Consider the following 122,536-nt stretch of genomic DNA (forward strand, 5'->3'; position numbering starts at 1 on the left):
CGATGTTCTCCTTAGAACATGAGCCTCACTCAGGAAGGCAAGTAGCCAGTTGATGGTCACTACTGTACGGGCAGAGGTCTCTGTTGGCCTAACACAGGATCACCATCAACTTGTGTTGAGTAAACGAACCCAGGTCTTTCTTCTGGAGAACCTAGCAGAGGTGGGGAAGCCCTCCGTGAGAAATGACTCCTATATGGGTGGGCTCCTCGGGTGTTTACGGTGAAACTGAGGGGGGGGGTCACAAGGAGAACTGGCCAGATTGGGGAGGTTGGGCACAGCGGGCACTAGGACCCGGCGCGGCGCGCGGCGGGCGGAGAAGCTCTTGGCGCTCCAGCAGCCCGGCTGCGGCCACTTGTGCGATCCCACCGCCCCGCGCGCCATGAGCCGCAGGTTCACGGTCACCTCGCTGCCCCCCGCAGCGTCCGCCGCCTCCGCTGACCCAGAGTCCCGCCGGCATTCGGTCGCCGACCCCCGGCGGCTCTCGAGGGAAGACGTCAAAGGTAGAGGCCGCGGGGGGGCGGGACTGCTGGGGGCGGGGTGAGAGGGCGGGGCCACCGCAGAGTGGGGCGGGGCCTGGGCTGGGCGAGGGGGCTGCAGGGAGCGGACAGGAGTGCGGACCCAAGGATTTGGGGCACCCCAGATGGAAGGGCGAGGGGGCGTGACCGGATCCTGGTGGGCGGGGCCACAGGGGAGCAAGTTGGTCCAGGAAAAGAGCTGGGGGCAGGGGTTGGGGAGGAAGGGGCGAGCTGGAGACTGAGGGCCTGGGTCTGGGTCTGGAGGGGAGTAGGCCCAAGCACTAAGGAGGTGGGGACCTTGAGGAGAGGGAGTGGGACCAAGGAGCGGGGACTATGAGATTGGGGTGTCCAGAGCTGCGGTGAAGCGGGCCTAGGTCTATTTGGGGGAACCAACCAGAACGGATTGGGCTGGAAGGATCAAAGTAGGGCCGGGGTGGGTGGGTGGGGTCGCTGAGGCAGGAGCTACGTTAACGGATCCTTGATGCCCAGCGGATTCTCCAGTCTTCTGCCTCTTTGTAGAGAGTCGGAATCCCTGGGTATCCCCTAAAGGAGACCGCAGACAGGGAAATTAGTTTGAATCTTAGGCAGTTAGGTCCAGGAAGGATGTCAAAAGACCCAGTCCCAGTCCTTGGGCATTCATCACCGTCTGAGGGAGAGCTCCTGAAGGGTTGGGAGGAGCTAGCTGAGCCGGAGTTGGGGGTGCTCAGTTCAGTGATCTTGTAATGGAAGTCACACGCAGCTACACTGAAGAGGGCAAAGGGGTCCTTCTGACTCTCCGAAAAGAAGTGACATCCTGGTTACAGAAACAATCTCCTCTGCAAGGGTCACTTTCAGGGTTTTCCCCTCTTTCTAGCTCTGTGCCCTTCTCCTTTGGAAGGAGAGGGGCGAATAGGCTTGGAGCGGCCCCAAGGCCGGGAGGAGAGGGCCTTCCCTGGTCGCTAGGGGTCGCTCATGAGCCGCGGGTGAGCTCGCATTGCCTGGAGCTAACACAAGCCTGTTTTGGGGGTTTTCCTCAAGGTATGGACAGCTCCAGGTCTGGACTTCCGCAGGTTCCAGTCAGGTGACCCGACTGCCTCATGGATTGTGGACACTCGGGTTTCTTCCCACGCTCTCTCTTTGCTGTAACTTCCCTTGTTTCTCAGTTTAAAAAAAAAAGGTTTATCAAACCTCTCAGAATCAAAAATTTCAACAACACCTTCTCATCACCGTTTTCTTTTCTCATCAAATCCAGTTGTTTCTCATGATTTGGCCACCGACCTTCAAAATTGATCCTGAATTCTGTTACATCTCTCCTTTGTCGGTCACCATCTCCCTGGTCCAAGCCTGTAATGTTGCTCACATATCCAGGACCACATCCTCCTCTCTGATCTCCCTGCCACCAGCCCGGTCTACACATCCCAGACTAAGATGCCCATCACTGTTGGATAAAGGCCTTCAGCCTGTCATTCAGCTTCTTTCTTCGTTTGCGTCTGGTATGTCTCATCCGTTTACCCCAGCCCTACGCTGCCCCACTTCCACAAGCTAGGAAAACTGGAGCCCATTCTATAAGTTATAGCTCATTTCACCTCTTCTGAGATCCTTTTCACTTTCCCTTGTTCCCAGGAAGAGGTAGTCATTCCCCTTCAGCCTGTCCACCGGAGCACATTTCCAGTGGATGCTGGTTCAAATACATTAAAGACAAAGGCCACGTCTCTTTATCTCTGTATTCTCAGTTCTAGGCCCAAAGCCTAGCAGTGAGTGACCAGTGCTCATCAGACTAGAGTGTGTGACTCTAGTCTTCTCCTTCTACTTCCCCCTTGCCTCTTCTCCTCCTGTTCCTCAGACCTTGGCCTGGGAATAAGATGTTGGGGACTCATGTCCCAAGGTGACTGCCCAGTTTGTCCATTTACACCCTCCAGACGCCTGCACCATCGAAGTAAAATATAGACCCGGAATTGGACTGTCCAAATTGTATGTGCAAAGTGTGTGGAAGGTCGTGTACCTGCGGCTGAGGCTGTTCGCATGTCTTGATGTGAATATCTCTCAGCAGTTTTCATGGCCTGTCAGGTACTCAGTGCTTACATCACACACTGTCCTGCCAGTGTGTGTATGACAGACATGTCAGTGTGTCTCTTTCCCCGTTTGCATCCATGAGATCACTCAAAGCTCCCCTTTGTCACGATCTGGGTGACTTTTTACGTCTCAAGCCCTCAGATGACCTCAAGCATCTCTCTCATGAAGGTCACTGCGCTGGGAATTAGATGAGCGCTCCCAGGGGGGACTTAGCATCTGCTGTCTTTTCCACAGCTGCTTTTGTGTCAGTCTTTAGACATAAGAGTCAGTCAGTCAGCGGCTCAGAGAGATGCTCTCCCCACTGCTGTCTCCAGGCCCAGAGGGAGCAGTGACAGCATGTATAAGGCCTGGGAGTGGCAGAGGGGAGGCTTTGGCAAACCATGTGTGTGTGAGCATCATGTTTTACAGGCAGGCCCAGGAGGTAAGGTTTGTCCCTTGGAATGTCGCCTGCTGTATGACCTACAGGGATGAAGAGGGCAGGTGAGCGGCTGAGCCCTGAGTGCACCATTAACCCGGGACTGTAGCTCACATGCTCAGCTGCCTCCTTCAGTCCATGGGAAGGAAGGTTGCTGATGCCCTCCTGGGATAGAAGTAGATATGGGACAGATTCTTACATCTCTGAGCCAAGCCCATATCTTTTTACCTACAGCCCCTGCCTCGGCTTTTCAGGGGGAACCTGGACAATGGAAAGGAACCCTGGGGCTGGCCCAGCTCACAGAAATTGGGGGTGTGCCTTCATGGAGGTAGAATGCAATAATTTTTGCTAGGGGATGAAGTAAGACCATAAGTTGGGCTACACACGCTCTGGGCCAAGCTCTATGGCATCATCTCAGACACACTGCTTCCCCCCCCCCCCCCCCGTCTCAGTTTACCTGTCTGTAGCATAGAGTAGAAAATGTCCTTCCTCCAATAATAGTACTGGCATTGAGTTTGTGGAGGTGGTCACACCTGTAATTCCAGGAGGCTAAGGCAGTCCAGCCTTGGTAAAAAAACCAAACCAAACCAAACTGTCCAGAGAGACAACAAAATAATCAGGGGAGAGGGTTGGATGATCTCTTAAGGGTGGGGCCTCCCCAGGACTCAGATCTCATGTTTCAGTCTGTCTGTAAATTGAGAAGAATGATGCTGTTATTGGTGTGTGTGTGTGTGACAGACAGAGAGAGAGAGAGAGAGAGAGAGAGAGAGAGATATGCTGGATACCTCTGCCCAATTGGTTTCTTCACCTTCAATCAAGACTCAGAACCTCACTGCCCACCTCAGCCCAAGGTGAGCCCTAGGAATCTCCATGACAACAAACTGGTTATGAACAGGGCTGCAGTTGCCATGGTGATAGGTCTCTCTCTCTCTCTCTCTCTCCCCCTTCCCCCTCCCTCTCTCTTTCACATCCCCCTCTTTCCCCTCCTCTCTTCTCAATGAACCAGAGCTATCTGCAGGCCCCAGCTTTCCCAGGCAGGGTGAGGGGAGGGTTGAATTACTCAAGAAGGGGTCCAGATTGGGAAATTGGGAAGATAGGCTGAGTCTGCAGGGGAATAGGGGGCTGTTGGGGTGCTGTTGCCATGGTGACAGGGCTGCAGCCTGTTAATTAAGCCCCCGGTTGCCACGGAGACCGTGGTGGTTGACGTGCTCTGCGGCAAGCCCTATATGTGTGGGGTGTGCTATGCACTGGACTCAACTCGCTGCTGGGATCTGGGTCTGGAGGATAGTGCATGCAGGTAGTAGGAGGGAGGGTGGAGAGAGGCCTTGGGTGGAGCCTTAGCTCTGTGACAGGAGGTGGGTAGGTCACGGGGTAATAAGAGTAGATAGGGAGGAGCTGAAGGGGGTACTGTGCCTGTGGAAAAGACAGTTGGGTCTTCAGCTTAGTGGTGAGGGCCCGCCTAGGGGTTGGGCGCCGAATTCTAGTCTCCTCTTGTAAATTCAGCCTTCCATTCCAGTTCCATTTCTAGACTCCAATTTCATCATAAGTGGTAAGTGGAAAAAATAATTTATGAAGTCCTTTCTAGCACCCCAGTCCTCCTGCAGAGAGGCAGCTTCCCTGAGCTTCTGAGAGACACAAGGTGGGAGGGCGTATGAATTTTAGAGACTCTGAATTCAAAAATAGGACCCTGCTTGGATGTCCCTTAAGCTGTTCTATCCAGAACTTTCCCTCTACTGCTCCATCTTCCTAGGGCTTTGGACCCTCCCCCTGCATGGGGAGGGGGTGCTGAGTGCTGCAGTCTGCTTACTGGGCCTCAGAGCTGGGCCCCTTTTTATTGGCCAAGGCTGGCTGAGTAGGAGGTGCTTACAATGAGTTTTCTCAAGACCTCATTAGGAAGGTGAGGGAGAGGACCTAGCCTCCTTGAGTGGTGTCAGTTGAAGTCCTTTGGGACTCTGCCCTTGCTTGGTTTATATGTCCCAGGAAGAGTGTCACCCCTCTTCACTTTGCAGTGTTCTGCCTGGCTTGGCACTTATATATAGACCATGCTAGCCTCAAACTTTTCATGAGAACCCTGCCTGTGCCTAGTAGGTGTGCACCCCTATACTCAGCTAGGTACCCCCAAATATTTTGTGGTATTGGGGATTGAACATAAAGCCTTGTGCATATTAAGCAAGCTCTAGCACACAGAGCTAAGGCCTTAATCTAAGACTCAAAGAAGACAGGGAGGAACCACTCCTTTATTTTATGGATGCAGATGCTGAAGTCCAGAAAGAGAGACTTGGTTTTGTCCAGGAATAAGCAGAATTCTGTAGCAGAGGATAGGCTAGAACCCGTATTTCCCACATCTTGGGTGGCTCTCCAGGTTAGAGCTCCAGTGAGGATTGGCAGTGAGGTGGTCACTCTGGCCTTCACCTCTTCCCCTGGGGATCTGCCCATCCCCACAGATAGGTTTACTCCCTGGGTGATCAGAGAGGCACTAGCATAAGGGCCAGAGATGAAGCATACCCTAATGGGGATACCCCAAGGAGTCCTCGTCTCCACAGATCTGCTCAAACTTACCCTTTTACACTTCTCTACAGATTGTGTGTGTGTGTGTGTGTGTGTGTGTGTGTGTGTGTGTGTATGGTGTATGACTGAGTCTGTGACAGCCAAGGGCATCAAATCCTTATACCTTAAAAAATTTTTTTGTTATTGTGCATGTGTGCAAATGACTTGCAAGAATCAGCTCTCATTTTCACTGAACTTTGCTTGTCAGGTTTGGTTGTAAGAGCCTTTATTACTGAGTTATCACACTATCTGCCAAATGTATCTTGTCTGAATGCTAACTCTCCATCCTAGCAGATTATATGGATGTCCACAAAACCAAACGACGTAGGCACCTTCTTGGAAAATCCCTCAGAAGCATCCTTGGGTCCATCGTGGAAGGCCCCACGGTTAGCTTAGTCTGAAACCATGGACAGATTCCACAGAACCATCATGGCCGTTGGTCCTGTCCAAGGTTCTGAAAATGCCTGACTAGTAAGAGTATCTGCAGATATGGGAGGCTTTTGGCTCCGGCAAAGGGGCTGGCTGTAGACCTGCATCTTTCTAACCTGGGCATAAAAGGGGAAAAGTTCATCCCAGACTCAAGCCCTGCTATTTTTTTTTTCTTGGAGCAGAGAATCAGAGGCAGCTGGGTAGCGTAGATATGATTGTATTCTTGTCTCTTTCATTGGAGGCAAGATCAATTTAAAAAGAGGTTCTATTGAGGAGAGACCTAAGTTGGAGTAAATAAAAATGGGTTCTAGACTGAATTCTGCCATTCATTGGCTTTGTTACCTGGGCAGTCATTTTCTTTCTTGGGTGCTTAGTTGTTTTTTCTTCTATGAAATGAAAGCTATACATTAGGTAAGATGAACAGTCCTTCTGTCCTGCAACTCTGCTGGGATTTTGATGACCCACACTGGGAACCAGGTTGACTGTAAAGCTATTTTCTCTTTACACTGTGCTAACATGTTTAGATCTCCTAGATGCAAAGGGTTTAAACCTCAAATGTCACTTTCTGAAGCATCTCCACCATTGGCTCAAGTCTGATCTCTGGGTTGCTGAGGGGGTCTCAGGGTAATCAAGCTTCTGGGGGAGGGGGCTGGTTTCAGGAGAGGACAGGAAAGCATGTCAGGTCTGGAAGCCTCGGAAAGCAATCCTGGATTAGAGGATTAGACATTCCCGCCCCAGGAGAAAATCTGGTCCCCAACCGGCAGGTGGCCTCATTCCCCCCTTCCCCCACCCTGTTCCCGGCCAGCTTGGGGCCAGCATACCCTCCCTAGAGGCTGCACCATCTCGGGTGGGAAGGAAGTGCTACAGGACCTCAGTGGTGCCTGCTTCTCACTGCATTTCATCCACAGACCATTGCACGTTAGAAAGCCCCTGTCTGTGGTGTGGACTCCAGGGACTTGTCTTGGGGGTAGGATACTGAGACTCCAGCCAGCCTGAGCACCACGAGAGAGTTCTCTACAACTCCTCTAGTGGCAGCCACTGATTTAAAAACAGAATGGGCCAAACAGACCCATTGACCTGAGCCCCCTCGGGGAGCACAGTGCCTCAGTGATGGGGGCCTAGGCCCCATCTTTCTCCTAGGCTCCTAGCTGTAGGGCAGCAATCTGGGAAAGGGTCTGGTTTTCCTTCCTCCAGGCCTTACCTCACCAGTTTTGTAGACAGGCTCCCTGGGGCCCTTATGTTCCACCGCGCCCTCCCCTGCCTCCTCAGTCCCCCACATCTTTCCCCTAGGGGTCACCGCGGACCCCCAGTCAGGCAGCCGCTGCGGGGCCGCCTCCCCACGGCCGCGACCTAGTTCCCTGCCGTTATTTTTAGGGCGCGGGATGGCACCTGCCCACGTGCCGGGCCCCGCCTGCGCGGAGTGGGGGGGCTGCGTCTGCTCTAGGGAAGCGAGGGCCGCGTCCCCCACAGCACCCCCTCCATACCACCCGCGCAAGCCCCCAGTTTTCCCGTGAGGGGGCCACCGGAGCTCTCTGCCCGCCTCTCATCCCCTCTCCTCCCTCCCTCCGGTTCCCCCCCCAAAAGAAAACCCGCCAGTGGCTCACGCCTCCTGCATACGGGATGAGGTGAGCAGCGCCGCTACTGAGAGGGGGCGCGCGCGGGTGTGAGCGTGTGTCCGTGTGCGAGTGTGTGTGCGCCGGGCGGGCGGGCACTGCAGCTTCTTCCTCCGTGGAGCGGAGAGCGAGCGAGAGAGCTCGAGCAAGCGAGCGAGCGGTGAAGGCGGGCAGAGGGGCGCAGGCAAAGCGGCGTAGCCATCCCGAGCCCGGCGCCGCGCAGCCACCATGCTCAACAACCTGACGGACTGCGAGGACGGCGATGGGGGAGCCAACCCGGGTAAGCAGTGGTCCGGGGGCGGCGGGGGAGGGGGCAGCGAAGAGGAGAAGGAGGAGGAGGAGGAGGAGGAGGAGGAGAAGGAGGAGGGCAGCTTCGGAGTGGGGGACAGAGCCGGGGCCGCCTCCTGCAGAGAAGAGCCCGGGGCTGACCCAGGCGGCGGATGCCGGATGCCGGAGGCTGCGGGGAGGCTAGCTCCATTGGAATGCGCTAGGCGCTGTCCACGGTTCTGGAATGCGCCGCGCTCGGAGGCAGATTGGGGACCCGGGGTTGGAATGATCCACGGCCTGGGGGCAGACTTGGATTAGCTACACCGGAGAGGCCGTGGGAAGGGGATGAACTAGCTAGAACAGGGCTGACGTGCTGTTCGACGTGCAGGAGGGAGGCTCCTTTCCCCGAGAGGGGACCCAGGCGTCCTGGCGCAGAGCAGGGACCAGCAGCTTCTAGGGGCGCAGTCTGCTGCAGTTCCTCGCTTTGAGTTTCCAGCTAAAAGGTTGGGGGGGGGGGCGGATTATGATGGCTCTGGGGTTTGGAGGCATATGATAGCTCTAGTCTGGGCTGCGGTGTCTCCTTAAGGGGACACTTGGTGCAACCAGAACCCCCTCCCCCAAGGCTCCCTGGAGTCCTTATCTCAACCTGAAGCTACCACTTCTGTGGATTTTTCTGGTCTACTTTGCCGATTGATTTCCTCTTCCTCTCGGTTCTCCGTGGGTTCCTATTCAGGACAGGAAGCAAGAACCTATTCTTCCCTCTTTCCCCCTTCTCTTGGTACCCTAGGGCGACAGTGTGGTTTTCAGGGTGGGGCAGGAGGAAGTCTTTATAGTTAGCTCTCTTAGCTATCCTGGTGAAGCTCCAGAAACGGGGTCCTAGTGGCTGACTCCCTACCGCTGTGTGGGGACACTGCGGACTCGCTGCGGTGGGTGCAGAGACTTGTTAGGAGCTGAGGGGCTCTGGAGCAAATCCTTGTGCTGTTCCGGTTCTCCTTCACTGCCGTCATCCTTCACTGCCGTTTCTCTGCTCCGAGGTCTTGGGGCCAGCCACCCCCTCGGGCTCCCAGGCCCCTCGCCGCCCCCCAGCGGTCTTAGCCATCCATCACGGCTGTCAGCCGCCCCCAGCCCCCACCCTTTAGCGGCGCTGCGTCCCCTGCGCACTAGCGCATCTCCAATGCCTGCCGTCTGCGCTCAGCGCCTTCCAACACTCCCCCAGGCATTGCTTGACCCTCTGGGCCGAGACTCCCATAGACCTCCCCAGGAGATGGTCCAAGACCCCAAGAGCTGAAAGCATGATCTCCCAGACACTAGCAGGTTTGACTCTGAGGTCTTTGATTTTTGGATCACAGTCAGGGCTAAGTAGAGGCGTGGGAAGGCTGGGGGCACCAGAGTCCCTGATCCTTTGTCCGAGACACCCCCTTCCCATTCTCCCACGGGGCTGAGTCCTATACTGGGGATAGAACTGCTACTGGCCAGCTCATCCATCTCTCCAGTGACCCTGGGGTCACCTCATCAGACAGAGCTTGGCGGCAGGGGGAGGGGAGTTGTAAAGTCCAGTTGCGGCAGCTTCGGGCATCTTGAAGCAGTGCTCTTGAAGCTAAGGGAAGGGATGTCACTTCCTACGAGGATCCCCCTCAGATACATCCACTATGAGACATCCCTGTTCCCCAGAATGGGTTCTGTCTATTCCTCAGCATCTGCTTCCTCCACCGACCTTCACTGTACCTCTGTGCTTTTGGGGGGGGGGTCCCCAAAGACCTACTAAAGAGGCACACATGTGTTGGAAGCAGGATTCTGACTAGTAGTTCTTTTCAGTTATTAGGCCTCTCCGTTTTTCTAGACGCCGAGTGTAGCAGGCCCATCTGGAGACTTTCTTTCTATATATAGAGTCCAGCGCTTGGAATTAGAGTGGCCAGAACCTGGGTCAAGTATTCTGCGTCCCAGAGGGGAAAGGTCTACCCTGGACGCCTAATGAAGGTGGTAGGAGACACTGAAGACTTCCTGAGTCTGATCAAAGAAGGACCAAGAGCCCCCTGACTCTGAGTCTAAATTTTTGGAACTATATGGAAGGATCTGGGTGGTGACCTGAGAGGGGAGAGAATGAGGACTCGTCTGGGTCAAAGAAGACCCCAAGGATGTTATCCCTGGCACCTAGATCTTCTTTCCCTTTGAGGTCTGATGTCCCCTTTTTCTCCCCAAGTTGCCGTGGGGATTCCCTCCAGGTTCAGCCCCAGGACCCGGAGGAGGCTCCTTAGCCTGCGCCTGTTTCCTCCAGGCGAGCTCTGGCCTCCGCAGCTTAATTGAAAGCCGATTCAGGCTGAGAGCTCCCAGGGGGCGGGGACGGGGGCGGGGGCGGGGGCGGGGAAGGCTCAGCCTGGGTCTGGCCAGTTTCTTTCGCGCCTCTAGGCTCTCCCCCATCACCCAGACTCCTGGCTCTAGGGAATTAGGACTAGTTTCCCCTTCGTTGTCCTGTTCCTTTGAGAATGCAGACGCTCGCTCCCCATCCCCCTTAACAAGTGAGCCTAGCGTTCCAGGCAGGGGACAAAATCAACCCTTGGTTGATGGGGCCGGGAGCCTGGCGTCTGGCCCAGGCAGCGGATGGAAAGGCGGGACCCAGGACGAGCCTACCAAGTTGCCCCCTCCCCTGCGCTCCTCTCCTGGCCCGGATCAGGCCTGTAGTCTGGCTAAGCGTTGCGCGCCGCGTTACATAAGTGGTTGCGGGCGCGTGGCCGGCTCGGCTCCGCGCTGCGCGGTCGGTCCCCGCTGTCGCCATGGAGACTGGCGCCAGGCCTCCTAAATACGGGGTCTCCGGCCAGGATGTACCCCTTCCAGCCCGTTGAGCGCCACTTGCTAGGGCAAAGAAGGCAGGCTTGAGAGGGGACGCGAAAGACAGAGGGGCGGGGCGTTCCCGATGGTGGTCCCGGACCCAAGGAAGGATGGTTTTAAGAATGGCATCCAGCCATACAGACAGAGAAGCCCTTAAGTCTTTCAGCTAAAGGAAGGATGTGGAACAAGGAGTCCATGCTGGATGGGTATCAGGTGTGCTAAGAATGTTAGCTGTAATAGTAACAGTAGGTACACCTGTGTCACCGCCATGGCGTGCCTTATTCCACCTTGAGTCCCTAACCATCCAAGTTAGGCCAAGTTAGTATCCCTTTGCAATGGGAGAGCGAGAGGCTGGAGACAGAGCCAGAGAGGCTGGTACTGAAGTTTTCTCAGCTCGGGCCCTTTCCTGAACACTAGGTTGTTTTGTTTTTTTGTTTTTTTTTCTCTTGCACCCCATTAGCTTCTCTAGTCCCCACTATCCTGCAGCAAGAGAAGAAGGCATCTATCTGGTCAACATTTTAAAAGGACAGAGGCCCACCTCACTTTTATTTCTTTCATTTCTGGTCCCAGACAGATCTTTTCAGATTCTGGAGTCTGAGAGGGAAGCCTTGGGGAATTTTCCTCCAAATACTATTTCCTGAACATCTATTATGTACTGGCTTCCACAGGGAGGATAATAGGCCTGTTATTCCCAGTAACTCACCCTCCCCCCCCCCCACACACACAACCCCACTACCTCCCTGGGAGAGAAAAGAATGGCAGGGGTTTAGTTAGGCGATCCAGCGTTTCTGTCTCAGTGAGCAAGGTGGAGGTGGGTGAATTTTGGACCAGGCATTCCCCCCTCTCCAATTTTCTGACAGGTTGGGATACACGATGCTCTGGAGATGGGTCCCCAGCTGGGTGGTAGGGAGGAGGCAGAGAGTTGGACAGACAAGGATGTCAAGACATAACGGCTAGGAGAGATCCAGGGTCCACAGGGCCGTAGCTTTACTTAACTTGGACAATGGTGCTTCTCCCTAGAGTCCAGGAACATGTCTGCTGTTCCACCTTCAGCTCTGGTGCTGAGTGAGGTTGACAGCTGGAAGTACCAAGTTATATCCACGGAAAACTCGTAGCTTTTTGGAGGGAGTTTTCTTTGCATCAACAGTGTTTCTCCTTGGCTTGGCACATTTCTTAAACACATTTGTGCGGTTACTTCTGGTCCTCAATGTGTGCAGCTTCTTTCATGGGGATTGGTCCCTCCAGGAGCCCAGGCAGCTTCTGGACCTTATGATGGATCACCTTCAGGCAAATTCAGCCTCTTCCCCACCCAAATTCCTTTCTTCTACACTTCTACCTCATTAAACTACAGCACCTCCCACCCACTGACTTATGCTGGAAACCTCAGGCTTTATTCTAGATCTTTCCCTCCCCTTCCCCAAACATCTGCTTCCGTAGTGCTTGACGCTCGAGTCTTTCCATTGCCTCATATTGCTGGACCTAGCTTAATGTTCTAGTTGCTTGCTGTATGTCTCACCTCAAGCCAGAAGGCTTGCTGCAAAACCCAAGTCAGGTCCTGACACTCTTTGGCCTGAAGTGTCAATGACTGTCCATTGTCCTCTGGATGAGGGCCAAGTTCTTCAAGATGGCCCGCCGCTTCCTTAAGTCTTGCACTGCCTTGACTCATCCTTCGCCAAAGCCACGGTTCATTCCTAGGCCCCCAATATGCCCCTTCCGAAGTCTCTGGCCGGATCGTGCTTTGTTTAGCAGTTTTAACCTGTTCTGGGTTCTCTCTGCCTAGAACACTCTCCTGCCACCCCCACCCCTCCAGTCTATCCCTTACTCATCCTTCAGTTCTCAGCTGACACGTCACTTCCTCTGGGGAGCCTCCTGTGACCTCTCAGGCTGGGCTGCGTGCCCTCCTGCATCCCTGATGTTCGTTTCTTTCGCAGAGTTTAGCAGTCCTGTCTACCGCTTCTTCTCCCCTGGATTTGGCTGTTTGGTCCCGCTTCTGCCTATTTTATCACCACATGGGAGTCTGACAGTAAATGGGAGAATATAAGATATCAAGGGGATATAAGATACCTTGGGAGTTCAGGTTGCAAACTTCTCTGCTGTCCTCTCTGGGGGGCGGGGGGTGAAAAAAATCAAACATTCACCCACATACTAAGACTGGGCTCATTTATATCCAAGAAGACAACTCTGGTGACTTTTAGGTGTCATGGTGGATGAAATAGAACCCTCCCCCAAGAGCAAAGAAGGACTCACATGTTCACCAGAGGCACTCAGACCATGCCAGCAGTAAACTGGGTTCTTTTTCCATGCTGCCAACTAAAATCATGTAAGAAGGCAGCGCAAGCCCAATCCCTCCAGTGTGTGACCCGAGGCTCTGAGAGCTAACGAGGTCATAGAGCTGTAAGCAGGGTGGATAGGGCACAGTGACTGGTGTCAGACCCGACTCCTCTCCTTCTCAGGCGATGGCAACCCCAAGGAGAGCAGTCCCTTCATCAACAGCACGGACACGGAAAAGGGCAGAGAGTATGACGGCAGGAACATGGCCCTGTTTGAGGTGGGCTGCTTGGGTTCCATCCGTGTTCCCTCCTTCCCTCGGGAAGAGTCGCCACCTCTCCATCCCCACTCAGGTCCACCTTCCTCGGCCTCCCTCTCCCTCCTTGGCCTTTCGTGGTGTTACCCTCTTGGTTCCCTGTCCTCCTGTCCCCCTGCTCCCTGTTCCTTGGTTCCCATCACATCCCAAACTCAGGGCTTGACCTTTGTCCCCATCTGTTTACATTCATCTCACTCCGTTGCTGCCCTGACCCTCCAGCTTCCTAACACTGACCCCGTTTTTCCTCCATAGGAGGAGATGGATACCAGCCCCATGGTATCCTCTCTGCTCAGTGGGCTGGCCAACTACACCAACCTGCCCCAGGGAAGCAGAGAGCATGAAGAAGCAGAAAATAATGAGGGTGGAAAAAAGAAGCCAGTGCAGGTGGGGCTCTTGGGGGAGAGGGGATGGGAGAGGGAGTATGGGGGAGGAAAACAGATCTGGACAGAGGGTTGAATGATGGAGAAGCAGGAGAGGGGGGTGACTGTATGGGGAGAGGAAGGATGCGTGGGGGAGGTGAAGGGAGGGGTCCTGGGGGCTGGCAGAGCGTAGGAAAAGCATGTGAGAACCTGGGGGCAGAGTAAAGGGTGGGGAGCTGCAGGAGAGGAGAGGCAGGGAAGGAACATGGAGGAGGCGTGGGTTAGGCAGTTGATAATGAGCAGGCAGGGCAGAGACTGATGCTGGCCTCTCTGGCAGGCCCCACGCATGGGCACCTTCATGGGCGTGTACCTCCCGTGCCTGCAGAACATCTTTGGTGTCATCCTCTTCCTGAGGCTCACTTGGGTGGTGGGCATCGCGGGCATCATGGAGTCCTTCTGTATGGTCTTCATCTGCTGCTCCTGTGTGAGTGACCAACCCCCTCCCCTCTTCAGGGAAAGCAGCTGGGGTTTGGCTGAGGCCTGGGGGTGGGATGGGTAGGTGGATGGGGAAGCATGAGACCTAAGCTTTTTTATAGGAGTCACTGCTTACAATTTCTGAGAGTAAATTAGGCCTGACTGGTCCTTCCTGAATCTCTTAGGCTTCCCTCTGACCACTGCCAATCAGGTTTCACCTGGATCTGTGTGTATGTGTGTATGCGTGTGATTACAATAGTACTGCCAACCCATTGATGAAAATGGTAAATGCAGAGAAGAAAACAAAATTCAAGTTAATTGGATGAGCTCACATTTTGAAAAGTCTCTACTCACGAGAAATGAGATTATGTCTCACAGATAACTTTCCAATTAGATTCTCCTAACCCATATTGAAACAAAAATCCAATATCCAATGAACACCAAACTTGAGTCTTCACACATAGCCTTGAGACTACTCTGGGTGTGAAGATGTCAGTGCTGGGGCTATTGTTCCCATTTTACAGATGAGGATACTGAGGCTTGAGAAGTGAACTGAGTTTTCTTGGGTCATAAGATACCTTGGGGCCAAATTGTGGTTACCAGAGTTCTCTGGCACCATAGCTCCTCCTATTTGCATGGTGAATAGGCAGTTATTATTATATTTTTTTAAAGAAGAGCTTGGCATGAATAGAAATTGGAACAGACCCAGAGAGAAGCTCAGGAGAGGAGAGCCTGTGGGTTTGGCTGGTGGCTGTAGGGTTTGTTGGTTTGGCCACCAGCCAGGCCGCTGCTGCCCCCAGCAGTCACCACTCTGATGCTCTCTTTCCTACAGACGATGCTCACAGCCATTTCCATGAGCGCGATTGCAACCAATGGTGTTGTGCCTGGTATGTGACTGGGCCCTTTGCGGAGTGGGGGAGGGCTGGAGGCCTAATGATTGACAGGGGAGCTGTGGGCCAGGCTTTGGGTCACGACCCAAGAGCCAAGACAGTATTGCAGATTAGAAGCTGGGCTATGATTGTTCATGGGGTGGGTAGGAGTGAGCCTGTAGGGGCTAGGGAAGGAGGCAGATGCTGGTGTCGGGTAGGACAATGGTTACTCTCTCCCCCACCCAAACCGAGACCCTCCTTTGTACCATCCTATTTTCTGAGCCATGACCTCTTTACAGGAGTAATTAGCAACACGGTAATAATTAATGCAGCAAACTCCATGCAGAGTGGTTGGCTAGGTCTCCCACAGACTCCTTTCTGGGGCTGCAGCCCGAGGTCTAGAGACACCTTCTTCTGTCCTCTATCCCTGAGCCCTGAGCACTGCAGAGCTGCCCGGGGCCCTCTGACCCTCTTTGCTGACACTAGGATTTCTCTGCAGCTGGTGGTTCCTACTACATGATTTCCAGATCTCTGGGCCCGGAGTTTGGGGGTGCCGTGGGCCTCTGCTTCTACCTGGGCACTACCTTTGCTGGGGCTATGTACATCCTGGGCACCATCGAGATCCTGCTGGTGAGAGGGGCAGGGGAGGAGGTGTGGGGGTCCAGGTTGTCAGCCACTTAAGCAGCATTCTCTGGACACCTGCTATAGGCCAGGCTACTGCTTAAGGCCAAAGAGAAGTCGGATGTGGTCTGTCTCAAAAGAGTTCCCAGTCTGGTAGGGGAGACAAGATATGATAATTATGTAACACAAACAGCTGTGGTCTATCTGGCACCCACTGAGTTCTCAGCATAGCTCCAAGTGCTTTACACTCATTATCTTGAGTCCTTAGAGGTTTAAGTATTATGATGGCATTTTACAAATGAGACGTTCCAAAAGGCAGATAAAGCTAGCTCGAGGTCACTCAGCTACAGGCATGTTGGCAGAGGTGGATTGGAAGTGTTAAAATAACAGCTGGAGTAATGACAGCCCATGACATTCACGGGGCTGTGCGAAGCACTCTTTGAATGCAGAACCCTGATAGACGGTTCTTAGACTGCAAAAGGACCACGAGGGACCTGTGTAGAGAGATCTGTTAGGAGTCGTGTCTGATGGGGAGACTAGGTGTCTGTGCTGTTTGAAGGGTGCTGCCTTAGGCTTCTGTTCTTTCTGTTTGGGTGGGTGTGTATTGCATGAGGGGTCCTTGGTGTAAGGAACTTAGTTGGAAGTTGGAAGGCCTCTTGCCCAGCATGCTCGGAGCCCTGACTTTGCTTCTCAGCACCTTATAAACTCTCTCTACTTGGGAGGTGGAGGCAGGAGGATAAGAAGTTTGCCATCAGCTACATAGTGAGTTTGAAGCCTGTCAGGGCTACAGGAGACCCTGCCACAAATGAAAAGAAAAAGAAGAGAAGGTGTCAAGCTAGCGTGTTCCAAATCCCCCATGTCCTCTGCAAGACCTACGGTTTTCAGGCTATCAGGGTTTGTTTGTTTGTCCCCGCCCCTCCACCCCCCATGAATCTTTCATGTGTTAGGGTACAGCCATTTTACAGATTCGGAGGGTAGAGTCTCGGGGACGTGTGAGGAGTGTGAACCTACATTCCTCTGGCTTCCAGGGTCTGTGCTTGTCAGCTGTCTCTCATGGTATTGGAAAACCGAAACTAAAGGAGCAGAGCCTCTGGTTTGGGGGCGGGAGAGAAGACGTCAGGGACTGGGAGGTGCCTGAGTGGGCATTCTGGTGAGAGCATTGTGGACCTCTGTGACCTCTGTGACATAAGGCGTTTCCACACGCGGTATCAAACAGTGCCCACTGACTGCCACTGGAACAATAGCAGACGTTAGGAGAAAACTGATCCAGTGGAAATCAGAAGCATTTTAGTGTCCGTGTCTCACACTTCTGTCTTTCTGTTTGACATTTTTCTGCATTTGTAAAACCTAACTCCATCTATAAATAATTCCTTACAATCCTGAACGCTCCATTTATTAATAAATAAAAAGTAACTTAAACAAATATAAGCATTTTAAGTTTATGTAGACAGTATGAATATGCAAAAAGTTACATTTCAACTATTTAATAAAGGCTTCTGTTATCTTTTTTCTTTTCTGTCTCTTTTTTTTTTTTTTTTTTTTGAGACAGGTTTTTTCTGTGTAGCCCTGGCTTTCCTGTAACTCACTCTATAGACCAGGCTAGCCTCAAACTCAGAGATTCATCTGCCTCTGCCTCCCAAGCGCTGGAATTAAAAGTGTACATCACTACACCCAGCTTGTTGTTTTCTTAAAACAGGGTCTCCTTAGAGTCCAGGCTTGTTTGGTACTAGTGATTCTCCTGCCTCAGCCTCCTGAGTGCTCAGATTACAGACATGCCTGGTACCACTGATATTTGAACATTCCTACAAATACATCTACAACCATACACACACACACACACACACACACACACACACACACACACACACACGAGTAAATATTTCCATGTGTAAATTAACAAAAGTGAGATTATCAGATACATTATTTTTTAGAACTTGACTTTATTCATCCAATACACTACAGATAATTTTTAAACTCTTGAAATGAGGTCTTGCTATGTAGCTCAGGCTGGTTTCAAATTCTCCTGCCTCAGCCTTCCATAGTGTGGGGATTGTAGGTCTGTAGCACTGTGCCTGCCACAGATAGTTTTGGAATCAGTCCATATAAATTCATGCCTTTCTCTGGTTTGATACTGGGGATTGAACCCAGCGCTTGTGTTCATATTAAATGTACTTTCCATCACAGAATCATCCACAACTCTGTAGTTCAGCTAGAATCATACGAATTTATTTACCTATCCTGTAGGAATGAACATCTGTTTCTCTACCTTTGTATCATAAATGACAAAAGTAATAATTATAATTAATAGTCATAATAAGTAATGGCAGTGAAGAACCTTTCCCGGCATCTTTGAGTGGTGGCATTTTTGTGGACTGCCTCATAGATCTTATACGAGAACTAGCCAGTGACCTGTTAATGGATCCCGTTTCCCATTTTGGAGATTATTTCCTTGGGATGAGTCTCAGCTGTCCTTTCCTGGGTCACCTGTCTAACTTCTTTTGCTCCTTTCCTACAGGCTTATCTTTTCCCAGCTATGGCCATCTTCAAGGCAGAAGATGCCAGTGGGGAGGCCGCCGCCATGTTGAACAATATGCGGGTGTATGGCACCTGTGTGCTCACCTGCATGGCCACCGTAGTCTTTGTGGGTGTCAAGTATGTCAACAAGTTTGCCCTGGTCTTCCTGGGCTGTGTCATCCTGTCCATCTTGGCGATCTATGCAGGGGTCATCAAGTCCGCCTTCGACCCACCCAACTTCCCGTGAGTGCTGTCTTTCTGAGTCTGCAGTATTGTGGCCCTCACTGGTCCAGCTCAGATCGACATAGTGAGAGTGTCTGCCGGGTCTCCTCTCTTTACCTCTCAGAACTGGAGTGTGTGGATTGAGAGCAACATCCCCTGGAAGGGTGAAAGTTTTCTGTTTAGGGGAGTTTATTCAGGCTGGGTAACAGTTTTGGAGGAGGGAAGAGGTTCTCTTGAGTGTGTCAGTTGCTTGCTTTGGAGGACTTAGGCTTCTAACTGAGTATGCTCAGTGTGGTAGAGAACCTTCTGGATGAGCCAGCCTCCTGGAATACGCAGTCTTGGTGTCTAACACATTCTCAAAGACAGTAAAGAACTCAGGAGAGCCCAGGGTTCAGGTCCCCTTTGGTTTCTCCTCTAGTAAGGAGTCGCCATTATCTCAGTAGCTAAGAGGACAGGACACGGAGGCTGCTGTCCGCGGTGCTGAACACAACACAGGACTAGCAGACTAGTTCTCCATCTGCACGCTAGAATTGCCTGGGGACCTTTACAGAAACCCCAGACAGATTGAGAGTCTCTGCATGTGGGACCCTAATGTCTGCATTGCTAAAGCTCTCAGTGGCTCTCCTGTGAAACCAGGGAGAGGTCTTGTTCATCCCACCTTCCTTGCTCTCGTCTCTTCCTAGGATCTGCCTCCTGGGGAACCGCACGCTGTCTCGCCATGGCTTTGATGTCTGTGCCAAGCTGGCTTGGGAAGGAAATGAGACAGTGACCACACGGCTCTGGGGCCTTTTCTGTTCCTCCCGACTCCTCAATGCCACCTGTGATGAGTACTTCACCCGAAACAATGTCACAGAGATCCAGGGCATTCCTGGTGCTGCCAGTGGCCTCATCAAAGGTCTGAGGGAGAGGGGCTGGTGGGGCTGGTGCGGGGGTCATAGGTTACATGGTCAGGATTAGGGGCATCCCCTTGGGACCCAGTTCAATGAAATCGGCTTTAATCGAGCACCTTGTATAGGCCATGTTTTGTCTTTAAAATTATGGTGAGGTAGAGGCAAAAGTGTGGAATTCACTTCACTGTTATTAAAAGAGAGAGCCTGTCTAATAAGTATTCTCGACCCACTAAGTACTCAGCTCTGTGCTGACACACTGGGATCACAGTACACACAAGTCTTAGTGTGGGGATCTTAGTGACAGGTAGTGTGTTGCTAATAAACTATGATCCATATAGCTGTGTATTCAGTGTCCAGAGAACCGTGAGGACACAGCATCCGTGTGCATCAGGTCACAAGAACAGGGGCTTCCACACTTGCCAAGGGAGATTGTCAGTTATGTAGGGAAACAAGGCAGAGAACAGCCTGCCTAATGTGTGTGGCCATGAGAGGCATAGCATGTCCTCTGACCGCAAGCCATCCAGTGTGACTTGGAATTAACGTACCAAGAAAGCGGGGCAAAGAATGATGCTAGAGAGGGTAGCACAGCCAGACTGTGGCAGGCCCCAGAAGCCATGCTGAGGAGTTACATCCTGAAGGCAGTGGGGTTCAGGGGAGGCAGTGGGGTACAGGGAAGACAGTGGGGTACAGGGAAGACAGTGGGGTACAGGAGGAGCAGTGGGTGTGCAGGAGGAGGCTGATGTTGTAAGTTCAGGACAAAGATGACTCTGTAAGGAGAAACAATGGTGGTTTCCTGGGAATGGAGTGGGGGCTCTCAGCTAGAGTTACTCTTCTGCCCTGGAGGTGTTTGATCATGTCTGGACACACATACAGAGAGACACACTCTTACTTTATTTTATTTTGCTTGTGTATATATGCGTGTGTGTGCACATGCATGGCATGTCATGTGTGCATATGGAGGACAGCTTGCTGGAGTCTGTTCTCTCCTTCCACCATGCGGGTCTCTGGGATTGAACCCAGATTATCAGGCTTGGCAGCAAGCGCCTTTACTTACTGAACCATCTTGCTGGTCCATGGAGATATTTTGGTCATCAAAACCAGGGGGGTTGACAGGGCAGTAATGGTTCACGCTTTTAATCTTAGCACTTTGAGGTAGAGACAGGCAACTCTCTTTAAGTCTGAGGCTAGCCTAGTCTACAGAGTGAGTTCCAGGATAGCCAAGGCTATACAGAGAAACCCCATTTCAAAAAAAAAAAAAAAAAAAAAAGCAAATAAACAAAACCCAGAGGGGTTGGGGCTGGATAGATGTCTCAGAGGTGAAGAGATTCTGCTGCTCTTCCAGAGGACCTGGGTTCGATCCCCATCACTCACATGGTGCCTCACAACCATCTGTAACTCCAGTTCCAGGGGAGCTGATGCCTTCTGGACTCTGCAGGTGCCAGGCACACATGTGGTGTGCACAGACATGCACACAGACAAAACACCCATGCACACAGAAAATGAGACAAGCCAGAGAGATGCCTGTAATGCTCTGACAGCCTAAAGTGCTGTTTGCTCTCCAGAGCAGAGTCATCTACGCCGCCCACCACTGGTGCACAGTGGTGGAGCCCCAGGATGGGAAGAAGAGACCTGTTAGTGAGTGGTCACAGACAGAGATGGGACTCTCTGAAGCAGAGAGGGGAGCAGACGCAGTTGAGAGTAATGCCAGGGTCTTTGAATTGATGGATGCCAATGCCATTGCCAAGATGAGAGATTCAGGAGCCAGTTGGGGCTTGAGAGCTGATTAGGTCACCTGGGGACATGGGGAAGTCAGTCTCAGAGAGGATCCTCTATGTCTGTCCCACCAGATTGGACAATTTAAGGGCAGAGACTCAGTCCCATTCAGCTTTGAAATTTGGGTTCACACCCTGGTACAAAGCAGGAGCTTGGGAAATGGCGGGATGTCTAAGGCCAGCGCTGGGCGGGCGGGAGTGAGAGGTGGTTAGTCTTGACTTTCTGCTCCCCATTCCTATTGGTCCAAGCTCTGGCCGCCAACTTCTGGACATCTCCCTGAGTACCTTCATCTTCCCACAGAGAACCTGTGGAGTTCCTACCTGACCAAAGGGGTGATTGTCGAGAGGCGTGGGATGCCCTCTGTGGGCCTGGCAGATGGTACCCCCGTTGACATGGATCACCCCTATGTCTTCAGTGATATGACCTCCTACTTCACCCTGCTTGTTGGCATCTACTTCCCCTCAGTCACAGGTGAATGGGAGCTTGGAGAGGGAGTCCTCTGCCTGGGAGCGGGTGGACAGGAGAGTCAGCGCCAAGACTAGGGGTTCTTAGTTTGATGACCTTGCCACCTAAGCAGGAGCTGATTGTTCAGGTGAAGGAACCTCGAAAGAGGTAGCATGTGAGGCACCGGGCCCCCAACTCCAATATGTGTCCTTTCCTCTGTGGCCCCGGCTACTATCTGAACTGCTCTCCTGCCTACAGGGATCATGGCTGGCTCGAACCGGTCTGGAGACCTACGGGATGCCCAGAAATCTATCCCTACTGGAACTATCCTGGCCATTGCTACCACCTCTGCTGTCTGTATCCTGCATAGCTGAGCTGTGTCTACCATGCACGCTCCTGTGTGTGTGTGTGTGTGTGTGTGTGTGTGTGTGTGTGTGTGTGTGTGGTATTGCAGGAGGCACTGTAATTGTTTCCTTCTCTGGTGGCTCAGGATGAGGGTGGGGGCGAGCACCACCATGCTAGATTCTCCTTCACTTTCTGCCCTAGACATCAGCTCTGTTGTTCTGTTTGGAGCCTGCATCGAGGGGGTCGTCCTACGGGACAAGTAAGGAGAGGGAATGGTTTTGTCCTGGGGGAGGGGTGGGTTCAGGGGGAAACAGACCTGGGGTGGGGAGGATGCTGGGACCTGGGTAAGGGGCCATGGGTGGGAGACCCCTCAGTTTCCTCTTATTAAATAGTTTCTCTTCCTTGTCACTGGAAGCTTTAAAAAAAAAGTCTCCTTAAAAAGATGTCACCTTTGGTTTGGAATAATGATACATTTATTTAAGGTCTTTTTAGTCATTCATTCATTCATTCATTCATTCGCCTAATTCTTCTGTGTATTACTCACTGCTTTGAAGGTTCTGAGGGAAGCAAAGAGTAACACACAGATTTTTCCCTTTGTTTGGTTTGTTTTTTGTTTTGTCTTGGTTTTGGTTTTTTTTTTTTTTTTTTGTCCTGAAGGAGCCCCCTGGGGTGATGGCCACACTTATAAACAGACTTAGATACAAAACAAGAAGAGAGCCCAGGGCTACAGAGAGCACACAGGGGCATGGCATGACCTGGTCAAGTGAACAATTTGCATACATTACTGCTGTTTTAGGGCAGTTTGGATTCCATTTATCTGCCTTAGTCGTAAGACCTCCCACGAGATTGCCAGGGGCCAGCAGTTCCTCGACTCGGCTCTTTATCTAGCCTTTGAAGGGCTTCAGAAGAGGGTCCTCTGAGAAAGGGCTGCAATGCGTGTGTGGGGGTTGTTTTTTTCTTTTCTTTTCTTTTTTTTTTTTGTACACTGTAATTTGTTCATCACCAACCACAGATCAAAAACATTTGGCTAAAACTCAGCTTGTGTAGATTTTTCTTGGTCATTGTCTCCTAAACAATACAGTATAACATCCGGGTCCTGAGTACTTCCAGTGTGTTGGGGGCGGGGTTGTAAGTCACCAGACATGAGTCTGAGTTTATAGGAGAGTGTGTGCCTGCCAGTGGGTACTGTGACATCTATAGATGAGTGAGCACAACAGTACCTGGCATTTGGGGAGCAGGGGTACTGGCACCTGACCCCCTGCAGATCCTGCCTGCTGGTCATCTCACCCTTACTTCCTACTTTATTTAAAATTTGTATTTATTGTTGGACTGTGGTGGTGCACACCTTTAATCCCAGCACAGAAGCAGGCAGATCTCTGTGAGTTTGAGGCCAGCCTGGTCTATAGAGTGAGTTCCAGGCTAGCCAGGGCCCCATAGAGAAACCCTATCTCGAAAACCAAAATAAATTATTTATTGCCAGGCATGGTGGTGCATGCCTTTAATCCCAGCACTTGGGAAGTAGAGGCAGGCAGACATCTGTGGGTTCAAGGCCAGCCTGGTCTACATAGTTCCAGGACAGCCAGGGCTATATAGAGAGACCCTGTCTCAACCAACCCCCCCCTAAATTTTATTTATTTACTTATTTATTTATTGTTAGTATATATGTATGATGGGAGGGCTGTGTGCACGTGTGTGCAGGTGTATGTGTGACACGGCACATACTGGAGGTCAGAAGACAACTTTTAAGAGCTGGTTCTCTCCCTCCACCATAGATTCTGGGGATTAAGCTCAGGTCTGAAAATTTTGCATCTGACTGTTATTTTAGAGTAGGTTGACCTCCATACATCTCACTTAATCATAGACCTGTCATGAGACTGCCAAAGGTCCAGCAGTCCCTTGATCCGCATCTCTCCACCTGGTGTTGGAAGTCCCTCAGCAATGTTCCTGTGAGCACATCTGGGGGACAGGACTCTGTGGCCGCTGAGGCAGCGGTCCCCTCTGCTCTCTTTTCTCTTCTTCCCCCCCCAACCCCCCGCTTACTTTCCTTTCTTTCACTGTTTAAAAAAATATTAGTTTTTATCCTATGTGTATGAGTGTTTACCCGCATGTATGTCTGTGTTTCACATACATGCCTGGTGTCCATGGAGACCAGAAGTGAGTTGCTGGATCCTCTGGGTCTGGGGTTACAGGAAGTTTGTGAAGTGAAATGTGGGTTCTGGGAATTGAACCCAGGTCCTCTGGAAGAGCAGCCAGTGTTCTTAACAGATGATCCATATATTCTGCCCATCCCCATTCTGTGGAGCTAGGGTCTTGCTCTGCTGCCCAGGCTGCTCTGGCGTTCCTGGACTCAGGGCTTTTACTGCATCAGCCTCACAGGTGGCTGGGACTGTTACAGTTGCCACCACATCCCTTCTGTTTTGAGACAGTGCCACAGATGCAAAACTATTTCGTTTGGTTTTGTTTTCTTTTATTCTTTTTCTTCAGACAGGGTTTCTATGTGTAGTCCTGGCTGTTCTGGAACTCACTCTGTAGACCAGGCCGACCTCAAACACAGGGATCCACCTGCCTCTGCCTCCCAAGTGCTCCACCATGACTGGCCTAATTATTTCTCCTCCTCCTCCTCCTCTTCCTCTTCCTCCTCTTCCTCCTCTTCCTCCTCTTCCTCTTCTTCCTTTTCCTCCTCCTCCTCCTCCTCCTCCTTTTCCTCCTCCTTTTTTTAACATTAATTTATTGTATGGGTGTCCGTGTGTCCGTGTGTGTGTGTGTGTGTCCGTGTGTGTGTGACACACACGTTTGTGTCATAGTGTACATGTGGAGGTCAGAAGACAACTTGTGGGAGTCAGTTCTCTCCTTCTACCACACGGGTGGATCACGACATGCAGCCAGGGTCCTTCCCTGCTAAGCTGTCTTGCAGGCCCCTTCCCTTTTATTCTTAACACCACCATCACACAATGAAGCCAGAGCCTCGTGGAGATGCTGTAGTCCTATAGAGCCCGAGTGACTAGCTCAAGACCATCAGGCAAACAACTGTTTATTAAAATCATGTTCACGCCATGTTCTGGGTACACAACCATATCCTGGCTTCCATTCTCCCTGCATTTGCATGAGGCAGGTTTGAGGAGATCCTGAGCTTATAGCCGAGGAGGGTCAGTGATGCGCTCAAGGTTACACAGACAGTACTGAGGATACTTGGCTTTGTTGTCTCTCCTTTGACCCTTGTGAAGCCTAACCCCGTGGCCAGCACCCTGTTGGGCATGCCATCTGTCTGGGGTGACCTACTCTGGAATCCAGATGGCATCGTTCACCCAACGTCTCTGTGCCCTCCCTGTCTCTTTCCAGGTTTGGGGAAGCTGTGAATGGCAACCTGGTGGTGGGCACCCTGGCCTGGCCTTCTCCCTGGGTCATTGTCATAGGCTCTTTCTTCTCTACCTGTGGGGCTGGACTACAGAGCCTCACAGGGGCCCCACGCCTGCTGCAGGCCATCTCCCGGGATGGCATAGTGCCCTTCCTGCAGGTCAGTGTGACAGAGCCACCCCATACAAAAGATTAGTCATCTGGGCCCCAGTCCAGGAGACACTGAACCAGGGCCCTCACCAGCCCTGAGTTCCTTCCTGTGTATTGCCTAACAGCGACACTAAAAAAGAAGGGACCTTATTTGGACCCGTGAGCAGTACCATCTATGAACACTGTCTACTCTTAGAGGAAAAATAGATAGGTCTTCTCCATCCTATGGGCCAGTTGGGGATTCATAGAGCCAGCCACAGGACAAGGGAATGCTCTCTTTTTCTGTGATCCTTAAGAAAAAAAGACTATAGAACATACAGACACACCTCGTCTATCCCCCAGGAGCCTTGTTCCCTCTGGGGGTCAATCAGTGTTATTGTGCTAAAATGTCAGTGAGGATGGGTGGGGCAGAGAGAGCCTGCTGTTCCCTTGAGTTCCCTAGATGATGCAGAATATAGCCATCTTTTTGTAGCTCCTGATTGGTCATAAGGGTCCTGTCTCTATTCCCCTGGTTCCTAAGACTGATGACTGCTCTGTTCCTAGGTCTTTGGCCATGGCAAAGCCAATGGAGAGCCAACCTGGGCGCTGCTGCTGACCGCCTGCATCTGTGAGATCGGTATCCTCATCGCTTCCCTGGATGAGGTCGCCCCTATCCTTTCCATGTGCGTACCAGGTCTGGAGCCCACCTGTCGGCCTCGTGAGCCTCTTCCTGGGTCTCCCCTACCCCCCGGCCACCTTAACAACCCCAAGGAGTTCTGCAGTGGTCATAGAAGCCTGTCCTTGGCCATGCAGGCTCACCTTCACACACATCAGGGTGTGCTATGAGGTCTGGCCTTTCCCTCGTCTCTTCCCTACCTCTCTCCCTTCAAAGTCCTGTTCTGTCTTTCAGCCTCAGTTTCCCTTTCTGCACCCCCTGCATCTGTTTCACTTCGGTATCTCTGCACCGCAGGTTCTTCCTGATGTGTTACATGTTTGTGAACTTGGCTTGCGCGGTGCAGACACTGCTGAGGACACCCAACTGGAGGCCACGCTTTCGATATTACCACTGGTGGGTGCCCCTTCCGAGCCTCTTCCCACAGGACCATATCTTACCTCTTCTTAGCCCCACTTCAGATCCAAGGTCGTTGAGCAAGATGTCCCATCCTCTCCAGCTTTTGTGTCCTGTTAGCTCTAGGAAGGTCATAGCTCTGGTCTTCTGGGTACAAGCAGCAAGGTGACAATCAGAAAGTAGTCTCAGTGACCATCTCTTCCTGCTCCGTAATGCTCAACCTCTTACAATGCGGCATGGAGTTAGAATTCACCAGACTCAAATTCACAGGCTGATTGTCTGCTTGCTGGCTCCAGGAACCTGGGCTGGTGATGGAACCTCAGTTTCCCCAGCTGGGAAATGGGCACAATAGTCACACTCCCTCCTGGGTTACTGGGGAGCACATTGGCCCCAGATGCGGGGAGAACTCAGCCCTCGAGGGGGTCACAGACCTCCTCAACATGTCACTCTGTGGCCTTTCTTCTGTGATGGGAAGGACCGTGCTCACTCCACACAGAAAAAACTGAGTTCACAGCAGGTGACTGGCCCAAGATTATTGGATAATGGACGGAAGGCCACATGACTTCGTAGGGCTATTCTTGCTGCTGGCCTCCTTCTGGAGGGTCCTGTTTCCAGTGTGTCCATAGACCTCTGTCTCAGAAACCACTTGAACCCATGTACCCGAGGCTGACTGGCAGGCGGGTTCAAAAGGACAGAGACGGGGCAGTGATTTGGGTGTCGGTGGGGGCATGGATTGGTGTCCTGTCTATGGCTACTTATTTAGGAAGCCCCTGTCTGCATGGTGCTCAGGACGGGAGTTAGGCCTGTGTGACCATGTCTTGACCAGGCCCTGCCTGCTACCTTATTCTTGCTGTCTAAGCCAGTGTCGCCATCAGCCCTGTCAGGGTTCAGGGACAGGCTCTCTTTATTTTTCCAGGACTCTGTCCTTCCTGGGCATGAGCCTCTGCCTGGCCCTCATGTTCATCTGCTCCTGGTATTACGCACTGGTGGCCATGCTCATCGCCGGGCTCATCTATAAATACATCGAGTACCGGGGGTAGGTGCCGGAGGAGGGCGGGCAGGGGGAGCAGCACGGAAGGTGAGGGGTGACTGGGTGGTGGTCCAGGGCTAGAATATAGGGATGGGCTAGGTCTGAACATGGGGCTGAGGCTTGAGAAACGGACAAGAGAGTGTCTAGATTTAGGAATGATTTCAAAGGGATACGGCTTGACTACGTCAGGAAGCCAGAGCGATGTGGGAGAGATGGCGGTTGTGCCCTGGGACTGCCAGTTCTGTGAGATGTTTTCCCCGCTGCTCCTGGTTTTCTGGACTCATATCATTCCCTTCCTGGTCCCCAGGGCGGAGAAGGAGTGGGGGGATGGAATCCGAGGCCTGTCTCTCAGTGCCGCACGCTATGCTCTCTTGCGTCTGGAGGAAGGACCTCCACATACGAAGAACTGGAGGTAAGCGGTAAGGGGGTACCTGCTGAGGGGTTCAGGGTAGGGATAGCAAGGTAGCAGGGACCAGATTTATCCCTCTGACTTTGTTTGGCTGAGTGGTACCTCCCCATGACCCTGACCCCACCTCGCCTCATCCCTCCTTCTACAACACTATGGTAAACTGAGACCCAGACATTTGTTCTCCTAATCTATTCAATGTGGCAGCCTCCCAGCCATGCATTTGTCTATTGGATCACTCCATTTCTTGTGAAAAGTAATTCTTAAACTCATGACACATGGCAAACTCTCTTCCTAGCTCTGGGGGATGCTGCCAGCTCCACAGATCTGTGGAGATGCACACAGAGAGGCGGATAGACATCAGTTCTGTGGCATTGGTCTCTGCTTGAGGGTGGTAGGGTCTCCCAGGAGTCTCCAGGCTAATGCCAATGTTTCTACTGAAGATGAGGGGCTTTAGGGCTTTTAGAATCTTCCCTCTCTGCCTCTTAGATCAGGTACTTCCTAAGTGGCTACTGACACACCCAGCTCAGCTTCTGTCTTCCTGGTTCCATCAAGGGTCAGGTTGGAAATCCGAATTATAGCCGTGTTACTAACCTGGGGTTCCCAGATGCTGGGCTTGGTACTGTCTGTAGGTTCCCAAGTGGACAGCACAGGGTCCAGCCTAGAGTAGGTACTTGGTCAATACTGTAAAAGAGACGGAGGGTTGGAGGGACGTGAAGCTGAAGGCATAGAGAAGTGGCGGTACATGGTTGGAAGGATGCAGGGTTAAACATATGCACAGAGTGGAGTCTATCCGGGTGAATAGATGGATGTGTGAATGGATAGCGGGTGGGTGGATGTGTGGGCGGGCGACTGAGTGAATAATGCCTGGTAGGTAAATTCATCTGGAGACTGTCGGATGACTGAAGGATGAAATGGACGAGTGGGCGGTTGAATGGATAGATGAATGGGGTGGATGGAGAGACGGGTGGGCGGGTAGATGGATGGAGAGGTATGGAGAGATGGCTGGAGGGCTTGCTGCTCAAAGGAAGTGGTTGCTGCTGCCCCTTCTAGAAGGTTATGGTTGATGGGGCCCAGGCGTGGGGGAGGGGGGAGTAGAAGAACAAATGGGTAAACTGAGATGGGCCACGTGGTGGGAGGGTAGGTGGTTGGGAGGTGGTAGGTGGGTCACGTGGACCTGCACCCTCTTCAGGCCCCAGCTACTGGTGCTGGTGCGTGTGGACCAGGATCAGAACGTGGTGCACCCGCAGCTGCTGTCCTTGACCTCTCAGCTCAAGGCCGGGAAGGGCCTGACCATCGTGGGCTCTGTCCTTGAGGGCACCTTTCTGGACAACCATCCTCAGGCTCAGCGGGCAGAGGAGGTGAGGAGAGGCCGGGTAGGGTGGGGAAGCCAGGATCTGAAGGGCACTGGTCTTTGTCGTCCGTTCCCCCCCCCCTTCCGTGTGCCTTTGGAGTTTGTCTTCTCCTGATAAGCTGAGCCTGAGGGTCAGAGCGTGAGCGAGTGCCTTAGATGTCACCTCACAGGGACTCAGTGCATGAAGCGCCTGCTTGCTGTAAAAGGACCTGACCTCAGGTCCCTAGCAGCCACAGAAAAGCCAGGCCCTGGGGGAGCTTATCTGTGATTCTAGCACTGAGGGCAGGGGCGGAGATAAGAGGATCCTGGGAGCTCATTGGCTAGCAAGGCTAGCCAATCAGTGAGCTCTATGTTTAATGAGTGATTCAAAAAAGTAAAGTAGAGGGCGGTTAGGGGACACAGCTAGTGTTGACCTCAGGCCTCCAACCCCATGAACATCTGTGCACATGCACACATACAATACAGCCTACAGAACCATTGGCTGATAGAGGCAGAAGGGCCCATTTTATGGAGACAGAAACGGAAGCTTAGAGGCCAGGTTACCTAAAGTAAGTCAGAAACTACTTATCTTGCTGGAGGAGGAAATCTTTTTAAGATGTTTTCAAATTTAAGGATCTGCCGGGCATGGTGATGCATGCCTTTAATCCCAGCCTTTTCGAGGCAGAGGTGGATGGATCTCTATGAGTTCGAGGCCAGCCTGGTCTACATAATAAGTTCCAGGACAGCCAAGGCTACACAGAGAGACCCTGTCTCAAAAATAAATAAATAAACAAACAAATAAATAAATAAAACTAAGAACAAAAACAAATTCAAAGATCTTGTAGGAAGAACCCAAGGCCCAGAGGAACGGCAGCTTTCTGAAGTCACAAGGCCGGCTGGAAATTTAGCCAGAATTTGCACATGCCCCTGGCTCTGGGTCACCTGCTTCTGTTACACCCACAACGGAGTCTACAGAGCCACTGTAGAAGTGTCTAGAACCCAGTGGGTAGAAGAGGAAGTAGGCCCTACCTAAGACTCAGGCCTGTCTTCCCTCAGGGTTGTAGCTGGGAGTAGAGAGAGAAAAGGGGCCTGAGGGAGGTGAAGTGGAGTGGGGAGGGGCACCCCTAATGGCTTGTGACAGTTGCTGTTTCTGCCTCACTGAGCCGTTCACACCAATCTATCAAGACTTGGAGCTGGAGGCCCCAACTGGTCAGGACAACTCAACATGGACTGGCCCAGAGCATGCTGGGTACCAGGCCCTAGGCTAGACATAGGCAGAGCAAGAGACCAAGTGCTAGCCACCGGCCACGGCCATACGCGGGAGGCTCCAGCCCCATTAGGCACCGCTGAGTGCTGCGCTGGGTTAATGACACCGGCTCTAGGACACATTATGGCTATGATACAGGGCAGTGTCCTGAGCCCTCTCATGAATTGAGATGTGTGATTCTCCTGAATCCCGAGCAGATCTGCCCCACCCTGGGGAGATAGGAGTAGAGGTTACATGACTTTCCTGAAGCCACAGCCAGGAGGTGGCGGAGATGGAAATTAGCCTCTGTGTGTTTGACACCAGGGCAGTGGTTGAGGGCAGAACAGTTGAAGCCAGCCTCCTGGCTTGTCCAATTCTCACACCAGCAGCCTGTCCTTAAGCGAGACTTTGTCTGAGTCTCGATTTCCTCCTGGATAAACCGGAGCAACGAGAACCCTTCCCTCAGTGCAGATTAAATGTGCACGGAAAACACTTAGCATTGTTCTTGTTAAATAGTTATGTGTGGCCATGTAGAATATCCTGGCTTCACCGTGGTCTAGAAGGAGGGTGCTGTCTGGGGAGGATGGCCTCCGAGTGAAGGGAGGCAGGCTTTAATGGATGGTGGGGTCAGGAGCATGCTGGGCAGTGGTGGAGAACGTGTGGAGCAAAGAGCAAGTTAGAGTGGCAGCGGCGAGGGGGCTCATCCCCGAGGAACAGGGACTGCAGATGACGGGGTTCCGGGTTGGGTCCTAGAGTTGGATCAGAGTGGAGGATCGGGAAGACAGGATAGATGCAGAGAGGGGCAGAGAGGGGGGGAGGGATGAAAAGATGGGAAGGAGTCTGTGAGACCCAGACCCAGCACAGGGTGTCTGAGGCTGGCCCTTATCAGCACATACCCTCCCCACAGTCTATCAGGCGCCTGATGGAAGCTGAGAAGGTGAAGGGCTTCTGCCAGGTAGTGATCTCCTCCAACCTGCGTGATGGTGTGTCCCACCTGATCCAGTCTGGGGGCCTCGGGGGACTGCAACACAACACCGTGCTGGTGGGCTGGCCTCGAAACTGGCGGCAGAAGGAGGACCATCAGACGTGGAGGAACTTCATTGGTACTGATGCAGTGGGCTCAGGGATGCAGGGCTGGCTCTGGGATGCTTTGCTTCTGAGAGTTTTCTGAGCACAGTGTGTGTGTGTGTGTGTGTGTGTGTGTGTACGCACACATGCAGGTGATACTACACGTCAGCTTCTGTGTCAGGCCCCGGGAGGAAGACAGGGCAGGAAAGGGCAGAGCGAGGGCTGCAGCTTCACAGTCACTGAGGTCAGGGTCTGGTCTGTCCTAGATGTGTCCACCCAACACTTATAGAATGCATTTTGCGTACCAGATTAGTTGAGGCTTCCTCTCTGCATGTTGGTGTGAGATAGAGACAGGGAGACAGAGGAATGTGCCTGTGTCACACAGCTGGGAAGTCATGTTTGAAGCAGCCAGAGGCTCCCCTGCTAACTACAAACAGTTCGGACTCTTTTAAGGATTCAGTGAGGCCACACATGGTGGGTTCTTGATAATCAAAGGAGGCATAGTCTGGGGAGGGGCTCAGTTGGTAAAGTGCTTACCAGGAAAGCATGAAGACCGGAATCCAGAGGGCCACAGTATTGGGGGCCAGAGACTGGAGACCCCCTGGGATTCAGCTGCCAGCCAGTCTAGCCTGCTCTGTAAGCTCTAGATGAGTCAGGTCAGTTAGAGCCCTATCACAAACAAACAAACAAACAAACAAACAAACAGCCCCAAGAAGCTAGACAGCTCTTGAGGAACAGATAAGGGTGCCTGAGATTGACATCTGTTATCCATATACATCTACATGTGTGCCCACATAAATACCACCATACACCACATGCACACACACACACACACACACACACACACACACACACACACACACACACGAAGAAAAAAGAACAGGGGATATTATTGCCATTTAACAGGTGGGAAAACTGAGCCCAGGAGAGAGGGATTGAAGTACTTTTAAACAGCTAAACAGCCAGTAGATGATGAGGCCCAGGTGGTGCTGGTATTCTGATAACTGAAGCTCAAGGTCAAGGTCAGATGGAGGGGGGGGGTGAGTGCTGGGTGCCAGGAGATCATGTGGCTTTTCCTGGGTATTGGGAGAACTGGTCACTGTTGCCCTCTGGTCCTTTTTTGGTCTTTCCAAGAACTGGTCCGGGAAACTACAGCCGGCCACCTCGCCCTGCTGGTCACCAAGAATGTTTCCATGTTTCCCGGGAACCCTGAGCGCTTCTCGGAGGGCAGCATAGACGTGTGGTGGATCGTGCATGACGGGGGCATGCTCATGTTGCTGCCCTTCCTGCTGCGTCACCACAAGGTGGGTGTGCAGGGCTGTCTGGGGTGTGGGGAGGGGATGTGTACGTGTGTACATCCGTGGCAAAGCTCCGGGCTCTGGTCAAGGGCAGCCTCCACGCCCTCTGCTCTCCCTTATCCATGGGTGGGGAGGCGGGCATTTTGCCGAGGCTCGAGGCTTGAGGCTCTTGTCTCTTAGTCTCTGGCTGGACCTTTCAGGATTGCCTTTGGTCCTTGCAGGTCTGGAGGAAATGCAAAATGCGGATCTTCACCGTGGCCCAGATGGATGATAACAGCATTCAGATGAAGAAAGACCTGACCACGTTTCTGTACCACTTACGCATCACTGCAGAGGTGGAGGTGGTGGAGATGGTAGGTCCCTAGGAGCCCCTGAAGTTCTTAAAGTCCTAGCTGGGGCTCTTTCCTTTTGGCCGGGTCACCAATCAGGACCATCCAGATAGCCGTCAGCAGATGATGCAGGCCACCTTCCCCTGTGATCGTGTCTTAACCTCTTACAAACTCACCCAAGGTTCCAGCCAGCCAGCCCTCACCCACGAGAGTAGCTGCCATGTTGGAGAGTGCCACTCTATGACAGACTGCCGTGTGCACTTGGCGAGCCTCATGGCCTCCAGTGAGATACACACGTTGATGTTTTCATTCCCAATTAGAACAGTGAGACACAGAAAGGTTTGGTGACTGACCGCACAACACAGTGGGCAGCAGAGGCAGGATTCAAGCCCAGGCGGGCTGCTGCACGGTCTGTTCCCCGTGGGCCACACTGTCCCACTCCTGTCTCTCCACCTCCCCAGCGTAGCCACGCCTACCTCATGCTGTAGCCATTAACCTACCCATGTGCAGGTTCACTCATCACCCTATTCATCCGGGTGTGTGTTCATTCATCTCTTGTTCTCTTCTTCGTTCGCTCAGGTAATTAGTTAATTAATCAACGCATTTATCACTTCACAATTCACACCCTTGGTTCTGTGTTGGGTGCACAGGGAACAAGCCGCCTGTTCTCCCAGGTCATGGTTTGGTCCCTGGCCTCGTACAGCCTTGGTGCTAGGACACGTGATCTCGGAAGCTGCAGGCTGGTGGGAGGGAGGGCTCCTGCCGCCCCACCTTGGCCTTCCTTCGTTCCAAGCCACTGCTGCTCTCCTCCCTACCCATAGCATGAGAGCGACATCTCAGCATACACCTACGAGAAGACATTGGTAATGGAGCAACGCTCTCAGATTCTCAAACAAATGCACCTCACCAAGAACGAGAGGGAACGAGAGGTAAGCACGCCCTGGGGGCTCTCAGAACCACAGGCCACTTCAGACTGTGGGCCTGCACAGCTGTGGGAGGTTCTGGGCTGCCATCCCCCGCCATCAGGAATGCTGCATTCCCCTTCGCTCCTCATCACCCCCTAACACTTGGGGCTGTGGGGCCGGCTCCATGTAGCCGGTGCCTCTTTTCCAGCCCCCTCACAGAGACTTTGGCATGGAGACAGACTTTCGCCTCTGTAGGAGACTTCTAGGCCTGAGGGAGAATAGTGGCTGTGGTTGCTAAATCTGTGTGGATGACAAGTTCTCAGGGGGTGTGTGCTGCCAGTGTGGGAGACAAGGGTTCATGTAACAGACTCACCGAGTGGGTAACAGATGGGTATTTAAAGACATGGATGTTGGGTAGGAGTTGGGCGAGCCTCCTAGGGGATTGAGTGAAGGGCTCTCAGGAGAGGTGGTGCTGAGCACCCCATGGGGTAAGGTCTCTTCTGTTTCAATCACTGGCCCCCTGGAGTATGGATAAAAAGATCCACCCCAGGGAGTGGAGTCCCTGGGGGAAGTGAGGGATGATGATAGCCAGGGCTGCGGACAGAAGAGCCCCTGGAAGTCGCTGCTGGGGAATGAGTGGAGGGTCCCACTGGTGAAGGTAAAGAACCTGAGTTCTTTCAGGTGGGGAGAATCTGCTTTTCAGAATGTGGCTCATAGGTATTCAGGGGAATGAGTGCTGAGCCCTTGAAGGACAGGGGAGTCACCCAGGGTGATAGCAGAAGTGATAAGAAATGCCCTGTGCTGGCACCAGCTAGAGTGATGTGAGACCGTGGTGCTAGGTTCAAGCATGCTGTGCCAGGTGTTAGACCGCTGGCTGCCAATGGCAGGAAGGTCTGGGCTCTAGAGACCAGGGGCCAGGGCAGCAATGCAATAGGTGTTTGGTCTTGAGGCGCTCTGCTATTTTTACAATGTGTGCCACCCAGGAACGTGTGTAACCTGGATAAGCATCAGCTGTAGTAATGGCTCTTGGCAGGGCGTGGGCGGTGACCCCCAGCAGAGCTGGCTCCAACCTTTGTCACTCTCTAGATCCAGAGCATCACAGATGAGTCTCGGGGCTCCATTCGAAGGAAGAATCCAGCCAACACTCGGCTCCGCCTCAATGTTCCTGAAGAGACAGCTTGTGACAATGAGGAGAAGCCAGAGGAGGAGGTGAGTGGCTGGGGTGGCCTGGCTCTGGCTAGTGGCAGCAGAAACTTTGGCCACCAAAAGTGTCACCTGCTGAACCATCATCCCTACCTCAGGTGCAGCTGATCCATGACCAGAGTGCTCCCAGCTGCCCTAGCAGCTCACCGTCTCCAGGGGAGGAGCCTGAGGGGGAGGGGGAGACAGACCCAGAGAAGGTGCATCTTACCTGGACCAAGGATAAGTCAGTGGCTGAGAAGAATAAAGGCCCCAGTCCCGTCTCCTCGGAGGGCATCAAGGACTTCTTCAGCATGAAGCCGTACGGGCCTGGGGCTGCATCTGGGGGTAGGGTGGGCCTAAAGGTGTTTAATATGGCAGAGTAACTGGACAGGAGGGTCGTGTTCTGGCAGTTTGACTACCAAGGGCAGGACTTTCCTGGGTTTCCCCAGTTCGAGACTTATAGGGCTGGGCTTGATCGGCAGGGGTCTGGACTCACTCCCAAGTGCAGGTGTAAAGGTGAAGGTGGTGGCGGGGACAACTTACCCTGGGCAGATGGTGGTTGGCTCAGTGGGGTGCCTCTTTTCCTGACCCCTCTCTTTTTCTTTCTCTCTTCGCTTCTCTTTGTGTTTCCTGAAGGGAGTGGGAAAACTTGTAAGTGCGCCAACATTTCCATCTTCTCTTCTAGGTTTCCAGGGTTCCTCTACTCCGCGGAACCCTCAAGGGGTGTCTCTGGCCATTGTCCAGCTTGGAGAGTTCTGGGGTTGGGGGAGGTCCCAGGCTGGCAAGAGGCAGGCCCGAGCAGCCCAACTCAGCCTGGGAGGGTGACCAGACCTAACTCTTCCTGGCCTGGGCTTCACCTCCACACTTCCTCTCCTTTCTTCTGCAGGAACCAGTCCAACGTGCGGCGCATGCACACAGCTGTGCGGCTGAACGAGGTCATCGTGAATAAATCCCGGGATGCCAAGCTGGTTTTGCTCAACATGCCCGGGCCTCCCCGCAACCGCAATGGTGATGAAAACTGTATCCTGGATTCAAGTTAAGGGGAAGAGGGAGGTGGGCGGCACCGTACATGGGTCCTCTAGCCTGGGATAGAAACCCTAGGATAGGGACGGTGGCTGAGGGAAGGCGCAGGCTGTCTCCTTGACCAGCGCTCAGACATGGAATTCCTGGAGGTCCTCACCGAGCAACTGGACCGGGTGATGCTGGTCCGCGGTGGCGGCCGAGAGGTCATCACCATCTACTCCTGAAGGCCAGGACCTGGCACTCCGGCCCGAGCGCGCCCGGCCCGCGGCCCCGGAGCCCTCGCCGCGCCTCCCCGCCGCTGTCACCGTTTACATAAGACCCTGTTGCCCGTGCCCTGGCCCCTTTCCCTCCTGCTGCCTGCAGCCCGGAGGCCTTGCCCGTCGGGGCTGACCCGGAGGGCGGCCCGTGGGCCCCTTTTCTGAGCCCGGCCTCGCCCCACCGGAGCAGACGTTGCAATAAAGGTGGCGAGGCGGCGTGGAGAGGAGCGGAACCGTGGTCCCGGGCCCGGCAGCCCCGAGCCCGTCCCTCCCCACGCCCCGCCGCGCTCCCCTGGGACCCTGGTCGCCGAGCCCGAGCGCCGCTCGGCCGCGCTATACATAGTGTACAGGAGACATCGCGTGTATTTTTAATGTCCCCATATTTCTGTAACTAGAAACGCAACGGACTCCTCGCCACGGCCGCGCTCTCCTCGCTGCGAGCGCCCAGAAAGGCGGAAGCCCGGGGAGGCAGGTTTCCCTGCGCTGAGAGCCAAGTGCTTTAAGGCAGGCGCTCTCCTTTCCCTTTCCTGTCCACGGCCTGGGCTTTCCTCCCTTCCCTCCAGTTCTTGGCGAACACAGGTGAGACGGCGGCCGACTGCGGTGGATGCGAGCTTCCCAGCGGCCAGGAGTGGGAGGGGTCGCCTCTCCATGGGGAGAAACTGAGGCCCGTGCCCACCGAGGAAGCCCTGCCCGGTGCCTTCGTGGAGGAGCAGGCGTCTCTCCTCTCTTGGCTTGCCGCCTGCTCCCCCCGTCCCGTGGCTCCTCGCCAAAGACTGAATTCGTGGAGCTGGAGGGCACACCCTCCCCAGTTTCCTTTCTGGGACAGGCGAGGGGCCAATGTCAGTCTAGGGGCCGACTCACCAGGAGGCCTAGCGCGCAGCCTGATATTCTCTCTCTTGGTCCCCATTCTGCAAGTCTTGCCTGGGGACCCAGTGGCCTGGTTTTTCTGGGGCTGAGCTTTGCTGCCTTAGCAGCAGGTCCTTAGCTACTGTCTCTCCAGATACCAGGTCCTGGAGTAGGGGTGGAGTCATACAGGCTGTTGTTCCCAGCGCTTCTCTGCCCTTTTCCGAGTAGGACCCAAGGCCTTTGGCTTTCCTAACTCATCCTTGGCGCTTCCGCTCTACCAGCCCCACCTGTGGGGCCCTCAGCCCCCTAGAGAGGCGTTTGGCTGGTTCCCTTCCCCCAGGGCACGGTTACTAAGAGGGCAGGCACTGCATGCTCCTTTAAGCGCCCTCTGGGACTGGGTACAGTGCCTCCAGCCCCAGGGCCCTGGCCTGCACACCTAGTTAGACATCATGCCCACTCCAGGCCCAGGGCCACTAGCTGACCTCACCACCTCTTTTTCCTTGAGCCCAAGGCATAGAGAGCTGCAGCTGGTGCCATCTAGACAGGCTCAGGTGTGGCCAGTGGCAGGGCTGGAGGGACACTGCCCTGTTGCTTGGCTCAAGACCCCTCTGAGATTCGATGGGGACTGGATATTCTTCCAGGCAGTAGCCATCAAGTTGGAAGTGTAGGACCCAGGACCCGTCATCCTTCAAGACTGCCCTCCCTTGCCATGGTTTGCCTTTTGGGGCAAGAGAGGGACTGGGCAAACGGGGAGGAGGCAGTATCAACACCAATTAGGGAACCAAAGTTGCATTACCTGGGCCCAGACTCTGGTTGGCAAGAGCAAAGTTTCCGTTGATGAAAACAGCCCACAACAAAATCCCCAGTTTTCTGTGCTCCATGTGCAATATTTGTTATGAACCTTGTGTCGTTCAAGTCACCTTTATAATCACTGTAGCTAGATGTTCCATGTCCATCCAGGTGACTTCTACTCTGAGTGCAATATTTCAATAGCCTGGTAGTGAGAAGAGCGTTGCTTCTGTTTCAGCAGACCTATGTGCAGGGCAATGCAATGCAGTCCAAACCCTTGTAAATAGGAGAGGTTGCAAGCCAAATCAAGAGTATTTATCGTTATTACTATTATTATTAGGCCTGCCTTTAATTTTAGTGTTTCGGTATTTCGCATCCTGCCTCAGTACTGATCTTGTGTTCTTTGTGCCAATCTGCAAAGGAGAGGGTCTGCTCTCCTTTCCTGTTGAATGCTCCCATTTGATGCTTTACGGCTTTTACTGTGTTAATTTTTTAGATACCTGTCTGCACACAATGCAATAAAAATAATTTTATTACACCCTTGATAGCCTGAGGGGTACAGTTTAGATACTTCAGGAAGTCAAATTCATCATCTGCACATGAAGCTTTGGATTTTTTTGGAGACAGGGTTTCATGGAGCCCAGGCCGGCTGGAACTTGGCCTGTTAGATATTAGGTGGGAAACGCTATCCTCTGCTTACAGAGTAAGCACACCAGCTTTGGGGTCCTGTGCCTGAGCTAGGTGCTTTCTAGGTGTCAAGTCACATGGCACCCTCTGGGAGGCAGAGTCTTCTCTAGAGGAGGTTCGGGACATTCACGCCAAGTATATTAAAGGCTCTTCAAGGCCTCCATGGACTATAGGTTATGTCAAACTCCTGCACAATGGGCAGCAACAGGTGTGAAGGCAGAAGAGGAATGAAAACCATTGCCCATAAAGGCTCCTCACAATGGCTTCCTTCCCTGCAACAGGCCATGGACACCCCTGTGATGTGCTGTCTACGACAGCAGGAACAGAGCATGACAGTTTGCTCTAGGCATTACTATCAGCACTTCTCAGTAGGCAGACAGTGCATGGAAGTTTAGGCTGAGTACAGAGATTCTGATCTTAGGGAAATGCTCATCAGAGGTGTTGTAGACACACCCAAGAAAGATTAGCACAGGTCTGGCTTTTTCATTTTAATTAAAAAGTAATTATTTCATTTTATCAACAACACAAGAGTTCCAAAGAGGGGAGAAAAACCCACCGTATAACACAAACAGATCAGAACATAAACTGCTGCCATTTGGGAACTGCCATTTGAAACTGGTTTGCTCAGCCTCTGGCAGGGACTCAACTGGAGTTATCACTCTTGCTGCCCAGCCTGACTCTCCTCCAGACTTGATCCCCGTCTGCCTGCCCGGCCAGGGGTTCTAATGAACAGTCTTTCCCAAAGGAAAAGGTGCTTCTTCCTCTGGCTCCATTTAGGACAGCAGCCAGAACCCTTCTCTAAGTATCACCCTGTCTCAAAAGTTACAAATGCTGTTCTGTATGAGAACATATCCAACTACCACAGTCTAACATCAAATGGTCCCTGTCTCCTGCTCATCAGAAAACAGAACAAGAGTCTGGATGAAAATAAAAGCCTGGGGCTCAAATCACTAACACAGGTGTCCAGCTCCAGAGCCTGGAGCTGCCCCCCAGTGCTGACTGCATGAGGCACAGCTGAGAGAAAGGTGCTGGCTAATGCTGTGGACAGCAGTGGGCCCCAGAGTCACAGTTCAGGTCAAAGTGCCGAGAGAGGGGCTCAGCTGTCTGGAGACCCTCCAACAAAATGGAAAACTGACGCAGGCACAAGACTCCTCTCTTCTCTGGCTGCCATGTGGCACTTTGACAGTCCAGAGAAATCACTCTTGAGTCCTTGGAGTCCCATTCTCTGATAGGACAGTGACAACACTGCATGTCAAGGCCACCTGGCTTCACTGTGAGCCAGGCAGGAGCCCGCTCTGGCTGCTGTGGAGGTGGGAACTAAGGCTGCAGAAATGGTTCTCCCAACAGGGGCAGCTGGGCGCGGCTTCTTCCTTTTTTCCTCCAAATCTGCCAGGCAGCTGCCAGAGCAATCCCAGGCAGAAGCTGAGCCTAGATCCCAGAATACTTATCTTCTACCCAAACAAAAGATCCAGCCCTGAATGCAGTCTAAGTTCTGATTCTGTTACGCAATAAGCAACAGCCGCAGGAGGGGCTGGTGAGGGAAACTTAGGAGATCTCATGGTGACCTGGAAAGTGTGCTGAACACTCCCAAACAACGCTACTTAGGATGAAGTGGGAGGGGCCAGGAAAGGGGGGGGGACTAGAACAGTGGATCAGTATAGCCTCAGTAATGCCTCTGGTAAGATCCCATAGGGGCCTGGGGCCGCCCCACCTGTGCTGCAGTTTGACTAACCAGGTGGGAAAGGGCAGGGCCACTCTGAATCAGGGTGTCCAGAGCCTTCTGTACACTTGGATTGTCAAAGTTAATACCTGTGGAAGATACAGGCCTCTGGCTAGCCATGTTGCTGGCAGGTGCCAGGCGACTGGAAGGCTGACCAAAGAGCCCTTGAGAAGGAGCCCCAGGCCTAGGGCCCATGTTCCGAGCAGACCCTGCCTGTCCCACAATGTTTGGAGGCTGATTTCCTGAGGCCTGTGGTCTTTGTTGAGGCTGGCTGTTTGCTGCTGTGGAAAAATTCTGGTTCTGGGAGCTTCCGGTAGCCACTGAGGGGGATGCAGAGCTGCTGTTAGCCGCAACCGCACCACTATTGAAGAGGCTGAGGATTTTGGCCTGAAGCTCTTGCTGGGAGGTGGGGGGCGCGGCTGGAGTGGGTGTAGCAGAAGGGAGCACTTGGCCGCTCTGAAGCGGTTGGGAACTTGGTTGTGTCTTCAGCGAGGAACCCGAGGCCGCCCCGAGTGGCTGGCGGGAAATCGGGCCTGGAAGACACAAGAAGGAGGCATCTGGTTGAGAGTGCCCCCTAAGGGCAGGAGGCCCAGCAGCCACAGGAAGAACAACAATCACACATCACAACAGTCATACAGTACAGAACATCAAATTCCAAAGGGGCCATTGCAGAATGTGGACTGCTTCACAGAAAGCAGCCCAATGCCCAACAAAACTGCTTAAAAAAACAAAACTAAATAAACAAACAAGAGGCATCCATCATGGCTCCTGGGACGCCAACAATACTGGATGGATTAAGGCCCACCAGCCCGACTCTAGGGAGCAGAGCACGGCAGAGAATCAAGACCATCATTAACAGCATCATCAGCGTGCATGGACTGTGGGAGGAGCCACAGAACGGCTCATTTCCCTTGCCCACCCCAGAGAACCCTGGGCATGCCACCCTCCCAACAGAGCACGGGATGAGAGAAATGCAGAGTGAGAACTTCACCTCGGCCCTGCCACGTAGCTCACCAGGCAGAGAGTCGGCGCTGCTCCTCAGGAGCCGCTCCTTCCGCTCGCGCAGGTAGTTGATGATCTTGTCCGTCTCCTCGGCAGTGAGGTATCTGTTGTCTGCCAGGAGGTTGATGAGGCTCTGGATAGCTGGAGGGTGCCCCCCACGACCTCCCTCTTCAGGGCCTCCGCGATCTCTTTCCTGGAGGATGGCATCATTAGCCATCTTGGCTGCCTGTCGGGCAATCTCCTCACGTTCCTTTTCTCGACAGTCATTCTTGTAGCGCTCGTAATTTCTGGCCACCAGCACCATGGCATCTGCCTGGGGCATGTTGCGATGCTCTATAGGAGGGAATGACACCAGTCATTTTCTCCCATGACAGATCCAAGTGCCCACTGCTGCGCTTTGCCAAGCCTTTCTCAGTCTCAAAGCAGAGAAGCACTGCAGTGCCAAGAAGTCTTGAACCTAGAGTGAGGTGGGCTGAGGGGCAGAGCAGCGCTCTTCAGTGTGGGACACACCTTCCTACAGAGCTATTTCTTCAGTGGATCACAGACCTGTGGTAAAAACCAAAGGAACACAAGAGCCTCCCACAGAGTCGAATAGGCTGCATAGGCCACGTGGGGAGCAGCCAGGCTGGGCGGGCAGCCTCCATAGAGCAGCAGGAGGCCGAAGAATCTGGTGTGAAGCCTGGCTCCCTGCTGTGCTCCGGCAGAGCCACAACAGCCTTTTAATTCATCAGTTCAAAAGTCATGGACTAGGATTAAATTGCAACCCTAAACAACCACCTCTTCTCAACAAGGCAACAGTCTTACAGGGTACTGAGGACACACACTTCTTGGAACCTTACATAAATATCTACATAAAAGCTAAGGACAGCTCTTCAGAGACAAATAATTCTACCATACCTGTGACTATAGGTGTGAGAGCCAGGCTGACAGAGATCACAGGCAGTTGGAAAAGGGGAAGTTAGGCTTAAGATCCACAGGGCACAGATGGCTGAGTCTGTGCTTGGGTTCAAAGCACTACAAGTTCTTTCCCCTAGAGAGCATCTCCTGTCCGTGTAACTACTCTACTTGCGTTTCTAGCACACTGACAGACAGCAGCCTGTCTGTGAGAGTCTCATCCCTGGGAGGTGCATTTCAGGTAGCAGACACCTAAGCCAGACCTCACTGGGAGCCAGGTGTGTGCAGGTCTTTCTAAGAGTCCCTTCAGTGATGTCCCACTGGTGGCTTGGGATGGGACACAGTGGAAGTACTGACACATGGAAATTGTGACCACTACTAATGAGCCTCTCCACCATAGCTGGCTGTTGACAGTTTGCCAGCAGGTCTAGATAGAACAGTATCAGAGAACACCAAGGAAAAGATCAAAGCAAAGAAAGGGGCTGCCACAGTGGAACTGAAACGCCAGTCATTTCTCAGAACCCACTTCTCATGGGCAGGGCATAGAATCTGTGCTGGTGACTATCTCTGGGAATTTGGACTACTTAGGCCTCTGTACCTTGTGGAGTTCCAAACATGATGTTGACTGTGCAGGAGCGGTGGATCTGGTGCTGCTGGGTGATGACAATGGCAAAGGGAGACCCTCCCCTGCTGACGTCCTCCAGCGCTTGTGAGAGCGACACCTCTGTGTTGAGGAATATGAGGTCCACGACCATGCCCAGGTCTCGTACCTTCCTCCCCACAGACTCAGCATAATCTCTGTGAGAACAAACAGGATCGGGGTGAGCACTCCCTAGCCATAGCTCAATCTGCAAACTTCTGCACCTCAGCCAGGTGTGTCTCCTCAGAACTCAGATTTAAGCCCACCTAATACTATCTTCGGGTTTCTAGAATAATTTTAACTTGTGCTCTGGGCACACAGCAAGTTGCCAGTAGGACGACAGTACTTGAGCCTCCTCCCCATCGCCTGTTAAAGCTGACTCTGACTAGCCACTTCCTATTCAGAAGCCTTGCAGCGGTGTTCCCACCCGGCCTCTTCAGACCTTGGGAAGGTCAGCATTTTGTTCCCTAGTACTTTGGAAAGCAAGCCCTGAGGAGAGTGCTTCCCACTGAGTTTAGCTTAACAGGCAGTTACCAGAGGACTATTGAATGGTTATGGTATGAAGTAAGTAACACTAGAAAAAGCATCACTGGCTTCATATCCATGAAAAGACATGAAGTCACAGGACAGAAGTGCAGCTTGAACACTAAGTAGGCGGGTCCTCCAGATGTGCCTCTCCTTTCAGCCTCTGTCTGCTTCCTGCCTTACGGTCTCAATAATGGAGTGGTCAGGTGGGATCTCCATGGGGTCTTTTGCTATCTTCTAACCCCCAAGGCTGAGTTGTCTCTCAGGTGTTAAACCTTTATGATTCTTCCCATATTTGCTATCTACCCATAAGTGCTTATAACAGCAGAGTGGGGATGTCACCAAGAGATCTGACACAACCACCTTTGACCTTTTGCCTAGGATACTTTTCATAATTTTACTAAGCTTTCAGACCTGGTCTTCTTTTTCTATTTATCTGTCTTCTCAAAGTTCCAAGCAGTCTTTGGTAACTGATACATCTTCCCCTCAAAAGTCTTCAGCTATGGGATATAATGCTCACCAATGAGCTCAGACACACAGCTCACTTCTGAGCCACTCCTTGATGAGGGTCCACAGAGGGCTCCCCGTGAGAACAGTTTTCTTCACTCTGATCTTTAGAAGAAACAACCTTATCTCCAGAAGCAGTGGCATAGTGTCATAAAAGTGTGAAGGCATCTGACTTGGAGGGTCTTCATCCACTGACTTACAGATTTTCAAAACTGCTCATAAAACTATTTGTAGTTCTCTGTATCCTCAACCAGTTTATTTATTACATTTAAAATGTTTCTATGTATGTGTCTTGTCTACATATAGATCTATATACCCTGTACCTCCTCGTGCCCCAGGAGGCCAGAAGGTGGCACTGGCTCCTCTAGGACTGAAGTTAGAGAAGGCTGTCACCCCATGTGGTGCTGAGAACTGAGTGCAGCTCTCCTGAGGAGCAGCCGTGAGTGCTCTAACTGATGCGCTCTCTGCAGCTCTTCTGCCAGTTTAACGAACAAGAAGTTCTAAGTATGATTTCTGTCCAAATTTTTTCTGATAGCTTTCCAAATTTTGCTTTGATGGTACATTTCACAGGAAATGGAGTCTACAGCGGTGCTCCTGTGCTAATGAGGGGCTAGCTTGTGTGGCCCAGTGTTCTTCCCAATTGCCGGAGAAGGACCTAAGGAGAGGATTACTCTAACAGCACCAGGATTTCTGCCCCAAAAAGGCTTTGTTTTTAATCAAAGTCATCTCTGTTTTTGGTTTTTTTGAGACAAAGTTTTTCTGGAACTCGCTCTGCAGACCAGGCTGGCCTCTTCTGACTGGATGGTCAGACTCCATTCAGCAGTGTACCTCTCTACTGTCCTCCTCTTCTGCCTCTTCAATGACCTTGCCCCAGTGTGCGTTCTGGGTTCTTGAAGACCATCTTCCTTCTTCCTGCTCTTCCTTGTCCTTACCCTCACCATCGCCGATGTTCATGAAGACAGTAATGGGATAAGCCAAAACAAAAACTATTTCTTCACAACCTGTCTTTCCTCTAAGCACCAAGGTTCAGTCTTTCCCATGCAGTAGAACCTCTGTCCTGTGACCCATAGGTCCCCTGTCAGTCCTACATGCCAATAGTCTAGGCTCAGCAGCCATGTTGTTCATCAATATTGTATTTAATGATTGAATAAAAACCAGCACCAAACTGGACAATCATCAGGGCCTGCACTAGCCTGCATGAGGTCTCTGATGAAGGGAATGACGCTCGCTAATGTGCAGCTCCTTCCTAGGGTCTAGTTTAACAGGATCTGTTACCCTTTCATATCTGATTTTGTCAAGAGCATCTGATGAATTTGTTTGAATAAAAAGTATTAATGATCAATAACACTAATTGGGCAGTTTCTACCTGGAAGGTCAAAGTCTCAACCTCTTTCTACACCATCAGTAGGGCTTTCTTTTTTGTTTGTTTAGTTTCTCTGTGTAGCCCTGGCTGTCCTTGAACTCAGAAATCCGCCTGCCTCTGCCTCCGAAGTGCTGGGACTAAAGGTGTGCGCCCACTGCCCGGCTGGAGTACGGCTTTCTTAGCTATACTGGCTACACACACTACATAGGCGCTCTGCAGTGCAGCAGTTCTAGGATTCTGAAACATACGTATATGTTTCAAGACAGGCTCTTACCATGTAGCCTAGGCTCCCCCTAAACTTGAAGTAATTCTCCCACCCCTGCTCTAAACTGTTGACACTACAGGCCTTAGCACAACTGGCTGATCCCTTTCTTCTGATTCTCTTGTCTACCAGCAACTGCTTTCTAGGATTCGCTGTACTCTTCGGCCCTTGGGGAGACTGTACAGGAACACAATGTGCTTTGGTGGTAAAAATGTGAGTTTGGATTCCAGTTCCAGCATTTACTTGTAAAGCTGGTGTGGTGCTTTGAATGCTTGGCCCATGGGGAGGGCCACTATTTGGAGGTGTGGCCTTACTGGAATAGGTATAGCCTTGTTGGAGGAAGTGTGTGTCACTGTGTAGTGGGCTTTGAGGTCTCTAGTGCTCAAGCTCTGCCCAGTGTGGAAGAGAACTTGCTCCTGGAAGCTGCAAAAGACAGGTTCCTCCTGGCTGCATTCAGATCAAGATGTACAACTTCTGCCTCCTCCAGCACCAAGTCTGCTTGTCGTGCTTCCCACCATGATGATAATGAACTGAACCTCTGAAACTGTAAGCCAGCCCCAATGAAATGTCTGCCTTTGTAAGAGCTGCCGTGGGTGTGTCTTCCCAGCACTGAAACCCTGACTAAGACAGAAGTGAAGCTATAAGTAAGTCCTTTAACTCTTACCAAACTCAAGTTTTTTTTCCTCTTAGAGCCAGTAACCCTGGACATGACTTAGTTCCTGTCACTTGATTTCGCCTCCAAGTTAAATGTCTTGCTCACAGTTGGACTTTAGAGGAGAACATGTCTGAACTTCCCATTGAAGTAAACTAAACCACCACCTTTATGTTGGGTTTTCTGTCACTGGGTGAAAGCACTCTAGCTAAGTTCAGGTAATAACAGAGTAAGCCAGCAAAGTCAGGGAGTGGGGCTGCTAAGCACTGGCTCCTTCTCCATGCCAAGGAGAAATAAGCATGGGCCTCTTACTTAGTCTGTTTGTTGACCACAATAACAGAGCAATCCACAGGTCTCTCAGCATCAAAGCGCCGCTGGATCTCCTCAAAATACCGACGATAAAGCTCCTCTCTACGTCGCTCCTCACGTTTCAAACGTTCTGTAAGACACCAGCAGGGGAAACTTAAGTAAGGGCTGTCCTTCCATAATGTAGTAAGACATTCTGAATTAATTCCCATGTCTCTCAGTCTTAACCATTTTTACTATTTTCTATTATCTTAAATCTATCAAAATAAAACCTTGGGTGACAGGCCACAGCCACTGTAATGCTTTATATAATTCTACTACTAAACTGACCAAGAAAGGAAGATAGGTATTTATGTTTTAAAAGGTGGATCAGCCAGGGTGATGGTGACTCATGCCTGTACAATTCCAGCACTTGGAAGACTGAGGCCAGCAGACTGCTGAGTTCAAGGTCTGCCTAGCTTACACAGTGACCTCAGATCAGCAAGGGCTATTTTTGTTTAAAAAAAAAAGTTGACAAGACAGAACATGCCAGGGAGGTGGAGTCAGGCCTGGGTTATAGCAGACTTTCCCAAAAGCAACAGTAAATCAGCTGTGCTCGTCCTCTCTTCCTCTCTCTCTCTCTCTCTCTCTCTCTCTCTCTCTCTCTCTCTCTCTCTCTCTCTCTCTCATTCTCTCTGAATACCTACCTGACACTGGACTTGCTCTCTGTCTCTCTCTGAATACCTACCTGACACTGGACTCTGTCATTCTTTTCAGTTCTGTAATGTTTCTAATGTAAATTTGTCTGGACGTTTTAGAAACAAACAAACAAATCAAAATGCACATTCTCTAATACCCAGTACTAGTCAAAGGGCAAGAATCTCCTCCCATCTCTAACCGGCCAGTACAGAACAGTTTGAAAATCTTCGCAGAGTCGAGAAACTTAGGCTGTAAAAGGCTTGCCTTTACCTAAGGGAAAAGCTGTTAGGTAAGAATGAGGGACACATAAAACCCTGTCCTGTATGTGTGGTCAGTTTCAGCCCCTTCACCTGCAACCTTCTGCTCATTCCTTGCTATTACAATTTCCCATTTCCTGTAGGATGGTTAAGCTGCTGACAGTGCTAATTTGCATTTAAAACCATCATTGACACCTGTGGACTGCCTGGCTGGGTCCCTGAGCCCTTTGTGTAGAGATGCTGGTGTCCACCAATCTTTGGTGACTTCCCCCAGTAATGAGAACACACTGCTGTGACTTCACCTTTTGCACGAGACTGACTTTCTGGGCCAGGAGGACCTCGTCCATCAAAGCTGTCTCTGTATCGATCAAAGTAAGAGTCATCCTTTCTCCGGCAATAGTCATCCACCCTCAGATACCGGTCATAGGAGCCTTCTCTCCTGAAAAGTTAAAGAAAATTTCTCAAGTTACAACTCTGCCCTATTTGGCAAAAATACATAGAGAATGCTTCAAAACTCAAGTCCCTCCAGGCAATCATAGGAATTGACATGCAGGTTTATATGCAGGATGTGTTCATCATCTTTGGGGCTGTGACTGAGTTAACTCACCTCACAAAACGACGAGGACTTGAGATGAAAAGAGATGGTATACAGACAGCACTTGAGCAAATGGAAAATGGTTGTTGGAGGAACCATTTTATACCTTCTCCATTTCTCTTCCCTATGCTTTTAAAAAACTGCTGTAAAATATGTATCAGTAATTTGTCATTATAGTATTTTTTTAGGCGGTGTCTCATGTGGCCTTGAACTTGCTCTCTGGCTAAGGCTGCCCTGTTTCCCTGTGCTGCGCCACCATGTGTGTGTCACCATGACTTTAAACCATCTCAGTGCACTCTCATCTGCACTGTAACCCCAATGCCATGTAGCTGTCACCACTACCCATTTCCAGTTGTTACATAACCTCAAACAGAAGTCTGTATCACTTGCCTGCTTTTCCCAGACCCTGACAATCTGTATTTCTTAACTTTATGGATTTGTCTATTCCAAGGATTTCAAATAAGTGGAATCACACGGTGGCTGGTTTTTTGGGTCTGGCTTATTTTGTATAGCACAATGTTTTCAGTGTTCACCTCTGTCTTAACATCTATCAGCATCTCATAAACTTAAGACTGAATAACCTTCCCATCATTTGCTGATAGGTACTTGGGTTGTTTTGCTGTGGTTTATGTGCTAGTGCTGCTATGTACACTCACACATGGTTATCTGAAACCTCCTCAGCTCTTTAACATGTGTGTGTTGTGTCTGTACTGAGTGTGGAGACTGAGTGTCCCGGACCACTCTTAATGTTATTCTTTGAGAGTCTCTCATTGAACCTGGAGCTCATCTATTTGTCAAAGATGGTTGGCCAAGAACTCCAGGGATCCACCTGTCTCTGCTGAGGCTACAGTCACACACTATGCTTGGCTTGTTTGTGGGCACTGGGGTTAGCACTTTGGTCCTGTTTGTGCAGTAGATGCCTGACCAGCCAAGCCATCTTCTTAGCCCCACGTTCTTGACCTTCTGAGGATGTCCTGAACCATTTTTCACAGTGGTTTGAACTGGTCTTCTTGCCTCATCTCCCTGTGCTGCACCTGCCTGCTGACTCATGATATGCAGCATCTTTCACCTGTTTCCTGACGATCTGCATAGCTTTGTGTTCTTGCATGGCCAACCTCATTTATATTTCACTTGTGCTTTCATTTGTACAACAGAATCTTTCACAACAATTAGATCCAGATACTTTTTTGCTTTTTTGAGACATGGTTTATCTGTGTAGCCCTGGTTGTTTTCGAACTCAGAGATCCACCCGCCTCTGCCTCCCGAGTGCTGGGATTAAAGAGTGCTGGGATTAAAGGCGTGTGCTACCACTGCCCAGCTCCAGATGCCTTTTTTTTTTTTTTTTTTTTTTTTGTTTGTTTGTTTGTTTGTTTTCGAGACAGGGTTTCTCTGTGTAGCCCTGGCTGTCCTGGAACTCACTCTGTAGACCAGGCTGGCCTCGAACTCAGAAATCCACCTGCCTCTGCCTCCCAAGTGCTGGGATTAAAGGCATGCGCCACCACTGCCCAGCTCCAGATGCTTTTAATAAATACAGTACACCAGTTATTCATACACTCAGCAAACTTACTGAACACTACTTGATAGGCACAGGAAATATAAGGTTACTTATGTAAAGTTCTCAGTACGTACATCCAAATACCCCTAAGACAGGCCTCTAACAAAACAGCAGACAGGCTCTGCCTCTGGACATACCTGTACAAAGGGTCTCTGGAGTCCCTTATGTCTCTGTATCTGTCATACACGGGGTCTCGATGATCTCGAAAATCTCTAGAGTCTCTTAGATCACGAAAGTCCCGAAAATCCCTCAGGTCCCGAGCTTCACGTACACTTCTGCTGTCTCTGTGATCCCGAATGTCCCTGCTGTCTCTGCGGTCCCGCAACTCCCGAGGGTCTCGAATGTCTCTGCTATCCCGGGCATCCCGGCCATTTCTGCCATCCCTGGGTTCTCTCCTTGGACTTCCTCGAATTGGAGAGCGATCACGCCTTGTATCTCGACTATCTCCAAAACTGTAGGGATCCCTGTGGGAGTTAGCAAAAACATACTAAGACAAAGAAACTTTGGGTGGCCAACCCTTCAGCTCTGAATAAGAGAATGCCACCTCCCTCGAAGTATTTTTCTCTAAAGTACAGCACTCAAACAGTGAGAACCTAACTACAAATTTTAGGAAATCACCATCTTGTTAGGCCTAGAAAGTTCTAGAACCTCAAAGGATTGCAGCATCAAAGAAGTATGCATGAACAAAAGCTGTTTTAGTCAGGCTTTAGTCATAACTCAACTTCTTAAAACAAGCCGAGTCATTGTCTCAGTTACAACAGGTTTTCAAAGGGAAAGCACTTTCCCCTAAAGTCTATTTAATTCCATTACCAGTTAATGAAGAAGGCTTTATGGGTCAGAACTACTGGGGCTTAGTAAGGGTCAAGGCTCATAAAGGAAAAGCCAAACGTTTAGTTCTTTATGGGAGAAAGTGCCACCCTTCAAGCCTTTCCTCTCTAACACAGCACTTCAACAGTGAGCGCAGGACTAGAACTTTCAGGACAGTCACTCCATCTGTTACCCCGTTCAGACACAATCTCATATAAAGGAATCAAAGAAAGAATTTTTAAAGAATAGAAAATTACTTAAAATATCTAGCAGGACATTCAGAGCAAGGGGAAAAACAAGCAAAATCTGGTTCGTAAAGTTAACAATTCTGAAATAGCCAGCTTGTGTACTGTTACTGGTAGCAGTTTCTTCCAATCTAACCTATGGGTTTACATGGAATCCAGCCAGTTCCTTTTCGTACAGGGTTTTGAGCTTCGTGTTAAGTGTTTGGAGTCAGCAATGTGCTTACATCTATCTCTGCCTTAATACCCTTCATGAGACATCCCACTCACTGGAAACAGTGACTTCAGACAGACCTGTAATGACAGCGGTCCCATTCTAACCTAGCAAATCATCTGCACTTTCCAGTCTTCCAGTTGCCAATGGTTAAGTCCTTAAGTCAGCTTTGACTCTTTGTCCCCATCTGCATTAAGTCACCTGGATCTTTCCTCTGTAGTCCAAATGCATCACTTTCATGCAAGCCCATTTCTGTGTTGACATCGAAAGAATTTCCCAAAAACCAAAAATATCAATCTTGATTTCAATTCATTCATTCCATACTAAACGTCTATCTCCATCAGTTACTGGTCATCTCTTGGCTCTCCAGGGAGCCCCAGGCAGCCTAACAAATTGAACCTATAAATTCTAGGGGCTTTTCTTCACTCCTTTTGCTCCCAAGTAACAGCAGGGCGTTTGTACACCCATTCTATCCCATTTTAGCTTCTGAATAAATGACACAAAGACCTATCTATTAACAAGCTGCAGGCACCATGCTGGGCAGATACTATCTATTCTAACCCTCTATGGCTGCCAACTTTCTAGCTACGTGGGTTTTACCTGCAATCTGAGTCTTGCTCTGGCTCACTCTATTCCATGTGTCCTCATAGCATCCTCCTGGTCCTTCTCTTCTTCCTTCTTTCCTCTCTTTTGGGGCCCTCTGACTGGGATCCTAAGTCCCATTCTATTCTATTCTTTCCTGTTCAGCTCCAGGCTGAATCAGTTTTTTTTTTTTTTTTTTTTTTGAGACAGGGTTTCTCTGTGTAGCCCTGGCTGTCCTGGAACTCTGTAGACCAGGCTCCAGGCTGTCCTCGGACTCAAAAATCCACCTGCCTCCGCCTCCCAAGTGCTGGGATTAAAGGCGTGTGCCATCACTGCTCGGCCTGAATCAGCTCTTTAGTAACCAATCAGAGGCAATGGAAAAGAAATTTTACATATCACTGAGATAGGAGGTGCTCCAATAATCATGATGACAATGCCAATGTCTGAACTGTGCAACCACATCTCTGGGCAGCAATCACTATCTAAACACAGTGCACAAACAGGACACTTTTTCCACTATTTCCTCTTCATTTCCTGGTTTAACCTAAGTTGCTTTTATGACTTAATTCACAAACACACTTGTCTCCATACTTTTGTTCATGTGCTTTCTCTATTTCTTAGATGAATCTAAGGGTACTCAACCCTCAGAGGAAAACCCAAGTCATTTTTGAGCTACTTCCTCAAATCTTCCTAGTAACTGCTTTCTCCCTGCTACAAACCTTCATGTGACTCACCTTGATATGGCACTTACATTTGTACAATGTCTTATGCCTGACCCACTTTCAAGATTACCTTCTCCATAAAACCTGCCCTAAACTTTTGATCTTCCCCAACAAACAGGCTCCTCCCCTAGCTTTCCACCTCAAAAAATGACACAGCTATCAGTCAAGCCAGAAAGCTGAATGTCATCATTCACACTCCCAATTATAGGTCGATATGACATTAGTTTCCTTTCAGAAACCTGGTGTTTCTCTGCCCGTTTTACCTTCCCTGGTACCGCTGAATACTAACTCTAGATCTTGCCTTCAAACTAGAGCAAGAACCTTCTAGAGTGTCCTTTCTGCTCTTACCTAATCTTTGTCTAGAAAGGTGGCTCTTGAGGAAACATTTCTGTAGTGAACGCCTTTTAATTACTTTCCCATAGTATTAAATTCAATAAAAACATCTCCACCAGGGCCAGGAAGGGTCTGAGTGACTTCTGACCCTCCCTCCCTAGTTTACCGCTTTCTTGCCATACGAGACTTTCACACACACCGTACATCTTTCCCCATCCTTCCGTGCAGCAGGAAGGGACCCATACTCCTTTTCTAGGTTTTAGTATAAAAACAGCCCCTACTCCCTGATTCTCTTAAGTTTATTTTCTGATATTTGAGACAGTGTCTCATAGCCTAGGTTCATGATCCTCATGAATGCTGGGGTTAGAGATGTGTGCCACCATGCCTGACTGATTTTCCTAGTTTAAAAGTTTTGCCGGGTATGGCAGCATGCATTTGAAACTCTAGCACTCAGAAGGTTAAGGTGCAAGGATTGTCATGACTTTGTGGCTAGCCTAGTATATACCACTATAGTACAGACCAGCTACACAGTGAAGGTTACACAGTGAAACCACACTTTATAAGGAGGGGCAAAAATTACTTTCTGATTCTAAATTTCAAGGTTTTAATTTTTGGGCAAGTACTAGGGTTAATCTCAAAAGTATCATCCACGTTAAAAGTGGGTGTTCTACCTCTGAACTGCATCAACTCCTCTGTACTTTCCTCTATCATTTAGGTATCTTCTCCAGGCGACTGTAAGAGAAACATACTACACAGAACTATGCTGGCAGGGATGTGTGCCTACACATACTATCACTTCACTTAGCAAATTGTCCTGAGGCAACAGCCAAACAGTGCACAGCTTTTTAACTGACATTGGACACAACAGTGTTAAGACTGCATCACAGAACAGCTGTCTGGATGTAAGGATACTTTATGTTGGCAAAACAACAACAACAACAAAAAAACCCAGCAAAATGTTCTGGGAACATAGCCTCTCCTTAGGCAGTGAAAGGTGATATCTGTTTACATAAATTCCCTATCAACAGAAAGCTGTCTGGACACCAGGCAGTGGTGGCGCACGCCTTTAATCCCAGCACTTGGGAGGCAGAGGCAGGTGGATTTCTGAGTTCGAGGCCAGCCTGGTCTACAGAGTGAGTTCCAGGACAGCCAGGGCTACACAGAGAAACCCTGTCTCAAAAAAAAAAAAAAAAAAAAAGAAAAGAAAGAAAAAAAGAAATCTGTCTTGAAGGCTGTCTATAGGATTCAGGAGAGTTTTGGAAATGTTAAAAAAAAAAAAATTCAACTATTTTACTGAACTCCAAGCCTTCCAAGAGCAGGTCCCATGTGAGACCTGCCATTCATTACGGCTGTACACACTAGGCATTTATCAGTGTAACTGGCCTGAGAGAAAGCCTCAATTTCCCTCCATCCTCATAGCTACAACAAAAGCAATTTACATGTGATTTTGCTTCTAGACCCCCCACCCTTTTGAGACGGACTTATTAGGTTATTTAGGCTGGTCTCAAATTCTAGGTTCAAAAGAGCTTTCTGCTTCAGCTATGGCTATTCTGGTCCTCTATTTTAAGGCGCATCAGTATTCTTTGATTTGTGGGCATAGCCATAGAGTAGTCAAATGTTTAAATGAAGTACTAGCTATTCTTCCCAGAAGCACACTCATACCAAGACTGCCCAAGCTCCCTTATTGTATCACAGAATCCTCCTGCTACATGGAACATCTGCTGCAGTATAAATGTGGGCAGTCAGGATACAACAGAAAGTGACAAACACAAAGTATTTGTTAGATTATTAATGATTGGTGGATAGCCCTGCCTTGGGAAGTGACTAGAAGTGGAATCAAATTTCAAGTGTTCTTGACAATCAGGGCTGAAGTATCAAGAGCCTGATCATCCACAAAGCACACAAGGCCTTAGGCTAGGAGAATGCGTGTAAGCATGTCGTGGTGTGTTCTCTGCAGCTTCATGACAATTACAAATGCTGTATCTGGTGCTGGTTATCACTGTTTATTTTCAATGCTCCTACATGCTAGGTAAGAACTGCCACCAACCTACATCTCTAACCCAGCAGTTCTTGTTTCTCTCAATTCCATTGATGCATCTTACCTGGTAGACTTTCCTTTGCAGGTTGACCATAACAACCCTGTTTTCACAGCCTAGGTCCATACTTCTTGTATGGCATAACCTTCTTTTCCCTTCCCTCAAAAGAGTCTGAGGTCCTTGGGCAACAAAGCTAATAATCCTCTTCTGGATAAAAATACAGAAAGGGCAACATTCACAAAGGAGAATGGATGGAAGCAAAGGCATGTGGTGGTAAAGACAGTAATTATCAAAAACAAAAAGGCAAAACATTTTCCTTCCTCCAAATGAACAATATGGCACACTGCTGTTCTTCTGGAGACAAAAACAAAACAAAACAAAAAACCCTTTTAGAGTCACTTTAGGACCCAAACAACAAAGTTCTCAGAGCAACAGCACTGTTTCTCATCTTTCTCAAAACAAAACCACAGTTAATAAAAGGACAGTGCTGTGCCCAGCATCCAAAGGTAGGTGAGGACAAGCCTTCTAGATGAGGAGTTTGACCTCATATGAGAAGTAGGTTACAAGCAAATTTCTGGAACACAAAAAGTTCATAGGATCATTACGGGGTACCCAGAGGTATTTTACAAAACAGCATACAGTCACATACCACACCATTAGACACCAAGAAAGAACAGAACACAACAGTTAAACACTAGCACCGAAGGCCAGAAGGAAGCACATGGTCAGCACACAGTTTTGCTCCATGTTCTTTCTTGATCTATTCACAGGAAGGGAGAAGTGGAGGCCAATTTTTTTTTTTTTTAAAGAGAATCAAATCACTGGGGAACATGGGGAACATTTTAGAGATAAGGTGGGGGTACTTGAGGGGGAAAAACCATGGCTCAGTAGGCAGTGACATGCTTCTGGTTGACAGGCTGGTTTCCTTTGCTGGGGACTAAGGAGCTTGGAGGGCACTAGGCATTTGAAAGCATACAGAGAACTGACAGATGGCTTAAGAGCCTGAGACGGACTTGCGCTGTTTTTCCAGCAGTCTTGAAATGCTGGATCCGGGACAGTGTTCCTTGGCTTTGGCTGTACAGAAGGTTCAGCAGAAAGGCCTCATCTTCCTTCTATTCTTATCACTCACTCCTTTTTTCCTGTGTCCACCGAAGTATTGTCCTTGAGAGGGTCAACCTTCATTTGACCCTGGGAAAAATCCTTCATCAGCTCTTCAAATTCCCATCATAGATTCTACCCACAAATACCATTATGTAAATGGCAAGATGTGGTAAAAGATAAAGGACCTGGAGAAGTCTATCCGTGCAGGAAACGTTGCAATGAGACGGACACTTCAGAGATGCGAGGTCTCTGAGCTTTCCCTTGGGAAGCTTGTTGCTTCTCTGCTGCTAGGCGTGGCACTTCTCGAGAGATGATAACTTTCTTCAGGTGTAAGACAAGAAGTAAATCACAGCCCAGGTTTTCCATTTTGAGGCCACTGAAAACTGGGGCAATCTCATACCACAGGAACAAGCAGTTATCAAAGAAATTAAAGCCACATGGATATGGTGAAAGCACCCCAGGTCACACAGGACATCTGTTCAGAGCCAGGTTATTTCTGATAAGCTAATCCCCAGTGGCTTGCACCAAAGAGGTACTATGTTCAACATCCTTCGCAGTTATGAGGAAAATGCTCTGAAGATCTTTTGGTGTGGTCAAAGTAATTCTGTGTTTTCTTTAGGTCACATAGGAAAGTTTAGGAACCAGTACTTGGAGGCCAAATGGGCACAAGGGTGTGCTATAAGGTTTGATTTTCAAAGCAGACTGAAAATGGCAACTTCAAAAATCTGGGATGAGAATTCTGTCACTGAAAGCAGCAGACTGATGCCTGCTTACCAGCTATGAACAACCTGGCTTAGTAAGCAGCGCACTAAACTGGTCTAAGGAAGCAGCCCAAGGGTTGTACACGAAGGATCTTGAGTACGGATCCCTCATGCAGGTTTCATGCTTTGCCAGACAAAAAGTGTCAGAATCATCCCTTGACAGCTAGAGTCATTAGGGAGGCACATCACTGAACACAGAGCAAACCCAGAGGAACTGTAGTCTTCTAAAGACGTGATAATCCTGTGAAAACTCCCAAAGATAGGTGTTTTGACACTCAGGGTTAAAGTCCAGCAAAACAAGTGTTATGAAGGTCTTGCCAGCACATCTAAAAACAAATTTTATTTTGAAGTAGACAACATAACGACATAAAGGTGTATCTTAAAAGGAACTTCTAGTTATCAGTTCAGTGTCAAGCCTTACTCCCAGAACAGTGCAACCCCATGCTGGGGCACACAGAAGGATAAGGCCTCCCAGTGAAAGTAATTTAATTGCTGATTGCAATTACTCCAAGGTTTTGACTGGATGCATGCACCCAAGGGACTGATAGTCCAGAAATCACTGCCCTTCCAGATTAATCTGCCCTGGCCTGCATTCCACTGTTATTGTACTGGTATGTCCAGAAAATTAGGCATGGGTAGGGTTCTAACCAAAGCAGCATTGCTTTATTTCAGTACGTTTACCTTGTCTTGATCCATTTGTTTTGTTTTTTTAAAGGTAAAAATTTGGCCTTCTTTTATTCAGGTTTTAGGTGGTGCTCAGAACAAATTTTACCAAATATGAGCATCCTGTTTTCTCCTGAAACAAGCATAAACATACAGAACTTGATCATGCTAAATAAATAACATGCCAAGGAACCCAGTCACACATCACAAGAAAAACTGTTAATCAAATTACTAGCCTTCAAGCAGTCTGTTTGAAGCTTAGTTCTGAGGTATATCAAGGTGACTGCATGTTTACTTCTCTGGTAGAGAGGTTATTTGAAGGGGTCTCTCTAATGCTGCTCATATGCTTGTGGGAAGCTACTGTTAAAAAGAAAAACATATTAATCTTTGCTGTGGTGGTTTGAATAAGAATGGCCCCATGGGCACATATATCTGAATGCTTAGTCACCGAGGGGTTATGAAATACTTGAGAGAACTATAAATTAGGAGATGTGGCCTGTGGCTTTGTTGGAAGAAGTATGTCACTGGGGATGGGCTTTGATGTTTCAAAAGCGCATGCCATGCCCAGTCTCTCAGCCTGTGGACAGCATGTAGCTTCAGTGTCCTGTGTGCTGCCATGTTCCCTGCCATGATGATAATAGATTAGAAAGCCTCCCTCCCCCAATTAAATGCTTTGTTTCATAAGAGTTGTGTGGCTCTTCACAGCAATAGAAGAGAAAGACACTTCCCTTATACATGACATTATAGAGCCACATTTTAGGTTGGGACGAACAAAATCTCTTTAATTTAGTGTCCATGCAATGGTTATATTGGATTCCAAAACAGTGAGCTGATTTTTCCAAAACTGCAATGTTAAATATTAATGATCAACTAGAAATGTGAGAAGCATCTGGCTAAGTATCATTATTAGGATGATATAAAATGCCCTTTCGATTCATAACAGAAGCAAGAATGACTATTCTATAAAGAGTGTGTATAGGTTCTTTTTCATTTCCAGTCTGTAAAAACATAGCTGATAACTATCCAGAGATCACAAGCATTACAGGGGGAGGATTTTTCTAGTATAGCCAATGTCTTCATAGTTATAAATCCAGACTCCCTTTAGCCATATTTGAGAAAAATACACACTAGAATTCTTTGGAAATTGGACACATTATGTCTGTTCTTTCAAGTCATTATTAGCAACTACAACCCTGATTTGAAACCTTGTAATTCTGACCATCGTATGAAAACTGTTTGCTGCCCCACTGTATGGTTATTGAGGCAATGAGTTAAGAATAGAGATGGGAATGCCTTAAATCTGTACCACAGTCAGATGCAGCCTGATGGACAGTACATGGAGAAATTTCTTAAGTTTTAAGAATTTGTGTCTTCCAGGCTACTCACACATACCTATAAGCTAACCAAAGCAGTATTTACCTGCAAGCCCACAATCATTTTTCATTTTTTATTTTGAGACCAGCTCTAGTATCTTAGGCTAGCCTTGAACCCACTATGTATCTGATGATGATAACCTTGAACTTCTTTTGCCTCTAATTCTCAGATGCTCAGATTACAGGATGTATCGCCCACAGAGTTTATGTGGTGCTTGGCATTGAACCCAGCTTACACTAGAGGCAAGCCCTCTACCAACTGAACTATACTTACAGCCAGTCACAGGCATTATGGCATTAGGAGAAACAGAATATGATGTGCCTTCTTGCACAGTGACACACATGAATAGCTAGACAGGCATGTGACATCTGTGGCAAAGCTGCACTGTGCTGTTTGATCTAACTCCCCTCTATAGCCAAAAACGGACAAAGATTCGGCTGAAATTACAATCATTGTCTTGCTTGCAGTGTCAGCGTGAACTCTGCAGAGTATACACATGGAACATAGTTTTGACAGCTAGAAAACACCTTCTCTTCATGTCTAAATGAAAATAAAAACACAAAGCACACAGGTCGCTCCATCCACAAGCAGGACAGTTACACGTCATGTGCAAGCGCTCATGGAGTCAGGTAAATTCTCAGCTCTCAGGCCCAGTAAAGCTGTACAGTAAGATTTGTTTGAACAACTAAGCTTAGTTCATGTAGGGAATGTAGTTTAGTTCAAACATGACATTTCTGCCCCCTCCCTCTGGAGGAGTGCCACGGCGCACACGTGTGGAAGTTAGAGGGTAACTATGGGAGTCAGTTCTCTCCTTCCACTGTGTTGATCCTGGGGATCCAACTCAAGCTACAGGGTTGGTATCAAGTTCCTGTTCCCTATGAGCCATTTGCTGGAATGTTCCTTACTGTGGGTTGTAGTTTCTGTGAAAACCTGGCATTTTACCTAAGAGCATAGGCAAAATCCAGAGTGCACATGGGAGCTTTTGAGAAACATCAGTTATGAACTACATCCCATCAGCTGCATCCCACACATGCACTGCTATGGGACCACAAAGTGTGTATATAATCTCAATGGAACATTAGGAAAGTTCCCCTTTATTTCTTGAGAGTACACACCAAAGCTATGACTTTCTTGTCTATATTGGAAGGAAGACCACCTTGGGAAAATGCCTTCTGTGTTCAGGAAAGCTCAGAAAAAGGAAGACTTTGGAGAAGTGGAGTGTTTTGCCCTTTTTATTTCCCTCCAAACAAGTAACCCAAACATGCGAGCACACGGGATCTGCAGCACAGGCACAGCAGCAATCTCTCACGCAGCTCTTTCCCGGAAGCAAACCTGGGTTAACATCTGGACCGGCAGCAATTTGCAATGAAGATTCAAATCTCTGCTGCCTGTTGCAGAGCAACATGGCAGGTACACACCAACTTGACCCTGGGGCCCTCCTGCTCTGAAGGCTCCCAATGACACGTGAGCTGGGGAAAGACAGAGGTTTATCCTCTTCCAATTGCCTGCAACTCATGCTGCAAGCTGAACTTGCTGGTTTTGTCACCGAAAACACAAAGCTTCCTCTGTATCTCCTGATGTATGATTTAAAAGGTAGCAAGGCCCTTCAGACAAGGTTCTTGTTTGCTTGATCGTTTCTGATTTGTTGGGGGGGGAGAAAAGACCCTTGATGTGTGAAGTTGGGCTTAACTCCCCAGAGCCCAGCTCTCCCAAGGTAACTCACTGCTTCAGGGTACTTTACCTTCGTGTGGGGCTGGGTCTTGATGGAGCCGTATTCATATTTCTTCTTTCCGCTGCCTTATTAATATCTGAAAAGAATAATCAACCCATCTGTTCAATGCTACGGAATAAAAACAAGATCATCAGCACATTTTAAATAAAAGCAACAACCAAAAAGAAAAAAGAAAAAAAAAATGAAAGAAAGAGAGAAAGAAAGAACCAAAACCTACAATGGTAACCAGCTGGTACAAGGAAATCCATTTAGAGACATACTGGTACTTGGGCAGTTTTATTATTAAGTTAAGTCAGTACAGTGTCATGACTTACAGATAAAAATGACCCTTTATTTTGTACCTAAAACATAATTTAAATTTGATTATATCAATATCTCAATACCCTGCCAAACCCTAAACCTAACATCTTCCTGCCCAAAGGGAGGCTGAGGTGGTTGTCAGTTGGATTGTTTTTCTGGAAGGAAAGATAAGTGCAGTTTGGGAGAAAAAAAAAGCAAAGCAGTAAATAATTCTATTTTATTTATATAAAAAAACTAATATTAATGGTCTTAAAACATCTATTATTTAATAAAGCAGTCTTTTAAGATATACTTTGGGTTACTTTCCGCTGAATGGAAATCTTCCAGAATGAGATGTGAGAAAGAAACTAATTTTTAAAATGAAAGAATATGACTCATTTACATCTATAAGCTAAGGTAAGCATGAACATTTTGCATATGGGTTGTAAGAAACTGTTCCTAGTCAACTTTCATGTAGCTAGGACATGTATGTGCCACAGATGAGTAAGGGAGGCACCAGCTTAAGAGAAGAGAGCTTAGAGAAAGGCCAATGACCACATGCAATTAAAAGCCTGCTTTGTTCAAAATAAAACAGACTCACTCTTCAAAGCCTGAAGTGAGTAACAAAACACCATATTCTAAAAAAGATAATTTGAGTACTTAAAGAAACATACCAATCTATGTCTCAAAATAACACATGATCTTCTAGAAAACAAATGATGCATTAGAATCTCCAAACTCTTGGCAGATGACACACACTGCTTCCTACTGCAGTGCAGCTTCAATCCTTCCATTTGTTCCATTCAAGCAGTTAAGAGTATCACAGCTAATCACTCAAATGGATTTAAACAGTCACTTAATAGATGCTTTAAAATAGTAATTATGCATTTTTAAAAATCCCAGCTGTTTCTTATCATGTGCAAGACCACAGCACCATGAAAAGCTTAAAGTGGTCTGGGTACAGGCTCCACTCACTCTGTACGGTGTCAGCTTTAAATTCCCATCCAAGTGAGGAAGACTTGTAATTCTACTTTAAATCAGAAGTCTCGATATTATAAGAAAACTGAAGAGACTATGAATCTACAAAACCAGACAAACTTAATTCTGCCCAAATCATTCCTTACCTTCAGGATATATTTTCTTTCCTTTTCTTTTTGGCTTTTCCAGACAGGGTTTCTCTGTGTGGCCCTGGCTGTCCCGAAACATACTCTACGGACCAGACTGGCCTGGAACTCACAGAGATCCATCTGCCTCTGCTTCCTAAATGCTGGGATTAAAGGAATGTACCACCACACCCAGCTCAAGATATATTTTCTATGCAAGATTTGACTAGTAATAGCTGGCCAGAATTTGACACTGCAGATGGAACTTCTGTAATTTACAGTTCTTTAAGTTCACAAATATCTAAATCACACATTATATGACAAGCATCACAGTGAGTAACGTTTTTAAAAAACTGTGTGCATACAAGTATCAGGAATAGATAACTTCTGGGAGTCAGTGCTTTCCTTCTATGTGGGTTCCAGGATTGTGCTCAGGTTGTCAGGCTTGGCAAGCAAGTATCTTCACCCATTGAGAATCTCTCCAATTCCTAATTTTTTGATGTATGATTGTGAAGGACAAGTTCATCTTTGCAAGTGCTTCCTGACCCAGCCTGCTCATTGCACACATTAAGTACAGGACAGCTAGGATTTGGAGAAAATATAATAAATACCTTTAACTATTTACATAGTTTTCATCATATCACTCAGATACACCTGATATATGTGCTGTTTGTTTGTGGCACAAGCTGCTCTGAGATCTTAATCAAGATCTTCCTGCCTGATACCCTGAAGTGCTGGGATTTTTTTTTTTTTTTTTTTTTAGGTATAAGGTTGCTCCCTGTGGTACTATGTTAACTGGTAAGTTTGTGCCAAATCTACCTCTGTATATGAAAGGGTATTATATTGTATCCAGTCTGTGAATGCTGCCTATATAGGACTTAGGAGATCAAAGTGGTTATATATTATGAAAATTTGAGGCAACACTGGTTCCAGATAGGAAAGGGGATATTTTATGTTTAAGTTGTCAAAAACAATTTTGCAATTGAAAGGTTATTTAAAGACTACTTAAGATTCTATGCTTATATAACATTATATGCTTGGATTAATTCACCACAATTGCTCTGTAGCATCTCTTCTCCTTGCATACTACAGTGACTTATGTGGATGTGGCTTATGTTTCCTCTACAAAAAAAGACAACAAAAAAAGAAGACTTAACTCTTGAATATCTTTTCCCCTTTCTTTCTTCTTTGAGACAGACTAGCCCCAAATTCAAGACAATCCTCCTGTCTCAGTCTTCCAAGTGCTGGGATTACAGGTGTGAACCACCACGCCTGGTTTTGTTTTGCTCTGTGGTGATAGCTAGTCAAGTTGTCTGTCACTGAGCTGCAGCCTCAACATAAACTACTTCTTTAGAGGCCAGCATCCCTTTCATATGGCATGCCAAATGTTTGACTTTTCACCTTCATTTCCAAATGCCTTAATCTTTCAGCTTGACTGACATACAGAGACAATGAGCAGGAATTTTCTGGCAAAAAATCGCATTCAGGAGGACTGCCCATGTTAGGTAGGTGTGAGAGGTTTTCAGAGTTGGTGAAACATCATCACCAACATTGTTATTAAGCCCCTCACAATCCTACCACACACACAGAACTTCCTTCTGGAGACCTGAACTCCTGTCATTGGAGACAGAGGTTAGGAGTTCCTCTTTGAAATGTACATGTAATTAGCAGACAGGAGCTTCTGCACTAATGACATTATTTTCTTTCTGACTCATCAGAGAGGTAGACAGACAACATCAAGGAAATAGAAATGACCCTAAATCTAAAGGAGAAGAAAAAAGGCAGCAAGAGTCAGAGCTCTTTTGGGACGTGAAATGGAGAATTATGGTTGGATAGAAATTAATCAACAGCAGGGCAGCTGCAACTTGGGAGTTTTCCCAAAAACAGGTGGGATACCTCTTTTGAGTAGAAAAGGGAAAGATATGGCTTCTCTATTCCTATGACATATTATTTTGGCCAAACACCTTTACAAAACCCAAAGTCAGTCAGTCTTTCAATATCTTCTCTGCTTTTGCTTGGATGCTAACTTTGTACAGTTTAATAATTTTTATCAGCAAAATGAGTACCATTCAGTATCACCATAATCAGAGGATATATAAAACCTTGACTGCAACACCTATGATTTCCAAGCAGTCTTCAGAAAGTTTCACATTAAAAGCACTTCTTATTAAGATTTTTAAGTCAAGAAAATCAACACCATCTTAAGAGATTTACAGCAAAAGGAAAAACTGGGAAAATAATCAAGAAAACATGTTACACAGAAGTAGTAGAGCCATTTTAAACCATGAAAGATCAGGGTGAAGAATTCTCAAAGAGTGTGTAGTTTCCAATTTACAGTTTTACTTCAAACTAATACACCAGGCAGGGGCCCAAGTGTTATAAGTATGCATAGTAACATTCATTGTACCATGAACTATTTTGACCACACACACACTCACTCTGACAGCCAACAATTATAAAACAAGTTTTCAGTTTGTTTCTGCAGTACTAGGGACTGAACACAGGGCCATATGAAACAAGCTGTCTACTGTGGAGCCACAGATATGTCCTTCAAAACAACCTTAAAACTGGATTTTTCTAGTTAGCAGGCTACAGCAACAGAAAACAATGAGGATGTAACCGCAATGTGAACTGTGCGACTAGAACTGTTCACAGCACCATTATCACTGCTGAAAGACTCCAGAAGCCCATATCATTCTAATAACTGCCAACAAAGAAAATCAAACTTGTCCCAAATTTTAAGTGTGTGTATGTATCCTGATTGCTGAAAACCAATCAGGAGTGATTAAATTGGCATTACATGAAGATGACACTATTTAATAACCAAACCCACAAAGACAGTATATATCACCCTGTGCATTCCCAAAATTGGAAGGAAAAAATGACAGGGTTTCTAAAGGACAATGACTTTGGTGACACATGTAAATCAGAGACAACTTGATGAGTTTTAGTATCACAGGTCAGATATAAAATGCTATGCTTGCCGTATCTCTTCTAACCAGCCCTTTAAGCTAACTTCACCCTGAATGCTATACATTCCCTCATTTATGTCTTTCACTCTGTATTTATTATTTCTTTAACTGTATTAACATAACATTCCTGGAAATAGGAACTTATGAAGTGCTCGTTCTGTCCCCCAGCATGTACAGAACATCATGTGCACAATTTGATCCAATCCTTTCACAACTCTTTAGCTGGAACTACACACTGTGACCCTGTCTCAAAAAGGAATATCCAATATGCAGACAAGGAAACTCGAGGACCACAAAAAAACATGTGGTTTATCTTAGACTACAGTATTATCAAGACCCACATCTGGAGGTCTAGAAGTTTGGAGACAGCAGATCCTGATGTCAGCCATCTAGTTCTTGAGAGATCCTGTCTCAAAGCAATACCATAGAGGGCAATAGGGGAAAATACCTATGTTCTATTCTGACATCCCTAGGCACAAGGACATTCATGCTCATGTGTATACTCTGTATACTCTGTACACACACACACACACACACACACACACACACACACACACACACACACACACACACGGCAAATCTGGAACTCAGATCCAAGTCACCAACACAAAATGCTTAAATATCAGGCTAAGCTGCCCCCAACAGGTACATGGTTTCACTTTAGAATATTATTAGGATTTATTATAGTCCAGGGGAACCCATAAGAGTCAGTATGTTGGACACCCAATGTTTGAATGCCTCACAGATACTCAATGGAGTACAAAGGAGGTACTTATTTAAGTACTACTTCTATCAATTTCTACTCCTCAGACAAAAATTATTCATTTTGGCCTCTAACTCCAAATTCTGCTGCCTCAGCCTCCTAAATATTAGGATGAAAGGACTCAAAAAACAAAACAAAACAAAACAAAAAACCTTTAAAAAACATTAATTTCCTGCTCTTTTAATTTTAAGTGTGTGTATGTATGCAAGAGACAAAGACAGAGTACCCACATGAACATTCTTGGGCACACTGAGGATTGAACCCATGACCTTGTGCAGGGCGGGCAAAACTCTTAATATTGAGATAACCCTTGTCATCTCTCTCTCTTTTTTTGAGCTTAACTTTTAAATTTATTCTATTTTCTGAAGCTCAATTGAAAAAAAGAAACAAACCCACAAGTAAGTGTAGCTCTTACCCCTCAAAGTAGCTTCTTTTCGCAGCAAATGAGTATTATGGAGATCCACAATCTGGCCAAAATGCATAGACTATGGGACCATGGGCTGCCCAACCCCAACTGATACATTTAAAACATAATCCCTACAACTAAAGCTCAGGGAACATCTTGGAAGAGGAGATGGAAAGACAATGTTAAGAACCAGAGAACCAGGACACCTTCTGTGAGACAGTGTCCTGTAGATGTATTAGGAAAGATGCACCCATGAAAAGCTCAACAATACTACTGCCTCAACAATATTTGCACAATGACAACCTAATTCACATCCCAATGTAGATAGAGGAAATTTCACAAGGTCCTATCCCTAGATGAAGAGCTACCTATAGGCAAGTAATGGCTGCTGAGAGAAACCTAACACTTTTTTTTTTTTCAGAGACAAGCCCCAATAGGCTATCCAATCCCAAGTGGTCAGCCCCTATACACATGTACACAGGAGCAACACTAAACAGACTCATATTTTGGTTTGTATATGCTTGGAGCAGGGAGTGGCACATTAGGAGTGGCCTTGTTGGCGTAGATGTGTCACGGTGGGCGTGGGCTTTAATACCCTTGTCCTAGCTGCCTAGAAGCCAGTCTTCTCTGCCTTCAGAACAAGATGTGGAAAATTCTCAGTTCCTCCTACACCATGCCTACCTGGATACTGCCATGCTCCCATCCTGATGATTAAGAACCTCTGAACTTGTAAGCCAGCCCCAATTAAATGCTATCTTTGTAACAGTTGCCTTGGTCATGGTGTTTGTTCACAGCAGTAAAACCCTAAGACACATACATACATAACACACATCACACACAGACACACACATACACACACAGTGTAGAATAACTGAGCCAAGTTATCATTCATCACTTTAAATATTTACTCATTCCTAACTGTATTTTTCAGCCTGCAGTAACCATCCCTTTCTCCTTCTGTGAGATAGCTTTGTGAACTAGCTTTAGATTCCACATAAGTATGATCAGCGAGCTAGTGTCTGTCTGGGCCTAGCGATCCCCCCTTTCTTCTTTTGGCCCAGATCTGTGCTGTAGCCCTACTTAATTTCTGTGTCTGAGTCTTCTTAATAAATGGAATATTCTACTGTGTTTGCTATGTAGCATTCTTTAGGGACCACCGACTTAATAGTGAAAGAAAAGAGGTAGAGAAAATTTCAAAAGATCATAATTTTTACCTTTAATAATAAAATATAAAATGATCTAAAGGTCAAAATGATATCAGCCACTGAGTTTCCCATTAGCCAGGCTTCTAATACCTTAACAGCCATCAGTCTGTTAGTTTAGCTCACTATTCACAAAGACAACCATTCTTCATTTTCTTAACATTAAAAAAAAAAAAAAAATCCATCAGCTTAACTTTTAATTCAATGCCAGTGGTGGAACAAAGGGACTTGAGCCCTCTAGGCAAAAGCTCCAGCACCAGCTTCACCCAAGCCATTCTTCCTAAGTGGACACCTGAGCAGGCATGAATATATTCAGTCAGACAGGAGATTCTCCCAACTTTTTCATCTTACAAAACTGAAACTCTATGTCCATGAAACAAGACCTTCCCAGTCCTTCTCTCATGCATGCATGTATTTTCACATACATACATACATACATTCATTCATTCATTCATTCCCTATGTCATACTGTCCTTCTCTCGTGCATGCATGTTCCTGTATTTTCACATACATACATACATTCATTCATCCCCTATGTCATACTGTCCTTCTCTTGTGCATGCATGTTCCTGTATTTTCACATACATACATACATACATTCATTCATCCCCTATGTCATACTGTCCTTCTCTTGTGCATGCATATTCCTGTATTTTTACATACATACATACATACATTCATCCCCTATGTCATACTGTCCTTCTCTCGTGCATGCATGTTCCTATATTTTCACATACATACATTCATTCATTCCCTATGTCACACTGCTTTAATGATGATGTGTCAGTACTTCCTAGAAAGTTCATGAAAAATCACATTCCTAGGCCCTGTCTTACGTTTACAGAATCTGAATATTGGGACCAGTCTTCTGTAGTTTAACTAAATTCTCAGGAGACTTTCAACAAATATTTCGGAAGTACTAGTCTGTTACCTATACATTCCTCTAGCTTACACAATACAACATATGGTTAGGCCTTCTATTTACAAGTCTCTCCCTAAACCCTGTTCAAATAGAAATAATAAACATCAACCTTTAGAAAGAAACCTAGTCACAACCAGGATTACTGATAGTGACAACTGCTGGCTTGCGTGTGTACTTGTCTTCAAAAGTTCTTAATTATAAAAATGGTTTCAGCAGTGGCGGCACGCGCCCTTAATCGAGGAACGGTGGAAGCAGAAGCAGGAGGATCTTGGTGAGTTCAAGGTCAGCCTGGTGTACAGGGTGAGTTCCAGAACAGCCAGGGCTACACAGAGAAATCCTATTTTGAAAAGTCAGAACAAAAAATGGTATCAGTTTAATAGTTTAAACTAGACTTTTCTTGTCTTTTTGGCTAAGTTGTAGTGTAGTCTAAACTAGGAAGAATATGGAATATTTAGAATGGCTGAGGACTTTTTGATAACTAATTCCTTACATTCAGAAGAATGTCTTTTCCTAACAAGAAATGTCTACCAAGATCCCAATGTCTGTTTGATAACTTCAGATTTATTCCACTTTTAGTGGTGTGGATGTGAAAGTGCGTACGCGGCCATTTTAATTTTTTCCCCAAAAGTTGCATTTAGATAGTAGAACAAAATGCTTCAAAGAGGACCCCAGGAACAAAACAATACTCATAGCTCTGGCTTGTAGAATTACCAGTTTGCACTTCATTACCAGAGAACTGGATAACATGCTTCAAAAACAATAAACTCAGTTTGTTGCTGGAATTGCCAACCCCAATAAGCCCATATAAAACCACACAATCATTATAATTATATGCTATAAGCCTAGATTGGGCAGATCTTAACACTACCCTAACTTATTCCCCAGCTATAAGACACCTTTCTACTTGCGGTTTCTTTTGGCCAAGTGGCTCTGGTCCATCATGGCTTCTTCCTCCACTTCTTCAGTCCTGTCTCCTTTCCTCTTCTAACTGCCCAATCACAGGTTCTAGCCTGTATTGACCAGTTCAAATGGGAAGAAGGTTCACATGAGATCACCTGAGTACTTGATGGGCTACTCTCAGGGGCAACCCCTCCAGGAAGCAGAATTAACACCAGAATACAAACAGCACTGGACAACCCACAACACAGTATATTAAAGGAAAGCCATCAGATCGCACTTTCTCTAGGACGGGGACCAGAGAGCCCATAACTGTGTAGTTACTAACTTTAACCTCTGGAACCTGCGCTGATAGTCCTATTTCTTCTGGAAGTCATGGTGTGATTATACTTTTTACAATTTTCAGGGGTTGTGTTTCCTTGTTTTTGCTATTGTCACAGCATTTTCTTTCTAACAGTTTATGTTTGTGGGTTATTTCTATTTAAACAGGATTGAGGGAAACTTCTAAATAAAGGGCCTAACTGTATGTTATATAGTGTAAGCTGGAGGAATAACTAGGATATTGGAATCCTGGCACTGCTTTAGACAGTAGCCTTACCCTTATCTTTCACTAAACCATCTATCAATGAGAGTAACAGAGGGTCACTTCCCGTTGGGCACCGCTCTTTTAGCTATGTGACAGGTTAACTCTGTTTAAGCAGATAGTCTAGCCAACAGTAACCTGTCAGACAGCAACCTTACAAACTAACCTGCAGGAACAGAAGAGTGGCATGTACCATGTGCACTGCTAGCTGGGGACTCCCTCTGCAACTAAGCATCTGTGATGAGTTTACAAACACAGACAATTTTCATGTGGGGAGTCAAAACCTGAAGAAAACTAAAGGGTACATTCCAAAGGTTTCCTTTACTGTAAAAGCTTTTCCATTCTTAAACGCACAGGTGAATTCAGTTCTCACAGTGCAGCAAGCTTATAAAGGCACTGCCATCTGCAGGCCGCAGGCACCGAGTGCCTGTAATCCTTATTTACAATAAAGTTTAGAAGCAAACCATTGTTTATTTAGCTTGTAGCACTGGTAAATGAGGGTCCACTTGCTGACATTCCGAAATGGTACTCCTGAGTAAAGTAAAATTCCCCTTGCTTCTCTGCACAGGATTGCTGCTGAGAAGTTTGGGACATGAACTCTGTGTTCAATCTGAGGTTAGCACCCCAAAATACAGACTTCTTGTCATATAGCCCTTGGTGGTAGGGTATCTGGAACGACCCAAGTTGGCTTTTCTGACTTTTCTTTCAGAAAACAAATCTGCTTTCATACTTTATAAAAACTGAATTTATCATCAGATAACTAATGGGACATGAACAGCTGATATTCATTTAGTCTTGCAATGTGATTGTTTTGCTAGCACATTATACAAGGAAAAGCAGTCTAGTCTCCTACGTTTAGGTAGAGACTAACGCATATCTGGGGGCTCAAAAAATATATGAAAGCTAAAACACGAGCTAAATGGAAGAGACAAACCAAAAGGAAGGCATGCACGCTAACCATTAGTCAAGTGGTCTCCAATTCCCCCACAAGGCAAAACTAGGGCCTTGTTCCAAAATGTTGATACACAGTTGCTTTTCATACTCAGACAGATACAGACAAGTGTAAGTGTACTGTTGTCAAAAGCCCCATCAGGGTTTGCAGAAACATTCTTTCATAAACTTTCAAGGTGGCTACCAAACCACAATAAGAAAGCAAGGAAACATACCCAGTGCATCTGAGGGAGGGTTCCTGCAGCTCCTGGGACTAGCACTTCTAAAGGACAACCTTTTACAACGAGAAAGCTCAGAATATTAATCATCACCCCGAAGATCCAGGGACATTTCAATGGGATCTGGAATGCCGCAGGGGGAAAAACTTCCATATACAGTGAAAGACATGACAATTAACCTCGTACTCCACGGGCAGCGGTTCCCAAAGCCTGGAGCGCACAACTTCAGGAGGAACAAGGACACAGTGTTTATTTTAATAGACAGGTATTTATTTTTTTTTTTTAATGAGCGTGAGAGCAATAACTGGCTTTCCATTATACCGTTTGGGGTTCAAATTTCCGCCTTAAACAAATGCATTTAAGGGGGAGGGGGAGGGGGAGTCAGAGTCAGTTTAAAGAAAAACATTTAATATTTGGTATCTATACAGATATAGGCGAACTGTTAATAAAGGTGCAGCGCGAGGGACGGAAGCTGAGGAGACGTGGTCCTAAGCAATGCCCCTGACCCGCTACCGGGTGCGGGAAGGGCCCATGCTAGGACCCTGGGAAGCCAGTAGGTTCCGGCGCCCTGTCCGTGCGAACCTCCGGCACAATTTCTCTCGCTCGGTTCTCCGGGCCCAGGGTCCGCGTCCATATAAAAGGGCGAGATGTCACACAAGTTGACATCTCGGGAATACGCCCAGGGCGACAGCGCTCCCTAGGCTGCTAGGGGTCAGGACACCGCCGCCGAGACCCGTATCCTGAACCCCGGTTCGAATCCCTCCTGTGCCATTAACTCACAGAGAGCTCCCCTACCCCTGCCCACCAAACCCCCGGGCGGGCGACTTCACAGACTCGAGTGCAGGGCGTGCTCGATCCTACAAAGAAGCCTCAGCAGCTGCGACCCAGCCGGGCCGCGGTGCCCACCTCAGCGCACAGTCAGTCACTCGCTCGCTCGCTCGCCTACTGGGTCCGCCAGACTCGGGTCTGGGCCGGACCGGAGCCGGAGGCAGCCGCGCCCCGCTCCGGGGCATGCGCAGCCTCGCGCGTGCCCGGAGAGCAGGCCGCGGCCGCGCATCGAACGGGCCCTCCTGCCTCAGCGTCCCCCTCACCCCCCTCCCAACCGCCTGCCCATCAGTACTACGCTTCGGCGGACGGCCACCGCTTCCCGGCACTCACCGCTACCAGCGCGGCCGCCTCCCCGCCGCTCCTCCGCCTCAGGCCCGCCGCTGCCGCCTCGTCCTCAGCCCACCTGCCCGCCGTAGGACAAAGGCGCCACCAACCGACTAGCGCGGGCACGAGGCAATGGCGGCCGGGGCGGAGTGTGGAAGTGGGGGCAGAGGGCGCGCACGCAGCGGCGGCCGCGGCAGTGTCGTAAAGAGCGTGTGGATTTACGGCAGGGCTGAGTTGAGGCGTCCATCTCCTTGGCGACAGAGGCACGGTGGTGGCTTTGAGGCGGCGGGTGAGAACGCCAGTGGTTGCCTAGTAACGGGGGTCGCTCTTGAAGACCCGCTCTACGCATGCGCTACGCAAAGGACTTCGATCTGGCCTTTCCATTATCCAGAGCCCTTTTCCTCACCCTTCACTTTACAACTGGAACGTTAGAGTCCCCCAGTACTTTCAGCCCTGTAAAACTTAAAGCCCCGAACGGCCAAGCCGCTGTAGATGGAAAATGTGCAGTACCCAAACCTGATCACAAGGAACAAAGAGCAGAGCGGTGAAGAAAAAACTGTATTTAAATTTGCATTTAAATAGGTTGTGTATCCTATTTGTTGCCGAGTTGCCTCTAGGAGCAAAAGGCTCCTAGAGAAAATACCCACAGGTTTTTCTGGAGATACTACTTTGAGGAATATTCAAGGTCAAAAATTGCCTACAATGTCACTGTCGACCATGAAGCAAGTAAACTATGTTGTGGGTCCCTCCCCCCATTTAATCTAGAGTTTGTCACAGGGACTGGAATTTACAGTTGTAAATGCTTTCCATGAATCAAAGCTATGGCTACATGAGTCACCTCACACCTCAGAGAAGTCCTCAAATGCCATCGGGCCTCATCTTCCTCCTTGGGAATAGTACAGGTCAACTAAAATGGTGGCTGTGGAATTTGAACACTATGAGAGGCCCAGTTTCTTTGAACCTCGGATCCTATATTCACTCTGTTTGTTGACTCACTGTTTCTTGTGCATTTGCTACAAAGACCTCAAAACTTGGCTGGTGAGTTGGTTCTGGAGGGAAAGGTGCGTGGCTGCCTAGTCTGATGACCTGAGTTTAACCCCACATGTGCACACACAAACATGCACACATGCACACACACATTAAAAAACAAAAGCCGCTGGACAGTGGTGGCGCACGCCTTTAATCCCAGCACTTGGGAGGCAGAGGCAGAGGCAGAGAGGCAGAGGCAGAGAGGCAGAGAGAGGGAGAGAGAGGCAGAGAGAGGCAGAGAGAGGCAGAGAGAGAGAGGCAGAGAGAGAGAGGCAGAGAGAGGCAGAGAGGCAGAGAGAGAGGCAGAGAGAGAGGCAGAGAGGCAGAGAGGCAGAGGAGAGACAGAGGAGAGACAGAGAGGCAGAGGCAGAGGCAGGAGGCAGGAGGCAGGAGAGGCAGGAGAGGCAGGAGAGGCAGGAGAGGCAGGAGAGGCAGGAGAGGCAGGAGAGGCAGGAGAGGCAGGAGAGGCAGGAGAGGCAGGAGAGGCAGCAGAGGCAGAGGCAGAGGCAGGCAGAGGCAGGTGGATTTCTGAGTTTGAGGCCAGCCTGGTCTACAGAATGAGTTCCAGGACAGCCAGGGCTACACAGAGAAACCGTATCTGGAAAAGTAAAAATAAATAAATAAATAAATAAATAACAAAAGCCATCTGGTATGTCACTGGACATCTTTCATAACAATATTTAGGGGACAGAGGCAGGCAGACCACTATGCATTCAAGATCAGCCTATCCATAAGGAATTGCAGGTCAGCAAGAGAGACCCTACCTCAAAACTTTTCTTTTTAATTATAAAATAATTCTTTAAAAGACTCTGTGACTTGATGTGTACCTTCATGCTAGGCACCATCTTAGCAAATTGAAGACCCTTCTCTGTTCTCTTGGAGAGTAGAGGCTAGCAGAAAGAAGGAACTCAGGTTACAAAGGCATCACACAGGAGTGTGTAGCTGCACACCGAGATACATGCTGGTGGGAAGAAGTAGTCATTCTCAGTCTGGAGCTGGAACTAACTGTACACACGGGTGAAACGGTTGTAAAAATGATTATAAGAATGGATGAGATTAGAGATCAAACGAGACAATCTGTCAAATAGATAGCCCACAGACACTTATCCTTTCTTCTCTAAAATAGGTCCTTAGGTATAGGTTGCAGAAATGACCCGACACTAACAGCATTAGTTGTCCTTGCAGAGGACCTAGGCTGGGTTCCCAGCACCTAAATGTTAGCTCACGACTGTCTTCAACTCCAGTTCCAGAATATCCGTTGCCAGCTTCTTGTCTATGCAAACAGCAGGCATGAATGTGGTGCACGTATCTAACACTCAGGCATCATACTCATACACGTAAAATAAAACGTATTTAAAATACATTCTAAATTTTAAAAAATTGGGAATCATATCAATTAGTTTAGTGTCTCCATTATGGTTTCTCTTGCTGAGTACAGACACCACGACCACAACAACTCTTATTAGAAAACATTTCATTGGGGCTGGCTTACATTTCAGAGGTTTAGCCCATTATCCTCATGGCAGGGAGCATGGCAGCACATGGGCAGACAGACATGGTGCTGAAGGGGAAGCCGAGAGTTCTACATGTGGACAGGGTAGGCAAACAGGAGGAGAAAAAGACACACCTCCTAACAGTGCCACTTCGTACAAGCCTAAGGGGGCCATTTTCTGTCAAATCTTACAAGCCTATACTCCTAGCTCTCAGGAGGTAAAGGGGGAGATCAGAAGTTCATGGCCACCCTCCACTACACAGAGAGTTGGAGGCCAGCCTGGGCAACATAAGCCAAAGGCAAAACACTGTTGAGTTTAGAGATGGTGTCTGGTCACACTCCAATGTCAGTGTGGCTTTGTGCTGCTGTAGTAGCCAGAAAAATGACTGCCAAAGATGCTCATGTCCTCATTTCTGGAACCTGTGAATCTGTCTCCACGGCAATACGGATCATGCCATTGGTTTTTGATGTAGGAGCTCTCACTGGGTTGTCTAGGTGGGCCCATATAATTGCACGAGTTTTTATAAAGAGAGAGATGGGAGGAGATGAGAAGCGGGTAAAGGGAAGTGAGATAGTTTAGATGTGAAATGCCCCTCATGAGTCATGCATGTGAACACTTGATCTCCAGAAGGTGGTACTGTATGGGGAGTCACGGAAACTTTTGGGAGTGAGGGGCTAGCTGGAGGTGAGAAGCAATCCCTGGAACCTCCACATTCTGATGCACCAAAATCTGAGAAGCAGAAGCCTCACGTTCCTACTGCCGTGCATTCTCTGCTGAGACGGGCTGGGAACCCCCATAACTGTGAGCATAATAAATCCTTCCTCCAGCAGCTGCTTCTCTCAGGCATTTGCTGGGGGTAGGAGGAGAAGGAGAGGTACCGGTTGATCCTGGAAAGCAAGCAGCTTCTAGGATGTACAAGAGACTGAGAGATAAATGTTCTCACAAACCCTACTGGAAGAAACACAGCCCTTCTGATTTTTTTTTTAACTTTAGACTCTATTTTCTGTAGGAAACATGATTTTTCTGTAAGTCTTAACATAACTTACCTCTTGCCCTTTAATAATTAAACTTTTAATTAAAATTGATTTTGACGAGCCACAGGTCAGTCTAATTAGATTTCCTCTTCCTTTAAGTGATTTAACAGCAAATAACACTTCAAATAATTTTTGTGTGTGTTCATTTTTTTGTAGGAGAGTTTGAGACAGGGCTTCTTTGTGCTGCCCTGGCTGTCCTAGAATTAGTTCTGTAAACCAGGTTGACCTTGAACTCACAGAGATCTGCCTTTCCTCTTGGCTCCCGAGTGCTGGGATAAAAGATGTGCACCACCACTGCCCAGTTTCAGTATGCTTGATTGGCCTTGAAGTCACCCTGGAGCAGAGGATGGTTTTGAATTCCTGACCCTTCTACCTCCTAGGTGCCAAGACTAGAGATGCACACCACCATGCCTTGCTCACCCCGAGGATTAAGTTTACGGTTACCTGCTGTTGCAGTGATATCTCCTCTTTGATTGCTATTATACCCGATGGAATGTGGTTTAGTCTGTCTGCAGAGCCATGGAATGCACTTTTGAAACACTTAAAAAGTGTTCTTTAAAAAGAATATATGCGACTGAGATGACCAAGTTAATCCTTTCAGCGCCCTGCCATCAGAAAGTCTCAAAAGATCCAGCTCCCCGGTTGTCTCTGTACAGGGAAATGTAAAGAGACCATAAATCAGACAGATTGCAAAGAATAACAACAGCAGACAGGGACAGTGGGTTCCCATCTGTGAGATTCTGATTCAGGGAACCTGAGATAGAGTCTGAGAATACCTTCCTGTGTGTTTGTACCTGTATGTGTGCATGTATGTACAAGTTCATGTTTTTGTGTGTGGGCATATGTGTAGTGGTGTATGAATGTATGTAATGTGTGTACAAGCTCATGCTTGTGTTGGGGGGGGTATGTGGGCTGTATGCATATATGTGCATGCATGTATAAGTCATGCTTGGGGGTATGTATGGTGTGTGTATGTATGTGAATGCGTGTACAGGCCCATGTTTATATGTGTGGTGTATGCACGTATGTGTACTGCGTGTATGTACAAGTCCATGCTTGTGTGTATGGCCAGAGGTCAATGTTGAATATCTTCCTCTATCACTGTCCAACTTCGGGTTTTGGGGTTTTGTTTTTTTGTTTTGATATAGGTCTCTCAATAAAATTGGAGCTATCCGGGCAGTGGTGGTGCATGCCTTTAATCCCAGCACTTGGGAGGCAGAGGCAGGCGGATTTCTGAGTTTGAGGCCAGCCTGGTCTACAGAGTGAGTTCCAGGACAGCCAGGGCTACACAGAGAAACCCTGTCTTGAAAAAAAAAAAATTGGAGCTCACCAATTAGCTAGGCCGACTGACCATCGAGTGCCCATGTGCTGGAATCACGGGTGTGCATTGCCATGGCTGGGGTTTTGTGTGAAGGTTAGAGATCTGAACTCAATCCTCATGCTGGCTCAGCAAAGACTTTAACCACTGAGCCGTCTCCTTGCCCCCACCCCCTTTTATCTTGAGACAGGGTCTTCCTGTGTAATCCAAGCCCCGAGCCAGGGATCCTGCCTCAGCCTCCCCAGTGCTGGGATTACAGTTGTGCACCGTTGTCCTCCACAAGGATCTGCACTTTAATTTTAAAAAAGTTCTCCCAGGTTTGCAAGTTACTGGGCTGGGTAATTAAAACTGCAAAGACAACACACCAAATTGCCATTCACCAGAGGTCACCATCTCTCAGAGTCCTTTGTAGACAACCCAAACTCACTATGTTAAATGTCCTGTCTGAAGCTTTCAGCTGGAGACCTGGCTGGCTCAGTTCAGAATCTGAAGATGAATGTTCCAGGTTTAACCCAGTGGTAAAGGCACCATGTCCACCTTGTTTGTGGGTTCTAGGAATCAGGAAGGGCTGGCCTAGCAGTTCTAGTTCAGAGTTCGTGGCTGCCTCAGGGACAGAGGCTCCTGGAGCAACTGTGGGTTGGCTAGGTCTCTTCCCTCACATAGCCCTGGAGTCTCCCCACCACGTCAGTCCTCCACATGCTCGGGCTTCATGGCGCCCTGGGCCACTCTTGCTGTTCACACATAGCTGAGGGCTCCAAGAGAGCAGCTGAGAGAACCAGGGAGCTGCTACACTGCGTTCTGCGACAGAGCTCGAGGAATCATACAAGCCTGGCCAGCTTGAAGCAAGGAAGACAGAACCATTACCTCTGCATGGGAGCAATGTGAGGGCCGCACTCTGAGAAGCGCATGCAGAATGGGGAGGAGCTGTGGCTACCTTTGAAAACTCTGTCCGCACAGTGGAATCATTTCCCAACCCCACAGCTGCTGTACTTGAGCCTTTCCCTCACATCTTTCTTGGATCTCTCCATGTCTCTGTGCATCTCGGGCATCACCTGGTCTATGCTTTTTGAATTCTTGGTTTGGTTTACTCCATATATATATATATATATATATATATATATATATATATATATATATATATGTGCATATTCAATATATATATTACATATACAAAAATTATCATTTTATTCATTGTTTTTGAGACAGGGTCTCATTATGTACCTCTGGCTGGTCTGGAACTTGCTATTTAAATCAGAGTGGCCTTGAACTTACAGAGATCTGCCCGTCTCTGCTGGGATTAAAAGTGTGCACCACCACACCAGCTGGGATATTTTTGCAAGATGAATCTGTCCCCAATTGATCTAGGATGAACATAAAGTCCTCTGAGACCAGTTTCCTTTCTGCCTTCCTGCTTACTTGAGGCTATTGACCTCTGAGCTTTCAGTGTGTAACCACAGTGGTCCTGTCAGGCCTAACACATGCCATGTTCTTTGTACCTCAGGGTCTCTGTGTCTCTCGTTCTATTCTCTCGGCCCATTCCTTCTTCTTTCTTCATCTTTCCTTCTTTCTCTTCCCACTCTAATGAAGTCCAACTAATCCTAACGGCTTCAGTTTGACCTCAAGTCTCACGCTCTGTGTAGCAAAGCAGTGTGACAGGGTAGATAGGAGAACAGACTGTGACTCAGTACCTGGGTTCAGTCCTTAGATCGCCCATTTTCTACTGTGCAGCCTTGGGTACAATCCCCTAACCTCTACATATTTAAAATAGGCAAACCACTTAGCAGTGGGCCCGACACATAATACTCAATGGGTAATTGGCAGCCTGTTACTTGAGGTGCTACCTAATCTCTGACTTGGGGCCCACTGCTGAGGACAGAGGGGTGCTAAATACAAAGCAAGTACCTTTGGCCTGGGGTTCATGAACTTGGATGTCTCTAGTGACCAGAAGCAAGCCTTTCTCTTGATTGTGAATTGCTGCTTCATTTCCCACAGAGCTCAGACACGTCTAGCTTGCTGTGAGACTAGAGACTGAACCCACTAGGGTTTTACACACGCTTGGCAAGTGCTCTCCTATGACCTACATCCTCAGCTCTCTTTTGACTTCTGACTTTGAGCCAGAGTCTCACTAAATTGCCCAGGCTGTCTTTGAACTCACTCTGCAGCTCTGACTGACTTTGAACTTTTGATTCCCCTGCCCCAGCCTCTTGAGTGAGTAACGGGGATAAACAGCCTGTGCCGCTAGCCTGCAGACATCTTTCTTACGCACTCGTCCTTACATTTTGATGGTAGAGGACTTACCACTTAATTAATGAGCAAGCACAGAGCACCAGACCGCGTGCTTAGTGACATAATTTGATGATTGACTGTCTATATAATTGCTTTTGTTCATGACACCATCATGGTGTGGCGTTTGAACCCACTTGGAGAAATCAGAGACTCAGATTCAATTCAAATTCAGATAAAATGAATCTAGTCTTACGGCCAACAGCCATAGAGCCACAGCCTTGTGGAAGAGGGTTCAGGTGGGTTTGAAGACGGACGTCAGAAAGGCACGTGTTACAACTACCCGTGGAATCCACAGCTGGGCAGGAAAATCCATTTTACTTCCCCCAGTTGTTTCTTTCCCACTATATAGAAATAAAAGACCATTCCGTCTCTCTCCCACAGTGATAAGCAGGTTTTAGAAGCAATAGCTGTTAACACCCCAGGGCCCACTATCTCATTCTTATCTCACCTGCAGGCCTCTAGGATCTCCTCAGCATTCCAGAGCAAAAGGTCAGCGAAGGTCAAAGGCCATGAGGGATGGATGCTTGGGACCTGTGGGAATTATCACTCAGGTCTGAGCTCTAGTGACTGGGATAGAGCAGTTCATTTCTGGGCAGGCAAAAAAACAGGTTAGGGCTGGCTATCACATCCCCATACTGTCTTTTTCCTTGGGAAATATTCGACCTCTCCAGACAGCCAGAGGAGGTCACAGCACACTAACACTTAGAAACAAAGCTAGTCATCAATGTAGACATCTCTTGGGGTATATGAAAGACTTAGGGTGCTCTTTGAGACAGGAACTTTGCTGAGCACTTTAGACATAACCTTACTCTATAACTACCTAAAACACAGATATTGCTACCCCATTTTCTGGATGAGAATGTTGAGTCTCAGAGGAGTAGATAATTACCCAAGGGCATAAGGTAGTCTACTTGTGGTGGGATACTTGCTCTTAATATGTCCCATATAAACAGTGATTCTTCCTTCCATTTTGCAGATGAGTAAACTGAGACTCAAAAGATGTGAATTCATTCTGCTCCCTCTCACATTGTTAAGAATCACAGTCAAGATTTCAACCCATGTCATTGAGACTTCAAAGCCCTCTTGTTCTACTATACCTTATGGCATTTTTTAGGAAAGTACCATGGAAACGCAGTCTGGGTAAGTTGATGGTTGGCCATGTGTATGGCTCCAGGAAGTGTGGCTGTGCCATCCTTCAGGATTAGATGGTGTGGACAGAAAGAACTACTTTCCTCATTCCTGTTATGGAGTCACAGGCCAGTGCCGGGGACATGCTAGCCAATGCGAAGTACACACCAGGGTAAGGAGAACTCCCTTAGCCCCCATTGTTTAGACAGAAGAGTCAAAAGTAGGAAGTGAGAGATAAAAGCGCTCACAGGTAACGAGTTCTCTCTCTCGGGCTGAAACAGAAAGGAGCGGCGCTATCGTTAGTGATGAGCCACACAAGATGAAAGTCTCGTGACCCTCGAGTGTAATGAGATGAAGATGAGGTAATGTGATGTTTTATAACGATAGAGGATCTGCGGAGCTGGGAATTATCTCAGCGTGAATGAATACTACGGGGAAGCCGAACAATGGGGCCGTCTGGAAGCAGTTCTCTATTCCGCTGTTATTTATAGTGGCGTTCATCTTCTCTTTCAGTTCAGAGGTCACCCGGGCGCTTGTCTCACCTTGCCGAGTGTATGAAAATACAGAGCTCCTCGCAGTCTGCTTCTTTCCGCAGAGCCTGTCACATACAAAGGAGAGGAGAGGAGAGGAGAGGAGAGGAGAGGAGAGGAGAGGAGAGGAGAGGAGAGGAGAGGAGAGGAGAGGAGAGGAGAGGAGAAGGCAGAGCCCTCCAGAGCAGGGAATGAAAAGCTCAGGCTGCCGAGTAGTGGTGGCAGCGCCTTTAATCCCAGCACTTGGGAGGCAGAGGCAGGCAGATTTCTGAGTTCGAGGCCAGCCTGGTCTACAGAGTGAGTTCTAGGACAGCCAGGGCTACACAGAGAAACCCTGTCTAGAAAAACAAAAACAAAAAAACCAAACCAAACCAAAAAAAGCCCACCACTGCCCAACTAGCCTGGAGCTGTCTGAGGCTGCAAGTACTACCCTTGCAAGTACTGGGCTGACTGGGATGCCTGGTTGGTAAAGCACTTGCCTTAAATGTTCAGGAACCTTAGTTCAATTCCCAAAACTGGTTGCGGTGGCACATGTTGAGGAGGCAGAGACAGGCCAGTCTCTGGGGCTTTCAGGCCAGCCAGCCTAACCTATTTGGTGAGCTCTGGGCCAGTGAGAGACCCTGTCCTGAGGGAGGTTGCTGCAGAACCTACTTCTTAGCCTTCCTAGGGAGTGAGGAATGAAGGTGCTGGCTTAGAACTCCCCCTCAGCCAATGGTAAAGGGGCTGTTCTCATGGACGCTTAACTCTGGCAGTTCTGCCCCTGTCCAGAGTTAGCTACAGATGCCATTGAAGCTCTTAATGGCTCCAGAACAGGTTGTCATAGGTGTTCAAGATATGTCCAAGAGTGCTGACCGTGGATGAGGACTTGCAAGGTACCACATGGTGGGGTGTTGGACTAAACACACTCCCAGCTTTGACAAAGTGATGGTTAAGTGTCCAATACTGTTTTACATCCTATAACCAAGCCGAGATAGATGGTTACCGGCTGCCAGAGATCATAATCAGACATCAGAGCTGATTTTGACACAATGACAGAGGAAGAGGTTAATGACTGTCCCATACAAAGAACCTCATCAGTGCTGGGACTTTGTCCATTGCAGTATCACTAACATGTGACCCACATCACCTGCTCTGTGAAGTGATTGGATGAACACATGAGATCAAATGACAACGATCTCAAAAAGGAGAATTAGTTCATAGAAAAAGACGTGGTAAGACATAAGCCACTGTCCGTCACTGGGTCTAGTAGGGTGGGCCTGTGAGTCCAGCTCCTTGGGATCATGAAGTCCAGACCTTCCTGGGCTCCAGAGTGGGCACTAGGCCAGCTTGAGTAACTGCTTCACTCTAGAAAGGAGACCGGGGATACGACACGAGGCCCTAGGCTCAAGCCCTGGACCCACAAAAAGAAAAATGTTAATTTCGCTGATAAAGCAGTATAATTTTTGAGAAATGTGAATTGGGTTGGAGAGATGGCTCAGCACTGACTGCTCTTCCAGAGGTCCTGAGTTCAATTCCCAGCAATCACATGGTGGCTCACAACCATCTGTAATGGGATCTGATGACTTCTCCTGGTGTGTCTGAAGGCAGCTACAGTGTACTCATATACATTAAATAAATAATATCTGTTACCCACTGAGCTGTCAAATACTAAATGGACAATAACATTTAGTAATGGAGAGAGTCCAAGGTTCTTTTTTTAAAAAATGTTTTCTTTTGTTTGAGACAGAGGATCCCTGTGTAACCCTTGGTGTCCTAGAACCGGTTATATAGACCAGGCTGGTCTTGAACTCACAGATATCTGCCTGCCTCTGCCTCTTGAACGCTGGGACTAAAGATGTGTACAGCTACACCTGGCAACCGGAAACTTTTTAAATATAAATTTTCCAATTGTTTTCCTTGCAAAGTATTTTGGAAATTCTTGTTTGCATGTTGTATACACAGCAGGTTCTTTCTAGAAATCTGCTCTTCAGATAACAGAATCCAAGTGCCCGAGCATGCATGATCAAGGGTCCTGTGCCATGCGGTGCCCACTGCGGGAGTGACAACCTGGGTTCCAGTCCACAGCAGAGCAACTGAACCGGCCGCAACATGTTCACTACACAGAGCACTGCATAACTATTTCAATCGGGAGCTGCAGATCTGTGTCTCCTGACTTGGAACAATTTCTATGGTGTGTTATTTAGTGGGAAATGGTTTCAGAAAATGATAGATTCCTTTTCTTAGGAAATGAACAAGTACATTCTTTAACGTGTAGAATGATACCTAGTGGGATGTCATGAAGGGGGAAGAGTAATGATAGGTAAAGGAAGAAAGACGTGGGGATAGAGACTGCTCCCTGTGAGCACAGACTGCTCACTCTTGTAGAAGACCCAAGTTTGGTTCCCAGCAGGTCAGTGTGCTCCTAGCCACCTGTAACTCCAGCTACAGGGAATGCAGTGCCCTCTTCTGGTCCCCAGATGGACACTACATTCATGAGTGCATACCATATACAGATACACAGAATTAAAAATACATCTTATAGTCAGTCAATGGTGGTACACAGCACCCCTTTAATCCCAGTGCTCTGAAGGCAGAGGCAGGTGGGTCTCTGAGTTCAGGACCAACCTGGTTTACAGAGCAAGCTTGAGAGTAGCCAGGGTTACACAGAGAAAACCATCATGATGACGATGATAATGACATCATCATCATCGTCGTCGTCATCATCGTTGTCATCATCATCATCATCTAAGGCTGTAGAGATGACTCAAATGTTGAGGGCACTGACTGCTTTTACAGAGGACCTGGGTTCAATTCTCAGCACCCACATGGTGCTCACAACTGTCTGTAACATCAGTTCCAGAAGATCTGACACTTTCACACAGACATACATACAGGCAAAACACTAATGCACATAAAATAAACATAAATAAATCATATAATAGTAATAATATAAAAATAAATCTTATAAAAGAAAAAATATTATGGGAATAATGTTCACAGCATACTATTATGGGGAAATATAAAACAGAGACTGCATGCTTTCCCTGGCAGAGAGAACTTTAAAGATACCAACAGGCTAGGACTAAGATGAAAATATAAATGTACAAATGAAAATATTGATTTAATTCTGGAATAGGGCAATGGATTATTTTTGGTTTGCAATATTTCATATCCATATGAAGTGTCTGTTTGATATAATATCTTTATTATATCAAACATGTTCTGCAGGGACACTAGAGAATTAAGACACAGGATTTTGAGTTGGGGGAGATGGCTCAGTGGGTAAAGTGTTTGGCATGCAACTCTGGATACCCCAAAGCCACATAAAAACTTTGATGAGGCAGTGTGTGTCTAGAACTGAGTGTTCTTCAGTACAAATATTGCTGTATAAAAAGACTCAAATCATGTATCTTGGGTGTCTTCCTCAATCACTCTGCACCTTATGTTTTTGTTACTATATTTATGTATTTACGTGTGTATATATTTATTGTATATGCTTAAGCAGGAGTGACACTACTGGGACATGGACTTTAGAGGACAACTTTCAGGAGTTGGCTCTCTTTTTTCCACTATGTGAGTCCTGGGAATCGAACTCATATTGTCAGGCTTGGCAGCAGGCACCCCTACCCATTAAACCATCCTGCCGGCCCTGTACCTTACTTTCTTCCCGAGACAGGGGTTTCTCACTGAACTTCGATAGAGCTTGCCAATTTGGTTAGACTGGCCCGCAAGTCCTGGGGAGTCTCCTGTCTCTGGCTTCCAGCACTGGAATTACAGACACACACTACCTCATTTTTGTTGTGGTTTGTTTTGTTTCTTTGATTGTTTTGAAACAGAGTCTAGCTAGGTATCCCTGGCTGGCCTGGAACTCACAGATATCCACTTGTTTCTGCTTCCCCAGTCATAGGGTTAGCTGAGGATCTGAATTCAAGTTTTCCGGCGTTGGGAGCAAGTAAGTCACTGACTGATCCGTCGTTCCAGCCAAACGTCAAGCAAATGTCGGGGTTTTATATTCTGGATTCCTTGTGACCTCTTGTGACTCACTAGTTTCTGTTGGTCCATTGAGGAGGGGATCAAATGTGGGTGTGACGAGCTGGAGGTGGGAACACAGGACTGTCCTGGGGACTGGCCAGTGCAGGCATGGCCGAAAGGACTTCTTTATATTCTGACTCCTGGGGTTCTGGTCTGAGTCTGCTTTTCCAGTCTCTTGCTCAGCCCTTTTCCAAAAACACATCTTCTATCTATGTTGAGGACATTGTGGGGAGCAAGAGGGGGCTGGGCAGCAGAAGAAACTCCTTTTTAGATGAGGGTCTCAAAATAGGTCTCCCTAGGAGACACCATCTGTCTTAGACCAGGCTAGGGAAGAGGAGGCCAGTGGGTAGAGTCAGGACACAGACAAAGCTCCAAGGCAGGAACAAAGAAAGCCTGACACCTGAAAGTCCCTAGTGAGTGGGCACCAGAGGGGGAGGCCCACAGTAGCCAGGGTGTAGAACACCTGGAGATGACAGCGGGGAATCTGAGTCACTTCTTCTTCTACCACCAAATCCATCTCTCATGGCAGATGCCACAGTCCGAGAAAGCTGACGTCCACATCTGGACGCCACACATCTTGCAGCCAGGCCAGCAAGTCATTTTAACCAGAACCCGACAACATTCGGTCAAAGCTTCTGTCAAAGTCCTTTCTGCTTTGTTGACTCTTGGGTTTTCCAGACTTCCCGTTGTGTTCTTTCCTAGGTGCCTCAGTTCCCCTTGACAAATCCCAGCCCAACACTGGTGAGTTATAGGGAAATATGTGGGAATCCCAGAAAGAGAGCTCAGTCATCTAGTGGGGATGGCCAGCCATGCAGCTACTGGGGCCCAGGCAGGTGGGTGCCGAGGGACTCCTTTCATCTCAACAGCCTGGGATTTATTCAGTAAGTGCCTCGTCAGCATGCATGCAGGCCGGGCTGGAAGGCAATAAAAGATGGATGCGCTGGCTAGTTTGTTGTTGTTTTTAAGATTTATTTACTTATTTTATATACGTGAGTACACTGTCACTGTCTTCAGACACACCAGAAGAGGGCATCGGATCCCGTTACAGATGGTTGTGAGCCACCATGTAGTTGCTGGGAATTGAACTCAGGACCTCTGGAAGAGCAGTCAGTGCTCTTAACTACTGAGCCATCTCTCCAGCCACTGTTTTTTTTTTTTTTTTTTTGTCAGCTTGACATAAGCTAAAGTCATCTGAAAGGAGGGAACCTCAATTAGGAAACCGCTTCCATATGATGGGGCTGTAGATAAGCCTGTAGGCCATTTTCTTAATTAGTGATTGATGGGGCAGGACCCCGCCCATTGTGGATGGTGCCATCCCTGGGATGGTAGCCCGGGCTCTACCAGAAAGCAATCTGAGCAAGCAAGCAAGCAAGCAGCACCCCTCAATGGCTTCTGCATCAGCTCCTACCTTCTGATTCTTGCCCTGTTTCCTTCCTGTCCTGGCTTCATTTGAGGATGAACAGTGCTGTGGAGGTGTGGGCCGCATTAACCCTTTCCTCCCCAACATGCTTTTCTGGCCCTGCTCTTTCACCACAGCAATAGAAACCCAGACTAAGGCAGTGACTAAGACACCAATCCCCTTCTCTCTAGGAATCAAGTCAGATGTGAGGAAGGGCCATCACAAAGGTGATGGAGCGGAAGTTCTGCTAGGAATCAGCAAGATCACAGGTTCTGTGTTGTGGGGAGTCAGATCTCCCCAACAGGCGTTACTAAAAGAGGCAGAGCTGACTCCACACCCACTAGCCACAACCCTGGTTTTCTCGTCTCTGCCCACTTTAATTAATAATCCTGGGGAGGGTGGGGTCTTTGGTTTTCCTGGGTACCACAGAGTGTACAGTTGAAGGGAAAGAAATTAATGGGGGCCCAAAGGACCTTGTGGAGATTGAGGGCAACTGCAGAAGAGGGGTGCGGGATGCTGTCTTCCCTGAGGTCTTCCTGGCAGGGGACAGTGCCTCTCTGGGCAGAGAGAATTGGATAGGGCAGACATGGCAGAGCAGCTGCACTGGATGCTTGTGTTCCTGGGAGCCAAGTGAACAATGCCACAGTAGTTAAGCCTGAGTACTTTTCTGAGCTTTTATTTAAGCAGACTGACTTCTGGGTTGAGAGGGTTCTACTGCAGTCTCCAGGTGGTAGCATGGAAGAGAGGAATGTTAGAATCTAAGCTGGCTATCCTGTCAGAGAACTGTCCAGAGGGAAAACCATGGGAATCACTCACTGCCCCTCAGGAAACCAACACTTGGCCACCGCAGCGGGGGGGGGGGGGGGGGGGAGAGGGGGGTGTCAACCGGCAGTGAGAGCTTGCTTTGCAGAGGCCAGCCACTCCATCAGAGCTATCTGACCTCTCCTGCCTCTTCCTTTACATGAGCTAAGGCTCATCCCCCAGCCAGTCCTTTCTGCTTGCCTGCTTTGTATGTCTAGCTGACAAGATTCTTTCTGGCTCAAGTCAATCCTTGGCTGAGCAGGGAAGATGAAATGAGATTTAAATTGAGTTTGAGAATAAAGCATCAAAGGACGGAGGTTTAACAACACAGAGAGATCCAAAAGTAATGCAATCTGCCCAAAATGTCATTAAGGGACAGAAAAGGGAAACTCGGCTGAGCATGGCTGGAGGGAGAGATTAGTGTGAGCGCTTCATTATCGTGCCCCCGTGGAGCTGCCTCAACGCACTGGTTCCACAAATAAACAGAATAATTGAAGTACAGCAGGGTGGGGCTGACTTGGAGAGTGAGTTTGGGGAGGTGGGCGTGTTCACCCCCATCGGCTGTGGTGGGGGAGGAGTTCCCAGAGGAGGTGCACTGAACCCCAGCACTGAAAAATGAGGTGACAGGAGGTAAGGGGACAGTATTGTCAGGTGGAGGTGACAGTGTGGGACATGAAGTGAAAGGCTGGTTAGAGATGCAGACTTGGAAGCCCAGGGCTGGGATGGTTTCAAGGAGCCACTGCAAACTCATTGTGAAGACCAGGCTGGCCTCAAACTCACAGAAAGTCACCTGCTTCTGCCTTCTGAGGGCTGGGATTAAAGGCATGAGCCACTCTAACTAATATTCTTTTTATTTTTCTTAAATAAAACTTTGTTGTAATGTATTTGCAAATAAAAAAAAATCATGTAGAGAGATTAGTCAGACCCAAAGCCTATGCATCTCCATGAACATTTGACAGTTGGCAAAGCCATTCTAAAGCTGTGGAACTTCACAATGGATTTTACACACACACACACACACACACACACACACACACACACACACACATTCAGGGTTTCTCTGTGTAGCCTTGGCTCTCATGAAACTAAAGCCTAGACCAGACTGGCTTCAAATTCAGAGATCTGCCTGCCTCTGTCTCCCAAGTACTGGGATTAAAGGCATATTCCACCATCTCCTGACCTATTAATTATATTTTAATGAACTTATCCACCATAAAAAACCCCTGATAAATGCATGACAAAGTTAAAATATGAAAAACAATTAGCTCTATATTATTTTTTCATCAAACATGCCCACAATACACCCAAATACACCCATATAGACATATATACACACACACATACATATGCACACACACACACACATGCAAATGTACATGTAAGTACAGTATAATACACATAGGAAAGGTTCAGGAATCAGCATACATTAAGTGTTGAAAAGACAGGATGCAGGTTAAAGGCTTGTGAGCGGAGTAGGACCCTTGGGTACCAGATGCTGTGGATTCTGACCTCCAGGCTCCAGGCTCTTCAGCCATGCACCTGCCCCCTGCTTCTCACAAAGGCCACTTCCTCCAGGATCTGGAATCCTGAATCACAGGATTCCCTCTTCCTTCTTCCCAGCGTCCCTCGCCCTACCTCTATTGCTGGACCCTTCCCTTGATGGAAAGCTGACAATTGCCCCCTCCCCTGAAAGCGTCTCAGTGCCCCTCCCCCTCCTTGTGCTCTTCTCAGCCCAATATCCTTCCAATCCTTCCCTGGGCCTCACCACAAGCGTCTCCTAGGGATGTGTGTGTGTGAACTGAAATATCTTCCCTTTATCTTGTCTGGTCTGCACCCCATGGGGCAACCCGAAGGCTACTATTTATTCTTTCACACATTAATTTAAGATGCTTTAATTGCTGCTATGATATGTTTTATGTAATATAATTAATGTTTTAATTCTGTTGAACTGGCTTCCCCCAGGCAGTTTTGCAAAGGGCCCAATTTTGAAATCAAGCAAATAAGGAATAAGCAAAAGCTGGGGTTCTCTAGCAAGGCTCCTCCCACCCCCACCCAAGGCTCCTCCACCCCCCCCCCACCCCTGCTTCCAGGAATGAAAACCAGACTTGTTGTCCAAAGGGGATTAAAAAAAAAGGGAAAGACAGCTTCATTTTCTCCTCATCCTGGATGTCTTTGGGTGGCTTTAATGGAGGCTCCTGGGTCCTGACTTGAGTGTTGCTGGCCTTTTTGTATGTGGCCAGCATCCTTTCTACACGGGAGGCCACTGTAGCTTGAGGTCAGTATTGAGACCACCAGGGTTGTGTCTGTCTGGCCATCTTCTTTGTGACGGGGGGTTGTTCCTGGGGTGAGGATTGACAACCTCTTCACACCCTCACTGTGAGCCTCTGAGTTAGGACAGGGGCAGAGGTGACAGGACAGGGGGACTCCGGAGCGAGAAGCAGATAGTATAGTGGATGGGGACTCCTGGTGGAGAAGCAGATAGTATAGTGGAACCTGAGCCCCCAGGTGTGCTCCTCAGTCAATCATCCGGCCCTGTGCTTCTCATAAAGGCAACTTCTTCTGAGACTCTTAAATCGTGAGTGATGACAAATGAAGCAAAGGCTTTGTGGTGGCTTGACTGAGAATGGAATCCACAGACTCCTTTGTTTGAATGTTTGTTCCCAATTAGTGGAACTGTTTTGGAAGATTAGAAGGTGTGGCCTTCTTAGAGGAGGTGTGGCCTTCTTAGAGGAGGTGTGGCCTTCTTAGAGGAGGTGTAGCCTTCTTAGAGGAGGTGTGGCCTTCTTGGAGGAGATGTATCACTAAGAGTGAGTGGGCTTTGAGGTTTCAAAGGGCCATGCCAGGCCCAGTCTCCCCCCACCCCTTCCTGCAGCTGGTGGCACAGGATATAAAGCTCTCAGCTACTGCTCCAACACCATGCCTGTCTGCTTCCCACCACGATGATCATGGACTAGCCCTCTAAAAGTGTAAGCAAGCCCCCAATTAAATGCTTTCTTTGTAAGAGTTACTTTGGTCATGGTGTCTTCATAGCAATTGAACAGCATGTAAGGCAGGCCCCAAGCCTGGGGTTAATGTAGCACGCCTTTCTTCCCTGGCTTCCTTTTTCTTTGCAGCCTGGTCTCTCAGCATGGCTTGGATGCTCAATTTGGGGATCAGCATCCCAAGTACCATCTATTTCAAGTTCCTGGGAGGGGACTGAGATGGGGAACTCAATGCATCAGACACAGAGTTTGGACCAGAACCCAAGCCATCCTAGCTGCAGAGTAAATGTGAACCCTGGTTCAAAAATGATGGTGGTAGTGTGTGTGTGTGTGTGGGGGGGTATAGGGTTAAAGACTGTGCTCATGAAGTCTAACCACCTAAGTTTGATATAGGATCCCATGTGGTGGAGGGGGACAACTAACTCCCCTAAGACGTTCTCTGACCCCCATACACTCCAAGAGGGGAGGGGGGAAGAGGAGAAGAGAGGAGGAGGGGGAGGGAGAAGAGGAGAAAGAGGGGGAGGGGGAGGGGAAGGAAGAAGAGAAAAAGAGAAGGAGAAAGAAGGGGGAGAGGGAGAAGGAGGAAGAGAGAAGAAGGAAGTGGGGAGGAGGAGGAGGAGAAAGGGGAGGAGGAGAAGAAATATGAATGATGAATAATAGTGGGTGGTACTGGGGGAGACGACACTCAGGGTAAAGTGCCTGCCATACAAGCACGAGGACCAGAATTCAGATCCTTGCTCCTGAAACCCGCCCCCCTTCCCCCTGAAAAGTTAATGGAGGAATAGGGAGTGTCTCTAGTCTTCTAACATTTCTCAAGGGGCCTTTGATCCTACGAAAGGCTGGTCCATAGGGTAAATGCCTGTCTCCAGACTCTGGATGGAGCTGAGATGGAATAGAAGTTGGTGGAGACACCTGAGTGGCACGCATGGATGAGAGGATGGGATGCTGCCCCCACTCGTGGGAATTTCCTTCTCAAGAAAGAGAAACTGAGCAGGGAACTCATTTCCTTGAATCGCCTCCTTGCCCTTCAACTGTGGTCTTTCCCGTTTTCTGAGTTTGCGGTGATGCTGGGGACTTCCTTAGACCTCTCTGGAGATGCTTTCGGTTCTGTAGAGATTCCCGGGTGGGTATTGGGGGGTGGATAACCAAGAGTGTCCCTGTGGCGCGCCCAAATCCCTTCTTCCCTCTGTTCCCTTGCAATCAGGAGAGTCCTTAGCCCTGATAGAGGTGGCTTTTGAGGTCCTGCGGGGAAGGGGTGGGGGTGGGGGATGTAGAAAAAGGGCTTCTCTTGGGACCACGTCTTCTCCCGCCACCATGGAGCCCATCCCTTAAACTCTTAGGGGCAATCAGACTCCTGGGAAGGTCCTGGGGAAATCCCTGCTCAGTGACTAGCCAAAGGCCCACCGAGATTGGTTCCCGAAGGTCCCGCCCCCTTCCTGGGCGGGACTCTTAGCAGGGACTTTGGAGTGACTTGTGGCCTCGCTGGGAGCCCTGTGATCTGGCTGCTTTGATCTCGCCCTGCAATGGTGCCTTTGCCTCGGCTATGCGCGCTCTGGGGCTGCTTGTTGACAGCGGTGAGTGGCTTCTGTTCTAACCTCCGAGGGGGTTAGGGCTTTGAGAGTGAGTGATGGAAAGAGGAGATAAGGTTTCGGAGATGAGAGATCTTCCTAGTTGATTTGGGAAAGGCGGGAAGCGGTGAATAGGATGGGCAAGATCTCTCGGGTCTTGACTTAAAACAAATGAGGTGGGCTGCCCCTCATTCCTCCCAGAAGGTTGGGGTTCTGTTCCACATAGTCCACAGAGGCTGCTTGGGGAGGGCATTCCTACACAGCGGTGCCTGGACAGCTTTATGTGATCCAAGCCTTGGCTCAGGAGCTGGCTACAGAAACTGGAAAGGGTTAGCAGACAGGAAAGCCTGGCTAGGGGAAGGGGCGGGTCTGGCCTGTTTCCTGTCACTTTCCCATTGTCAACAGATGACTGCCACCCGTGGTTATCTTCTCCTTGCCAATTGGGCCACTTTCTCCTAAGGAGTCTTGGGGGAACAAAGCCCCAGGTACTTTTTTGGTAAGAGGTAATTTACTAACCACCAAACCGGTACTGTAGCCAAGCCGATCTAGAGAAGTCTCCAAGTTTGTGCCTCTGCCTCTTGAACTTAAGATGGTGCAAGAGGCACCTGGAGGATGAGGAGGAAGAAGAGGGGGAGGAAGAGATGGAGGAATAGCTTTGGAACCCAAGAAAGCATAAAGAGACCAAATTAGGTTTCTCCAGGCACCAGAAGGGCTCAGACCAATCAAGCACATCTCGGGGATTTTCAGAAGTCAGCCCTTGATTCACTTTTGGTTTAAATGTATTTCTGCAGTTCCTCATTCTGGAGTCTGGGAATCCCCTGACTACCTGAGTCTCATCCCCTCTCCTCTGGCGAGGCTCCCCTTGCTTTCAAGCTCGGTAGATTCTTTTCAGTTGGAGACAGGGACTTAGGTATTTTAGGGGCTTTGACTTGTCTATGCAGGACGGTGTCATGTTTCAGGACTGGCTTTCTGCAGCTGGGACAGTCAGTGCCTTAAGCACGTACCTGTCAATCAGCCAACATCACCTATCCCAGGTTGGCCTCAAACTCATGACTTTTGAGAATGACTTTTAATTTTTTTCTTTTAATTTTTTAAATTTTTTTCTTATTTTACAAACATGCATGGTTTGTATATATGCATCTGTGTGGGAACACACGTGTGCTTGCATGTGGTGGCCTGAAGTTCACATCGTGAGTCATTCTTGGACACTCTCCAGCCTTACACATCAAGACAGGGGTCTCAGTCAAACCCAGAGCTCCCCATAGGGCAAGTCTCACTGGTCAGCTTGCTCGGGGATCCCCTGCTTCTGTCTTCTGAAGCCAGAGTTACAGGGAGGCCACTACAAAGACCTGGTGTTTCACGTGTTTTCTGGGGACCTGAATTCTGGCCCACACATTTATAAGGCAAACACCTTAAGAGCTCACCCATCTCTCCTGTCCTTGAATCTCTTGATCCTCCTGCCTCCACCTCCCTAGTGCTGGGACTACAGGCATACACTGCCATGCCCAGTTTTATGTGGCACTTAGAATGGAGCCTAGGGCTTCCTGCATCCTGGGTGGTCATTGTGCCAACTGAGCTACATCTCCAGCCAGAGTGTAGATTCTGACATGTGACCTGCCAAGGAACACTGTCACAGGGATTTCAGTCACAGGAGAGGAGCAGGAGTGAGAGAATTTACTAGTTTTCATTTTTACCCTAAGCCAGTGGTTCCTTTCACAGAAGTCGTCTAAGATCATCAGAAAACAGAGATATTTACATGATGATTCAGAACAGCAACAAAATTACAATTGTGAAGTAGCAAAAAAAAAAAAAATTTTATGGTTGGGGGTCACCACCACATGAGGAACTGTAACTGGCCACAGCGTTAGGATGGTTGAGAACCACTGCTCTAAGCAACCACCTTTAGGGAGACAGGACGCAGGAAGAGGGTGGATGAGGGTCTTTGGGAGGGACGAAGGAAGAAACAGAGGCATGATGAAGGCTAGTCTGGACCACCTGAGAGCAGAGTCTGCCCTTGTAAGCCCCAGTCTGGGCTCCAGGGAGGGGCTGGGCCCTGACAGAAATAACAGGTGCTCTTTCCTGAGATCTTTGTACATGGGGTGTGAGCGAGACTGCCTATGGCCTTCATTTGATTTCTCTCAACATCTCTGTTACACAGATGACCAAAATGAGACTCAGAAAGGGGAGGAGTTATACACAAAGTCTCTCAGCGTGGATGTGAATCTATGTCTGCCTGACTTCTGAGCCTGCCACTTACATGGCAAGGGGTCGCCAAACTGTGGCCCCGGGACCTTTTGTGGAGGAAGGACCAGTGCTTTGGGGGATGGAAACTGGGGCTGATGAGGCATCAGAGGGAAGGTGTCTTTTTCAGAGATGCCATCGAGGCTGTCTGCTGTTCTAGAAGGAGGGTGGGAGTGCTGCCTGGAGATGATGCCCCATTGGGGGAGGTGCTTTCAGGTATATTTTATTAAGTGATTTGCTCACATACCCAGGTTGAGTGAGAGCTCTCAATTTCCTGGATTCCAGCAGTCAGACTGTTGCCAGGGAATAGGACACTAGGGCAGACACCCATCATCTACGTGTGCTGATGAAAGCTACCATTTCCCGAGCATTACCCTGGCAGACTGCCAGGCCACGCACCTGTGTTCTCTCACAATCTCCTAGTCCAGCCTCCAGGGCAGGTGTTATAATCCCATTTTAAAGGTGAGAACACAGGGCTAGAAAGATGGCTTAGTGGGTAAGAGCGCACGCTGGCTGCCAGGCTCAGTTCTTAGTAGCCACATTGGGCAGGTACATAAATACAACAAGAATAATGAAAACAAGTCTTTAACGACAAGGAAACACAGCCTAAGAGACGCAAAATAATTAGTCTGGGATGGATGCAGAGTGGTTTGTCCTGTTTTCAAACGAGGGCTCCACACAACCCCTAACCATGGTTGTTTCTAAAACCTGGCTTTAAGGAGCACACATACAAGCCAGAAAGAGAGCGCTCTGCCATTAAGAGCATGTGCCACCCTTGCAGAAAACTGGAGTCAGATTCCCAATCTCCACATTGGGCTGCTTGCTCGCAGCCACCGGCAGCTCTAGCTCCAAGGGATATCGGATTCCCTGTCCTGAGGGTGTGAGTGAGGGTACCTGCACTCACACATGCACATATTCATATATCTACCTATAATCAAAAATAAAATCTGTGTCTAGAGAGATGATCAGAACATTTATTGCTCTTGGAGAGGGCCCAGGTCCGGTTTCCCAGCACCCACATGTGGCTCACAACCATCCTTGACACCAGTTTCAAGGAATCCAGTGGCTTCTTCTGATTTTCAAGGGCACCAGGCATGCATGTGGCACCTATTTAGACTGCAGGCAAAACACTTGTTCACATAAAATAAGAAAATCTAATTTTTTTTTAAAGTCTTGAAAAACAGAAACAAAACAAAACAAAACCCCAAACCCTCATCTCAAACCTCATGGTTAGGATCGTGGCTGAAGCACTCACCGTACAGGCCTAAGGGCCTGGGTTCATCTCGGAATCCATGTTAGGTAGTATGTGGTGGCAGAAGTCTGACATCCTAACGCTCCTACTGTGAGGCAGGGGGTGAATCTCAGGAGTTTTCAGAGCTAACTGGGCATGTGCAAGCAAGAACAACAAAAAGGCCATGCCTGTTTTAAACAAGATGGGAGTCAATACTGACACCAGTGTTACCCACTGACCTCCGCACACGTCAGTCACAGTAAGTGCATGCTCCAAGTCACAGACAGGGCACTGCCTGTGCACACATACACCAAAACGCAGGCCCGCTTCATAGTTCTTAAAAAAAACCTTTCACACTTTTAAAAAATTTAGTTTCCATTACACTTACAAATTATATATTATTTGTGTGCATGTACACATGCGTGCTTGAGTACCACAGCGTGTGTGGAGGTCAGAGGAAAACTTATGGAGAGGAAGCCAGCTTTTCCTATCATGTGGTTCTTAGGGACTGAACTCAGGTCATCAGGCTTGGCAGCAAGAGCCTTTACCAGCTGAGCAGGAACCTCTCTCTCTCTCTCTCTCTCTCTCTCTCTCTCTCTCTGTTTTGTTTGTTTATATTTTTCTTTTTTAAAATATTTTTTCAAGGTTTTTTTTTTTTTTGATCTAGTCATTCATTTTATGTGAGTTCACAGTCACTGTCTTCAGACACCAGAAGAGGTTGTGATTCCATTACAGATGGTTGTGAGCCACCATGTGGTTGCTGGGAATTGAACTCAGGACCTCCGGAAGAGCAGTCAGTGCTCTTAACCGCTGAACCATCTCTCCAGCCACCCCCCCCCCCAAGTATCGTGCTTTAGGAGTTACCTACATTGTCTCAGGGGAGAAGCAGCAGAGAACTGAGCAACAGGCAGGCTTATGTAGAGTTTCCTGCGGAGGGACTTCTCCAGGGTAGAGATTTTCAGGGTGGGAATAGGTGAGGTTTCATGCTCAGGGATTGGTGGGTTTTCATACTTTCCCCCCAATAAACTATGAAGTGGGTTCAGACCTTTCCCTTATTATTCTTTTAAAAATACTGTTTTGTTTTTATTTCACGTGAATTGGTGTTTTGCCCTGCATGTTTGTCTGTATGAGGGTGTCAGATCCCCTGGATCTCTAGTTACAGACAGTCGTGAGCTGCCATGTGGATGCTGGGAATTGAACTCGGGACCTCTGAAAGAGCAGTCAGTGCTCTTAACCATTGAGCCATCTCTCCAACTCCTAACAATTCTTTTCTTATTCATTTAAAACATCTATCAATCAATCAATCAATCTATCTATCTATCTATCTATTATCTATCTATCTATCTATCTATCTATTTATCTATGTGTATGTACATATACACACATACATGCACAGAGGTTAGACGCTAACTTTTGTGAGTTGGTTCTCTCCTTCCGTTATGTGGGTCCTGGGGATTGAACCCCGGTTATCAGGCGTGGCAGCAAGAGCCTCGACTGACTGAGCCATCTTGCTCCTTAGTTTTTCAAGTCTCTGGAGCTAGATCATAGATCATGACTTTTTTTTCTTTTCCTTTTTTTTAAGACAGGCTTTCTCTGTGTAGCTTTGGCTGTCCTGGAACTCACTCTGTAGACCAGGCTGGATTCACAGAGATCCACCTGCCTCTGCCTCCAGAGTGCTGGGATTAGAGGCTTGTGCCACCACACTCGGCTAGCTAATGCCTTTGAAAGACTTGCTAACCCCGTCCCCCAGAGCAGACAGAGTGAAGGACCTTGGCAAGTAAAGCTTGAGTTGAGGCTTACAAACCCTGTTGTGAATCTTTGGAGTGTATTTTTAGGGTTTCTTTTAATTTATAGGAAGTGATACTGGCTGGTCTCTTGAGGCAACCCTAGAAGATTTACAGTTAAAAGAAGTGTGTTTAAATTAGCAAGAAGCAGCTCATAGCATGGGTGGTACCCGGATGTTGCAGAAACAAATGTTAATAATGACATGTTGAGGCCGGGCAGTGGTGGTGCACGCCTGTAATCCCAGCACTTGGGAGGCAGAGGCTGGAGGATTTCTGAGTTTGAGGCCAGCCTGGTCTACAGAGTGAGTTCCAGGACAGCCAGGGCTACACAGAGAAACCCTGTCTTGAAAAAAACCAGAAAAAAAAAAAATCAAACAAACAAAAAAAAGAGAATGACATGTTGAATGCATTGAATCCCATCCCTGTGGGACCCTGTTCAGTGTTGCTCTCTGTAGAGTAATTCTTACCCTTCTGGTGGTGGGGAGCTGGGGACAGCAACCGGAAGAAGGACTGAGGCCAGCTTGAGCCGGCAGCCTCAGGACTCTGGAGGAAGAACTGGAGTTCTCCTTTCCTGCTGGGTCTTTGGGAGCACTGCGCATCTGTTCAGAAGAGTCATGCGCATCTGTTCAGATTAGAGGGTTCTGAGTTCTTGCTTTGCTAGATGGCAGAAAGACTCGGTTTGACAGCAGAGCCAAATAACAACAAAACCGAATAGACGTCATACTGTGGGGGCTTGCTTCTCTGTTTTGGATTTCCTTATCGGCTACAGCTATGTTTTTATGTCTTAGCTAACTTTCAACATGCCTGTCAAACACCCCTTCCAGTCACTCACTTCTGTTTCTAGGTCCATCTAGGACAGTGTCTTGCATGCAGTGACAAACAATACCTCCACAATGGCCAGTGCTGTGATTTGTGCCAACCGGGTAAGATGCCAGCCCTTCTGCCCCGTATCAAGACCCTTTCCCTCTTGCTTTGCTGATGGATGCAGGCCCCATGTGTGGACTGTAAACTCAAGTCCAAAATGACCCATTTCCCCCCTCTTCCTTGATGCCAGAATGCCCCAAGATGTCCCTTCCATTCCATCTTCTTTATTCATGTAGGGTCTGATATGTCCATCCCTAAGCTCCAACACCCCCCCCCCCCCCGCTCCAACCCCCTTCCCCCAGCCCCGGCTCACTGGGTTGTAACACAGTCTGAGTCACAGGATTGGCCCAACCTGCCTCATGTCCTCCTGGTTTTCAGGAAATAGACTGACAAGCCACTGCACAGCTCTTGAGAAGACTCAGTGTCACCCGTGCAATTCAGGCGAATTCTTAGCCCACTGGAACATGGAGATCCGCTGTCACCAGCATAGACACTGCGAACTCAGTGCGTGGGGCTGCCTGGGAAGGGGTACTTGAGAACCAGGTTGATATTCTTAACACTGAAGTCCCTCTGATGTTAGTGGCCAGGGTCTGTCCTGGTGAGCTGGAGTCTGGGTTGAAGGAGTTAGTAGATTGACGTCTGTATTAGGAAGAGTAAGAAAACCAGCCAGTGATGTGAGGAATGGGGTCCTTGCTGTGGCCTGGTGGGTTTTCCCATCCTTCCTTCTCATCTCCACTCAGATCAAGGGCTTCGGGTTCAGAAGGCGGGTACTGCAGAATCAGACACTGTCTGTGCCTGTAAGGAAGGCCAACACTGCACCAGCAAGGATTGTGAGGCGTGTGTTCAGCACACACCCTGCGCCCCTGGCTTTGGAGTTGTGAAGATGGGTAAGCAGCCTGCCTGGGGAAACAGCTCTGTTGGTGAGAGAGAAGAGCTGGGGTGAGCAGTCGGCCTTTGGCCTTCAGAAGTTGAGGGCAGAGAAGTTCCCACCTGGGCTGGCATCTTCCCTCCAGTTAACAGGACATGGGCTCTTCTGGATTCTGACCTTGACTCTGGGCAGCTTTCTGCTGGGTTGTGGCCTTCACGGGCTGCACTGCGCTGGGGCAAGGAGCTGAGGGCAGGTGCTTTTTCCTGCCCTGCTTGTCTACTGCCTCCTCCTGGGAGTCAGACACTGTGGTCCTGAGTGTTTGCTGATGTGTCCTCCCACATCCTCCCAGCCACTGAGACTACTGACACCTTCTGTCATCCCTGCCCAGTCGGCTTCTTCTCCAATGAGTCATCGCTTTCCGAAAAGTGTCGTCCTTGGACAAGGTATAAGGGTCACCTCTCCCTAACCAATAGTAGGGTGGGTCCTGTCTCAGTCTCTTTAGCCACCTGCTGTTCACTCCTATGGCCTCACCTACTCGTGAATGTGACCTTGTGGCTGGCCTAAGGGACACTTTGTGCAGTTTTTCTAGCCTGCTTTTGCTTAGTTGATAAAGCCTGTTGCTCTCTATCTCTTCTGAAGTCTCTTCTTAAGGCATCATGATACCCCTTCCTCCTCTTTTCAGTTCACTTTCTTGGTGTGTGTGTGTGCATGTGTGTGTGCGTGTGCGCACATGTTCATGCGTGCATGTGTGTATGCACACATGCATGTGCCAGCTATTAACTTGGCATGTGTATGTGCATGTGCATGCATGTGTGTGTATGTGTGCATGCATGTGTGTACGTGTATGCATGTGTTCGTGTGTGTATGTGTGTGCACATGTTCATGTATGTGCATGTGGGTGCATGTGTCAGCTATCCACTTGGTGTGGCGCTCCTCAGGCACTGGGATTACAACCACTTGCTACCAAGCCTGGAATTTTTTTTTTTTTTAATTGTGGGTTCTAGGGCTTGAACTCGGGCTCTCAGGTTCACGGTGCTTTCCTGAGTAAGTTATCAATGTTCCCAGGCCTTCTGGACTCTTGTGTTTGTCAGGCTTTGTCTGGGTTCTCTGACCACTTTTTCCCACCTCTCCTTGGTTGTCTTGTCTACATCTGTGGCTCCATCTCCCCCTGGATCTGTTGTTTGGGCCCCAGGTGGTCAGGTCCCACTGTTGAATGTAATGGATCACCAGCACCTCAAATTCTGTAAATCCAGAACGGGCCTCTAGCCAAGCCCTGAGCCCAAGTGACAGACAGGTTCTGGCTCCAGGCAGTCACACAGTAAGCTGCCCACCCTTGCCTTCACCTCCATGTCAGTCAGGCTTGTGAAGTCTGGTATGAATGCCTTGGGAATCCACCTCCTTACCCTCCTTACCCTCTAGCGAGTTTGTGCCTCCTCACTGTGGTGTGGTGCTGGCTCCTCATAGGCTCCTTTCCTTTGGTGTTTCCCTTGGCTGCTTTGTGCCATGTTGTGTTGTGAGCTTTTGGATCACGACGCCTCATGAGTTAAAGCATGCCTTGGCTCACTGCTGGGAGGAAGCCCAGACTCCCTGGAATGGGGCTGTGCCATCCAGCTTTGTTTCCCATCTCTTCCCCCACAACCTGCACCCTGCACTCACACCCCTGGGAGCACTCACACCCCTGGGTGCACTCACACCCCTGGGTGCACTCACACCCCTGGGAGCACTCACACCCCTGGGAGCACTCACACCTCTGGGCGCACTCACACCCCTGGGCACACTACTTTTTTGCTTCAAAGTCTCCTGTTTGGGAGAACATGTAAACACATTCCCCATTCCGTTTTTACGTTTCACATTTAATTTTTTTTTTAATGGGCAAACTTGTCTCCTCAGGTTGTTTTCTCACTACTCCTTCAGAGAGTGACAGAGACAGAGAGAGACAGAGACAGAGAGAGACAGAGACAGAGAGAGACAGAGAGAGATACAGACAGAGACGGAGAAGGAGGGGAGAGGGAAAGACGGGGAAGAGACAGAGGGACAGAAAGACAGAGACACAGAGACTCTGCTAATAAACAAACACATTGACACACTCCTCCCCCATCTGCTACACACGCACGCACACGCATGCACTGGTCTCTCCTGCGGTTGGAGTAGTACCTGCTTGCGGCTTGCACTTACAGTCCTCACTGGTGGGTTCAGCTGTGGTTCCTGGCCTGTAGTCAGATCTGCAGCCACCCCACTGCCCCACCTTAGCTGGTGCATGCTGCTGTTTCAACTTTTATACCCTTTGGGGGCCCTTCTGATCTTTGGGGACTCCTAAATCTGCCTCAGTATGTTTGAGACCCTTGGTTTCTTATTGGGAATTGGGACACCCCTTACTCTTAGGAGGCTTCAACGGATTTGTAAAGGTGCTGAGGGCCTTTGTTTCTCACACAAGGCTAGAACACGTGCTTTCTCTGAAGCCTCTTGTCCACCACATCCGGGTCTTCCTTTGCCGCATCCCTCTCAGTCCACTCCTCCCAGGATCGCCCATCCACACCTCACATCTCCAGTCCTGTCCTGCCTCGGGCTGCCCACTCTGCTGCAACATCTCCAGAAGCTGCCTGGGAGCAGCACATCCTCCCTCCAGTCAGGGCATCCGGCTAATGCCAGGGTCGCTCTCTAGCTGCCTGCAGCTGCCCTGCCCGGAGTTGCCCACCACCACACTTGTCACCATGTGACTCCCCTCCTGTCACACTGTTCTTCCATAGCTGTGTCTAACTTTTCCCACCCTCCAATGCCTTCTGATCTCCCTCTCATGGAGAAGTCTTCCCAGAAGACCCTGAAACCAGAGCTTCTTAACGGGGACCAGTTTTGCTCTCTGTGGGGCATTGGCCACATCTGGTCATCTTTCAGAGGCTGGACTTGGTGAGGGGGCTGTTGCTGGCATTTAGTTACTGGTGACAAAGATGCTGTTAGAGATTCCATGAAACGTAGGACATTTCCCAGCACAAAATAGCTGCAGGTGCCAAGGTTGAGAAGCCCCACCTTAGACCAAACTTATCTTCTCCACATCCTGACTTCTTACCCTCTACATCCCTGGCTATCCTCATTTCAATATGGCTGTAACCTTTCCTTTCTGTGGGGTTTTGTCTTTCCCTTCCCTTAATATCCTCTCTCTCTCTCTCTCTCTCTCCCTCCCTCTTTATCTCTCTCACTCTTGCTTTCTTGCTCTCTCCCTCCCTTCTTCCTTCCCTTCTCTGCATGTGTGTGTGCATGCACATACATGTGTAAACATGTGTCTTTGTGCAGCTGTGAGGATAAGAACCTGGTGGTCCTACAGGAAGGAACAAGTGAGACTGATGTCGTCTGTGGTGAGTCCAGGGGAGAATGGGCCTTGCCAAGTATTTGGGAAGCAGAGAACTGAGGAGACTGAGGCACACAGGAACACTGACTGGGGTAGGAGTGAGAGCAAGTGGCAGTTTGGGGTATAGTACCTTAGCTCCTGTCTTGGGAGCTGGATGAGTCACATCCCTTGTCTGAACCTCAGTTTCTTCAGCTGTGAAATAGGTTGACAACAGTTCCTTCTTCCCTTACTTGGGTAATGTATGTGCTTGGCATGGAATTTTGCAGTTTGGAAACTGTTGCCCCTTGCTTGAGGTTCAGGTACACTGTCACAGTGTCGCCTGGTAACCTCAGTTTGGATGCTAGGATGTGAAGCTTGACCAGCCCCCCAACCCCCAGCAATGGATTACAAACTCAGATAACAACAGAGACCAGGCTGTCATTGAATGAGTGAAGACAGAGATGGGTAAGAGAGCTAGGTCTGGTGAGTGGGCCTGTTAGCACAGCTACTTAGAAAGCTGAGGCGAGAGCTTTGTAAGTTCAAGGCTAGCCTAGGCAGCTTAGGAAGACACTGTTTCAACATAGAAACAGGGCTGCTGAGGTAGGTCAGTAAGTTAAGCTCTTGCCTGATGGCCCAGCCTCCAGGCCCAGCGTCCGTGTAAAGGTGGGAGGAGAAAACCAGCTCCTAAAAGTTGTCCTCTGACCACTGCATATTCAGCACAGCACATGTGTGTGTGCACACATCATGTACATGCATACACACAATAATAGTAAATAAAAGTTTAAATATGTTTCTAGGGCCGGAGAGGTGGCACTTGCTGCTCTTACAGAGGACCTGGGTTCAGTTCCCAGTGCCCACATCTGGCAGTGTACAACTGTTCATGACTCCAGCTCCTGGGGATCTGATGTCCTGCTGGCTCTAGGCACAGACATGGTGCACATACATACTACTAGGCACTTTCAAATATACAGAGGTACAAATAATTACAAATTAAAAACCTTATCAAAAAAAATAACAAGAGAGCTAGGGCTGGGGCTGGGTCTCAGTGGTGGAGCAGTTGTCCAGCATGTGTGGTCCTGGGCTAGACCCCCACATTTGTCTAGCATGTGTGAGGTCCTGGGCTAGACCCCCACATTTGTCTAGCATATGTGAGGTCCTAGGTTAGATCCTCACACTTGTCCAGCATGCGTGAGGTCCTGGGTTAGACCCCCAGTGCTGCAAAGTAAAAGAAAATAAAAGTGCAGTCTCTTTGCTTTTTCTCGAAGTTGCTTCCTCGAGAAGGAAGTGTGTGACTGGGATGGAGTGTGAAAAGCACTTGAGTTCATGTGTAACATTTAAGAAAATATTGTGAAGGGACAGTAAGCAAAAGAAAACATTTTGAGATGATGTGAGAAAAACAAAAATGTAAAAAACAAAACAAAACAAAACAAAACCCCAAAGCAACAACAACAACAACAAAAACCAGTGATGCACAACATGGCGAATTTTTAAATTAAGTAAGAGCTGACCTTGCCAGACGCACGACCCTGCCTGCCTTCTTTATCCTAACCTTGGCCCTGGCTCCAATACAAGTTTCTTTAAAAGCCAGGAAGCCACCTATGGGCCTGTGTTTGTTTCATTGGTGTCTGCCTCCTGACCTATGAACTGGGTGTGGTGGTACAGGCATGAGAACCCCAAGTTCAAGGCCAGCCTGAAGCACTTAGAGAGACTCTGTCTCAAAGAGGACCTACCTTTATGATTGAGGGTGTGTGTGTGTGTAACTGCGCACACCGGGAGGTGGTTGCACCCCTCACCTCTGAGACCATCTGCCCTTTGGTCCTTTCATTTGTCACTTAGAATAGCAGTGTAGACACAAGAGACACTTTATTTGTCTCCTCCACACTTCCATAGCAGATGTAACAATTCAGCACGAGCGCTGCACACACGAAGTATAGGGAAGGGTGAAGCAGGCAGGCGGGCCGTTCCTTCACTCCACAGCTGACGAACACACCAGATGGGAAGCTGGCTCCCAGAGGGGCTTATCATCCTAACTGCAATCTCCCAGGGCTGGAGAGACAGCTTGAAGGGTGGGAGTATTTACTGTGCAAGCATGAGCCAGGCGTGGCCATGCCACATGTGACTGGGACCTTAAGACTATGTGTGTAGGGGGTGGCACTAGAACGAGAATTGTAGTTTGTTACCTCACAGACTAGCTCCAGGCTCGGTGAGAGACTGTCTCAACAAAAGGTGTAATATGATGGACACATGCATCCTCCTCTGGCTGCTGCATGTGTGTACAGGTGCACACACCTGAACATACACTAGGCCCACAGACACCGTACCCTGCCCCCCAAAGATGGAATCTCTCAAGTTATAAACATTGGCAAATACCATAAAGCATCTTAAAAGTTCCCCTAGTAGCCACATTACCCGACAATGCTACTGCTTGAAAGCTCTAATATCAGAAGGCCTGAATTCTGGGAGGATACAACTGCTTTGGGCAAGGAGTGGGAGCACCCACCAGTGGGAGCATCAGCCAGTGGGAGTACCGGCCAGTGGAAGAACCCGCCAGTGAGGTCCACTCAAGTCTGTCTCTCCAGGTTTCCAGTTTCGGATGCGAGCCCTGCTGGTCATTCCCGTTGTGATGGTCATCTTCATCACCATCTTAGTGGTGTTTCTCTATATCAGTGAGTGCTGAGGAGGGGAAAGGGAGGGAGGATTCAGCCCTGCAGAACCAGCCACTGATTAATCCTGACTCGACCTCCCAATGCCCCACCCCTTCTTCCTCTTCCTCTTCTTCTCACTAGAAAAGGTGGTCAAGAAACCAAAGGATAATGAGGTAAGCCATTCCTGAGAGAGAGAAGCTGGGAAGAGTGACAGGTAGGGAGGCTCATGGCATATGGAGACAGACTCCTACTCAGTGAGCAGAGAGCTTGTATTGGATCCCTGAGTGTGGATCCAATATCCATTAAAGAAGCCTGTCACGCCAGAGCTGGTGGGGGAAGTGGACACAGATCTCCAGAGCTTGCTAGCCAACCGTGTGGTACTCCAGGTTCCAAGAGAAACCCTGACTTGGAAAATAAGGGTTGAGAGTGCAAGAAGACACAGGATGTTGACCTCTGATCTCTGATAGTGCGTACATGGGTGTGTGGACCCTCTACCCCATGCACATATGCTCAATACCACACTACACACACTACACACACACACACACACACACACACACACACACACACACACACACACACACAAACAGGTTCAGGGTCTGTCCCTGGAACATGTAGGGTGACAGTGGGCTACTCACACCCCCACCCAGCCCTGCTTCCAGTCTTCATCCCTTCTTCCTCCTACCCAATCACTTCCCCTTAGGGTGGAGCTGGGCACCACTGGCAGAGTAACGCTGGCTGTGCTTTTCCTCCAGCACTGACCGCAGGGGAAGACCCACCTTCAGGGGCCAGTAGGTGGAACCAAAGGGGCAGCTTCTCCTTCTGCTGGTGGGCAGTGGCTCTGGAAATTTCATGCCAGATTTTATCTGTCCAGTAGGGGGCAGGAGGCATCCAAGAAATCAGCTTTGGTACTCTCCCCCACCCCCATTCTCCCACCCCAGTGAAAGGGATTTGGAGGAAGGATTCTACTCCTCAGAGGCAGGATAGCTCTGTGGCTAGAGCTGACCTTGGATCTCATACCTTGGCTTCCCAGGCCTTACCCCCTGAGGCTGGACGGCAAGATCCTGTGGAGATAGAAGATTATCCCGGTCACAACACCGCTGCTCCAGTGCAGGAGACACTGCATGGGTGTCAGCCTGTTGCACAGGAGGATGGTAAAGAGAGTCGTATCTCAGTGCAGGAGCGGCAGGTGACAGGCAGCATAGCCTTGAGGCCCTTGGTCTGAGCCCTGGAACTGCTTTGGAGAAGACAGGTCGGGAGCAGGGGCCTGGCTCTGCCAACTGCTGACATTTGAAGCTTGCAAGGAGTCAAGACAGAGCCCAGTGCAGCTAACTGTCATGCCTGCTCCCCTCTTGTGACTCGACTTACCTTTTAAGATAGAGGAAAAGCTTGGGCATCGGGGGTCTGCAGTAATATCTACAGAGTGCAGCAATGCAGGACCCAGAGATATCCTGCTGGGACTTTCGCTGTAAGGAGTCATGGACACAGGAGTCCATGGCCTGAGGCTTGTGGCAATCAGAAGACACCTGATAGCCCATCAGCAGGGGACTGGCTAAATAAATCTGTAATTATTTATACAATGGGGGTCTCAGAAACACTAGCAGGTGGGGCAGAAAACAGGGAGTGGGCTATGATGAAACAGCTTTTAAAAACACACTCCAAAGCAGGTAAGATGGCTCTGTGGGTAAAGGGGCTTGCCACCCAAACCTGATTACCTGATTTTGATCTCTGGGACTACCCGGTAAAAGGAGAGAACCAAATCCGGAGGGTTGTGATGCACACATTTGACCTCCATGTGTGCTCGGCGGCATATGTGCCCATGTGTGTACATGTGGGCGTGTGTGTGCACATATCCCAAGATGGATGTGGTGGTGTATTGTAGACATTATTTAATCCTGACCCCGGGTTTCTACAGGGGCGTTACCATTTAGTTCCCGAATAAAAGACACACTCAACCTTTATATTTACAATAAGCCTTAAACAGCATGAGAGCTGGGCAGCTCCATCCTCCCCTCTGTGCTCCCCTCCGTGCTCCCCTCCATCTACTTTTCTATTGATAACCGCCAGTTATTACTTACTACTTACTATGTCTCATGTGGGTCGCTCTTAACTCCAATCGGGCAAGTCCCGAGGGCCATGTTCTCTTAAACTCATCTACCCCATGGTGGCTTCTGTCTTTTCCATTCACCTTCTTCTCCCTCTTGGTTCTCTTCCAACTTCAAGCCCAGGAATCCTAACCCCCACCTATCTCCTGCTCAGCTATCTCCCCCCACTCTTCTGCTCAGCTATTGGCTGCTGGCATCTTTATTTACCAATCAGAAATAACTTGGTGGGTGTGTGTGTGTGTGGGGGGGTGTTGGTCACTTGAGGGAATCTACAGTCCAGACTCCAGGTCTTGGGGGCCCAAACTTAGCATCACAATACACAGTGAGGTCAAACCTTAACAGTGGTGCATGCCTGTAACCCCAGCATTCAGGAGGAAGAAGACCAAGAGTTCAAGGCTAGCCTTGGATATATAGTGAATTCAGGGTCAACCTGGGCTACATGATACTGTCTCAAGAACAAACAACTTAAACAGTTGTTAAAGAACAACAACTTCTCCCAACAACCCGAACTAAGTACACAATGTCACATACCCTTCAAACAGTTTTAATATACAATATGACAACGACAGTATGTAAGCAGGCTGCATATTATATTTGAATATAGTATATATAGATACGGAAGGAAAGCTAAGAAACCGTGAATGCCTGTGTGGGTAAGATTTCCAATGAAGCCTTGAAAACCCCAACTGCAACAGTGGTCTGGCGAGATGGGTTAAGAACAGCAGCTCCTGCGAGGGCTCTTGGTTCAGTTTCCAGCACTCACACAGTGGCTCATAGCCATCCAATTTCAGGGGCTCTGATACCCTCTTCTGACATCATGGACACTGCACACGTGTGATATACCACACAGGCAGAACACCTGTACACGTAATATAAAAGAACAATTTAAAAAAAGAGAATGATGTGGTCTGAGGTGATTGGGTGGGGGTGCTGTGTTTCCAATAATGCTTCATTATTTTTCCAAGAGAATAGTAGAGTCATGTAATGCTCACGTCATTTTAAAACATCATCAAACATGTACAAAGGAGTCTAGGGGGTAGACATGCTAGGCCATGATATATCTAATTTGCTGTTAGGTTGGAAGAATTAGGATATTTTCTGAGCTTAAGTAAGCGTGTCCCCAGACTGCTGTGTCTCCAGGGAGTTTTGCCTGTGTGCTCACGTTCAGCGCTAAGCTAGCAAGGCTTCAGGTACCCAGAAGCAGCCTTATAGGGCAGGCAGCATCCGAATCCCTCCCTGTTTTGCAGGGGTGGGGATGGGTACAAAGGTGGAGTGACTTGCCATTGGTGACACAGTGCTGTGCAGTGGCCCATGGACTCTTGGTTCCAAGCTTCTCCAAGCTCTGTCTCTCTGCTTTCCAGAACCCAACCATAGTGGGCAACAGCTTTCAGGGAGATCCTGGGTCCCCTGCTGCCTTCTGACCCCCCAATGCTTCCCAGTCAGATGGTGCCCTCTCCTGCCCCAAGACAACATCTCAGGATAAAAATAGACCATCCTGTTCTCTTTTCCTGCTGTGCCAACTGAGGGGGAGCCTAGCCAGGAGGAACAGCAGATGGAGTGGGAGCAGAGGGGAGGGAAGGAAGGCTGGGGGACAAGGCGGGGAAGGAGGAGCCCTGCCAAGGAAGAGCCTTAAAGTGTTCCTGTACAGACTCCTACTGAGGTTTAACCCATGGGTCTCAGACTGTTTGGATCGCACTGCTTACAGAGTAGGGATGGCCATGGCTGGTCCTGATGGAAGTTGGGGATGCTGTGGGGTGGGGTGGGGGTACAGCTGAAAGCCAGGAGAAGGACACCTGGCTTTGGCAGTCTTCCCAGAAGAGCTTCCAGGGCCATTTGGTGGCACCAGGTGGAAGCTTCAGTTTAGAAAGCAGAGGGAAATATGACAGAGGGGGAGGTTAACTTTGGAGTCTAATACTCATCCCCTGCCTAGAGCCCAAATGTTGGTGTCACTAACTTCCACGGCAGGGTGTGTGTGGTTTGGTTGTGTGTGTGTGTGTGTGTGTGTGTGTGTGTGTGTGTGTATTGGATAGAGGCAAAAGGTCCAGGTGACCTTGGGCCAGTCACTGCCACCCCTTTGCCTCTCTCTGTTAAAGGGCAGCTGTCATACCCTCATGGCTGTTGGTGGCGGTTGCTTCCAGACTCTCCTCCAGGTTACAGGTTCTTGGATTTGAAGGAACAAAGTGACCAACTGTGAGGGTTGCTGAGCGACAGATTGCTGGGCCATACCTCCCCTGTTTCTGGCTCAGATCTGGGACCAAGACCAAGAATTTGCATTTCCAGCAAGTTCCCCAGGTGGTCCTGATGCTGTGGGATCAGAGAACACATTTCGAGAACAGCTGCCCTTGGCGTTCACATTGCTGAGTAGGCAATGGGTTTCCCATTGGCTTTGGGATCAATGTCTGGGGCTTCCCCCGTCCTAAATACTTTTGCGGCTGTTGTGGCTGCAGGCCAGTCTGGGGACAGCTAGGAGAATTAGTTCCCAGGAGCACACACTACTGTCAGTCCAGCTAATTGAGACAGTGTCTTATGCAGGCCAGGCTGGTCTGAAACTCATCACAGAGCCTTGGACTTCTGACCGTCCAGTGCTGGGGTTATTAAAAGCATGTGTACCACACACAGCTCAATGCAGTTCAAGGGACTAAACCTGGGGCTTGATGCATGTCAGGCAAGTGCTATGTCAGCTGAGCTGCATCTTATTCCTGAGGGATGACTACATCCATTTCCCTAGAGTGACGTAACCCCACACATTGTCCTGTTGTTTTCTGTCTGTCACTTTCTCAGTTCAACCTGTTCCCTGGCTCAACTCCCTGACCCACTGTCTGCCTCCATTCACGACTCTGGTCGGCTTCTGGAAGTTTCTTCCGGAAGTCTGCAGAGCCAAGCGTAGGAAAGTAACTTTTGTGTCTTTTAGCATCCCTCCCAGAGGGAAGAGGTGGGCAAGCGCTGGTTCTAAGGCAGGCAGCTTAGCCACGAGCTGTCTGTGATGCTCGGAGTTCCCTACAGTATGGACATCTGTCACACACCCCTGATGAATGACTGGTTTTCTAAGGGTCCTGCCCAGCCTGAATATTATAGGGAGGACCAGCGGGGGTAGGGTGGGGGTGGGGCTACTCCTCTAGTGGCAGATGGAGGGGTGGCTGTGAGGCTGGCAGTGGCCAGCAGGTGGCAGCAAGGTAACATCCTAAAGTCCTTGGTGGCCGCTTGGCAGTCCTGGCTCTGCTTTGAGCTGGCTCTGCACAGGGCCCACGCATTGGAAACCAAGCCTCTCCTCCTGCCTTACTCACTCCTCAGCTGATTAGAACTTGACAGGCAGTCTCAGTCTGACCACTCGTTTTGAGGTATGGGATCTTACTGCACCCATTACACAGATGGGGTTTAGAGGCCAAGCTTGTTTGGATTAGATCTGGATCTAAGTTCACTCCCATCAAGACTGGGACAAATGGGAGTCTTAGCTGGACAACCAACCGGTAGAGGAGGTAGAGCTGGAGACTAGGAAAGGGGAGGCCACCTGGGCCAGGATCCCTTCCCTGGGGCAGAGTCTATTGGCTCTTAAAAGTGCTTCTCAGGAGGAATGAGAGAGTTGTGTGTGTTGTTTCTCAACATGATACACAGAGGGGTTAGGATGGAAAGACAGGGAATCTCAAAGTATACAACCCTTTGCTAGCCTCTCTCTCTCTCTCTCTCTCTCTCTCTCTCTCTCTCTCTCTTATGTCTGTGTGTATATGTATGAAGTCGAGCAGGTCAGGCAGAGTGTTCTAAGCCCATTGTCTTCATCCTCTGCTGTTCAGGAAGCTGGATGAAGCCCTGGAGGCTTAGGCTGTACTTGGTGCACAGCAATCTGGGCCCAAGGCCCTGAAACCCCAAACTTGGACACTGCTTTTGGGCAGCCTAACTAGGTACAATGTGCCCTGGGGTGGACCTTCTCCAGGTGTGCGCACACAGACAGATCTCTCTTGCAGACTCAGGCTTTGCAGTAGGTTCCTTGGGCAGCAGAAGTTATTAAAGGCTGTGCCCTGGAGGATTGCTCTCCCCTGGAGTCAGCTGGGCATAGAAAATTACAAACCCACCAGCAGGGGTGGGGAGATGCAGTTTTAATTTAAAATGGGGGTGGGGAATCATGCTGCAGTTTGGGGTGGGGTGGTCCTTCCTGAAGGAGACTTTTCTGAAACTAGTAGTGTTGTAAAAACAGATTCTAGAAAGATCACCCAGCAGATGTTCCCCAGGGGCAGTGGTTTGGGGACTGTGCTTCCTTCCCATGATTCATCTCTTCTCCATCACCAGGCCTCCTGTCTGTTTCCCTGCAGACCTTCATATCCTGCTGGGCCTTGGCACTCGGCTAGCCCCTGCCTCCTCCCCACACCAGGCCTCCCTCCCACTTCCTTCAAGGATTGTCTGGCCCTCTGCTCCATCTTCCACCTCACCCAGGTTTTCTCTCAAACAAGTGTTATTGTTTTGGCTAATTATAAAAGCCGTACTCCCGGATCACACCCCATCCAAGCAATGAACAGGGCCAGGAAAACAAGGCCACCTGTGCGCCTCCCACCATCCTGCCAATCATGAGGTACGGCCTTTTCAGAATTGCTTTTTGTGCCACAAATAGTTTTTAAACTTGAGATATTATTATATGCACTGTTTTGTAAGCAGCCTTCTTTGCTTAGTGGGACACACCAGATGTCTCTCCGTGCCAATAAATATATAGAACCACAACGTGGTTTTCATCGCTCCAGATTCCATTTGCATGGCAGCCTCCTGACTCCTTAGGAAACCGGATGTTGCTGACTAGAGGCGTACTCTCTTCTGCGTTCTCTCTCTCTCTCTCTCTCTCTCTCTCTCTCTCTCTCTCTCTCTCTCTCTCCTCTTCCCTCCTTCCCTCCCTTTCTCTCTCTTTCTCTCTCTTTCCCCATCTTCCATTTTTCTTTCCATCCACTCCCTCTACTTCCTTTCCAGCCTCTATCCTTGACATCTCTGGCCCCAGTTGTCCTCTTCAAGCTCTCTGCACCCCGCCCAGGGCTGAGGGGGTCGTCTGTGTTTAACACCCGCTCCCCTGTGTCAGACGTGTGCCGTCTCATTAGCTAGCCTGTCCCCCCAAGTGAGGCAGGCAGGAGCCACTGTAGCAGCAAGAGGCCTAATTGAATGTAACTAATTATTCACTCCCTTAAATGGGCCTGGGAGGGACGGAATTACTCACTCCGAACTGGGGAGACAGGGAACTGGCCGGCTGGCAAACAAATCCTGGGGCCTGCAGAGAGGCCTCTCCTTGGAATACTAATTAGGGCAGGAGTGATGAAGGCAGGCAGGCAGGCAGGCAGAGAAGCCTCTTCTGGGTTCTGCCTTGAGTAGGATTTCAGGGGTCTGAAGGGGAAGGGATGCCAGTATGGCGGACCCCGGGGACAGCCTTACTGTGTGTGTGGAGCCTGGGTTGGGCACCAGCAAAGGCTAAGTGTGTGGAACTGGGGGAGAATGAGTGGGTCAGAGGTGCAGTTGGTACCAAGATGCCTCTAGTCTCCATGGCTGCCAAGTGCAGGCTCCATGCTGAAGGGCAGAAGTCTGCAATACCGAAGAGCACTGTTATCTTGAGGGAGTGCTTCATCCCGGTAGGATCAAGTGGGGGGGGGGGAGGGGTCAGTTCTGGATAGCTGCAGCTCTTGGCCCTAGAATGGTCCTGGGTGAAGACTTGACCACCCTATTGGGATCTCTGCTCCAACGACATGGGCCCGTGGAGGTCATTCTCTCATCTAACACATTCCCAATCACCTCAAGCCCTGGTCTGACTCAGGACTGTGAGGAGCAGCCTCACAGGGAGCCAAGGGGGGGAGGTGGGACCTCAAACCTGAGGGGCTCTGCTCTGCACCCCTTTGGGCTGCACTTGGAGGTCACTGGGGGCTGCCCAGATATGGAAAAGAGATGAATCAGGCTTGAGGAATGGGGCTACAGACTAGAGAGAGGGTAAGGGAGTGTTGGATGTGATTGGTCACACACACACACACACACACACACACACACACACACACACACGAGCATCTTCTTCTACATTACCCCATTCAGTCTTACCTAGCCATCCTTTGACTATGTGTGGTTATCCTAGGAGAGTAAGGTCAGTTCAGAGAGGTTGAGCAAATGACCCCAGGCCACACAGAAGAGTGTGTGTACTATTTCAGGCTTTAGCGGAGGATCGGTCTCTCAATTCTTCAGATGCTGCTACACTACACGTCTGGGATTGAGCCTGTCATCTCTTCTCTGGCAGGTGCTAATGTGAGTGGGTTAGCATCCTGTGTGTGCACTCGTTAGATGGCTGCCCGTGTACCTGTATGTCCACGCGTGTGCTTCCTCCTGAAACGAGCTGGCTGTTCACAAATCCCCTAGTCTGGTGCATCAGGATGTCTCCCTCTGACCATCTAAAGGAGAATGGAAGAGCTGCAATGTCTCCAGTGCTCATTCAGTCTATGGCCACCTCTCCTTGTGGCTGGGGGCTGGGGAAGGGCAGAAAGGTGTGTCCTGCCAGCCAAGTGACAAGAAGCCCAGGTTAGTTAGAAACAGAGGTGACCACCACCCACTGGGCTTTGGGGCAGGGGATCCTCCTCTCTTCCCAGCATTCCAACTGCTCCCGCCACCAGTGCAGGTGGCAGAGACAGACTGTTGTCTCATCACCCCTCCCCCACCAAGTAGGGTGTCATGTGAGCTTCACAGAGGGGCAGCAGATTTATGAGCCCGGCGTTGATTCTGTCACCTTGCTGGCCAATCCATCTTTCTGGAGCTAGGGATAAAATGAAATTATCGTGAAATAAATCCATGCAGATGGTGGAGGGACAGGCAGGCGGGGTAGCAGGGGGTCGGCAGAGGATGAAGATGGAAGGCACCCCTGCCACTCCACTGAGTTCAGAGAAGGAACTCGGCTGTAACCCTCCCTCCGAGGTCTGGGCTTGGGGCAGAGCTGCGCCTGGGTCTTCAACTTTCTCTGGAGCCCTGGAGTTAACAGGGCTGTCATCTCAAGGGTTCAATATAGGACCAGTGGGCTTCTGACCGATTCCTGAGTCACAGTCACCCGCGTGTCCTGGCAGAGCTCCTGGACCAGGGGAAGGAAGTTAGAAAGCAGACAGAGTCAGGACAGGCTCCTGTATGATGTCCATCTGTAACTGTTCTGGATGATCATGGCCACCAGTTAATTAGTGATCAACGGCCAACAGGGAGGCAGGGGTGGGGTAGCTGTGGTGGAATATGGTCCTTGGAGATCCCCAGCTGCGTTTAGTGTTAATTCTTCAGTTTCTTTCCTTTTCTGTGGCCATGCAGAGAGCACAGGGGCAGGCGTATAACAACTGGGCACCAGTCTTGGGGCAGAGTAAGGGTTGAGGCAATTTGTCTCAAAGCCCTGCCCCTCCTCCTTGCTGGTCCCTGAAGACTGGCTTTAGGCTGCTGAATCCGAGAGTGGTCTAAAGCTGAAGCCCTCAGTACACTTGCAGTGTCCAGAGCACTGAGACTGTTGGTCTGAACTTCTACCCACAGTTCCTAGGGGACCCCTTCTCCCAGAAGCTCGAAGCCAGTTGGGATACATCATTCATCTTCCTAAGCAAGGCCATCCCATAGAGAGGTAGTGAGGTGTCTCAGACAGGCTCTGCAGGATCACTGGGTGGGGTGACCTCCACCTCCACTGCTGGCCTCAGGAGGTCACTGTGGCATTGGGGGTGGTAGGGACCAGGTCATTAGTACCCAATGCTATTGAAGACTGGGTGAGGGGGAATGGATAGCTGAGTGCAGCCCCTGGCTTGCTGGCTCAGTGTGGGAACCAGACTTGGAAGTTCTGCAAGTAAGATTTTCTGTGTTATCTGTTCTTGTCCAGGCCCAGAGCCTTGAGTATCAACCACTCATCCACAGAGCTGAGAGGATGACGAGGAGGACCGCAGCCCTGGCTGTGGCCTAGCACCTGTTGAAACGTGTGTGTGTGTGCATGTGTGTGTGTGCACGCGTGTGCATGTACGCGTGTGTGCGTGTGTGTGCGTGTGTGTGCGTGTGTGCGCGTGTGTGTTTGTATTTGAGTGTGTGTGTGCATGTGTGATTATATTTGAAGTATGTGTGTATGTGTGATTATATTTGAGTGTGTGTATATGTGTGTGTGTGCATGTGTGTGTGTGCACACGTGTGCATGTACGCGTGTGTGCGTGTGTGTGCGTGTGTGTGTGCGTGTGTGTTTGTATTTGAGTGTGTGTGTGCATGTGTGATTATATTTGAAGTATGTGTGTATGTGTGATTATATTTGAGTGTGTGTATATGTGTGTGTGTGCATGTGTGTGTGTGCACGCGTGTGCATGTACGCGTGTGTGCGTGTGTGTGTGCGTGTGTGTGCGTGTGTGTTTGTATTTGAGTGTGTGTGTGCATGTGTGATTATATTTGAAGTATGTGTGTATGTGTGATTATATTTGAGTGTGTGTATATGTGTGTGTGTGCATGTGTGATTGTATTTGAGTGTGTATGTGCATGTGTGTTTGTATTTGAGTGTGTATGTGCATGTGTGTTTGTATTTGAGTGTGTGTGCATGTGTGTTTGTATTTGAGTGTGTGTGTATGTGTGCATGTGTGATTATATTTGAAGTATGTGTGTATGTGTGATTATATTTGAGTGTGTGTGTATGTATGTATGTGTGCATGTGTGATTGTATTTGAGTGTGTGTGCATGTGTGATTGTATTTGAGTGTGTGTGTATATGTTTATATATGTGCCTGTATGTATTTTTGTGTGCCTGTGTATGTATGTCTGTGTTTATGTTTATTTGTTTGTGTATGTATGTATGTATGTATGTATGTATGTGTATGTGTGTGTGTTTATATGTGTGTGCTTTTTTGAGTATGTTTGTTCATGTGTGTGTCTATGTGTCTGTGTGTTCCTTTATGTGTGCACGTTTCTGGGTGGTGTGTGAAGTCTTGTTTTCAGAGTGGATGTGTCTCCTGGTGAGTGTATGTGCCCTTTACTGGAGCATGCGTATAAATACTCAGCTCGCTGCTCCTGTGTGCTGATATTTCTCTTCAGAGAATATATGTTTTGGAATTGCTAGCGTGTGTGTGTGTGTGTGTGTGTGTGTGTGTGTGTGTGTGTGTGTTTCTTGAGCAGGCATGTGTGTTTGTGTGCCTCCACACACTCCTGATGGCTTTGTATTCTTATGCCCTGCCCACCTAGAGGCCCATGGTACAGACACACCTGGTGAGCCGGATGGCCAGTCTTCTAGTCCCAGGGAGAGCTGGGTGGGTCTGGGCATCTTCCAGAGGAACCAGCCCTGCAGGGAACAAAGGGTAATCAGCAGAGAGGCCACAAGAGCTTCTGATTGAGGAAGGAATTAGCTAGGAGCCTCACGGGGCCCTGTAGGGGGCCAGGGCAGCATGTGGGCCTTGGCATCCTGATTAGGAAGCATCAGGTGTGGAGGGATTACCTGCACCCCAGGGGTGCAGCAGCCCAGAGCTCTGGAGTCAGTGGGGAAGTGAAAGGAAGGACTGACTGACTCACGAGGCCTTGAGGGGACAGAGGTAGCAGGTACAGAGACAGAGCTCACATCTACCTAGCCTAAGTGGTGGCCCCTCCCACTTGTGACATAATCCTCTCAATACCTTGGAAAGAGGCTGGAACTGCCCATCCTCCAGGCTCCCAGTGAGGGGCCAAAAGAGGGTTTGCTGAAGGCAGCACAGCGGCAGATCCAGCCCTGCTGACCTCAGCCTTCTCCTGATCTTGCCACTCCCCAGGCCTACTGGGTAGAAGCCAGCGGATGTTGGTAGAGTAGAGGGAAGGGTGCCAACCCACCCAGCCAACACAACAGATCGACAGGTAGTAAACCGCTTGTCACTGAGGACACACAAGGAGCAGCTCCCTGATAGAGGGCTTCCTTGCTGGGTAAAGGGCTGGAGTCTATTCTCTCCATCCTTGGCAAACGGGCTTGAGTTAGAGCCCCAGGTTTGAATCCCAGCTTGACTATTGACTTACTGTGTGACTTTAAGCCACTCACTAGGTTTCTCTATGTTTGCATGGGTGGTGGACAGTGCCATAGAGTAAGGTCTTGGTCAGGTCCGGCCTTATCTGTTGAGGAAGTAGTGGGGAGGGGTCTTGGAGGGTTAGAGAAGAGAAACCAGAGAGAAAGTGTGTTTCTCTGGCCGAGACTAGAAGGATGTAGTGCAACTCAGGGGACCCTCGTAGAGGTCCAGACTTCCTCTTTCTTTTCCCTTTTCATCCTATCTTTATGCAGATGACTATTTTGCTTGTATGTGCGAATGTTCACCATGTGCATGTAGTGCCCATGGAAGTCAGGAGAGGACACAGGATCCCATGGAGCTGGTGTTACAGATGGTCATGAGCCACCATGTAAGAGCTGGGAACCCAACCCAAGTCCTCTGCAAGGTCAGCCAGTGCTCAGAACTGCTAAGCCATCTCTCCAGCCCCTCACACCTCCGTTTCTTATCACGTGCCACACTACCCTCTCCTGCTCCTTCTGCTCATGCTACCCCTCCCCCATCCTCTGCCCGTTCCTGTAGCCTTTACTTGGTCCCCTTCACCTGTGTGTCAGAAAACCCCCAGGAGGCCATAGGAGCTTCAGGTGGCATGTCTGAGCTCCCCTGGGGGACCTGGCTGCCATCTCCCAGCGCTCAGAGAACAGTGCTGTGCCGGGCTGGCCTGGCTTTCAGAAGTGGGTCAGGCTAGGCTCCGGGTCACCCACAAAATAGCCATGGACTCAATAACACAGATTTGCTTAAACTTCAAATCCTGCTGTCCCTGGCTATTGAGAGCTGGGATTACAGGCCAGCCTACTCCAGCAGTGGCTTTCTTCTTTTTAGAAACATTATTCATGATCATGTGTGTGCATGCATGCATGCGTCTATGTGGAGGTCAGAGGGCAATCACGTGTGTGCATACGTGTATACATGTAGAGGTCAGAGGGCAACCTTGTGCAGCCCACTCACCTTTATCTTCTTTATGGACATTCAAGCTCCTTCCCTCAGGGAGGTACCTCACTGGCCCTCAAGAGTCTTCTCGACACTTTGATGCAGCTGACCAACAGCTAACATCCTGGAACGAAATGTCCTCAAATGTGCCTGTGCTACCTTGCTTCTGCTCCACCCTGGAGGATGCCCACTTCTTCCTTCCTGCCCCCACACCCCATCCAACCTTTTAGCTGGCTGGCTGGCTTTTCTCAAAGCCCCTCTCTCACCTTTCTTCAAGTTTGTCTGAGCCAGCTTATACCAGGCGGGGCTGATTGGCCTCATGGTGGCCAGAGGGACTTTTAAAGGCCTTAATAAGATTATGTCTCCCTACAGCTTAAAACCCTCAAAGGGCCTTCCCTGGGGTTTATAGCAAATCTGAACCCTTTGCTCCAGTCTACAAGGCCCTAAGTGACTGGTGTTTTTCTTTCATCCCATGGGACAGTTCCCGGTGTCCACTCTGCTCCTGTCATGTCCCCATGCCCCCGAGCACACAAAACTCAGAGCCATCTTTCTCCTGAAAGCAGAATGCTGATGATCTTGGCATACACAGCATCTTCCCTTCTTCCAGCTGTGTGCTGGACAGTCCTAACGTCCCTCCCTGACCACCGGGGATGTAGTGTCTCCCAGATGCTCTCCCAGTCTTGTACAGAGCATGACGGTTTTCTTCCTCTTCCTCTTCCTCCTCCTCCTCCTCCTTCTTCTTGTTCTTCTTGTTCTTGTTTTTCTTCTCCTTCTTCTTCTTCTTTTTCTTCTTCTTTGATTTCTGTCATTAGAAATGCTTTGACATTCCCTTACTTGCCAGGTGTCAGGAAAGATCTCCATTTTATTTAGTGATACAGTTTTTGCCTTTGAAGAATAAAGCAAGCTAGGCTTCTATAGTCCTAGCACTTGGGGAGTGGAGGCAAGAGAATCAGGAGTTCAAATCCTGCCTGGGCAGATATTTACGGTACTTCTACTCCCTTCTCCAGAGAGAGAAAGAGAAAGAGATAGAGATAGAGATAGAGATAGAGATAGAGATAGAGATAGAGATAGAGATAGAGATAGATAGATAGATAGATAGATAGATAGGGTTTGATTCCCAGCACCAACATGGTGGCTCATAACTGTTTATAACTTGAGTTTCAGGCGATCTGACACCCTCCTGGCCTATACAGGTACTGCACTCACGTTGTGCAGAGACACACGTGTAGGCAACATACACATACACATAGAATAAAAATAAAGAAGTCTTTAAAACCCTCATATCCAGAATATATAGAGTTTTTATAACTTGACAAAAACTGAAAAAATAATTTTGTAGCCATTTCTTTAAAGAAGACATACATACAAACTTCCAATAAGAACATGTCAATCAGAGCTCCGAGACCCCACTCCAAACTGTGCAAGTGCAGAACACGTCACTAAAATGGTCAAAATTAAAAAGGAAAACCATAACAAGGGTCTGGGGATTAGGGGGGAAATTGAGATATGCGTGCATGGCTGGTGGGGTTAGCCAATGATTAGCCATTTTGGAAAAGGTTGGGCAGGTCCTCAGGGAGTTAAACGTGAGTATCTACCCTACGACTCAGCACATCTCCTCTAGAATACCCAAGAAAAGAAACACCTATATCCACACGAGAACATTATCTGGAAAAAGTGGAAAAATGTTGCCTTTTAAAAAGATTGTTTAGTTTTATTTTATGTGAATAGGTGTGAGGAGCCGAGGAAGTTTTGAGTGTAAACGGTGGGTGAAATCCCACCATTTAATGTGTACCGTTTACTTGGGTCTGGCCATGTTGAGGACCCATGCTTCAGACCCATGAGAAATTGCCCCCACCCGTATCTCAGCCCCCATCTGGTTCAGAGGGATGGCAAACCCTTTCTCTGGTCCTAGTGCCAGTATCGGCAGTGTGTGCAAAAACTAAACCACAGCTTGTCCCTCCTTTGTGTTTACAGCCTGCGGTTGCCCTGCTGCAGAAACCCCTTACTGAGACTGGTCGACTCCTCCAGGCTGCTGTGCAGGATAAACATGCTGAGATTCTGGGATACTATTCTTAGGTAGCGTTCCATCAGAGCAAGCAGAGCCTACCAGATCCCACCTTTTCTGTCTTTTCTGTGTGTCTGTCTTTTCTTCATTCCCTTACTGTCCCAATCACAGTTTCAAGAGCAAGCCATGCTGGATGTGGTACATGGGTGTTTTGCTTGCATGTGTCTCTGTTCACCGTACAGTACCTGTGGAGGCACGAGACACGCTGGAACTGGAACAGCTGGTTGTGAACCAGTATGTCAGTGCTGGAAATTGAACCAGAGTCCCCTAGAAGAGCAGCCAGGGCTCTTAACCACTGAGCCATCTCTTCAGATATGACTTACTTGCTCCCACAGCACAGGGATACATGAATCTCTGGCGAGGCTCTGGGGTCTGTGGACGTAAACCACATGCAAAACCAGATTCACACACATAGGTGCACACAAAGTAATTCATACAAGCACATACACGCACAGATACACCCATGCACGTAAGTAAATGGACGCACGTATAACATACACAAAAGGGCACATAAACATGCAGACATGTGTTCACAGGAACACATGGAAATACAAGCACATATCTATATGTGCACATGCCCTTGCTCACATATAAAATGCACGCACCTAAACATGCCCATATTTGTACACACATGCATGCACACATGTACTCACACACAAGCACATGTATTTTCATACTACTGTACCCACATGTACACATGCACAAGCATGTATAGTCATATGCATGCTTGCACCCGCCTTGTGCACATATGCCCATGTACATACATGTACACATTTACATATCCCCATGAACATGTGTCTACAGTTTCACACACATGTACACATGTATACTCATAAACACATACATGCACATGCCTTACGCACACATATGTGCCAGATGCATGGAAACATGCCTATGTGCTTGCACCTACATTCATAAGCATGTGTCTTGTCATACACGCATGAGTCTTTCAACTGCCCCTGCCTGGGATGTTCTTCCTCCGTTACCCACCTGGTTTTATCCTGCCCTATCGGTGCAAATGGGATCGGCTGAGGAGGTGCCCCATGTCACACGAAGTACAGAGGATAAAGCAGGGTAGACATGATCTGAGCCTTTGGTGTGTGTGGGGAAGCTCACGGGCAACCTGAGGGTGGCCAGCGGAGAACTGAGCAAATGAACACGGACAGGGGGCTGAGACAGTGGGAACATAGCAGGAGACCTTGGAGAAAAGTCCCCAGAAAGACCCTGTAGCTGGATAGGCAAGACTAGATCAAAGAAGGAGGATCCAGAGAAGGCACAGTGGGTTGGAGAAATGGGAAGTGGGTGTGGTCTAGGAGGTGGGCGGATAGAAGGGAGGGAATATATCCTGGGACCAGGGCCCTGGGAAGCTGGGCCAAGGACTCCAGGTGCTTCCTGCACTGGGACGTTTCTTACTACACTATGGTCATTCGTTCTCCAGTCACCTATGCTACATGGCCAGTCTGTCTGCTTCTTGGTTTCCCCAAGAGCAGAAGTGCTATGGTCTTTGTGCAATTCACCCGTGCCTTCACATCAGCCAGAGCAGTGCCTGGCTCATGTAGAAGCTCGATAAACACTTATCGAATGCATGGATTTACCTGCCTGTCTCTTGCTTTTAACTGAGTTATTTAAAGTCAGGTCTGGCAGCTTCATCCCCATGCCCCTGGGCCTAGCACAGGCTCCATTAGTTTCTGCTCTTTGTGTTTCAAGGATGAGTGTACAAAGGTTTGCTGAAGCCAATGCTCAACCAAATAGGACACAGGGCATTTCCAGCAGATCTGCAGGGCAAGCTAAGGAGGCAAAAGCTGTGAATCCCACACATTGTTTTTAGCCAACAGCTAGGAACAGGGATGCCTGGCCGACAAAGATCTCAGGGCTTTGTAGTCACAGGCCATGGTGTGTGGATGAGATCTTCCCAGATGAGAGGCAGGCAGGGAGACTGGGAATCTCTCCTAGGGGGTCAGGGATTCTCTCTTGTCTGGTTTTCAGTTTTCTCGATCTGGCCTCCTATGACAACCAGCAGTCTGTTTCACCAATGCGGTGGGGTTGCAGCTGGGGTGGCGGTGGGATGGGACAGATGGTGGGAGACAAGGAAACCCCCATGTTCTCCTCCATCTGGTGTATTTAATTGACTTCCTATGGAAAGGAAAAAAAAACCCAGTTGCAAGGATGAAATTGCTAATTAAAAGACCCTCTGATTAGATAGACAAATATTTACCAATTACGCCTGACCCCGTCTGTCCCTTTTATGTCTGAAAACTTTCCCATCAGCAACACGGCTGCAGTATACCCAGCTGGTGGCTCTTTCACCAATCGCTCCCCGGGGACTCAGACTGGCTGTGAGTGAAACAGGGCAGGAGATAGGCAAAGCCAGACAAACAGTCATTCAACAAACACTCATGATGCTTGTTGCACCCTCAGGCTCCTTGCTGGGCTCCAGGAAGCCTGAGTAGGATCTCTGTGGATAGTCATTCAGGTTGTGTGTGGCACAAAGGGACACTCTCTGAGTGTGAATTCTATTTGCCAACCTGGGGTCTCTGGTGCCAGAAATGGGGGCTCTACTTTTTTTTGTACAATGAGGCATTAGTTGGACGAACTAAATTTATGGGGTGATGGTATGTATGTGCCCAGAGGGGGCATCTTTTTCTAATTCATGTTGAATGACAATAGCAACTCAACAGAGATGTGTACAATGCCTGAGTCTCCAGGGCTCTTGTGATCACGGGAAAGAAGACTATGAGGAAGCACTGGGTTAGCAGCGTTCATTGAACACCTAGTGTCTGCTGACCCCTGTGTTAGTCACGGGGTGGGGTGGGGACAGAGAGGACTGTAGTGCATGTTTTCTGCCCTTCATGACCCCACTCTAGCTGGAAGGTGGGTACTCAGGCTGGGGCAGCCCTCCCCTTTGTGCCTGCCTTTCCTCATTCCAGATAAATTTTGGGAGGACAAGGGAGACAAGAGTCACAGTCTGGATTCACACCAGCAATGTCGAATCCTGACTGTAACACGTCTTTCCTGTGTGACTCTGAGCGAGTCACCTCGTCTCTGTGACTAACCTCTCTGTGACTGGCAGTTAGTAATGGTAACAGTGTTCCAGGGCTATCATGACGGTAAAGGTGTTAGTACATGTAACTCAGGCCTGACACAGAGCAAGCATCAGTCGAAGGTTAATGCTTGTGGGTGCACGCACATGTGTGCATGCATGTTTGTACATGAACATGCATGATGAATGGGAACCTGTGT

At 48.8% G+C, this 122,536-nt stretch overlaps 3 protein-coding genes across 8 annotated transcripts; 2 read left to right on the plus strand and 1 right to left on the minus strand.

Moving 5' to 3' along the window:
• Nucleotides 1-352: 352 nt before the first annotated feature.
• Slc12a5 (solute carrier family 12 member 5) lies at nt 353-38,566 on the plus strand. 4 transcript variants are annotated; one of them, XM_076930228.1, is made up of 26 exons: nt 353-500; nt 13,118-13,212; nt 13,501-13,632; nt 13,945-14,091; nt 14,914-14,968; nt 15,450-15,580; nt 18,087-18,328; nt 18,991-19,202; nt 21,271-21,441; nt 21,673-21,771; nt 21,961-22,018; nt 25,099-25,273; nt 25,807-25,925; nt 26,213-26,311; nt 27,228-27,347; nt 27,649-27,753; nt 28,940-29,108; nt 31,234-31,429; nt 32,529-32,698; nt 32,914-33,045; nt 33,843-33,950; nt 35,013-35,135; nt 35,228-35,427; nt 35,745-35,759; nt 35,995-36,128; nt 36,264-38,566. In XM_076930228.1, exons 1-26 carry the CDS (start codon nt 380-382, stop codon nt 36,353-36,355), a joined length of 3,420 nt encoding a protein of 1,139 aa, XP_076786343.1. In that variant the 5' UTR covers nt 353-379; the 3' UTR covers nt 36,356-38,566. The 4 variants fall into 4 exon arrangements, with proteins under 4 accessions (XP_076786343.1, XP_034350492.1, XP_076786345.1 ...); XM_034494601.2 differs by lacking the exon at nt 353-500 and adding an exon at nt 7,606-7,851; XM_076930230.1 differs by lacking the exon at nt 353-500 and adding an exon at nt 9,063-9,152.
• Nucleotides 38,567-39,185: 619 nt separating this feature from the next.
• Nucleotides 39,186-71,825, minus strand: Ncoa5 (nuclear receptor coactivator 5). Of its 2 annotated transcripts, none has more exons than XM_034494602.2 (8): nt 71,688-71,825; nt 60,243-60,309; nt 49,804-50,130; nt 47,819-47,955; nt 46,588-46,714; nt 42,925-43,124; nt 41,445-41,765; nt 39,186-40,963 (listed from the first exon to the last, which is right to left on the minus strand). In XM_034494602.2, exons 2-8 carry the CDS (start codon nt 60,278-60,280, stop codon nt 40,374-40,376), a joined length of 1,740 nt encoding a protein of 579 aa, XP_034350493.1. In that variant the 5' UTR covers nt 60,281-60,309; nt 71,688-71,825; the 3' UTR covers nt 39,186-40,373. The 2 variants fall into 2 exon arrangements, with proteins under 2 accessions (XP_034350493.1, XP_034350494.1); XM_034494603.2 differs by having other exon boundaries at nt 40,766-40,963; nt 41,422-41,765.
• Nucleotides 71,826-91,135: 19,310 nt separating this feature from the next.
• Cd40 (CD40 molecule) lies at nt 91,136-107,192 on the plus strand. Of its 2 annotated transcripts, none has more exons than XM_034495285.2 (9): nt 91,136-91,265; nt 97,360-97,438; nt 97,758-97,883; nt 98,120-98,266; nt 98,597-98,690; nt 101,536-101,597; nt 104,149-104,235; nt 104,356-104,387; nt 105,248-107,192. In XM_034495285.2, the coding sequence occupies exons 1-9, from the start codon at nt 91,215-91,217 to the stop codon at nt 105,437-105,439; spliced, it is 870 nt and encodes a 289-aa protein (XP_034351176.1). In that variant the 5' UTR covers nt 91,136-91,214; the 3' UTR covers nt 105,440-107,192. The 2 variants fall into 2 exon arrangements, with proteins under 2 accessions (XP_034351176.1, XP_034351179.1); XM_034495288.2 differs by having other exon boundaries at nt 104,361-104,387; nt 105,248-105,399.
• The last annotated feature ends 15,344 nt before the right edge of the window (nt 107,193-122,536 follow it).

The sequence above is a fragment of the Arvicanthis niloticus genome, chromosome 2 (genome assembly GCF_011762505.2).
Source record: "Arvicanthis niloticus isolate mArvNil1 chromosome 2, mArvNil1.pat.X, whole genome shotgun sequence".
In the NCBI taxonomy this organism is placed as follows: domain Eukaryota; kingdom Metazoa; phylum Chordata; class Mammalia; order Rodentia; family Muridae; genus Arvicanthis; species Arvicanthis niloticus.

What these genes read in the sequence shown, in the direction of transcription:
- Slc12a5 (XM_076930228.1), top strand. Translation starts at nt 380, where the DNA reads ATGAGCCGCAGGTTCACGGTCACCTCGCTGCCCCCCGCAGCGTCCGCC. An exon ending in GTCGCCCCTATCCTTTCCAT is followed by an intron (nt 25,926 to 26,212) that starts GTGCGTACCAGG and finishes TCTGCACCGCAG; the next exon opens with GTTCTTCCTGATGTGTTACA. An exon ending in GACGTGGAGGAACTTCATTG is followed by an intron (nt 31,430 to 32,528) that starts GTACTGATGCAG and finishes GGTCTTTCCAAG; the next exon opens with AACTGGTCCGGGAAACTACA.
- Ncoa5 (XM_034494602.2), bottom strand. Translation starts at nt 60,280, where the DNA reads ATGAATACGGCTCCATCAAGACCCAGCCCCACACGAAG. An exon ending in CATGTTTGGAACTCCACAAG is followed by an intron (nt 41,766 to 42,924) that starts GTACAGAGGCCT and finishes TCCCTCCTATAG; the next exon opens with AGCATCGCAACATGCCCCAG. An exon ending in CAGCGCCGACTCTCTGCCTG is followed by an intron (nt 40,964 to 41,444) that starts GTGAGCTACGTG and finishes TGTGTCTTCCAG; the next exon opens with GCCCGATTTCCCGCCAGCCA.
- Cd40 (XM_034495285.2), top strand. Translation starts at nt 91,215, where the DNA reads ATGGTGCCTTTGCCTCGGCTATGCGCGCTCTGGGGCTGCTTGTTGACA. An exon ending in GCATAGACACTGCGAACTCA is followed by an intron (nt 97,884 to 98,119) that starts GTGCGTGGGGCT and finishes ATCTCCACTCAG; the next exon opens with ATCAAGGGCTTCGGGTTCAG. An exon ending in AAGTGTCGTCCTTGGACAAG is followed by an intron (nt 98,691 to 101,535) that starts GTATAAGGGTCA and finishes GTCTTTGTGCAG; the next exon opens with CTGTGAGGATAAGAACCTGG.